The following is a 142401-nucleotide window of genomic DNA, read 5'->3' as shown; positions in this document are numbered from 1 at the left end:
TTTCTAAATGTTCATTAAAATCAATGAAAAAGAAACAGTACTATACATTTTTAAATATGAAATGCAGGGTCCTGCAACATCACAATTTTGTTCTGAACATGTAAATCCCTCAAAAGAAAAATAGTGTGTAATCAAAAGCTACAGCTTACCTTAGCAGGGGTAGAGTAAGCGTCCAGTAGGTTCTCCTCCTCTTCCTCAGCTTTGATTCTGAACAAATAATGTTAAGGACTGTGAAATTCTTTATTGGCAAGCCTTAATAAACTAATATGTTTTTAAGATCATAAGTTCTTAGTTACTGTGTTGTAAAAAGTACGATATTAATAAAGCTTGACTTATAATGACATTCCATACACTCATGACAGACAACAGATACGTTTTATTCAAGGCTCTTTTTCTCGAGTTCACTGTGAAGGATACATGTCCTGCAGCGAGTGGATGTCTCTGGTTCTGTTGTGAGTTTCTTCTTTTTTTAAGCTTTGTTTGGATTTATTCTTCTTGTTCAACACCTGCCAAGAAAATGATCTGGGTATGAAAACAACATTCGGTGCCCTGTCTGAGAGTGGGGACAGTGTTTTGACCGAGAAAGGGCCATGTTTAAGTAAACAACAACCAGAGTCACAACATCCCTGACAAAAAGACAAATTAATTTATGTAATCCTTACCTCATGTTCAAAATACTCCAGGGTGTCGGTGGTGAGTTTTAGTCCATTTTTGGTTGTGCTGTAGGCCACCCACTCCAGCACCATCTCATCTGCCTGTATCCTGTTGCAAATGCACTGCTCCACCACTGAGGAGAGAGGAGGGATAGGAAGGAGGGCAGGTCAAAAACGATGTAGCAATTAAGATGACATCAAATACAGTCCACAATCACTTTGAATAAAGCACGTTTAAATCATACATGGAAATGCGGAAATACTGCAAGTACAAATAAAAGTCGATTAATCAAAATCTTACTGTAAAAGTAAAAGAGTATTAGCATTAAAATATGCTTTAAGTACCAAAAGAAAATGAGCCATTATGCAAAATGACTTACTACATAAACATTTACATTATATTACCGGATTCTAATTGATTACTGCAGGTGGTAAAGATGGAGCTGATGTCTATCAATATTTATCAGTTGCTTTATAGTCTGTATTAATAATCTGACTGTAAACTAACAAATAACTAAAGCTGTCAAATAAACGAAATGAAGTTAAAAAAGCGTCATATCTGTTTTCAAAATGTAGTGTGGTATAAAGTAGCAAAATAAGTACATAAGTAAAGATCAGCAGAGTTAATGTTCTTATTTTCCATTACAGCACAGCAAACAGACATGTTACATATAACGTTAACAGTGTGTAACGTTATACAATGTTGAATATTTGGCTGGTTGTTGTTATTCTTAGCTATAGGCGACGCTATTTATTAGAAAAGGACAACAATAAGCATGCATTAGCAACTTACTCTTGTCGAGGATTGTGTCATCTTGGCAGGATATGTCGAACATTTCCAGCTCTGATTTGAGGCTTTCTCCGGTCACCACAGCCATGGTTTTGTGCTGAATATTTACTAGATTGTGTAGTAATGGAGGGGACAGATACCTTGGTAGCTTTCGTTAGCTTTGCTCTCTTTTCATAGCAACGATAAATATCAACTTGGCTTTAGTATGCGATTTTTAAATATAAGTTAATATAAGTTACTGCAGCTATCCTTCTGCTAGATGGCAGAATAAAACACCAGGCGCTCATTTCATTTTACCGCGAAAAAGTGCTGCTGGTGTTGGCGGACGGAAATGACGTCAAATCCCATAACAATAATAAGCGGAAGTAAGCAGCCCCACGAAATAAAAGATTTCGACTGCATCTAGCGGTGAATACGAGTATTTTAATTTTCGAAATACTTCAATGAGAAACCAGTCTTGTTTGCCTAGCTTAACTTGTTTTAAACTCATAAACAATAGCGTGAAGTACAGTACTATATTAAGCAACCTTACAGTCTCAATAAAAATGTACACATTGAAGTACAACTGCATTTGTAAAGTTTACATTTTACATTTTAAAAATGTTAAATATTTCCCTTTGATATAAAGTTGAGTAGAAGTAACATTTTATTGTTTGTTGAGGGGTACATATAAAAAATTGAAAAACATCACCTCAGATCACAATTTCAGTTCAGTGTAAATCTCAGCTTGAAATGTGTGTTTATAAAAAAAGATCTGATGTGAAACACAAACTATGATAAGAAAGGATACATTTTGTTTTTTTAGTAAAAAGTTAATTTCTATTTCTATCACCACTACATTAACACAAGCCCTACTGGCACACATTGAACTGCAGAAATATTAATTTCCTTGTAAACTCCTTTCAAACCCTTCAACTCAGATTTCTCTTCCGGTGGGATCCTCCCACTCAGGTTCTTCTTCTACCTGTAAAAGTAACAACTTGGTTTCAGACTGTGGATAATAATCATATGTCTAGAACTGCTGAACTGTTGCTATGGTGACAGACGTCCCACTCACCTGAGCTGAGGGGCACCTGCACTTTGGAGCGAATTTCCACGATGTCACCCTCCTCAGGGATTCATGGAGGGACGCGCTCAGGTCGTGAGTGTCCCTCACCTGACAAACACACACGACCTCTGTCACATGATATGCACATGTTGATTTATATTCCTGTATGTAACACGTGTTTTCACAGTGTAGCAAATTACCTGGTAACAGGTTAAGCCAATGGCCTTTTGAGTTGTGAAGGGGAGTTATTTTATATTAGAAATAACTATAAATATATTGTAGATACATATTTTTGGATTATTTGTTTCCTACCTTCATGCTGTTGAGACAGGCGTTTCTGAAGTCCATGTTAGAGCTGGAGCTCACGATACTGATGGAGGAACTGAGAATCACCTTCGCTGCTGAACGCATCCTCTGTTGGCTCTGAACATCCAAACATAGACCATCAGGACCCACATCAACATTTTATTAAAGCGTATTTATCATTTATTTCCATTGATTGATTGGATTAATCTATACAATGTCATACAATAATGAAATGAACATTAAAATCCCCAAGAGCCCAAATGTTTTGTCTTCAAATGTAAAGGTTTTGCCCAACAAACAGCCTAAAACCCCAAATATATTACATTTTCAATGATTAAAAGCAGATAAAAGCTGCAAATTCTCATGTTTGAGAGGCTGCAACCTGCAAAAGTTTGACATCTGTTCTTGCTTAATAATTACAAAATGAAAAATCTACTATTCTATCTTTCAATGAGTCAAATAATTGCTGAGGCAAAAACACTTTTATGTAAAATTATTAATATCATGGGAAAAACACTACAATACATGATTGAATGTATTTCCTCTCTAGCAGTTATTGTGTAGGTGGACCTGCCTGTTTTCTTAGATTTTGGGCTTTCAGAGCGTCCTTCAGCTCGGTCTGCAGGGCTCTTGTGACGGCCTGCCTGTTGTTGTTCAGAATATCCTCCAGGTGGCGCTGTATCAGCACTTCTGTGGCTGTGGGAGGATGGCAGACACAGCAAAGGAGATGAAACAAAGACCGACTTCAACATGATGATTTGTGACTGTACAGTTAGCGGTCTCTCACCCAGCATATCAGAGAGCTCGGAGGCGAAGGGGTCCCCGTGCTGCAGGAAGACATAGAGCAGGAGACTCTGCTGTATCGAGTAGACACTTTCCTGCTCCAGATCCTCCTGCTCCTGCTCTACTGTGTACACGGTGCCATCGCCGTCTGCAAAATATGTAAAACATATGTTTTGAAAGTAGAAATGAGAAGGGAAGTGTATGAAAACATAATTGTTAGTGAGATATTCACTTTAAAAAGTAAGCACTGCGAGTCCACACTGGTGCAGCGATGGGCTGTAACAATACGGCATGTACTTAACGTTGTGGTAATGGCAGACGCACCCTAGGGATGGGCAAGTAATTGTTTCAACACTTGGCTTTACAGATCTAGTTTTAAAACTTGAGTTCACTTAGCAAACAGACTTTTTCTCAATCTTGCCTTGGTGTAAAGTAGCAACAATTCAGCTTTCTTTTAGATGTTCATTGTTCAAACCTGAATACCTGTCGATTTCCAGGCTAAAATAAACCAAAATCTATTGTTTGCAACAGTATCTTTTGTCTAGCCGCCTTACGACAGAGCAGAATGGTTTATGAGTCTGTATTAGTTTACTTTCGGTATTAAGAATGATGATTCTTGTAATGTTCACAGTCCTTTGGTTGAACTTGTGGATGTGATTCATTGTGTTAGCGACAAGGACAAGAAACAGTAATTTTGCAAGAACCTTTTTTCTGAGAAATCAGCCAATTATTGAGTGGTAGAGATTCTTTAGTGATGATTAAGCTTAGTTCCACACAAGTGCCTCTTAACTGTAATCAAGATTTACTCAATTCAGCTCGCTTACACGTTGTTTAGATTAATCACAGATTCAAGTTAACTCTTTCGTTAACTGATGGCAAGAAAGAGAAACAGACTAAATTGATGCTCAAATTAAACATTCATGAAGGCTGACTGGTGTCCCGACACACAAGGAATCATTTGACTATTTCACTGAGACACAATACATATTATTAATAATAACAATATAATATATACTTTTTTAATGTGCCAGTATTTTGCAGTTGAAAAATATAACGTCAACCATATATTTTTTTGACATGTTAGACAACATTAATGTTCACTCCTAGGAAATATTCAACTGTTTTATTCTTTAAAGATCAGCTCGTAGAAACTGAAGCAAGATCAATGTACGATTAGATATTAGATAAGCTGAGTAAAACATCATGGTCAAAGTTATATGCCAATGTGAATACCTGTGGTAACTCAATCAATTTACTCCTTTATGGGTCTTTTCTTGGATTAAAGAGTCATTGTTTTTGCACAACTCTTTTGATTTTATTCAAACATATGTTTTCCTTCTGATACTGTTTTCACAGTTCTTGCTACTTCCACTGATAAATGTACCTATAAATCAGCTGACGGATTTACAGCAAAAGATACGATAAACAAGCACGATACAGGAAGCATCTCCTTTTAAGAATTTAATAAGTGACACAAAGTGTTTTCCTTGGTTTTGGTTTTAGGAAATTAAACAGTGTTAGGGTTTTGTTATTTGTTGGGTTGTGGTTATGGGACTTTAACAAAAATAACAGCTTTGATGTTTGAACCAGTTTGAACATAATGCATAGATGTAATCTGGGTTCTCACTACTTGAGTCGTTTTCCTTTACTTGTACTCAAGTGTTTGCTTTTTTAGTACCTTTACTTCTACTTGAGTCATCTAAATTGAAAAAGCAACAATGATGTTAACTGAGTGCAGTTTTAAATAGTGATTTCTAAACAAATCTGAGTGCGAAGGGACAAACCCCGTCAACCCTTCCTGGAACCCAAACATCTTTGTGGATGGTGATAATATGTGAAGGAACAACTACTTCTTGGAACACAATTAACTGTTTACAATGAACGTGAATGGGTAGTTCGGATTGGAAACATGTGGAAGTGATTCATTGGTGAGATTTATTAAATGCAGTGACAATCCTTTTAACCACTGAAGCCCAGATGTGCAGTGTTGGAGCCTCTTCTCTCTAAGTGCTGTCCCTTATTATTTGTTGTTAGTGTGTTCTGTGTGTGTTTTGTTCTTTCTCTCTCCATTGTTCTCTCTGGTTTCATGTATAGGACTCAAATCATGAGCCTTTATGATCCATTAAAGATTTTATAGGTGGCTTCAGGCTAGGGCTGTGCTCACTCTCTAACAAATCTGGTTTAAATTAGTTTTATACTCACGCCTCATCCGTTGTTTCAGAAAGTCCCTTTTAAGACAGGATTAACTGTCCTGGACTCGAATGACCTTGTTCAATAAAAGCCTTGACAGTTCCTTCAGTGAATCACCAAAATGTAGCCTGACCATCAGTACTCGTTGTTCCTATCAGTGGTTGTTGTTTACCTTTAACGGAGGAGCAGTGAATGCCGCACAGCCCCAGGTCCTGACAGTCCAGATTAGCAGGGAGGTTCTGGAAGAAGATGGAGGGCCCTGTGAGAGGAACATTACTGGGGCCGTACACCAACACCTGGACCCGTGCAGTCAAGGAACACTAATCAAGATCAGATGACAGAGCCGATCAACCATGTCGACACAAAGAAGGAGCAGAGTTCCGGCCACATGTGTGATTTCAATGCGTTGGTCATTACCCAAAGCCACTGACCTTAGCTGAGGGTTGGAACACAACTCCACAGGGGGTTTGGGGGCTGGGTCTGAAAATATTTGTAGCTTCCCAAAACGGAGGTAAGCTGCGTTTGAACTCGTGCTTCCTTTGTAAACATTTTGAAATAACTATTTCTGCAGTTTCCATGTGAACAACATGGTGCAACATTATAAAATAATCTCAGGACAGAATAGTTGTGTTTTCATCCAATGAAAATTAGGCTCAACTGGGAATACGTTTGGATCAAAACCAAGGAAGATGTGTTATGTAGTTATCCCCCTAAATATAGACAATATTTCCTTTCATCCCTCTCTATAATAGCTGTTTTTTCACTCCGCCTTCAAGAAACACGGTCCTGCAGCCACCACAACAGACACACGCTGTGAAAATCACAAACAGACAGCAAAGGATATTTGGATGTGTGTGAGTTGTGTTGCCAGATTAGGGTACTGCAGTACACAGGGGCTCAGCAGTGTGACGGGTTGCATGCTGAGCTCCCCAAACAGGCCCTGGTCCATGGTTTCAGGGGGGACACTGAGGGGCAACCAGCGTCCGAGGAGCGGGTGTCCTCCATGACACCAGCGTCCTTTCTTCACACACTCTGGAGGCCTTAAAACCAACAAAAATATGATATATAAATAACAGTAAGCATACCTGAGTGCGTCTGTATTATCAAAATGCTTGTGTTGCATTTATAGATGAAGTTACAAACCTATTAGATTATTTTCTGTCAACATTGATCCACACAAACAAACATGAATTAAATCATATTAAACAGTATTACTGACTGTGTTTTACAGGTGACATCCAGATACAGTGACCATTGGTTTCCAATTGCTGTATTCTTGATTTTCGCTCTGCAAGAATGTGTACATAGAGTTACTTAAAAAAACACATGGCAGAGGGGGTTTGAGTAACTAGCCCTTGATTGTGATTATGTTGTAACTCTGTAAAACATGAATGCTTTGTCAAACATATACTTTGAATACATTCGATGCGGTCATTTTACAGGTGTGAAATTTGCCAGATGTATCAGTACTATACCTGTTGTCGTAGCTAAAGTCTCGCTGGAAGGTCTGCTGGCTGAATTTGAACTTGAAGTGGGTTTTAATCTACGAAAAAGAAGGTTGATCAAATATTTGGTACCTATTTTAAAATCATACATGTCATACATCATCATACATGTCAGAGAAAAACAGATCTTACCCTTAGGTTAGCCAAACTGTATGTGTGTAGAAACACTTCTATACGAGCACACAACTCTGGACGGAAAAGTGTTGCATCGTTCATCTGTATAGTGCAAGCAATAGACAGATATTGTATATTAAATAAAAAATGTAGCATTAATAATTGAAAAAATTAGTAAGTTTGGCCAAATTACTAAAATCAGATCCCTCCCACATTTCTTCGGACATTCTTCCTACAAAGAGGTTACTAAGTAATACCAGATATTATAGAAAAATATCACAGTTCTTTGTACCTGAAAAGACAGAAGCAATCTGATTGGACCGTATAGTTCAATGAAGGCACACAGCTCATCAGGGTCAGGTGGAGGACACGCACGGGAAAACATGCTCTCCTTCAAAGCTGTGAGGGTTAACACAGTATATCAAAGTGATGGAGTGCACAGAAGCGGAAGTCGTGTGGGAAGTTGTAAGATCTGTGTATACTTACCAGGTTGGAGTTCCTTGCTAATCTTTTTGCACCAGCAACCAGCCGCTGCAACTGCACCACAATGTGAACACTGTTACAACACTTAATCATATGTCAGATAACGGTAGCTGGTCACTTTTTGATATTGAGCAAGTCTTTTTCTAATCTTTGAGTTTACTTTTTGATATCGAGCAAGTCTTTTTCTAATCTTTCAGTTTATTTTTCCAATTTATCATGTCTTTATTAAAAAGAAGATCTGTATCCCCTTTTGAAATGAAATGCAAGATTTTTCTGGAATTCAGTGACTAACACATCAGTAATTTCAGATGTTACATTTAAAATGCCCATTTTTTTTGTATTACTTTAAATTATTTCCGAATGCACAGCTGTAAGGAAGTATGAAAATGACTAGTCTTGAGTGAAAGACAAATGCAAGTGAATTATAACCCTTCAATAAATAATAATGTGTTTGATTATAGGAAAGAAAATAAATGTCTCTATATTGTTTTTAGTAGTATGAATGTGCTTGTAGATACGACAGCTTATTATAATGTGTTTTGACGGATTTTTTCAACAGTAATTAACCTATATTTCACACGTGCTATATGTACATAGTGGTATTCAAGCCTATCTCTATCTATCAGAATACTATTTAATTATGTATGCCCTTTATGTTTCAACTTTTATAAACATCTATCTGAAAAACAAAACAAATTTAAGACAATGTAACTCCACTGGTGGTGGCTCATCCTGATGAAGCAGCAAAACTATAAACAAACTTTGGGTGCTTTTTAACTCACCAGTACAGTTTAGACTTTGAAATGAATCTCCTGTGTCCGTCCATAGAAGTACTAAAAGCCCTCCTTTCGCTTCCAAACCATCTTGATGCCGTTTATTTCCAAAAAGCGTGAAAAACCGCAGCACCTGAAGTTGTAGAAGAAATATAGTTTAGCTAACTTTAGCTAAATATGCTACGCTAGCTTCCAACATTTGCTAGCTCTATTTTACAAATAACTACAAGCTGAGGTTATCTGTCATTTAATCAGCATAGTTACACGTACAAAACGTTTTGTTTTCTAACGATAATATTTATTATTTAAAGTATTACCTGCTGTATCTCTCTGAGCATCCTTCATGTACAGTGCAATGCAAGGCGCGCGCCGAACGAGCATTCTGCATGTTTCTCTGTTAAATAATGTAGGCCTACCACCTATGTTATGGATAGTGTCAAAGTACATTTACTTAAGTAGGAACTGTACTTAAGTAAATGTACTTACTCACATTGCAGCACTTGTACTTTACCTGAGTATTCTCAGTTTATGCTATACTTCTACTACAATTAAAAGCAAATATTGTACTTTTTACTCCAGCACATTTATTTGACAGCTATTGTTAGTTACTTTTATATTTAGCTTATTAGCTCAAAGAAAACCTAGATGAGTTATATAGATATCCAGCATCAATACAGTTATTCAAATTAGTTCTACATTTACCCTTCATCATAATAGTAACCATTAACTCAACAATGGCCATTACGCATAAGGAGTAGGCTACTTTTACTTTTGGTACTTTAAGTATATTTTGATGTTGATACTTTTTGTTGTTGAATGCAGGACCCTTAGTTAGTTGTAACAAAGTAAATTAAGTATTTCTACTTTTAGTTGAGTAACAAATCTGATTTCTTCTTCCAAAACTGCATCTATAAACTATCCACAGCTGCATAATATATTTTTAGTTTTGGTAATAAAAAGTACAAAGTTATAAACATTTTTACTAAACTGTATGTGTGTGATCGTAGTAACAAGCTCCTAATCATGTTTTTAAGCCACCCAAAGCTTCAACATGATCTTAACTTCAAGTCCACTTTCTTGCTTGTTCTTCGGCTTTTAACCACATCTCACAGTATTCCTCAGCTGACTGTTCTTACCTTTTACAATCTGTTTCCACCTACATTAGATCCCACCAAATGTGCACATCTTTAAACGATTCAGAAAGTGCTATTTCCGTTTTTGCATTTCTGGATGTTTGGCTCCTTGAAATGATCCCAACAAAAAAATGGAAATCTGAACAGTAGATAACATACATTATTTTATTTGTATATATATATATATATTCATACATTTTTAATACAATGATGTAGACTATTAAAACAAAACAGTACAACAAACATTTAGTTTGATTTCACAATTGCTATTTGTATACATATATATGAAGAGTTCCTTCAACATAAATCTCATTTCCCCTCTTTCTCAGACCACTCCTTGTATCCTCCGGCATAATTACGTGCACTGAAACAGAAGACAGGGGCACACTTTTAGACCAATAAGCACATATAATAACATAACACACGGCCAGCAAAGTCAGGCGATGTTACTGTGAGGAAAGACAATTGTTCAAGAGTGTATTGGAGTCTGAGAAGCAAGATGGTCGGTGTGTGTGTGTGTGTGTGTGTGTGTGTGTGTGTGTGTGTGTGTGTGTGTGTGTGTGTGTGTGTGTGTGTGTGTGTGTGTGTGTGTGTGTGTGTGTGTGTGTGTGTGTGTGTGTGTGTGTGTGTGTGTGTGTGTGTGTGTGTGTGAGTGTGAGTTTGTGTTTCTACTTAAAATGTTTAGCAACCAATAATTTATTTACTTCACGTATCCCAGTTGGTGGGCCTTGTTTGTGGCATTTAACCCTCGCCTGCCCAACTGGCAGTGAAACACCAGCTCTGGCGCATCTTGCGGTGGCTTTGTTACTCCGAACTTGGCCTTGAATTCCTCTGGCGCCATCGCAAAAGCAGCCTCTACTGTATCAACTGAAAGAAGAAAGGGAGGAGGAGAGAGAGGCAGAAAATGTTTTAGGATTAAATGGATAACAAACTTGGGTATTCAGTATGCACAATAAGAGTTCAGTGTTCAGTATTAGGCAAACATACTATATATTTTACCTTGATTTTATTTGAACCCCTGCATATAAATAAGTACAAAGGAAGCTTACCTGGAATGTGAACAGATCCTTGAATTTGTCCTTTATCCACTTCCTCTTTAGTGCGAACATCCACCACAAGCAGATTCTGACTCTTTCCCAGAAGGGCTTTCAGATCCTCATAGGAAATATCCTTAGTTACTGGCAATGCAACAGGAAACACATCAAAAACGTTATCGTCTGATAAGGATTTTATTAAATACTCCCATAAAACTGCACCTTTGACTCGTAAAAGAGGCTGCTAAAACATGCTGGAATCCCTTCACCTTAGTTGAGAAACATATATTTGTATTGCATCATAGATCATCATGTCCATCACAGAACATAAATGAATATAAAAACAACATTGTCTTTTCTTTTTGATTTATCAGGCCCTATTATTCACTACTCTACAAACAACCTGATTATCATTATATTCACAAACGGTCACAAAATACAGTAGATTATGCCACAACAAACACGGAGGTGTACATATTTAACCATCTAATGGTACCCTAAGATAAATAAAGTATTCTGCTGATTTAAAATGTGTTGAGAAAGAAAGCACTGGTATCAGTGGAAGAAATCCTGAGTTGAGTATAAATATAAGCATAAGTGGAGGAAATCAGCTTACATTTACATTTGGTTTTAAATTGCTTGGGGGAAAAAAGACTCAGTGATGATTTAGATGCCTGTTTTGAATATTAAGGGGACATTCCTCTCCAGAGGATTGCTCCCTCATGCTTGCACTTTTTCTTAGTGTTTAGTGTGGTAGTGGTAAGTGCTTGTTATAGAAGTACAGGCACAATGCCTTTGATGCGGCAGGGAGGCAGGCAAGCATGTGTTACTTCATTGGAGAGGGAAATTATGAAACTGGTTTGTTGGCTGTTACCTGAGTAACAGCTCTGGCATTCCCAGACGGTACAGGTAGGTTACACCTCATCATGATAATCGTTTCATTTCTGCTGAGTCATTCTGAATCATTGAGTCTTATAACTACTATACAGGAGATTTGTCTTCATTTAATATTTATTAGTTAGACAAGTCTGTCCACGAGACAATTTTACTTGCATTAATACTGATTGATATTGTGATCTAAACAATCTTAAAACTACACAGATGATAATACAAAGCACAACATTGTTGTTGCTTCTTAACTTTATTCAGAGGTTGTTTGAAATAAAAAAAAAGTGCCCGAATATCATTTTGGGTTTGTTTAATAAAAGAAAGAAACAAATAGTTAGGAATGCATTTGGTTGAAACAAGTAATATATTATGTGTAGGTGTGAAATGAAAAAATAATTGATGGTAAAAACATAAGACTGAGGTATGATGTTAATTGTTTATCAAGCTTTGTTTTTGTACTTCCTTACCTGGAAGTGAAAGGGTTGCCTATCAGATAATTATATGTAAAAAGGGCAGCGTTTGGTATAACGCGTTTAAGCTTCGGCTAAGACCGTTTCGGTTAATATTTATTTATTTTTCACTTTAATTGAATGTTATTGGTTTATTTTTAGGTGCATTTTACAACTACGGGAAATCCTAATACGACATTACAACTTTAAATAAGCTACTATTTAAACTAAAGGTTCTCAGCCAACATTTGGGATGTTTAAAGACGTTCATAAAGTTCAAACACACTGCTGTTAGTTAAATGTATATAACTGCTTTATAACTGCATCCGTAAGAGAAGTCAAAATGTACTCACCTGAGCTCGTCGCCATCCTGCTTTTATGAATGTCTTGTCAATGTGACTGAATTGTGAAAGTAATTTCAATATGTTAAAAATAACTATACCATAGTTCTTCCTTGTTATGTGTTCACTGACATTTCATTGGCTTAGACACCTAAAGAAGGCCGGACTTAGCTTGAAAATCTGCAGCCGTTGACCAATTATATCTTCTTCCCACTTGAGGTGATTTTACAGGACTTTCAAAGTAAAAGTTGAAGTTGGCTAACAAACAAAAGAAAACAGACAGCAGAATTCAGTTGAAAGAAGGAACAGATAGCACAATGTTGATCATAATCTATTACAGTAAACAATCCTGTTTTCAAAATATAATTAAGTTAAATATCGTCAAAATGTATTACAATATCCATATCAATGTTATTGCCCTTTTCAGAGTCTTATTCTTGATGTAACATATTATTAACATATTATTAATGCATTAACTTGTATGTTGCTGGTCAACGTAGAGGTTTTCTCCTGTTGAATAGTTTATTCTATAAAAAAGCACCATATTCTATAAATAGTTTTATCAATTTACATTTTAAATCTGCAAAGGGAAAATAAACTAAAGCACTCATTACATGTAGGGGAGTGAAAATGATGTAGATTCCATCTGAAATGTAGTGGAGAATTATACTGTGAAATAAAAGGAAATTGCTCAATCAAAGCAAAGCTACTGTGCTTAAACTATTTCACCTCTGCACACAAATGGATGACAGTGTTACACAATTAATAAATGAGAGGAGAACAATGACAATGTATGGTTTCATACATTATACAAGGGTTCAATGAATGATGAAAAGCATGTTCTATTGCCTACAGTCAACATTTTGGATAAACTTTTGATCAGACTCCAAGGTAAAGTTTCATAAAACTGGTGCCAAGGTATATTTAAGATTAAGATGAATGTTCTTCTTCATAAAAAATGTCACACTTCAACTTGTAGGCCTATTCAAAAAACGCTCAGAGGAAAAAATAATAATCAGCAAAGAGCTTTTACGAAGTTTTTATTAAAATAAGTTTTAGTTAATTACAAGAGTCAGAATCTATATTCTACACAAAATATATTTACAACACATTTAAGCCATGATAAGAGGAGACAACTCTACAATAAACCACAAAGGCTTATTCGCCAGCAAATAAACCTGTAGTTCAAGCCACAAAATAACAAAATGGCCCATTTGATAATGTTATTCCATGAACACCACTACTCTTTCCCCACATATGTTAAGATATGTTAAACAATTTCTTAATTCTACAATCAATCATATTACCACCCTAGAACTGTTTGTGTGTTGTTCATGATTACATTGTTGTTGTATTTTTCCCTGTCTCAAGGGGACTGTTCAGTGGGCGGGGGGTGAATTGTCTGTGGATCACAGAGTCCCCTCTGTGCTGTAAGAAGGATTTCCCAGTCCATTAGCAGAGTCTCTCTTTGCCTTTTGACGCATTTGATGCTTCCAGAGGATCACAGCTGCTATGATGAGAACAAGTAGGAGGGTGACCCCCCCTCCAATAATCCCAGCTAACAGATTATGGTCAGAAGATTCAGGGTGCTCATACCGCATACAGGAGAAGTCTGAGGGGATGCTATGTCCTGCACTGTTCACCGCCTCTACACACACATTGGTCCCGACTTCCATAGATCTGACCAAACCTCGTCTGGAAACATCCTCAAACTCAAGGACTTCACCTCCCTCTATCATCACTTTGTACCCAGTCACCACAGAAGACGGAGCACACCACCTGATCTCTATTTTCCCTCTGTCCCCCCCTCGAGTGATTGGCACCAGCCCTTGGATGCGTGGCGAATGAGGAGGCTGATCCCCCCCACTGACCCCTGGACAGAGGCACCCAGTCTTTGCTGAAATCTGGTCACAGGGCGCCTGATTCTCCAAGCAGAAGTCGTAATGGCAGAGCTTCGGTGCCTGATGGACCAGGGGGTTTTGCACAGATTTCACCACTTGAGTATGGACTGTGGGTTTTCCATAATCGTAATCGCCATCGCCATCGTCATCGTCATCGTCACCTTCTGAGCCGATTCCAGTCAGGAATATTATCCGAGGTCGAGTGGCGGGAGCTTTAGTAGAGGTAGCATGAGTGAAGAGGTGGGAGTGAGGGAGAGGCGAGGCAATCAGAAAAAGGAGAAGCACGGCCAGGTTTCTGCACAGTGACATCATCTCTGTGGAAAGAAGTGACAAAAGATAAGATATAAAATATTAGTCATTGCAAAAATATATGAGAAAATACATCTAAATACATCACCATCACTGTTAACATTATGTTTATCCATGCAGAAGAAATACATATTCTTATCTATTGACCTTGTATATTAAGGAAGATACGTGGAGGCAAGTAATGAGAAGGAATTAAAGCAGCCGTGTCAAACTAAATGTAATCGCGGGCCACATCAGCATTATGGCTGCCCTCAAAGGGCCGGTTGTAACTTTAAGACTATATAAAAATACATACATAAATATAAAATAATGTATTATATTACATTATTGCCTCTGCATTGGAATATTATCAGATAGAGTAATAACTTCATAATTAACTACGTCTGAAAGCAGAAGTCTGGGCCAAATAATTGCAAGTCCCGCGAATGCCACAAAATGATTTAAAAAGAAAAGCCAAATTCTGGAAAAAAAGTCAAAATCAAAAAAAAGAAGTAACATTTAAAAAAAGAGTCAAATTCTGAGAAAAAAGGCATATTTAGATTTTTAGTAGGAGCCAAAATACAACATTTGGTTACAATAACAGACAAAAATAATAAATCAACAAAGATCCACAGTGGTACTAAGGATAAGAGATAAGGTACTATATGAGATGTTTTTGCATTTTTCCTCTTTTGTCAGAATTTTATTTGTATAAACTAATGACACTAAAAGCTCATTTATTAGGCTTGTTGACGAAGAGTATGTTACCAAAGTTTATGTCGCGGAAATTGCTCTGTATTGAATCAAACATTTGCGGTGTTCTAGTTCCCATTCTGTAAACAGCTTTATATAAATAAATACTGAGTGCCTGAAGAAAGAAACACGATATTGACGTGACCCCATCAGCACGTCCATTGTCTCCTGGCAGAAAGCCAGATGAGTTCTGTGAGAACCCAGAACTGAAGAACAGATGGGTTTTCACTTTAAACTCCAGTACTTTTGGGATATCTTTTCTCATGCAATTTAGTGCAACTGATGACTAACACTCTCAGAATAAACATTAAATCACTCCAGTGTTTTGCATGTGGTCGACGCACACATCAGCCCAGGATTAAAAGTGACTGAAAAGTAAAGAAAAGTGTTTTTAAAAGGGTTTACTGTACCTGCTTGATGTTGGTGGGTATACCAAGTGTTGGTCCTCTCTTGTTCCTTGTCTGCTCGAACCGTGTGCTCACTAGTATTCTGCTCTCACTGTCTGAAGTTGACTCTCCCCTCCTCCTAAACACCCCCTCTTTTTCGTCCCTCAGTGCCTCCCATTCCACTCTCCCATCTGCATCTCTCTCTTCTCTGGCCTTTCTCACATCTTGCCTCTTTCTCAACGTCCAACCGACTGTTGTTGCACTTTTTTTATATTTCTTTGTTTGGAATTTTTTGTGTGAATGCGGGAAGGAGGAGGGGGTGTCGAGCCACCATGTGCCGGTGTGCTGTTCAGCATATTAATTTGCTGGGTAGCAGCAGCATGCAGGAGGCAGGCTTGTGCTTGTTGCAGCATGTGTTTGTGTAATCTGTAGCGGCCTGTTTTTGATTACTTCTTTTAAGAGCTAAACTTCCTGCCTACCCTGCAGGTGTTATTGTGGAAACTAACAAGTCATATGGTCACTTCAGTGTGTTTATGCGTGCCTTTGAGAGTGGGGGGTAAAGAATGCATGCATGTGTATTTATTATAGACCTCCCCAGCCTCTCTTCTAGCCCCCATTGTGACAAGCTGAAGGAGGACTATAAAAGCTTGTCCTCCTTTTATGGGCTAAAGCTAGCATCTAGGGCAAGTTAGTTGCACTGATGAGGGGAAAAGTACCCAGACATGAGCCTGCTTCTTTGGTAATACAAAACTCAAAGGATTTACTTGACCTTTCCCATCACAAACGCTGATTTCTTCTGATTTTTCTCAGGATAAATGGCATCCTTGACATTTGAGCTGCGTTGAGTCTGTTTACTGTGAACCACATGTGCATGTACATAGATCTTCCAAGAGAGAAACCAGAGTTATGTGAGGTTTTGAGAGTGGGCACTTACATGTACAAATCAACTTTCACATGAAGGCAAAACAACTCAATAGTATGCAAACAAGGAAAGGACTGGGTGTACAACAACAATAATTCATTTAGAGGAATACATATTGAAAACTGACTTTAATGTACAGCCATATAATGTGGGAAATAGAGCACAGATTTATAGGTTTAATGCAAAGTTGTATGTCCTTTTTGGGGGAAGAATGTTACATCCGATGTATTCTAATTGTGTGCATAGTTTGATCCCAGGTTTGATTAAGTGTGAAAGAATCCAAAGTCCTAAAAAAGTATGTTACACACCAAAACATTTGTTTGTTTGTTTATTCTTTCTCATTGTGAGATTGGTACATCATGGGATTGTTTAAAGGGTAGATGAGTCATGAATGAAGAATTGGCCAGCTATTTGTAACGTGTTTCTTGTTAAATTGATTAATCATTAAAGAGGTTTTGTGGAATAAACTATTTACTACGAATGATTAATCAGAGAAGGTGGTTGTCGATTGTTTGCTGATCTATTGATTGTTTTTAGAGGGGAACAACAAATCTCATGACAGTCTAAATCATTTCCAGACTATTATATTCAGTGGCGGCGCCAGAGTATTTTTTGTTGGGTAATCTATGGTAGGGCTAACCCATCCAGTGGTGGGGCTCAAGTCAGTATTTGTAATGTAATTACATACACGCTATATCGCACCCCTACCCCTTGACAGTGAAACGCCACGCGTGAGGCTTTAATTAGCTTTTATTAGTCTCCTTTTATCAGCTAAATTACACCGAGAGCAACAAGTGTGAGTTAAACAATACAATAGCCTATTCTGCTAATTCCACGTTGTTACAACATGCTACGCACCGGCAGAAACAAGAAAAGTTGGCATGTAGAATTGACACGTAGAGGGACAGAGGGGGAGCGAGAGAGAGAGAGAGAGAGAGAGAGAGAGGGACAGAGAGAGAGAGACAGAGAGAGAGACAGACACAGGTAAACAGAGAGAGACATACACAGCACACAACAGGTGGCCTGTGTCTCTATTGTCATACAAAACACTTTTTCAAATGACCCATTATTACAAAATATATTCAAAACTCACTATTCACTCTTCAGGTCGGTCGTGTGACTCTGGCACCTGTTCGACTTGTACCTCAATGCGAGGGCGTTTAAGAACCCATCTATCCATCCGAAATATACAATTAATCCTAGAAATTCTGCTTTCGGTCTGCAGTTTACTACTGCGGTCAAGCCAGCCTCCACTCGGGAAAACCTAGTCAAGCCAGCCCGCACGTGATATTGCGGTGCGCGAATATCCTATGCATTACGGTAGAGTAAAACAAAAGAAAAGAGAATAAAACAAAAACTTTCCAGTATCAAAGACTCATTTCACTTCAGGGTGATAGCAGGACGTCCCATCTAGTCACTCAGAAAAAATCAGGACATTCTGATGTAGAGTTTCGAAATAAAAGACCTTTGAAATCTCATATATGAGCTATCATCCCTGTTTTTAGATGAGAATAAAACAAAAACTGTCCAGTATCAAAGACTCATCTCACTCCAGGGTGATAGCAGGACACCCCATCTAGTCACTCAGAAAAAATCAGGACATTCTGATGTAGAGTTTCAAAATAAAAGACCTTTGAAGTCTCATGAGCTATCATCCCTGTTTTTTATTTTGGCTGTAGCCTGCCCCAGCCATACCCTGGCGCCCCGCCACTGATTATATTTCATTTACGGCATAACATGATTGTCATGTATTTTTGAAATAATTAAACTGTATTTAGTGGAACATTCATAAATGCTTAAACCCCTTACCTAAGGATGTACAGGAATAAAGAGGAAGGCTTCCAGTCAATATCACCTTCATATTTTCAGTATTTCCAGCTTCAAGTTGTTTTGGCTGCGTGCGATAAGCATCTCTTCCACCCCCCACCAGTCGCCAGAAGCTGATAACTTTCATCAACCTGCCCGTAACTGCATGGTACAGGTTGCTATGATTTAACCGAAATGATTCATTCCTGGACGAGATTATCCATCATGCAGGAGCTTTGACTATTTTCTCACATTCCCAGCACAGTAGTTAATCATCCAGCATTATGGAGATTTCCCTCCGTTAAGCAGTTTAACTTTTCATTGTTATGAGTGTACAACATTGTTAGACTCAGAATCTAATGCTTGAGTGCTCAAAAATCACACTATGTACTTGAATTAAACAGTTTGGGCCCTTTTTTGTACTTATTTTTAACTTGGTTTTGTTCATGTCTGATGGTTTATTTTGTTTTTCATCTCTAGTGTGTATAGTTCTGTTTTAGTTATGCTCTTAACATCCTCAAGGTTTAAATAATGGTTGAGCTAATGAGTCGTTAGGGTTATGTAATGGCGGCGCATTCATACTACAGCGCGGAGCTCGCTTTAAGCGTGCCGAGCCGTGCGGGGCCTGTTTTTGGTTGCGCTTACACTTGGCCTAGTTCCGGCCCGGGGCTACTTTTTCACCTTTTTTCTGGCCCGACTAAATCGTGGTTCTATCGAGGCCAACAAAAAGGGCTGAGTCGGGCTGAGTTTGCTAAACTAGAGAGAGAATCGCTGTCAAGGGGGCTACAACTACAACAAGATGAACATATTTTACCGTGATTTAATTGTAATACACGTTTCAAAATGATGCCGAAGTAACAACATACTGATACCGGTTAGTAATGCTTTGACAAGTCTGCAGACAGACGGCAGGCGAAAAACCTTTTAAAATGCGTGTTTTCTAAATGGAGCTTGGCTAAGCTAACGTTATGCTCCAACCGTCCACAGTCACAACAACGGCATATACAGACATAAATAAACCAGTGACTGTATTCGCCATGACACAGGCAGTCTGTGGTTTGTACTTGTTTAACTTTTGTCTAGTTTCTGAACAGATATGAACAGCTGTGAGCTCTGAGTGCTAAGAGCTAACGGCTGTGTCGTTTTTCTGGGGCGCTCATTGAAGATGAAGTCACGGCTTCGCCTACACTGCGTTACTATAGATACCAACCCAGTTCCTAAACTGTAATGTGAGCGCGGCATTAAAGTGAGCCGGGCTTAATAAGGCCTAACCAGGCCGAGCGAGGCCTGCAGTGTAAATGCGCCATAAGTGTGTCACTGTTTCTGTGGAAGAATGATCAATAGGAAATAGTCTGTGATTGATATAGATATTAATATTGTATGATGTCTGATGGAGGATTAGTTATCATAAACATTTTTGACAGGCTCATATGCTATATAGTTGTGAGCATACTTGACAGATTCATGGTGCTCATACCGCATACAGGAGAAGTCTAAGGGGATGCTATGTCCTGCACTGTTCACCGCCTCTACACACACATTGGTCCCGACTTCCATAGATCTGACCAAACCTCGTCTGGAAACATCCTCAAACTCAAGGACCTCCCTCCATCACCACTTTGTACCCAGTCATCACAGAAGACGGAGCACACCACCTGATCTCTATTTTCCCTTTGTCCCCCCCTCGAGGGGGCACCAGCTCTTGGATGCGTGGCGAATGAGGAGGCTGATCCCCCCCCCACTGACCCCTGGACAGAGGCACCCAGTCTTTGCTGAAATCTGGTCACAGGGCTCTTGATTCTCCAAGCAGAAGTCGTAATGGCAGAGCTTCGGTGCCTGACCAGGGGGTTTTGCACAGATTTCACCACTTGAGTAGGGACTGTGGGTTTTTCATAATCGTCATCGTCATCGTCACCTTCTGAGCCGAATCCAGTCAGGAATATTATCCGAGGTCGAGTGGCGGGAGCGGTAGTAGAGGTAGCATGAGTGAAGAGGTGGTAGTGAGGGAGAGGCGAGGCAATCAGAAAAAGGAGAAGCACGGCCAGGTTTCTGCACAGTGACATCATCTCTGTGGAAAGAAGTGACAAAAGATATGAATGAATTCATAAAATAGTAGTCATTGCAAAAATATATGAGAAAATACATCTAAATACATCACCAGCACTGTTAACAGTATGTTTATCCATGCAGTCACAGAGAAGAAATACATAATTCTTATCTATTGACCTTGTATATTAAGGGAGATACCTGGAGGCAAGTAATGAGAAGGAATTAAAGGAAATGAAATCAATTTTTAGTAGGAGCCAAAATACAGCATTTGGTTACAATAACAGACAAAAATAACAAATCAACAAAGATCCACAGTAGTACTAAGGATAACAGATAAGGTACTATATGAGATATTTTTGCATGTTTCCCCTTTTGGCAGAATTGTATTTATATAAACTAATGACACTAAAAGCTAATTTATTAGTCAGATTCTGACGTCAGAAAAAAAGCGTTTCCTCTCTTGTTCAAATAAGGGAAGAGGACAAGTAACATGGAGAACAAAAACAAACTTGCTTGTTTACATGGACCACCCACTGTCTGTGTTTTTCCAAACCACTTTTTGTCTCTCGTACTTTTCCTCTTACTATATTATCACTTCGAGAGAAAAACTGAATGGCTGTTCACTAAAATTCATGACGAGCAGGTTGGTCATCCCTGATGAATGTCTCGACTTATCTTACAGGTGAAGCACAGCACAGCACAGCACAACACAGCACAGCACAGCACAGCACAGCACAGCACAGCACAGCACAGCACAGCACAGCACAGCACAGCACAGCACAGCACAGCACAGCACAGCACAGCACAGCACAGCACAGCACAGCACAGCACAGCAGGCGGCAGACACAACAGCGCCAAGATTAAATCACTGATTTGTCACTGTTGGTGACGAGAAAAGTCATCCCAGTGTTCACATTTCACACACACTGTTGACTCAAACGTTTTCCACTAACACAACATAGAGCAAGTTCTGCTATTTTTCATGATTTAATCAATTTCACCTTTTTCCGATACATCTAAGTATTACTTCATACTATGGCATTATTGTCTTTGTTACTGTACACTCATGCTAATATAAAGCATGTTTTAAACTGAACTGACAGGCCGACATGTTGGAGTTTTGTTCACGCTTAGGCTCAAAGGCCCCTGAGGAATAAAGGAAGCTATTGAGAGTGAGTCATGCTGCTCGAGATAAATACTATCCCGCCATCGCATATTCTCTCTCCCACCTTCACAACATGTTTCAGCATGCTGATGGACATGTGTCATGAAATATCCCACCACCACTATCATGTGATTGTAGATAGCGCCGCGATTTCATCAGACCTTACCACCTTAGAAAAATAAATATTGGTATTTCTTGAGTCATTTAAGGCAGGAATTCCCCTCTGTCTGTTTAGTAAGTTAAAAGAAAAACATGAAATCACTGAGTCCGCCTTCATCCCTCAGTCTGACTTTAAAACGCAGAAATGTGTGGGCCTCCCACAGATGTTCGATCCCTCCCTACCCACACCTCTCTAAGGAGTTGAAGTATTCCAATTCAAACAGGAAGTATTGGCTATGTCCCCATCACCTTTGACCTCCACTTCATTCAAAAGGAATCCCGGGGTAGTCTTGTTACCAGACTCATTGAGGTTGTGTGAACTGCTATATTTAGCTTTGAAAAACACTGTGGAGCCGGATTTGTCCACATGCACTCTTACTGATCCAGTGGGCTAATTGGAAGCAGACATGTGATGATGAGGCAGCTTCGTCGGATGACGAGGTCCCACATTCCTGCTGCGGCGCCACTGCATGTTTGAGTGATTGTAAAGTATGTAGGATTAATAGAGTGGGTTGTTAGAAACCCTCCTGTAGCAGGCGGGGTTAAGCTAAATCCACTCATCCTGAGTACATTGACAGATATGACCCTTATTATTACTGTGATGGGAGTCAAAGCTGCTAAATGCCCATTTATATCTTGCTGATGTCATACGAGACAATTCAGGCAAAATGAACTTGTATTGAATGGAGTGGTGATGCTATGGCAACATCACATGTTGACATATCTCAGATGTTTTCTAATCACACGCCTCAGATTACACACTAAATCAAATACACAACACATGAATGGAAAGTGTTGACATGTTAGCCATACCTTACTTTGGTAGTAGAGCAATTATTTGGATCCTATACAAAAATAATAATATCGCATTTTAAGAAATACCCCATGACAAGCAAAAATCTTGCATTAAAAATGTTACTTAAATAAAGTCTTAGAAAAATGAAGGTTGAAGTACTAAATGCAGATCATGTCCATTGTAACAGTTATACTATTATATTATCACATTGGTTTTATTCATGCATTAAAGCAGAATTTTATTATAGAAGTTGGTTGTGATGGGGCTAATTTTAAACTATAAGACAATTACTTTTTCAATAATTTATTTATAATTTATGAATATTATTTCGGAATGAATTGAGGGATTGACTTCTAAAAAACGGTCACAATAATATTAATACAAATATGAATTACATTTAAAAAAAATCGGCAAAATTAAATGTTTTGTTTTTAATAAAATATAACTAAAAGTTTTTGTTTTTTAAATATTTTTTTATATGTTTTTGCATGCAAAACTTTTGATTTGTAAGGATTTGTAAACATAATTATACAGATTATCAGTACATTTGGGCAGATAAATGTAGTGGTGTAAAAGCACAATATTTCCTGCTGAATGTAGATATCGAAAAAGTGAAATTAGAATCAATATTTAGCACAGTAATGACTACAGCATGTTTCTGGTGGTCTAACACACACATCTACCTGTTCATTAGAAATAGATTGAATCGGTTTAAAATGTTCTCTGAGAAGGGTGGTGTAATTTAGGAGACTTCCTGCAACCTGTGGTTCCAGAATCAATTGAAGACCCTGATGCTGAAGCAGCCAAATGGATCAAACCATCATTCATTTTTCCTCAAGGTTACCACTGTGTTTTTTTCTACTGTGGCATGTCTAATGGCATGGGCTTCTGCCCTGTGGCCTGGAGTTCTTTTAATACCCCTGGAAATGCCTAATGCTCTCTCCTGGGTATTACTGTTCTGCATCGGTTGTTTGCTTCTTGATCCGTGTAATAAATCCATGGTCTGTTATAGATCTTTGAAATGTCCAGCCTTGTAATGGGTATGTCTACATACCATGCTGTTTTTTTTACTACGCCCATTAGTGTGATCTGTTCATCCTATTCTTGCTGCCATGTGTATTTTTTATTACATCCTGTACTGGAAAATGCAATAGAAAAATCAAGAAAAAAATAATTGTAAAAAATGTAAAAAGGAAGGAGGAAAATGCATTTGTTAAAGATATTATGTTTTGGAACCAACAATATTATTTTCTTAAAGATGAATAGACGAAAAAAACAACGAAACAACTCTACTGAATGTCAAATGTTGGATGTTTCAACCCGAAGCCATATGCAGAGTTATAGCTCCACTTAGTGGCAAATACTGGCAGGCCAATTTGCTATCCATAATTACATGAATAAAACATTTGGCACATTTCTGAGATTTTTGCGGCATATTTTGAGCTTATTTTATTGGTAAACGGCTGGCTTGAATATTTGTTTTATAACAGGAGGAAAAAAAACTGAAAGTATGTCATACAAGATCAATAAGGTTAAACCCACTTTAACCTGAATGTCGCATGCACACAGTTGAAAGAATGTTATAAAGCACTCTTAGCTTAAGCTGGTGTTTTTGTTGTGACTCACTTGAAAACTGTTCGAGTGTGAAATCCCTTCACTTTAATTATCTCTGCATGGGGAGTCTCTCTCTCTCCCTGGATCTGCAGGGAGAAGAACATCTTTTGTTGGAAGCTGTACGGTTGACCTACATGTTTAGAAAAAAACATAGGCTATTAACACCGTATTCTAGGACTTAAGTATCAAAACTGTTGAATTATTCAAATGTTTTACTCGGGTAAGAAGATGACAGTAATGAAAGGTTACAGTACTTTTAATGAACTATTACTCAAGCAGAATGTCCTGTTGTCACCCTGTTCTGCATAGATAGATTACTTTGACTTAATAGTATTTTTATGTTGATACTTTTACTTTTGGTAAAATATCTGAATTGGCTACTTCCTCCACTAAAGTAGCATAACATGGAAATACTCAAGTACCAATATAATACTATATTATACTTGAGTGAATGAAGCTAACTAATACATATTTGATCTTGTTGTTTGCCACCTTAGCTGGACTATACCAGACATATATATATGTCTGGTTATTTATTTTAACTAATTAACTAATGTTATTGCTAATACTTATATATAAGTATTAGTAATAACATTTATTTAAAGTACCAAAAGTAAAAGTACTCATTGCGGATATTGGCCAATTTCAGAATACTATACAGTATCATATGTTTTGATTAAAATGATTCATTCATTAAAGACATTATTAATCAAAATCTGCGAACTAACTAAAGGTAGGCTATGTCATTATTGTAGTGGAGTAAAAGTACACGATATACCCCTGAATAGTAGTGGAGTGAAGTACAAAGTAGCAACACATTGAAATACTCCAGTTAAGTACAATTCCCTCAAAACTGTACTTAAGTTAATGTACTTCAGTTCATTTACTAAGTTACTGTTCACCAATTCCTAATTTTCAATCGGTAATGCGTGATAAACACCCAACAATTTAGTTTAGCTCACGTATTCAGCCTATATGCTTACGTTACAGCTAAGCTACTAATTATGGTTAAACCAAAGTAGCTTTCGTAGATGTTCAATGTTAAACTTTTAAACATATTTCCCGTATAAATTAAGGAGAAAACCTGTTCTCCTGGATACACAAATATAGAGTCTAGATACTAGCTTGTCCCTTTTAAATCTGCTTTCTAACCGAAGATAGGCGAGTCAAAGTCGACGGTTAACTACAGTAGTAAGCCTACAGAGTGTAAGTAAAGTAAATAGTCGGTGTCTGACAGTTTGAAGCCCTCGGGTCTTTCCGTAAATCCGAAGAAACACGAAGTAAAAACTCCTCCCACAACTGTACTGAAGCTCCGCCATTGGTTATAACCGTCCATCCGCCGGGAAAGGGAGGCGGGGGCGAGCTGTTGGATGACGGCCGTAGCTCTGTTGACAAGAGACAAGAGAGAGTCCTAGACCCACACGGGCCTACCTTTTTTACACTTCCAGCGTGTGAAGATATCAGACGAGAGAGAGGGAGCGCCTAATCGGTTGTTTAGTCTCCGGCGGATGTTGCAGACTGCGTGGCGGGACGACACGGTGTAGACGTTTTCACAGGTTGATGATCCGTATTTGGCACCAAGCAGCAAAAGTAAATACATGGTTGTAGTCTATAGGCTGTCTCTAGTGACACGGGTTTACATTTACAGGAGAACTAGGCGGTGCCTGCCTGTTTATTCCTGGAAGAATACAGAACAGAATGAGACATTTAACGTTTACAGGTTGGGGTTTATTCGCTGAAGTTCACGCTCAGACTTCGGCTGCAAGCAGCGTGTAGGAAAATAGTCTGGGACCCTCTGTGTTGCACATTTTGACTGATAGCCAATCAAATCTGTTATTCAAATCGGTGCTCTTATGTCAGTGACCTATATCTCATGCATGTGCGCCAAGAGCCCACAATAACCTCTCCACCAGACCAGACCAGACAGCATGGGGATCGACGGGCTAGACAATCAAGCGCAGCCGCCCAGCGGAGTGTCCCGGACTGAGGAGCCAGCTGCAGAGCCTCACACGGAGCAGAGAGATGCTCCCCAAGAAGCAGACAAGAGCAAGGAGATCCTGCAGGAGGACAGCACTGTGCAGCTTATTGAGGCCGGGAGCAAGCCGCCACTCTCCCCGTCGGCGTCTGACTCCGAGGCGGCTGTCCAGGTGGAGGAGCCCGGCCACGGAGCCGCGTTCGTCCCGCCCGAAGGAGGGTTCGGCTGGCTGGTGGTTTTTGCGGCAACCTGGTGCAATGGGTCAATTTTCGGCATTCAAAACTCTTTCGGCATCCTGCATATGATGCTGATGAAGGAGCATGCAGACCCAGACGACCAGACGTCTCAGTTCAAAGTGGGTGAGTACCAGACAGTCTGCTGAGGCGAGCCTGACTGAGATGAAAAACAATACATCAACTGGTGGATACAAGTGCATTTGTCTAGGATGCATGCTTAATATTCCTTATGAGACATTTAAGAGGTGGAAATTAGTCCTCCAAACTACTTCACCTCAAACCATGAACTTATGCTATAGTCACATAGCCTACCAAATGCATCTATCCTCTTACAGAGATCGGTGTCAGCTCACAGTTCAATGGGTTTACCATGAACTTAAAGTGGCACACTACACATAGTTTTGTATTACACACATGCCTTGCCAACACATTTTAAGTTTGAATGATTGTTTATGTTTGGAAAAAGTTTTGATGCATTCTATACATACTTGCTCCTAGTTTGAATTGGTCAACTGCATGTTTTGGAGAACACTATCACTGATGTTAAATCATTTACTCGCTGGATGTATACTTGCTACTCCTTCATCAACGCTGCCGCTTCATCACCACTTTAATTTGCTGCAGCAAATCCATTTCCATGGGTCACAAATGGCCCTTTGATAAAGTTGTTCCCCCGTAGGCTGAACACTATAGCAATGTACCACAGGCATTTGAGATATACACACAAATGTGACCCAACAAACTTTACAACAAAAGGTTGTGCTCAGACTTTTTGCATCCCACTTAATATTCCACAACATGTGCAATACTTGATCTATTTTTACATTTCTTATTTGGCTTTTCTCTCTCCGGACTATTTGCAGTTCTCAGATTCAACATTGACTGAGAAAGAGGGATGACATGACGAAAAAACGGCATCATTTACATATATAAACATAAAATACCTCTTGATTATGATCTATTTCAGGATTTTATGCTCGTTTTGTCTCAATAAAGCCGGCATTTACCATTTGTTATTCTGCGATACAGAACCAAAATATGGCCAATGCTTTTCCCTGCATGCTTCAATCTAAACCAGTGGTGTCAAACTCAAGGCCCGGGGGCCAAATCCGGCCCGTGACTTCACTTCATGCGGCCCCGCAAGAGCTTTCAAAAGATATAATATTTTGATTATACGGTTACATGATGCTTTACAGAAGCTCGTTGCCCATAAACTACATGTCACACAATGCATCTCAAATTTGACTTTTTTTAGATTTTGACTTTTTTTCCAGAATTTGGATTTTCTTTTAAAATCATTTTGTGACATGCACATTGAAGAGACTTGCATTATTTGCCCTCGAATTCTGCTTTCAGACGTAGTTAATTATGACGTTATTACCCCATCTGATAATAATCCAATGCATAGGCAAAAGTGTAATATATAATACATTATTTTATATATATTAAATATTTATATATGTATTTTTATATAGTGTTATATATAAAACTGGCCCTTTGAGTGCAACCACGATGCTAATGTGGCCCGAGATGAAATTGAGTTTGACCCCCCTGATCTAAACCTTCTGTTGAGGATTATACTACAAGCTTTCACTGTTGAATGGTCTCTTAATATACTGGCCAGTACAGTCTTGATACAACCATCTATTTTCGCATACAAGGAAAAACATATTTATAAAGAAAAACTATTTCAAGGACTTCAGTCTTGTTTTCTGCAGGAAAATCAATAACTGACATTTTCTTGTTTTTGATGTTACAATGGTGAAATGTTAGCTGAAAGCTGAAATATAAAGTCAGCATCCAATTTAATGTCAATGTAGCATCCTTGGAGTTCTGTTCCCTTGATGATGCTATCACTTTTACAACAATTACTGATTATTTGAGTAATATAAGTTATTTTTTAGGAAATAACTTTCTGATGGGCTAACCCAGTGGTTCTCAAACTTTTTCTAAAAAAAAAAGTCGGGCCCCCCCAACACAAATAGTCAGGCTCAGTGGCAGCACCAGATATTTATTTTGGGGTGCTGTGGGTAGCTTGACGTTTCATAGAGGGTGCTCAAACATTTAGGGTTTCCCATTAATATACCGGGCGCTACAGTGGAATTTTCTACAGCAACACTCCCTACGCAAATACACAGTGTGACAGTTACAATGAAGGCTCGAGGCATATAGGTGTAAGCAGGGGTAAAGTGCTATTTTTATACGTGGTGTGTGGACCTCACATAGGGGGGTCTGGGGGCAAGCTCCCCAGGGAAGATTTATTTTTAAATATTGAAGTTAAAAGCATCGATCTGGTGCCCTTTGAGAGCAAACTTAAGAGATCTGGATACATCTCTCAACACCCATATGAAACAGACCTGAAAACAGATTTACTTTTTCTTTATGGATATTTTACAAATCACCCTTTTAAACTTTATTATTTTTTTATCATATAGTATTTCATACCTGTTTTTCATTTATTCTCTTATTTTTTTATAACTATAATGATCATATGAAGGTGTGTCTCGGAAATAATTATTTACATAAATGGTGACCAAAACCTTTGAGACCCACTGAGATAACTTACACTAGGTTAACTATCTAAACACTGAGAGAGTCCTTTAGTTCACTGAGCCTCTCAGTCTGACAGGAGAGGACTTACCTCCACTTTGTTGTTGAAAAAACTCCTTATATCCGTTAGCGTAGCTCGCTAGCACCAGATGCTAACAACTACGATCTCCGGTACCGGTGCGCGCTCTCTCTCGCGCACACAAAATGGCTCGTTCCACACACACACACACAGAGCCTTAATGAAACACAGAGACCCAAACTTAATAGTACTGTATCAAATTATTTTCGAATCAATAATTTTTTTTTTAATCTTTTTTTTTTTTAATAACCATTTTTCCTCCTGATCTCTCGCGCCCCCCCCTGTCATGCCTTTGCGCCCCCCACTTTGGGAACCACTGGGCTAGCCGGTGCAATGGTCTGCTTTAGATTATAGGGGAAAACAAATGTTCTGGAGGATGGGAGTTTTTTTTCTTAACTTCCTGTGAAGATTCACAATCACCAGCGAAGGTGAAGGTCGCGATTTTCGTAGGGATAACGGCTCTAAGACTATTCCCTGGAACAATTTTAACAATTTCTTCATCACTACGGCACAGTTACTGAGGCAGAGAAAAACACAAAGTGAGCAGACATGATTGGTCTCATTTGAGTTGTTTCCGTAAGCTCAGGTTAATATATTTAATGGCATCTTGCACCTTGTTATTTCCTATTCATGTGAAGGAAATTATTGTCCGGGGGAAGCACGGCACGGCATCACATTACTTTCAGTTTTAGCGTGATAGAGAGCCTGAGAACATGTTGGGCCTGAAAACAGATACCAGACCAGATGTATTACTTACAGTATGTCTTGCATTCAATAGAGGACTGTTTTTTATCAAGGTTTTTCCATTTAGCTTTCTCCCTTTTTTGGTTATGAAAGATGTCATCCCCAGTCATTCCTAAGATTTGATTCTTGGTTGTTCTCATATGTGAAAGGATTAAGCTGGTACGCTGAGTACTGACCTTTTCCCCCCACAGGAAAAAGACGAGAGGCAACAGTTTTATAACAATAGTCACAGTTGCAAAGGCTCTTTTTGAACAAATAGGGAATAGTCCGTAAAAGTGCAATTCACGTGTTTGGAACATCTTAAAAAAAAATGTTAAAGTACTTCACAAGCAATAGGACCATAATTGAAGCGTCATCAAGAATTTATTGGGATGTGATTACCTTTTAGGTCTTTAAACCAGGCTCGATTGAACTGGATATTTATTAAAACTTGAGGGGTAAACACATGGTTTTCTAAATAGCTTAGTATAATCAAGGTGGGGGATCAGAAGAACTCTTTTTAAGTAAAGATATTGAAGCAGCAGGTTATGAGTCTCAGATGGTGCTGTTTTGATTTTCCTTTTATGTGACCACATAAACGAAACTGCTGGTCGTGCTAGGTGTGGGACAGATTTTAGACTTTGCAAAGCTAGGAATGTGTGTGAACAGGCGGGATAACGGGATTGATTGAGTGAGTGATTCATTTTGTATTGATGCTTGAAATTATCTCCATAATGTGAAACAGATCAGTGCCATGGTGTTTCAAGGATCAGCGGCTCTTTCAAGTACACTGTGTCCTATTTGTTTCTAAATATAGAGCTGCATAAGTTAATGCTAAGAAATATCTACTTTATTTTGTGTTGCATTGCTCATAGTCATAAAGAGTCTCATGTTGGATCCGTCTCCCTAAGCTCCACACACTCATAAAGAGGTACACCATCTGTATGATCAGAAACAGGGATGGACAGATTTTGTGCTGAATGTGGGTTTATTTTAACATAAAACGTAAAACGACTTTTTGAAAGTTCGAGGAAGTCAGAAGACAAGGCAAAAGCCGTAAAAAAAAACGTAATTTTTATGCTGGGTATCTGCTAACTATCTCCTCAATTAGATTGTTTACGTTTGATGTGTTTTTATTTAATCTTTTAAAAATAAATTTTCTACCCTAGCTGTGTGCTCATAAAGGGTACAACCAGAGTTAATTTGATTGTCCAATAAAAACATTTCCAGGTGTCTGCTTTTGGTAAACATGACTGCACACTAAAAAGACAGTATGTCCTAGTGTACTGCCTAATTTCAGTCACTAACTCACATGACTAAAGGAAAGTCTGAGTGACCGGGTTTATAATGCAAAAAAAGAGCATATTTTTTTCTTTTCATAAATGTTGGAAGCCAAAAATATGAATTACAAATAAAATATGATTAATCACCTATCCACAAAACCAAGCCATCGATGATACACTGTAGTAATTTTGTAGTTTTTGTAGCTTTTATTGGCTAGTAGGTCATTTGTCTCTTAACTATACAACATTTTTGGTAGATCCAACGCTGCTGTATTGTGCTGTGCAACATTGACAAAACATATCTTATATGTTTACCTACTTTTCATTATGCTGTATAATAGTATCTTTTAAATATATGTGTTTTTTGAGCCAGACTTACCATGTACTGCCCAGCCCTGGCACCTGCTAAAGGAATTAAATGTTGCCTTGAAGGAAAGGGCTTGTACTCTCAGCCTTTCCGTTACAGTAATGTTACGAAAATATGTATTGAACTATGAGTACCCATGACAGTTTCAACACAATGTGTTGCATTGTCTAGTTTGTGGATTATTTCCCCCCTGTGTCTATGGAAAATGGTGTAAGACGTCAGAGGGCAGTTAGACAGTGTTTTTTATTGTTTTAGCACACATGGTGAAATGAAACTAGAAATATGAATTTTCAAACTTCAAGGGCTGTTTCATGTAGATTAAATACACTACAGTGGCCTTTTGCTAGATTTTAATTGCCCTGTTTTGAAGATGAATTGTTCCCTTGTTCCCTTCAATTGTTTTGACGTTGGTGTTACTTGGTATATAGGCTCTTTTCGCTGTTTAGCGTCCTTGAATTGTCTTCAATTGTTTTGCAATCACTTCAATTAGAAACACAAAACACCCAAAAACGTTTTGATGGTCAGCAGGATAATCCACAGAGCATGCTGAAGACAGTTTTCTTTGAAAGTAATTCATACTTCACTTCTTAATCTGAGGGAGTAAAGGTCTCTAATTACTACACTGATCATTTGGTAGGAATGTAAACACCCTAAAATGAAAGATGTAAGGTGCTACTTTAACCTCATTGTTTCATTTCCATTTAACCCAGAGTGTAGTATAATGCAAAAACATCAAAATGTTGTCACTGTTCGTATAATTTGTAACTGCACTGTAGAGGCACTGAGGCAGTAAGTGAGACAGTCATGGTGAATTCAAAATGGGCCTTATACTGTAACCACAGTGCTGAGGAAGTTGTTTCATCGCAGCTATTAAAACATGTGTTCATGTCAGCGTTGTTTTAATGGACTGAGATGTATTTAGATAATAACTAATCTGGGACATTTTCAGTTTTGTATCACAGACAGATCAGTAGATACATATTCAAATATAAGTGTTCTTCATTTTTCTAGTTGGTCTGGTCTTAAACTATCATGAGGTCTTGGTACATAAGTGCCATAAGAAGATTGTTTCTCCAATGTAACGAAGGGTCCTATAGAAACTCTCTCTCACTGTCAGATTGCATCTAACACGTGAAAGAGAGGAACGCTTGTTAAGCCTCCTAACCACTGCGCACACACACACACACACACACACACACACACACACACACCTTGTCAGGCGACGATGAGGCTGGCCAGGCAGTCAGGCACGCTGGTGCCGGCGGCAGCGTTCAGACTTAATTGTCTTTAATGAGTACACTGATAGCCAATCAAATCTGTTATTCAAATCGGTGCTCTTATGTCAGTGACCTATATCTCATGCATGTGCGCCAAGAGCCCACAATAACCTCTCCACCAGACCAGACCAGACCAGACAGCATGGGGATCGACGGGCTAGACAATCAAGCGGGGCCGCCCAGCGGATTGTCCCGGGCTGAGGAGCCAGCTGCAGAGCCTCACACGGATCAGTTTTTTGCCTGTGCCAGGGTTTGGGAAATGGGGGTTTGGAGGTGATGTTTGCCAGAAAATGGAGGAGAACGTGAATAAGTGTGGCATCTGAGATCATCTTCTGCTTTGTTAGCCTCTGATTTTATGTTGGACCTTGTATGTACAGTTTGTGTACACTATGTGCTTCTTTGAAGGTAGACTGAGGATGCAGGCTTTGGTGAAGTAATTGCATGAACAACCATCATTTTATAGGACTGTGAATACTGTTACTTGCATGTTGCCATGGTACTATTTCTTCTGATGCTAGGCAACAATATGCTCTCAGGTTTTGTGTTTTTATAGTTTTGTGCACATTGCTCTTCATTATGCAGTCCCATCCACCTGCAAAAATCTATAAAACCGCAGAATGTCCTAAAAGGAGGATATAAAGCAAACTTGGCCATCTTTTTTTAATGTTTTATGTTGTTATCCTTGATTTTTTTTATTTCGTCTCCATCCCTGATACTGAGCAACTATTACTGTCAATTAAAGGGTTATTCGACACATCTCTCCTTTTTTATTAATCAATTGATAGTTTTTGTTTTTGTGTTCAACCATGGTGGCTGTCACTCCCTATTCTAACCATGTTCTTCTGTAACTGGAACAGTATAATTCCCTGTTCTACAACTAATTATCCAACATCCCCACCCTACCTAAAAATGGTCTACTCTGTACTATAGAATCATATGGGGAAAGCATTGACAAAAACAGACTACAGAGCGTATTCAAGACGTATAGCACCAAAAAGACAAACCTAATTGGCTTTAAAACATTTTACGAGGACCTCCGAGAATGAACCGCTGAGAATGAGCAAGATACAGGTGGGAACAGCAAAGATATAGAAGCATGTCCAGATGGGACACTGGGCGGTTGAGAATGTCTGATTTAAGATCTTGTAGTCCTTCCAGACGAACCATTTGGAAATGTGGTAATGGCTAAGGAACGGAAAGTGGTGCTGGTGATAGGTCGAACTCTCTTAAAGGTGCAAGTCAGCGATTCTAATTCAATACACTTTGTGAAATTTGGAGTATGTCTTCATAGGCCGCTAGCTGTCCATTCTATGCGTGCTGATGCTGAAGAAGAATCTGGTGTCACAACCCTGGCTCTGCAAAACAAAAAAGTTGTTGGGGGGAGGGGGTGATGTTGGGATATTTTATTTTTTTAAATCCTCTGGAGCAGAGAGAAAAGCTGTGGATTATTGTTATTGATTTGTGCATCGGTATTTCTTAGGGTCAAAAACACTAAACTCATAATTGAAAGTGAAAATGTTTGGTTTATTTAATAAAAGATTACATGTTCCAATGTGAAAAGTGACAGTAGATTAGCTGCAATTTGGTGCTATAATTATGTATTATTAAAAAAGAAACACCTTGAATTTCAGGGGGTGCGCGGGGCTCCATTGGCCGCCAAGACAATGGTAGGGGAGACACTGAAGAGTAATCCCTAGAAACACACAAGGCTGCAGGACATTCCAGATTCCATGCAGCAGAGGAAATGTAAACTAATACCGAGCCCATTCTGTCAGGAGTTCTGGGCAGAGCATATTTTTTTTTACTTTTAGGGCTACAGTATGTACATCTGTAATCTGTCATTTCCAGGCTTTCTGTTTTATTCCTGACCATATGCAGGATGCTCTCATGGACCACCACTATAGTCAGGGAACATTTCAAAAACTATTATGGCGTTTTCCTTGAAGCATCCGTCAAACCTTCCAATACTCTTTTGAGAGATTTCTAGATTGCTGAATGCAAAACCAACACAGAGCTGTTTAGGGAGGAATGTTTTGCAACACAGACTTCCCCAGAGGATAAAGCATGTTGAGTCTCCAGTCCTGTACTGTTAGCTCTCTAGATCAGCAATCCAATATGGTGCAATTGTCATGCTGAGGTGCTTATGTGATGCCAACTCCTTGGCTTATTAAGTCAAGAAGCTTCATCTGACCTCATGCAACTTTGCCAATGATTTCCATTTCAATTGTATACATGTTTATGTAAGGTGTTTCAGTTCAAATGGGTTGGGAGGCTGATGTAGAACATCTACTTAAATCAGTATAGCATTTACCTCATTTAGTGATTCAGTTACTGATAACCACGTCTATACATGCTGCAGGGATCTACTTTTAGCCTTGAATTTGGATGTAAAAAGCTTTGACCTACCCGACTCAAGGTGAAACTTTGAACATTTTGTAGGAAATGTTTCAAAACTGTGGCAGTTTATGAAGTACATGCTGAATAGGAAACCCCCCCCTGTCTTGTTCCATTTGGATAAATAAACTATAGGAAGGCAAGGATGCAGTCCCACCCTTAAACTATAATACATGCAACTTTGTACTGTACACTGTGTACCAGCAGATTTGTGTGTGTGTGTGTGTGTGTGTGTGTGTGTGTGTGTGTGTGTGTGTGTGTGTGTGTGTGTGTGTGTGTGTGTGTGTGTGTGTGTGTGTGTGTGTGTGTGTGTGTGTGTGTGTGTGTGTGTGTGTGTGTGTGTGTGTGTGTGTGTGTGTGTGTGTGTGTGTGTGTGTGTGTGTGTGTGTGTGTGTGTGTGTGTGTGTGTGTGTTGGATCAGAGTGACCTACAGTACAGCCCAGACACCACGGTAGACATTAAAGCTACCTTTGCTCCACCGGAGACTAGACCCAGACCTTTGTTTGTTTGCTCCTCAGGGTACGCAGTGTCCCTGTTGGCTCATACTGGCTCGTTATGTTTTAACACTGGATGGATATTACACCACAGGCCAGATCTGTCCACTTTGATCCTCTTTTTGATCCTCTATTAATCACCATGAGAAATCTTATAGAGTGTGTCTGATGCACATGATGCAAGTGAAGGCACAATAAACACTTCCATGAATTTATATTAATAGCTAATTTCATCAGATGGGGAAAGGACTCGGAAAGAAAGACAATATGCGAGTGCACACAAAGTAGTTCAAAGCCTTTGCAAATATGATATTTTCATGACATCAAGGTTTTATTGTTGTGTAAATTATGAAATGCCCGCGAGGCAATGGGAGAGTCAATACGAAATGCACTTTTACCTTTGACTGTGTCCCCCATTGAGATGACGGGGCATCAGGCAATTCTATAGGGGAAAAGCGTTACATATTATACAACTATAGAGAAACCTTCAATTTGGTCGTCTTTCTGCTAAAACAACTGTATGTTGTATTCTCATGTAATAACGGTTTATAACACCAGTATGATAGGTAAAACTGCTTCAAGGCAAATTCTCCAGCTGCAACAAATGTGGGAAATATAAAAACTGTTGAAAGATAAGCACAAAATGAGCCTGTGAATTCTTTCCATCCCTGAAAAAGGAATCCCTAAATATTTTAACTGTGAGTCAGTCGTATTGCATGGAACTGTATCCTGTATATCTATACATTTTTGATTTACAGCATACATTTCCTGTTACATGGACTTTGATCCTTTCTTGGTGATCAAAAGGGAACAAGGTTGTCTTTTATTTACCTTAGGCGATAGCTACAACACACAGGGTTTCCACATGTTTCTGATTGAATTCTCTTTCCTTTCCAGCCTGGGTCGGGGCCTTGTCCATGGGCATGATCTTCTTCTGTTCACCTGTGGTCAGCATGTTCACAGACCGCTTCGGCTGCAGGAAGACAGCCGTCAGTGGGGCATTGGTGGCTTTTATAGGGCTGCTAAGTACATCCTTTGCAAAGTAAGCTACTGTGCATTTATTATTCAAGACATTACCCTCACAAAGTAGAAAAATAAATAATCATGATGATGAAAAGATTAGAAGTTGGTCACTAAACACTTAAAATAATCTTCTATGTCTCTTTTTTTGTTAGTTTTTTCTCAGAAAAGCAATTGCTTATTCTGCGACTCAAATGAAATCAGGTACAAACTGGGTCTGCACCTGTTAAAGCTGTAATGCAGCAGCAGTATGATGTTCAAATCTCCACCTCCATGCCTTTAACTTTACAGAATATTACAGAACTTGCTTAAACTTACATGGCAAGTATTGTTAAGTCAGTTTATAATCTAATATCACAAATCACAAAAGGGCTTTAAAATGTACAGCTAAAAAAACCCTCCATCCTTTAATCCTCTAATTAATAAATAAATGGTAAAACAAAACAAATGGTAAAATAATAACCGCATTATTCCTTTTTTACTTCACCTTTTTCTTTTCTGTTGTAGCTCCCTGAGCCTTCGCTATTTCACATATGGCATACTGTTCGGCTGTGGCTCCTCCTTTGCCTTCCAGCCCTCATTAGTCATCCTCGGCCATTACTTCCGCCAGCGCCTGGGTCTGGTCAATGGCGTGGTGACGGCCGGTGCCAGCCTCTTCTCCATGGGCCTCCCGGTTTTACTGAACAAGGTGGTGGAACCTCTGGGCCTCAGCAGGACCTTCCAGATCCTCAGCCTCTTCATGCTGGTCCAGGCCCTGCTGGCGTTGCTGTTCAAACCATTACTGCCTGCTGGGGGAGGCATGGGACCCCCAGGCATGGGTCCTGGCTCTGGAAAACCCCAAACCCAGTCAATGGCCACCGCTCAGGGGGGCAGCAGGTGGAGCAGGCTCCTCGGTGGGGTCAGGAAGTCATTCAACCTGCGGGTGTTTCACATCGTGACGTACCGAGTGTGGGCGTTTGGAGTAGCTACAGCTGTACTCGGCTACTTCGTGCCATACGTCCATCTGGTAAGAACGATAAGGGGCATGCTCCTAGCTTCAATTGAGGTATCTCAAATCAAGACATGGAAAGTTTTATATGGATACTACCATTATTTGATTGGTATGTGAAAAGCATAATGGGGGTAGATCAGGCAGAGTTGTATAGGTATGAGTCTAACAAAATTAACACAAAATGACGTTACGTTTGTCATCTTAGATTGTTGGAAGAGCTACCAAGCAAATATTAATCGGGAAAAACAAAGTTCAAATGCTTATGTAGGGTGTATGCAGGAATCCTGAGGTCAAATGTAATACCTTTTAAGACCTTTTTTAAGACCCTTTCCATACATTTTAAGACCTCATCGCAACTTTGAGTTCTAACCGGTTACATTGGCGACACACTTTACCTCACATGTACTATATTGATTGTAAGATAGCAAAACTAAACAGAGTGCAGACAGACCACTGAAGCCTCCTCTCCACATGAACTTCAACCTCTCTGTGAAGGTCAGGTTTAATGCAGTATGCTGCTTTGTTGCTTCTGTACTCTGTGCTCTTTCATTCCAGTAAAACTCCTCAGAAACCATTAGAAACCAGTATTTGACCAATAAACAAAACAATTGACAAAACTTTGAACTATGAAATATATTAAACTTTGGTGAGCTTCAGCGGGGTAATGCCATATAGGAGCTCCCTCACAAATATCCAGGGGTTAAATTGGGCTGGGGCTGTCCGGGGCTAAGCCCTGGCACATAGGACGATGCTCTGACGTCATCACCCTCACACATTTGTCGTATGTTTACAAAAAAGGATATATATGTTAAGACTTTTCTCGTTCTTAATATAGAATATATTAGGGTCGATATGTGTTGACTTTACTTTAAAATAGCAGATCTCTGTGACCGGATATAGTTTGGCTTGGACCCCGGCCCCACGAGGACGCATACGATAAAACGCATACGCAAGCGCAAAAAAGTCTTCCGTTCACAAGCATTCGATTCATTAACGGGTCCGTTCACACTAAACCGCTGGAAATGCTGGAAACGCTGTAGTACATATGCCAGGCCTGTAAGTGGCGCTGCTCCCGCCACAAAATACACCAAAAGCAGCGAAGAAGATCCCGCAGCATTGGTTGCCATGGTTGCCCTTCTGTTTATTCTCCGCGGTGGACGGCATGTTCTCCTGCTGTATATCTCTCAGGTAGTCCACCAAGGCCGGATTAACCATATGGGCAACCTGGACAAGTGCCCAGGGGCCCTTGAGCAAAGAGGGCCCTCAGTGACAAGATTAAAAAAAAAAAAAAAGTTTTTTTTTTATTTTTCCCGGGCACAACCTCACTCATCATACATTGTTTTAAATGACACTCACTCTTCACCATAAATAACACAGCTTTTCTATAGGGTCAAATTAATATATTTTCTAAACCGTCTCACTATGTATGCGCTCAACTTTATTACTACGCGGTGGCGGTGTATAGCCGAATCACATCCCCACCCTCACTCATGTCACATTTTGTGGACTGGCCATCGGGAATACCAGGAGTTTTCCCGGTGGGCCGGTGCTGTTCGTGGGCCGGAGGGCCGCTCGGAATTGGAAAAAAAATACAATATGCCGCGCATTAAGTGGGCCTGTCTGTCAATTAAACCCTGGGCATCTTTTTCCCCCCAGTCCGCCACTGGTTGGGGGGGGGGGCCATGAGCGCTCAGTGCCCAGGGGCCCCTGGAGGTACTAATCCGGCCTTGTAGTCCACAGCAGATGAAAAACACCCACCTCTCCGCCTCTTCCAAGGAATGAGGGGACCGTGCGGCAGAGTTTCCGTTAAAAATGTTTTTCCGCCGGTCAACATGTCCGTTAAAGTTTAAATCTTCCGTACAAAATTTGAAAAGTGCCGGTCAGAGGTCTTCTTTGTTATTTATTGAGCTTTAAAAAAAATTGATAACGACTCTGTTCTCTGTATAATAATATAATATTTAATAAACAGTGCCTGCCTCTCTTTTCCTCCCCCTCTTCTGACAGCCCAGCAGCAGCAGGAGACGTGGGGAGAGGGAGGCGGGGCTATTTCATAGTCATCAGAAAATGATCATATAAGGCTTACACACGGAGCCTTTGGACCCCCCAGAGCGTTGCGTATGCTGGTCTACCCATCTTGGGACCTGGGACCCGTTATCTTTACCGTAGTCGTTTAGTGTCCCCCCCCCCCTCCCCCACAGAGCGGAGCAAGGCAACGAAACTTAAAATAAGAAGCAGCATTTTACTGCGGTTATGCATGGGGCCGCCTTGAGGGGGTTTCCCGACATGTCGTTTCAGTAAATTAAAGGGTGTTTCATGTTGTCGTTGCTGTGGGACTTCTTAATACCTTGGAAAATGCCGTTTAATAGTTTTTAATACTTTTTAATAGCCTTAATTTTCGCTAAATTGATTGATCAACTTTTAATACTTTTTAAGACCCCACGGACACCCTGTTATGGGAAGCCAAAACTTTAACTTACCTGGTTTATTTACTTAATCCAATCTCATGCAACTTTTACAGCAAATTTCAGCTTGTTCTGTTCGGCTACTGGTGTGGTTTTTGATCTCCAATACCACTGCTAACAACATGCTCCCATGTTTTGTAAGCTACAGCAAACGTTTGTTTACATTGTTTCTTGTTCCCCTGCCTGCACTCAGCTTGCCAGCTGCTTTCAGTCAAACAATAACATGCCCCTCCAGTGACTTGAGGTGGAAGGAGCTTTTCTGATACATTTCCAAAGGCATTTTCCGGTTTCCTTTTAATATAAAAAGGTATTGACAATATGTGTAAAATAACACTGATTTATTTTTGACTGCAACAAGGGAATTTGTGATTAACATTGGACAGTTTCACAATGTTACAATTTGGGTTTTCCATCATGATTAGAATCCAATATTCAGGGTATTTCACAAAATCAGATCTCTGGCTTACTGGTGTGAAATAGTGAGATAGTGACGGGTGAGGATGAAGTGTAAAGCTGCAGCGTGGAGCTGTGAAGTTGATCTCCCTCTTTCCAGATGTCGGATGTTCCCGCTCCGGCCTCCCTCCGTCAGGCCTGTTGTTTCAGGCCGGGCCCAGATGTAAACACAGCCCCGGTCTTTGTATTGGCTCTACCACCTCAGGAAACCTCTCCTGTATGGCCTCTCTGTGTCCCTAAACATGCCTATCCTATGGCCATTGATGAATGTAGAGCCCTTCAAAGCAGAGCAAATATTCCGCAAGTTCAGGAAAGACTTCAGAGGGCGGTTTAAAGTTTTCTGATTTATGTGGTTCAGGCTGGGGGGAGTGGGAGAGTCTGACCTATATGCGTTGGTTCTTCCTGCCCTGCTGTTCCAAAGGTCTCTAGATGAAGACATTTAGTTATTGTTAAACCTTTGCTTTGGGGTTATGGATGGTCCTCCACCCCGACAAATGCACACCACGCATTTACTTAAATATCTTCTTAAGCATGAAGCACATAAACATGCGAAACATTTCCCAAGCAGGATATGTGTTAACCCACTGTTAGGAGCTTCTAATAAGTCATTGTGCAGCACACTTACATTTAACCCCTAAACATACGGCCAATCCTCAATCATGCCTTTTTTGTGTCTCTTAGATGAGTTTTGTGAAGCAGCAGTTCAAGGGAACCCAGAAGGAGTGGGTTCTCCTGGTCTGCATAGGAGCTTCATCTGGGGTGGGACGCCTTGCTTTCGGCAAGATTGGAGACCTCCTTTCTGGTCTGCAAAAAATCTACATGCAGGTGAGGAAATGTTTAGAGGCTTAACATGTGAAGGAGGTGTGTGGCGCAGTGGCTTCAAACCCCACTGCAGTCAGCATGTCGTTGTGTCCCTGAGACACTTCACCCCAAATTGCTCCTGTGGGGATTGTATTGAGTATGTAAGTCGCTTTGGATAAAAGCGTGTAAAAAACATGTATTGTCAGTGTTTCCTGTACATTGATTTAATTGTGGCGGTCTAATGGATAGTGAGGTGGGCTGATGATCGGAAGGTTGCGAGTTCAAATCCCGCCTGGAACACCACTACTAGTCTGCCCTTGAGTAAGGCACTTAGCCCTCAGTTACTCCAGGGACAATGTGCCTGTAATTGCTCATTGTAAGTCGTTTCGGAATAAGGCGTCTGCTAAATGCCTAAATTGTAAATTATATTTTTGGGAGAATAAACCCCACAGATCCTCAGCTCCGGTGTGTCTCACTCATTAACAACGCAAAACAGAGCAACAAGAACGTTGTCTACAGTAGCCATGAAGCAATGAACATTTGAGGTGGGGGGGTGGATGCGTGGGCCACCCGAATAGGTTAAGGCAGTGGTTCTCACACTTTTTCTACGTTTATGCATAGGGTAGATTCTTTTAATTACATTTCCTTTTTTGTTTTGTGTATTTTATACATTTTGGATTTGCTTGGCGAGCTATGTTTAGAACATGCCCGGTGGGCGACTGAGTGCCCGCGGTATATAGTCAACTTAAGTTATCTCAGTGGGTCTCAAATGTTTTGGTTACCATTGATGTAAATTATTTCCGATGCACACGTTTATATGATCATTATAGTTATAAAAAATAAGAGAATAAATGAAAAACAGGTATGAAATACTATGACAGTAAAAAAATTATAAAGTTTAAAAGGGTGATTTGTAAAATATCCATAAAGAAAAAGTAAATCTGTTTACAGTTCTGTTTCATATGGGTGTTGAGAGAGGTATCCATAGATCTCTTCATGTTGCTCTCAAAGTGCACCAGATCGATGCTTTTAACTTCAATATTTAAAAATAAATCTTCCCGGGGGAGCATCCCCCCGGACCCCCCTATTTGAGGTCCACACACCGCCTATAAAGATAGCACTTTACCCCTGCTTACACCTATATGCCTCGAGCCTTCATTGTAACTGTCACACTGTGTATTTGCGTGGGAATTGTTGCAGTAGAACATTCCACTGTAGCGACCGGTATATTAATGGGAAACCCTAAATGTTTGAGCGCCCTCTATGAAACGTCAAGCTACCCCACAGCACCCCAAAATAAAAATCTGGCGCTGCCACTGAGCCTGACTTGTGTTGGGGGGGGGGCCTGACTTTTTTTTTTCTCCAAAGGGGGGGCCGGACAGAAAAGGTTTGAGAACCACTGGGTTAATGTGATGCAGTTATAAGTGGTATGTGGGCATGGAGTATTGAGTCAAGAATGAAACCGATACTAGCTAGAACTTTAATACCCTTTTTCCTACTTTGAGCAAACCAGTAACATAATTGTACCTGTTAACTATTAACACTTGTTTTTTAGGCTGTTTTTTATATGCTTTGCACTCGTTTACCTTCGTTTTACTCAACCCTCTTTCACACAAATTATCAAAGCGAGCCAAGGTTTTTACATTTTGTTCTAGTCACTATGTTAAACATGACATACTCCCAATCACAATCAGAGAGATTCAGTGTCTTTAATCGCTTATTAGGCTATAGATAAAAATGACTGATTCTAATTGAATAACATTACTGATTCTTATAACACCGTAGCAGAATATGAAGCAGCTTTCGTGTTGCTATGAGGACGCCTGTCCTGAAAAATAGCAGAGATGAATCAGTCCTGAGAAAACAGAAACACAAAGCAATTCAGAGCAGTTGCGAGAGGGGAATACAAACAGGATTTATCCTTTCTCTACTAGTGTATGTGGAGCTCCTGCTGAATGCAAGCAGTTGAACTGTTGGCCAAGAGCACCAAACTTAATCTGCATGTTGTTTATCAAGTGTGTTGTTCAGGCGAGAAACAACAACTGAACTCCCTTGCATGCTGTAAATGCTTATAAAGCATAAAAGCATATGTTTCGACTGTTTCTTTGGCACTATTGGACATTTAGATTGTGCAGAGAAAATGTTTCTAGTTAAAAAGAGACAGTGTTTACAGTAATGGCAATACAACTTCTCTCCTGCTGGTATAATTGAGGCATTGAGTTTTTTTATATAAAGGCTAAATGTTTTTTTATCCAGAGTTAAACAACTTTAATAGCTTTAGGGTGCTTTGTTGTACTGCTCTGTAATTGTTAAAGATTTTTGTGAAGACAGTGTGAAGTTCACCGTTAGGGCACAGAGCTCTCCTTCACATTTCACAGTATTAGCGCTCTGAGCTCATTGTAATGCAACAGTATTAGCTGAATGTTTGTATCCGTGCAAACAGGCAGGGCGCTCTCAGCAGCTGCACGCAAAAATACAAAGCAGGGAATTTAAATCCTCGCTCAGCCCATAAAACAGATGGTGTGATTGAGATATACATAAATTCCTCAGCTTTATGTTCCTTTAGCTTAGTTATAATCTCCACATAACTTCGTGTTACAGTTAAAAAACTTCTCGGGGAACAAAAACAACAAAAATAAAGGCAGTTTGAAATAAACATACCAGTATATACATTCGTCATATCTAATCAGAGCACTGGCAGTTTGCATTTACATCCCCTCTGTGTAGCTAGCGGTTCACAGATAAATCAGCACTGCTTATCACAAGTCCTACAGTAGCTGGAGGATGCACTCACAAGTAACACAACGTTCAAAAACAAGGCCTGTATACTGAGCCCACTGAAATATCTGTGCAGTATATCCCCCCCCCCCCCCCCCATTTCCATGTGTAAGCACTACAGAAATCATACCCAGGAAAAACACCCACTGAAGCTGTGGACTTTGAAACAGGCAGACATGACACACTCACAAGCTTTGAGTCTCTCTTTTTGTTCTGTTTCAGGTGGTGTCCTTCATAGCTCTGGGCCTGATGTCCATCCTGATCCCTCAGTGCTCGGCGTTTGAGGGGCTGGTGGTTGTGTGTGTGTTCCTGGGGCTGTGTGATGGCTGCTTCCTCACCATGATGGCTCCTATAGCGTTCGAGCTGGTCGGGCCCATGCAGGCCTCGCAGGCCATAGGCTACCTCCTCGGCCTCATGTCTATTCCTATGACCGCGGGTCCACCCATCGCTGGTGAGAAGCAAAACACAGCACTGATTAGTGACCCAGAACGAAGTCGCAGTGATCTGGCTTTTTGCACTACTTCAGGATGTTGGCAGTAACAGAGCACAACAAGCTGATTGATGTTAGCAGTCAAACAGTGTGTGGGGAGTTCAGGGAGAGGAAGACTAATGCAGAGCAGGATAGATTGTGCAACAGATTGTGTTTACTGTAGAGAGGTTTGGGCTTGTGGCCAACTGCAGGCTGTCTCTAGGGATTTGTCTTGAGGAGAAAAAAGCACACAGGTTCAGATTGCACTACTCACCTCCTCTTATATCCCCTCTCTACTCTTCACTCTAATAACACAAGTGTATAGAAGAGTACCAAGCCAGGCCATTCATTCGATGACTCATGCATCCTCGGGCTCTCTCTTTCCAACCTCTTTCCGATCTCACACATAATGTAGACTGTTATACTACAAACACTTTTCTGGCCTCAGCTCAGCACACTGGAGGTTTTTTTATTAATTTTGGATATTTGTCCATATTTATCAAGCTGTTTGATTCATAAAAGTAGATACATTCAACAACAACATTTTTTTTTTTTTCATGACGACAAGTTTGAACATGTCTTGATATTCTTTATTTATGTATCGAAGGCTATGCTATGGAATTTCAATGCTGATATAGAAGAAAAACCAGGAAGACAATCAGTTGATTAGTTATTTACAGAAAATAAATTCTGATTATTTTGTCAAACAAAAACAATCTTAAAGTCTCTCCTCGTCCTGCGGGAATTTTCCCCTATTTTTTTACATTTCAGTATATGGAACAAATTATTGATGAAATCAAGAAATGCAGATGAACTGATAAAGAAAATAATGGTTAGTTGCAGCGATTAAGTATAGCATACATTCCTTTCTTTAACATAGTCTTTTGTTGTTCTCTGTGTTAGCAGAAATATGTGGATAAAATATAGTCTATTTTTGAAGGCAAACAATAGATACTGATTACATTCCAGTTTCCTATTTTGTTATTTTCTTTTTAAAACAAATGGAACTCACCCCTCTTTAAAATTGCTGATCATGTACTGCCTAAAAATGTGTCTACCCTTGTTAGAACCAGCCCATGTGCTTGTAGAGACTAGTAGCAAAAGGTATTGAACCGTCTTCAGACATAGAGTACAGTTTAGTGACATATGGTTTCAGTTTCCCATGAGACGAGCCGCGGATGCAGCCGTATATCCTGAAAAACCTGTAATTGATATGATGCGGACTATTGTAATCTGGAGTATATATATTACACATTCTACTTAGTTATTACATTTTGTTAAGTATTATATAGCCATACATTTACTCTACATCCCAAACAAAGGCAGCTACCTTCCTGTTCCTGTTGTCCTGTACAGGCTGTTCAGTTCATGAGCAAGAATGCATACGTTACATGCAATAATGTGAGGGCCCTCCCCTCCCCCTGCTCTCACGTAGCAAGCGGCACATTAAACATGAAGTGCACCGTGGTGAACTGGTTGACCTTGCTTTAGATCGGTTGGTAGTTTGTTTGCCTTATCTCAAATGCAGATAAATATAGCATGTGAATGTACGTACTACAGACAGGGTGAGGTTTTAGTGCATGATTTTATTACAATCTCCCTGTTGAATTCCAATGTTAAGATATATTACAGGATGATTGTGTCCAGAACGTGTGGTGTCACTAATATTAATACTGGCAGGTTGAGACGAACTAAAAACATTTGCTTGCCAAATCCAAGGAGATTTCTATATGTTCACTGCCAATGATGTCACAGTGTGCTTACTCACGCTGGAGCACACTTCTACATAACTGCAGCAAAGTGAGACATTCAACCACTAGAGGCCAGCAAATAAAACTCTTTAAACTGGTTTTACATCACCTTTAGAGGAATACGTCGTCATTGTGGGGAAATATACAATTTTTCTTTCATACAGAGTCCATTAAGTGCTCTTTATTTGGCAAAGTAAGTGTTTTAGGAAGAAAGCTCTGGGTCTGAAAAGTGATACCAATGAAGGAGTGCCTCAAGACTGCTTTCTGTGTCATGGCCTACAGGGGGCAACTCCACTGGTTGCAAAAAATGATCTGATTTCATAGAAGTCTATGAGCATCTGACTTTCCTTCTGCCTTTATCACCTCAGTAAACATTTCTCTAACGACTTAGTGGTCTCACATTTAGTCAATTATAGTTCCATTAGAAGTAAAAGACACCACAAATCATGGTATGCTTGAGGCTGTGGCTACCTTATGATTTACAAGTTGCCACCATGTTGTTGTCCAGTTTGGAAGTTGTTGAGTTTGAGTCCCAGTTCAAACCCTTTCATGGTGTGTTTTCACTTCATTGTAACATTTTGTTTGCCTGAAAATGTCTTGTTTGGTGTCAGTTGTACTCCGCCCTATCCTGTCACTGCTAGTTAAAAAAAACAAGATGGTGACAGCTTTAAAGCAAGATGGCAATGGACAAAATAATAAACTCGAGACAAAACCATAGTCCAAATACCAATAGTTGACATAACAGTTGCTACATCAATAATCACAATAACATTACCTGTGTCCCCCTGCCTCCACGGCTCAGGTCTCCTACACGATTACTTTGGGGACTACACCGTGGCCTTCTCCCTTGCTGGGGTGCCTCCCATGGTGGGGGGGGTGGTGCTGTTCTTTGTGCCCCTGATTCACCGCAGGCTGCAGGCAGCGGCTTCACCAGACGAGACCTCCACCCACATGCTTCCCGCCGCTTCACCAGCGGAGGAGCAGAAGAGCTGCTCCAACGGAGACATCCTGCCGGGCTACACTGACGTAGAGACACACATCTGAGTCACACCGTTCAAAGGTTACCTACTTTGTACTGAATAGTTTGAAGCTTAGTAACTAATTAATTATTTAAGTTGTTATTTGAATGAACTGAAATAAATGATATTACTAGTATTATACTGTTTCTAAAACTTCCTTTCAGGGATGGCTCACTCCAAAGCATTAAAGAGGACCTATCATGCTAAATGCACTTTTTTATGTCTTTTATACATAAATATGTGTCCCCGGTGTGTCAGGGAACTCACAAAGTGTCAGAAAATAAAACCCTCTCTTTTCCTCCGTAACCAAATCTCTAAAAATGGGGATACAACGGAGCTGATTCAGATTTGCGTCCGATATGACGTAATATCGGAAATGTGGGCTGGCTTTACGCCCACGGCCCTATCAGAAACGTTACTATCAGAAACAATGCCGGACGTAATATGGTCTTTGTTTACATTAGCAAGCATCGCTAACACTCAGAGCTAAGCTGTACTGGAGAGAGTATGTGTAAAATAGCAAGAAATAAATAAAGGAATGCCTGTTGCTCAAAAGGGGGCGGGGCCAGCAGAGAATCAGCCATTCTCTAACAGGGCTGAAATAGAAGGATTTCGAGCATAGATCATGTTTGTATATAGGGAAATATGATGCATACATATTTCTTCTTCAAATATCTTACTGTTCTTTTGCTTCTTTTCCAGGTATTCAGCCCACCAGCCCCTTTCCTCATCCTTAGATTTCCCTCCTTTCAACCATGGACTTCCTGTCGGCTGACCTTTAACCCTCTCACCCTCCTGGACTCTCATTGGCTATTTGTTACTTTCATGTGGAGAGAAATTGAAAAGGGCGCTCTGGCTTCAAGCCACAGAGAGGACAAAAAGAAGTCTCATCAGCGGTGGATGATGGGAATGTCTAAGGAGGAAGCACAGTCTCAACTAGGATTGTTTAATCAGCGTGGACTCTGTAGTAACATATAAAGAGGAAAGAAATGAAGTGATTTTAACCGACAGTGGTTTCTGATATCACAGCATTAATATTGCTACTACCTAAAAAAAATGCCATGCTTTGTTTCTAGATTGCATATAAAATCTTAGTTGAGATAAGAGGCATATAAAATAAGAATGAGTGAAGGGATACATTCACACTTTCATGTTGTTCCTCATGCATCTAATTCTTTAACACAATGCCTTTTACTTAGTTTTTGTAGCTGACTCACAGGTTTGCTTTATTCTATTTTTGCAGTGTACTGCTGTGACTGCTACACGAGGAACACTAGTTTATTTTATAAATGTCACAGGAGGTAACAGACAATTCTTCTGAGAAATCATCCACCCGACACAATCACCTCAACTCAACCGCACACTCACACCCAGGGTCCAAAATAATGACCTTAACTCTGCCAGCCTCCCCGAATGGGAGTCAGATGGGATTGCAACAGTTGTTGACTCACAGTGGAGTGTTAAATATTTTTCACGGATTGAATTTAGGTCAGTGACTTGGCGGCTTGTTGCAGTTTAACCTGTGCAGTCAGCAGGGGGGGGGGGGGGGGAGGGGGGGAGCTGTGAGAGCTGTGAGAGCTGTGCATCCGCTGCCTGGATTCCTTGAAGTTAACACTACAGTTGATACAATGTCTTCTCGCGAGTCAGTACAGCCTGAACTCTCAGCATGTGTTTTTTCAAATCATCTTTTTCTCAGCAGAGTGCTAGACAAATATACGTTTGTTACGGAAAATATTTCACAGTAGATTTTTTAGTGTGCACACTGTATTCCTGTTGGAATCATGCAGTTCTAAATGGAGATAGACCCTGTTGGTAATATAGACTTATTTTTAATTTCAGATTCGTATCAGTTTATTCTTTCCTCAGTGGGAATGTGCGTGTGCAGTTTTAAAAGTAAAGGCAGTAACAATGTCACACTTTGTTGATGAGAGGGGACTACTGAGATTAAAGCTGCCAAATGGACTGAGTCCTCATCGGACCATTTCACGGATAATAAATTCAATATGCTGCTTTCGTTACATTTTTAGTCATGAGGGTAGACACTCACTTTTTTGGCAGTAATAAAACTCAAGAGGACAGTTTGCAGCTATTGTGTTTCATAAACATTTGGACCACTTACCTCTGCACTATATGTTTTTTGAATCATAAACTTTAATGGACAGATGTGAAGTAAGCTGCAATAATTGACTGTTTGAGTTACACTCTGTGGTTGAATGCTTAACTGAGTAGCAGAGAGGGGCGTTGGTACACAGAAAGAACGGAGACTCCCTGGTATTCAGGTGCCATTCTGCCGATCCCCCTCTTTGCTGTCCCTGCCATCACTCACCCGGCTTCTTGTGTTACAGAAGAGCCTGAAAGCTACACAAACCTCACTGCTGAGTGTAGTTGTTGGGGCTACAGGAAAACCAGTTCTGAATAGGAAACATACATCAATACCTCAGCAATCAACAATCCTCAGCAAAACCAGTTGAACAGGTTCTTTCTAGTTAATAATTTCTGTGTAGTGGTTCTGCTTTTGGAATCTGAATCAGGTCTCAGAGCACAAAGCTGCCAAATGCCTGTTTTCAATCACCATCGCTTCCTTAGAAACTTCATTTTGAAACTACAAAAATGTGGAAACGTCAAACTTCCATTCCCTATAATATAACAGTTCATGCGTAATCCATATCCTTCTTCTTTATTTTGCCTTATCCATTTGCCCCTTTGTTCCTGATGCTCAGCATTCCTACTCTCTCACCTCTACCTCCGTATTTGGTGGCTTTTGTATTGCTTGTCTTTAAGACAGCCTCATTCTCTGTCTGTTTTGAAATGGAGTTCAATACATGTCTTATAACCTTAACTAAGTTAAACAAAAAGACACTAAACCATAATCGGTGTAGACTCACAAATTGGTTTAATGTTTCCTGAAAGAAAACAAAGAGACAGGCCTCTAGTTTGACTGAGGAAGTGAGACAGGAACAAAAGGTAGTCGTACTGAAATGTCCAAGTAGTATTATATATGTCTACACAGTTTGAGTTTGAAACCCATCAGCCTCCAAACCAATTAGAGCCACATTAACCTGAACATGGAGCTCACAGTAATCGGACTGGCAACTCTGAGCCCTACTCAATCTTAAAAATAAAAGTGCTTATATAATATTATATTTATACAATGAAAAGCTTTTATTTAACTAAATATATTCCTCCTAAAAATCCGTGTTGCGGATTAACTAGTTACATATAATGTAATTAAACTACAAAATGTATATAATGTATTAAATTCAGAGAAAACTATGTAATAGAATTACGTTTTTTTATCAAAATGTTGGTTATTACAATCGTTTTCCTCCAAAGAAATGTATGTTGAACAAATGATTTACTTGTTACAACTGCACGTTACATTGAAGAACTTTCTAAAAGAGGTGCAACGGTGTAGTACTGTAGTATTGATGTTTACACTGCTGTTTTAAGCTTATTACCCAGTTTCAAAAACGTAATCAGATATAATAAGTGAAATGATTTCAACAAAGTTATTAAATCGATTTAACTTTAACCTTTGACATTTCTAAAGTAACTGTTTGAACACTGCTTATAAATAATTGAAAACTGTGAAATTCAATTTATTTACTGCTTGTGTTAAAAAAGTTGCAGGAGATGATTCTTATAAAAAAAAGTGCATAAAAAGACAATCTATGGACCTAAGATGACTGGAACATTTCCGACCACACTATAAAGACAGAGTTTTTACAGAAATTGTATAAAAGATTTGCTTGTTTGATAATCATTTCTTTTTCTAACTTTAGTTTTGTTACTGCTCCAAGTCATTTCTGTCAAACCAGAGGCCTGTGTCCCCTAAAGTCCCGCAATCTGTCCAAACTACTTCCTCCGCCTTATCGGAGGCCTATGTGTTACTACGCTCAGAACGTATCCGTCCCAACAATATTGACTAGAATTGAGTTTTCTTTGTAATTTCACTGTGAACCTGTATCCTTTTTCAATGTGTGGTTGTGTCTTTACCTTGTTAGATAGCAGCCTGACATCACTGTTGAAGATGAGACGAGGACTAGAGGCAAGACATTTTAATCAGCAGTAACCTCAAATATGCCTTACATTAACTGAACCAGTTGAACAACCAGATGTAGATTTAAGACTAGAGTTCATTTTTCAGATCTTAACTTGTCTTTTTAATCACTATTTTACTTTTCTTTCTTTCTCTGTAGTCATTGTTAACGTTGGATGAGTTAGACTCACCCAGTTCCTGCTCATAACCAGCCGAGTGCTCTTCTTGTAAAAATAACTCTGACGTGTATAAACATATGTACTTTATATACTTTGTAATGTTCTTTTAAAATAATCATTTAACTGTTTTTTTGTTTCAAACAATAGATATTTTTTGGGTTAGTGTTTTTAGTGATTCACTTCTTTAATGACTACTGGAAACGGTTGACTTGGTCTGTCTGGTCAGATTTGAAATATAAAAGTGAAGGAGCTGAATGAATGAAGAATGATACAAAACATCAGATGGTTTTCTATGGATCCAGTGTTTAGCTAGCCAAAGTCTTTTCGTCTATGCAGCTGGGCTCGCAGTCCATTTCCTGTGACCACTTCACAAGTCAAACTCTAAAAACCATGAAGATTACTTGGACTTCTCACCTAAACTTTAAACTGCTAACACTATTTAATGTCTTGGACTGTCTTTTCCAATTAGAATGTTTTTTGTTTGACTTTCAGAAAGTCCCTGACAGTCAAATTGGTCAGATGTAACATTTCTACATTCTACTTTTCTTTTCTTGCATTCGATGAACAGTTTGCAGGTCTTGGAGGCACATTCAGGCACGTTTTGGTCTCTTAAGGTGTGACATTCTTTTAAGATCAGTTCAAAATAGATTGAATTAACTCAAATCAGCATGTGTCTTATTTAATTATCCAATCAGTGTGTGGTGTTGATCAAATAACGCTTTATTTCATTTAGCTTTTGCTTGAATTTACTGCTGATATCTTTTGGGTCAGTCGCCAGAAAACAAACCCGGCCTCTCAGTCTCACTACATTAGATTTCCTCTGGCAGAAAATAAAAATTCAAAACAAATGACTTCAATATTGATCCTTGTTATTCTACGCTGCAACGTGCCATGCCCTCTGACCTCAATCTGTGCTTTCCCCTCTGCCTGAAACTGTACAAACACTCTGTGAAACAGGATAGCTGAGGGTCTTTACATCATGAAGCTAAAAGTTCAACACCTCATAAAACTGCTACGGGCCACCTCCAGCAACAACACCAGTCATCACTTTCAATATTCGTGAAGGAAATATTTGATTGCTTTTAGTCACACATTAAAGATGTCTTTATGTGCTCCATATGTTGTAGAGACCCTGTGTTAATCGTGCTTATTTTTCACTATCTCGGCGATCACAACTATAAATACTTTGTTTAGTGATATATTTCTGAATGGCGGCTTTTGGCCCTTCCCACAGCCTTACATCAGGAAATATGAGTCATATTTCCTTGCAGGGCTCTGCTAAGCTTTCTTTCTCCAGACCTCTAAGCTTGCTGCAGTTAAACCTCTATTGCCTCTCTTCACTTCTTAAAGCTCTGTCCTTCCTGTACAAGCTATACCTTTTTATATGAATACATACTTTTGTTTTTAGTCATTTTACAAAATGTTCTAACAAGGCCAGTGACGCCACAAGATCTAAAATGAAGTCATGCTGCTAGAAAAATCTGTCATTTTTTGTGTTTTTTTTTTCCTTTGTTGAAGTAATTTTGAATCTGTATCAAAAGAGACACATTTTTTTCTATTAAACCAACAATAAAGAAGTAATATGAAAACAACCCATGCTAGCCAGTCACTCTTTTGTTGTCCGTGTGCTTTCAGTCTCTAACTGCCTCACTTCCACGCTGCAGGCAGTCATGTTGGAGATTAACCCCAGACCCCTTTGAATGCACAAAGACGTGAACACTGCTGCTGTTTAGGGACACACTGAATGGGTCTTCTATCATGTGATATGCTCATTATCACCAAGGCAACGCTGCTGAGATCATTCAGGCAGCAAGTCCTCCCTTGACTCACCATTCCCCGAGTTAACCTCAGTATCTCACAGCTGTGCAGAAGAGGCTGCAGAGTTCTTTATGTTCACACAGGGAACTGTTGTTGTTGTTGTACGTGTCACAAGCCCAAGCATACACCACTTGTGGAGCCTTGCTATATGCTAGCTGGAGGCTGTTTTTTCTCTTTTGGAGAAATAAGCGTTTAACTGGGGAACAAATATATCTCTTATTAAACAATGAGGCAGTTATATAACTGATCTGACCTTGTTCTTTCTTTCAATACTTTATATATACTGTATGTGTGTGCAACTTGATGTTGACAGGATAACAACTGGTGACTTCTAGAATTGTGTGAGTAACATTCTGTTTTTAGACTTCTCTGTTTCAGTGTGTGTAATCTGTATAAATGCTCTGTAGTTGATCTGATCGAAATTGTGATTTTAAATCTCAAAACCGCTACAGTATCTGTCTGAAACTTGGGACAACTCATTTGACTGAAACCTTAAAACTGAACTAACTGACTGCAAGGGTTAACTTTGATTTAAACATTTGTAGAATACTAAGAGCTTTATTGAGTCGGTGTAACTGTATTAAGGGTTAAACTCATAACTTTATAACTTGGGCTTTAATGTAATTGTAAAACCATTGTGCAACTGAAAAGACAATAACAACTTAGGAGGGAGCCAGTCTAGATTTCCTTTTGAGGGCCACCAGCTGCAGAGAGTTAACTAATTAAAGGGGCGTGGCCCCACAGCTGTGAGAACTCAGCAATCAGGTGTCCATTTTTTGTCAAAAGGTAGCATTATCCTGGACATTAGAGTCCTGCGGGAGTCACGAGGGAGGCAAATCCTACTCAGATTGAGCTAAGTATCGCTGGTGTTTTACTTTATTTTCTTTAGTTTTTTAGCCCCTCATGCTATAATCATGTGTATTTTCTCAATTCCTGTTTATGTGTCTTCTCGCAATTATCACTGGCCCCGTCTATCTCCTAATCGATATAACCGGCCAGCTCTCGTCTATCCCACATGCTCCACTGAAATCCAGCATCCAGTTTCAGGGGGCCTGTGGAACTGCCAGTCAGCTGTTCCTAAGGCTGACTTCATTTCTGGCTACGCTTACCTGCAGTCTCTGGATTTCCTTACTCTCACTGAGACCTGGATTACTCCATCCAACACATCCACCCCAGAAGCTCTCTCCACAGTATATTCCTTCACCCACACACCCAGACCCTCTTGCAGAGGAGGTGGCACTGGTCTCCTGCTCTCTCCCAACTGGAGCTTTTCCCTCTTCAAGCTACCTAACTTCACTCCTTCCACCTTTGAATTCCATGCCGTCACAGTAACCCATCCTCTACAATTAACCATTGTTGTTGTCTACCGTCCATCAGGCGCCTTGAGAGACTTCTTGGAGGAATTAGATCATCTCCTCTCACACATCCCTGAAACTGGCCCTCCCGCTGTACTTCTCGGAGACTTCAACCTCCAGACAGGGAAGATAGACAAACTAACATCTCTGTTACCCACCTTTGCTTTCTCACTGTCTCCATCCCCACCAACTCATAATGCTGGCAATGTCCTTGATCCCATATTCTCAAGGAACTGCACTACTTCTAACCTCTCTGTAAACCTGCTCCATACATCCGATCACTTCTTAATTTCATCCTCTCTACCCCTTTCCAAACATAACAAACTAATCTCTTCTAATTCTGCACCTGCCGCCGTAACCTCCGTTCCCTCTCCCCCTCTACCTTTGCCTCATCGGTGCTCTCAGCCCTCCCTTCCTCTGACTCGTTCCAACTCCTGCCTCCAAACTCTGCTGCAGAAACCCTCCTCTACTCTCTCATCCTCTCTGGACTCTCTCTGTCCTCTCACATCTTGGCAGGCTCGTCAGTCCCCTCCTGCTCCCTGGCTAAATGACGCATTGCGTGCTAATAGAACCATCCTTCGGGACCCTATCCCCCCCCTCAAACCTCCTTCAGACTATCGCTCCTGATATTCTACCGTTTCTCACCCATTTCATCAACACTTCTCTAACTTCTGGTCACTTTCCAAACAGTCTCAAGGAGGCAAGAGTAAACCCTCTCCTAAAGAAACCCACTCTCAACCCGTCTGATGTTAGAAACTACAGGCCTGTCTCTCTCCTCCCGTTCCTGTCTAAAACACTTGAATGCGCTGTCTTTAAACAACTCTCCTGTTATCTCCATCAGAACAACCTTCTGGATCCGCACCTGTCTGGTTTCAAGGCAGGTTACTCAACAGAAACTGCCCTCCTTGCTGTCTCTGAGAAACTGCACACTGCTAAAGCAGCATCCCTCTCCTCTGTCATCATCCTTCTGGACCTTTCTGCTGCATTCGACACAGTGAATCATCAGATCCTCCTTCGCACTCTCCAAGAACTTGGAGTTTCAGGCTCTGCACTTTCCCTCCTCACCTCAAAGACCGCACCTACAGGGTAACTTGGAGAGGGTCCGAGTCCAACCCTTGTCAATTAACTACAGGGGTCCCTCAGGGCTCTGTTCTTGGTCCCCTCCTCTTCTCCTTGTACACAAACTTGCTCGGATCTGTCATTAGTCCGCATGGTTTTTCATACCACTGCTACGCTGACGACACCCAACTAATTCTTTCCTTTCCCCGCTCAGAGACCCAGGTCGTCGCACGCATCTCTGCTTGCCTAGCAGACATCTCTCGGTGGATGTCTGCTCCCCACCTCAAGCTCAACCTTGACAAGACTGAACTGCTTTTCCTTCCAGGAAAAGATTGTCCCAATCTTGACCTAACAATCAACATCGGCCCCTCTGTTGTTTCCCCGACTCAGACTGCAAGGAATCTGGGTGTGACCCTAGATAACAAACTGTCCTTCACTGAAAACATCGCTGCTACAACCCGCTGCTGCAGATACACGCTTTACAACATCAGGAGGATACGTCCCCAGCTGACCCAGAAAGCGACGCAGGTTCTGGTACAGGCTCTCGTCATCTCACGCCTAGACTACTGCAACTCCCTCCTGGCTGGTCTACCTGCATGTGCCATCCGACCTCTGCAGCTCATCCAGAATGCAGCGGCTCGTTTGGTCTTCAACCTTCCTAAATTCTCCCACACCACACCGCTCCTCTTCTCCCTTCACTGGCTTCCGGTAACTGCTAGAATCCACTTCAAGACACTGGTACTTGCATACCTTGCTGTGAATGGATCTGGCCCTTCCTACATCCAGGACATGGTTAAACCATACACCCCAGCACGTGCACTCCGCTCTGCATCAGCCAAACGGCTCGCTGCACACGCACTGCGAGGGGGACCCAAGTTCCCATCAGCAAAAACACGTGGGTTTGCTATCCTGGCTCCAAAATGGTGGAATGAGCTCCCCATTGAAATCAGGACAGCAGATAGCTTGCACATCTTCCGGGGGAGACTGAAAACTCATCTCTTTCGACTCCACTTCGATCGATAGAATTACTAACAAAGAATTGCTAACAAAGCACTTATATACTAATAAAGGGCTGGCTTATATAAAACCAGTTGAGTAGCACTTTAAATGTTTTAGCTCTATGAAACCTGATGTACTTATATGATTCTGTTTTCTTCAAGTTTGTATCTTGTTGGTCGAACACACTTATTGTAAGTCGTTTTGGAAAAAAGCGTCAGCTAAATGCAATGTTATATATATTTTATATATATTTTATATTTATATATATGAGATCAGATAACAAAACAAGAAATCAAATAGCAGGATACGGGACATACTGTAAGTGCACTGGAGATAACCTGACGAGCACTTTGCTTTTGAAACTATAAGATTTACACCTGTGTTCTAACATGTCTTTTTTATATAAAACAATACACAATGGTATACAAATCTGAAATTCTCAACTTCTACAGTACACTTCCTTGTGGTTCTGTTTTGTGCCAGCCGCAGCACCTTTTGAGTGTGTCATCGTGGCTTCATAAGCTTTATGTCTATCTTGCTATTGCTTTATCATCCACAGGGTTTCACTTAGTGACCATTAATAAACTACCGCTTGAATGACACAAAACCAATGTTTGGTTAAAATTATGCTAAACTAATATATGATACATTTCTTATTTATCACACCAGTTTGATCACTTATGTGCCAAGAATCTAACAGAGAGTGGAAGGTCTACGTAGCATCTTGTATGTCCCAACCTACAAAACCAAAGGATAATGTGTGGGGGAGAACCAGCGAGAGAGTGAGACAAAGAAAGAAAGGCATTTGGATAGAGCTGATGCACCCAGTCGAACAAATAAAAACTCTACTTGCCAGGAGCTGAAGGGAGACTGAAACACCTGCAGCAGCCTGAGTCGATGCTGTAGAGCTCAGGGTTGTCTGTCTGTTCCTCCTTATTTTGGAATAAAATTAATTTGTTAGATGGATACACATTATACAAATGTACGCTGTTTCCATTGTACTGTAAAAAAACTGCAAAAAGTCCAAAAGTGTCTCCACACAGTGCAGTGAATGTAACACTGTAGATTGTCCAGTAGGGGGCGCAGCTGAATCATTTCTGTGTCAGGATCTAGAAATACTTTCTTAGAAATATTGTATTGCCATTACACACGATCTTATGAATTATCTTTACTTTTTGACAGTGATAATGATAAATACGGGTTGTCACAAACTGGCTCATAATTATGTGAGGGAGAACACACAGTGTGTTAATGTGTTAAATGTTTTAATTAAGTAAATTATTAAATTATAAAACAGGGTTAACATTTCTGAAGAAAGACATAATGAAACAATGAAAAAAACCTGAAGCCATCACAATTTAGCGAAGTCATTTCTTATTTCTTTGTCATAATAAACATCTGGCCTCTCTCACATTAGATCACTATTTAATAAAGCATAAATAATCCAATTATAGCATGCATTTGCAAAAAAAATAAGGGAAAAAATAAAATGGGAAATACACCAGATTGTTTTACATTTTTTCAGACATTTGTAATATTTTCAACTGAACTCCAATCTGGCATTTTACAGGCTCTCTCATAGTTACTCTTTAGGCAAGGCAAGGCAAGGCTGTCACGATTCTTATGTCATATGATGTCACGGTTTTAGTTTGGTGTGTCTGGTAATGGGTTTTTGCTGTTCTGTTTTCCTCCTTGTATATTATCTGGTCCTTCTCCGTCGTAATTTTCCTTGTGTCTGATTGTGACCTGTACCCCTTGTGTGTCTCCTGTGCTCATCATCACCAGCACTGCCCCTGCTTGTTTTCACCTGTGTCTTGTTGTCATGTGTTTAAATTCCCCTGTCTCCCAGTGTTCAGTGTCAGTTCGTCTTGTCTCTTGCCATGGTCAGGTCTATGCTCTCTTTGTGCTTTTGTAAAGTTTTGTTCCTCACTACGTGAGCGCTTTCATTTTGTTCTCAATTTTTGTCATCTCAGCTAGAGATTCGATAGTGACCATTTTTTGTTCATCTTGCTGTTTCTGGAAAATAAAGTATCTTACCAATACTTTACCTCTGTCTCCCGGGTCGTGCAATTGGGTCCTACATCCTGAGTGTCTGAGTTCATAACAAAGGCAAGGCAAGGAATGAAAGACATTGAGACAAAGGCATTTAAAAACAGTCATTAAAAAGAAAAGATAATAAAAGTACATGAATAAAAAGTACATGAATAACAAGTTACAGTTTAGTTTAAGATGTGAATAGTTCACACAGAAGTTCCACTTTACTGATGAACACAACGGCTCAGTTTCAATTAAAAGCAGCGACAAAAAGATAAGTCTTCAGCCTGGATTTAAAAGTAGTGAGTTGCAGTGGACCTGCAGGTTTCTGGGAGTTTGTTCCAGATTTTTGGAGCATAATAACTGAACCATGTTTAGTTCTGAATCTGGGGACAGAAAGCTGACCAGTCCCTGAAGACCTGAGAGATCTGGATGGTTCATAATTTAGCAGGAGGTCAGAAATGTATTTTGGGCCTAAACCATTCGGTGCTTTATAAACCAGCAGCAGTATTTTGAAATCTATTATTTGACACACAGGAAGCCAGTGTAAAGACTTCAGAACAGGAGTGATGTGATCCAATTTCTTAGTGTTAGTGAGGACTCGAGCAGCGGCGTTCTGAATCAGCTGCAGCTTTCTAATAGCCAAAATGGTTAAACAGCTCCATAATTGAGGGCATAGATTCCTGTGGTTTTGACACATATAGCAAAATGTCATCCGCATATAATGACAGTTGATGTTTCTGCCCTTTAATGGAGACAGGTGATATTCCGGGATGCCGCCGTATACTTGTGGCTAGTGGCTCTATGGCTAAAGCAAATAAAAAAGGTGAGAGCGGATCTCCCTGTCTAGTGCCACGATATAGTGGGAACTGGGAGGAGATATTCTGGTTAGTGATCACACTAGCTGTGGGATGAGCATACAAAATCCGTATCCAGTCAATGAACATCTTCCCAAAACCAAATGTCTCTAGGGTCAAATACATATATGGCCACTCGACCTGGTCAAAGGCCTTCTGAGCGTCCACTGAAATCACAACTATCTCTGTATTGTGCTCAGCATAGTATGTTAAATAGGCGTCGTAGGTTGAAATAAATATGCCTATTGGGAATAAAGCCTGTTTGATCGGGGAGTACAATTGTCTGGATATAAAGCTTCAATCGGTTAGCTAGAATTTTGCTAATCAACTTTGTTTCATTAGGGATCAGTGACACAGGTCTGTAAGATGAGGCTTCCAGCTCATTCCGGCCCTTTTTCAAGATCAATTAAATATTTGCATTATAGAGCGTTTGAGGCAGTCGGCCATTTGACGCTGCATGTTTAAACATACGCAGCAGCAGTGGGGATAGTTCCTTAGAGAAGCACTTGTAAAATTCTATAGTGAATCCAGCCAGGTGCCTTATTATTTGGAGATTCACTAATTGCTTTTATTATCTCTTCCATAGAGATGTCTTTGTCTAGATCCGCTATTGCTTCACCGTTGAGATGAGGCAAGTTCAGCTCAGAGAGAAATGACTTATTTGCATCTGTATCCCAATTACCATTGGACTTACACAGATTTGAATAGAATTCCATGAAACGTGCATTTATTTCTTTAGGGTCAGTGAGGACCGTGCCCATGTCTGATTTTATTCTCAGAATTGCCCGGGAGGCTTGTGCCTGTCTCAGATGTCGTGCCAGCAATTTCTGAGGTTTGTCTCCTAATTCAAATTGCGTCTTTTTAACTCTGTTCATCTGTTTACTAACCTGAGTGGATACAATTGTGTTATATTCATCTCTTTGGGAAACTATAGAGTTTAATGTGTCGGGGTCTCCGGAGGCTCTGTATGAACGTTCTAGCTGAGACACACTTTCATCCAGCTCCACTAACCTCCTTTCTCTTTGTTTTCTCCTACCTACTACATAGGATATGATGCTGCCCCTAAGCACTGCTTTAATGGATTCCCATAATACTGAATCATCCACATCACCTGTATCGTTTGTAGCTATAATATCAGGCAGCCTGACCGACATATTTTAGAAAACTTTTCTCTTTTAAAATTGTGTTGTCGAATCTCCAGGTGTGTTCGCTTTTATGGTTGTTAAATCTGATATCGAGTGACATGGGAGCATCACTGATCAAGATGTTGTGGTATTGTGTAGTCGCTACACTAGAGATCAGCTTAGTATCCAACAACATGAAGTCAATCCTTGAATAGGATTAAGTAGGGTTAAGTAGCCTCCAAATATCAACTAAATGTAGGTTATGCATAGTATCTTTTAACTCCTCGCTAGGTTTACTGTTCACGGACGACCTTTGGGATTGCTTATCTAGCAAAGAGTCCAAGACGCAATTAAAGTTCCCTCCCATTATAATGTTTGTGTTGCCAACATCTGGAATTCCATTCAAAACTGTCTGAAAAAATACAGGGTCGTCAAAGTTTGGACCATAAACATTAATCAACGTGACGGGGGCAGAGTTGAGTGTGCCTGATACAATTATAAATCTGCCATTTGGATCACTGACTGTACACCTATGTTCAAGCGAAACATTTTTCTTAATGATAATGGCTACCCCTCTAGCTCTGGCACCGTAGTTTTACTGGTATATTCGTGGTCCCCATCCCATACGTAGTTTGTCTTTAGCCGTATTCTTAATGTGCGTCTCTTGAAGATACATAACATCAGCTTTCAAACGTTTCAAGTGTGCCATTATCTTCCCTCTCTTAACAGGGTGATTCAAACCTCTTACGTCCCAGCTTACTATCCTTGTGATATCACCATTATTCAATGACATGACACATCCCCATGCTTATGTAATAACTTATTGTGAGAACATGTAACCAATTGTAATGCAAAGAAGAAAAAACACAAACCGCCATTAAATTGCAAAAACCTAGTATATGAACTGCCGCTGATGAACAATACAAACCAAACACTGCGCTGTCCTCCGGGTCCCTCTGCCTCCCACTCCCCTCTGAGAACTAACACCCCCAAATCCAAACTTCCTGAGCTCGTAAAATACCATAATAGAACACGTACATGTCCGCTTCCTCCTCACCTGCAGAGAGTAATCAAATGCGTCTCAGCTTTAAAGTTAACTGTCATCGTTGTCCTTAATCCTGTTTAGCTGGTCTAACGTGACACTTGCTTGTCATCCAGAAACTTCTCGGCATCCTTCGGGTTGTTAAACGTGCGCTTATCTTCGCCGACTGAGACAACGAATGTAGCCGGGTGACGGAACCCGCATCTCAACCCCGCGGACCTGCACCTGGTCCTGGTGTTGTCGAACTGCTGCCGTTGTTTCATCACTGCTGGGCCCAGGTCCGGGAAAATAAAGATGCGTGCTCCCTCATGTTGTAAAGAGAAATTATGTGAGGAAAGTCTCAGTATCAGCTCCTTTACTGAGTCATAATGGATGCGGGCGATCAGTTGACGAGGGCCATCTGTTGCTGCTGCCCGTACACGGACCCTGTGTGCGCGGTCCACCTTAACAGGTTTATTGTCGAAGTTATCTTCCCCCAGTAGTGCTGGTATACATTTTGAAACAAAGTCTGTTGGGTTGCCCTTTTCCATGCCTTCCTTAACAACTATTATCCGAATGTTTTGTCGTCGAGAGCGAGAGACGATGTCGTCCACCCGCCCGTTGAGCTGGCTTCCTCAGCCCATCTTGAGCACTGGTCTTCCAAAGCTTTGATTCAGGTCTCGTGTTCGTTCAGTCCACCTTCGGTAGAAATTACTCTGTTCTACCTCGCCCAGTGACTGTTTCAGACCAGCTATGGAGGCATTGAGCAACTCGAACTTCGAGTCTACATTTTGATTTAGCTGATTGATAACTGCCATGATGTCTGTCCTCGTCGGAGCCTCGTCCTGATCGCTGCTAGCATCCAGCCTGATGCTAGCGCTAGCCTCGTCGCTAATTTCATCTGTGTCGTAGTTTGTTTCTCGGTACTTTTGCTCTTCTGCAGTTTCCCCATGTCTCTGTTACGCTTCAACATTTTATACTGCCGACTTTTGCAGGCCTCTCACGAAGAAATTTATTGTTAAATTATATATTTTTCTGAGGAGGAAGCGGAGCTTCTCAAAAACGTGACTACTCAATATACAGCCAAACCGGAAGTCTTAGTAACTGTTTTAATGTGACTGTTGAAACTCAGGTCAGAGTCCATGACTACACGGCTTTATCTGTTGTTTTGAACATTGCAGACTGAAGCTCAGCGCTAACTTTTATACGTTCTGCCTTGGCTCCAAAAACCATTACCTCAGTTTTATCTTTGTTTAATTGGAGAAAGTTCTGACACATCCAGTCATTGATTTGTTCAATGCACTTACTCAGTGTTTTAACTGGAGGATAGTCTCCTGGTGAAATGGTTATGTAAATGTGTGTGTCATCCGCATAGCTATGGTAACTTATTTTGTTGTTTTTCATTATCTGAGCCAGTGGTAGCATGTTTAGAATTTAGAGTTCATTCTAAATGTCCAATGTGAAAAGCCAACTTCATCGGTGTGCAAATTGACACAATGGAAACTTGTGGGAGGAGATCTAAAGCCACACACACACACACACACACACACACACACACACACACACACACACACACACACACACACACACACACACACACACACACACACACACACACACACACACACACACACACACACACACAGTGAGTCACGTCCTTACAACGCGAGTGATACATGATGTGTTTCATGTTAGAAATAGAACATATCTATCACTTGTGACTCCTCTGGAGGACGTATCAGGTGGGAGGCTAAACGTCAAGTAGATGATTTTCAAGGGCGACCTTGAACCTGAATTACGAATGTTAAAAGGAAATTGTGCTGCAATTATTCAGTAGCTGATGGTCGTTTTTGGTTTTCATTTGAGACTGAAAATGCTCCGTAAATATTTACAGTGTGTAATGTATACTGTCATTGTACAACTATAGACCAAAGTGTGCGCATATAATGTTGTCATTTTCAGTGGTGTAACTGGCAAGAAGAAGAAGAAGAAGAGGAAAAGGTCTACTTCTGGTTTGTATTATCTTACATCCAGGGGCCTCCTCCAGGTCTTCAGGGGTTCAGGGAAAGAAGGGAAGTGATGTAAGGAAAAGTGATAAAACTGTGGTGATTTCTTCTGTTGTGTCAAACTGTTTTCTTTCCTGCTCGCTTCATTGCACTTCCTCGCTGATCTGCAAACAGGGAAGCAGATTACTTTACACTGTTGCAATCATATACCGGGGCCCAGAGAAATGGAAACTCCAGATCACACATTTGTCATGTTGGCAAACTTTAAATCTGAATCTTACTTTCATAATAAGTCATTTTGAATAGCATCATACAGTACAATTCAGTGCCACAATAATAAAAGATAGTTTTCTTTGAAAACTGTTGATGAAAACATTCTTCTGAGGTAGAGGCGAGCTTGGGCCTCTGCTTTGTTGCAAACTTAAAGAAAACAACTTTAATTTAAGTCCCAGTCTTTAAACTGTTTTTTTGTCCAAGCGAATTAACCAGAAGTACAGTACATACTAATCCCTGCCACTAATCTTACAATAAAAGTAATCTAGATTTAGTTCTCATACTTTTAGTCAGCCACTGATTTATACTTTCAGTTCAGACTCAAAAAGAAATTATGAATATATTTGAGACTTACATTAGACAGTATCTTAAAACAAGTTGGTCTTTACGTCAACTCTAATGTCTTACATGTCTGAGTTTCTATTAGTTATTAGTTAGGGCTGAGGTCGTCAGTGGTTTAACACATTCGTGTGAATTTGATTATTTCTAAAGGTTAAACTTTGATAATCTGTTCACTGGTTTCTCATGTGATACTTTTCTGGTTCATTTGATTGTTAGCTAAGCACTTTTGGGGTTTTGACTGTTGATTACACGAACAAGCAGTCTGAAAACTTAAAACTTAAAAAAAGTCGATTAATAAAGAAGATACATTATATAGGATACCAAATAACTGATTCAATATTGATCAATAATGAAAATAGGTTCTCTGTAATGGATGAACTGCTTCAAAAAGTACAATAGTCTGTTACTGTATTTTTCAAGAACAAACTGACATCAAAGGCCGCTTTGAATGCAGCGAGAACTGCACTTAAATCTGAAAAAATATGAAGTAAATTCAAAATGTTCGGTTATTGATTAAATCCAGTAGAAGCGTCAGTTTGACCACCTGTGTTTCATACTGTTAATGTGATTTCTCTGTATTTGCTGCAGACACAATCCCAGCAGCTGATAGGTAATCGCTCGATCCCTTCTGCTGCCCACTTTCATTTAGTTGGGATCATGTGTATTACCCAGTATTCAGTCGGAGCTGCATGCAGGTGGTCTGTGTGTTTGTGAGATTACGGCTGGTGTGTTATTGTTTTTAGAGAGATAGCCAGGCATGAGTGTGCTGCTGAAACGTCTCTGCCAACGCATGTCCTGTCCTCCAAACCAAACCCCCCCCCCCCCCCCCCCCCTGGAGACTTCCTACACCGATAATGAGGAGATAAAGGCAGCTCATGTTTTCACGTTTCACACACTGAGGCCCAACACATACAGCTTTAAAGAAACAAGCAGGCACACACACTTTGTTTTCTTCTTACCGTTTCCCCTCCTCACTTTATCCTTGGCTGCTAAAGTACTTGTTTTTCCTCTGTTTAACACGACTACTTATTTGAACTCATAACAGAACAATCTTGGAGCAGAGCTGTTCATTGTTTCTGCAGGGAGGGCCGGGTGGAGGCGGATAAGTTACAATTAGAGTCCAGGAACATTTTGGACAGATTAAAGACAGATGGGACAAAGGAAGAACAGAGAGAATGTGCTTTAGAAAACAAAAGCAAAAACAGAAAGCGCTACATCCTCTCCTGTTATGAAACGAAGAATTTGACAGGAAGCATTGCATTGAGGTGTTTCTCAAATGTCCAAATACAAAAACTTAAAAGCAAACTGGAAGCTGGAAGTGAAGTGTGTGTCCTGTTTCTGTTTTAAATCAATGACAGTGAAACCATTTAAAATGCATTTTTATATAAACTCCAATAAAGCAGAATACAATCTTCTCCAACAATATACATCAACCATCAAACTTTATACATCCATCTGAAATATTTACACACGTGTTATCTAAAATGGTTTGCTCCGTAGCATAGCAAATACTGTTGCTGTTATAAATCCTATTTCATTCTTATATATAGACTAGATCCTTGTCAAAATGACATCAAACATGTTTGCTAAGTAAATATAATAATCATATATAAATGGATCTTGTAAAAAGGTGGAAGTGTAAACAAACATATGGCCTAATAGGAAACAGCTACATGTCCTATATAACTTATTTATGAAAAGTTTCCAAATGAAACAAGGATACATTTAGCTCCTAAAAAAGGCTGCATGGCCTCCAGGAGTTTACCGAGCGGTGTCAGCGCCCCTGCTGCGTGTCGCAGCCCAGGACCTCCAGACGCAGGGCGATATCGTTGATCCAGCCGCGCGGGTGGAGGCGGAGGTAACGGCCAAACAGAGGAGGATCAAAAACATTTAGAGCTTCCTCTTCGAATTCGCTGTTCCCGGTGAATATCTGAGGAAATAAAGAAAAAAGAAAATGGAGGTAGATACAACTTAAAGTGAAGACCATGTTTCACATCACACACTTCAATAGGATTCCTTTGGTGGGTTGTCCGCTCCACGAGACAGTGAGGGAAACTATGATCAGTAAACTGTCTGTGTACCTTTTCTCTCTGGGAGCTCTCCTCCAGCACACTGCTCCAGGAACGTTCATCATGACTGACGGTGACTGAGAACTCTGTCACCATCATTTTGGTCATAATTGATCGCGCTCCTTGCGTTAGGACCCCTGTGATTCGTTTTACCTTCCCCAAGTCAACCTGCAACCACTCGTGGGGGTTGTTGTTCTGGAGGGAAAAGGGCAGAGGAGATGTATGTAGATGTCAGCAAGGAAAGTAATGAAAAAAAGCTTGATTCAGATTAAAAGATTGTCCGGACAAAGTAAACAGCGACACAATAACACAGTTTCAGATATACATCTACTTACGTACTTTGCTAACAGCATACTAAAAGTATGTTTACCGTGAGCATACCAAATAAATCAAGATCACAAATAGCAAATATCTTGGTCAAAGCATCCACAAGATAATGTACCTTCATCCAAATCCAATTTTTCAAAACAGATAGCAAGTATGTCTTGCATCTATGTCACAGAGCGTAGATGGTGTCTTCCAGCATTTCCAGATGTAAACATGTACATAGATTAGACTGACGCAAGTTCAAAAACGACCTTTTAAATACGGAGTTGCCAGATGGACAATACAGGCCAACCAACCCTGGCATAGAGGGAGCAATGGGGACCTTAAGATTTGTAAGGAACTTTAATGCTCCATGGTAAATATGATCTAAAGTCACTGAGAAGACTCATGCATGTATAACATATTATTGTTGTCAAACTCCTTTTGCATGGCAAGAGAATCAGAACTGCACAAAGGAAATGTGAATATGAAGTCATGTGACAGTGAATTCAAAACCAATCAAATCATTAGGATTGTTCTTAACAGAAAGAAACAGCTACCAGCGGTTGAATGAAGTGCATGATAAAGGAACGAGAAACAGAAACCAGATGTCGGGATGGCCGAAGGGAACACCACACCACTTCCTCTCCCATATTACTGTTAGGAAACTTAACAACTTGGAAAGTGTTTCTGGCAGTGCCCTATTTTTCCAACCACAGCAAAACCACAAACGTTGACCTCATTTCCCCCCCCATTTTAAATAATTGAATCACCAATAAGGAAACTGTTGCTGGTGTTGCAGCGAGCTCCAGGCTGTGTTGGTACACTTTGACATCAGTGCTGGATGTGTTTACAGTTCTGAAAGAGCCCACTATTGATCCTATCTATCATGTTATTTTAAATAATTATTCATAAAGGTAATCTCCTTGAGACACAGGGTCACATTCTCAAGAGACCTGGTCAAGACATGGCAGACAGGAAGACTTTCAACTAGTAAGTTATACATGTTGTTTCCCCCTGCTGTCAGTCTTCATGATAAGCTAACTGTTTCCTGGTTGGACATTCATATTTATCAGACAGATATGAAATCAATCTTTCTCTTGGCAAGAAAGCTATTCATTTGCAAGTACTGGTAAGATATTTTTAGATTCCTCTCAGTCAGTCTCCACTGACAGCATTGTTTGGAATTGTTGCTAAAGACGCTCAACTTCCAAAATACAAATGAAATGCTATTTTGTTTGCATCTTTGATAACTCGACGACTAATTCTTATTAAATGGAAGGATGAATCACCACCCACCCATACTCAGTGGATAAGAGATCTGTTGCAGTTTTTGCATCTAGAGAAAATCCGGTCCACTCTGAAGGGATCTCCGGATAGATTTTACAAGACCTGGCAGCCATTGATCAAACACGTAGAGAAGTGCAAGCTGGACTGAACTCTTTGAAGATGATTGAGTATAGATTTGAGTGTTGCTGAAATCTGGGCTACTACAATTTGTAAAGCAATGATGTAGGTGTTGTATATATTTTGTCTTTTTGTTTGTCGTTTTATTTAAAATGTTTGTGTGTCTATTATGAGAACGTGTATACTTATCTCATTTACTCCGTTTTTTTATTTTATTTATATTTTTTATTTGTTTTCTTTCATGCTGAGGTGGGGGGTATATTGATCTGCTTTGTGGCAGTCTGGTTTAAATGTGCACTGTTGCATCTACAGTATGTATTTGACTGCTCAATGTCATTCTGTATAATTTTTCTTTATAATGAAAACTTTAAAAAAAAAAGTGTTAAAAAAAAAAGAAGCTATTCAGCGTTTTTTCTTAAATGTCAAAAGTCCTTTAGCTTACTCTATCACTCGGGGTGTAAATGACATGGCATTGGGTCAGTATGTGTGTTTTTGTTCACCTTTGGCCTCCAGGCGTTGGCGCTGCCTTCCTGGTGGAGCCGGGCGAGGCTGGGTCTCCAGCTGCGCAGCAGAGAGGAATAAAATGAGGAAGCTCTAAAGTTGGAGTCAGGAATCAGTCCCCTCTGGAGCCCGAGAGGGAGGGAGCAGCCTGATCACAAACACACACAGATGAGTCATTCTCAACACTTAAATAAAGTCAAATGAACTCCATTAATTTCTGCTGCTGTGAGAGCAACTCACTGTTGAGATCACAGCCCAGCAGCTCCAGGCGGAGAGCAGGCTTTTGCTCATAGTTTACAGGCTGAATCCTGACATAGCGAGCCACAAATGGGGGAATGAAGGGGTTGTTTTTCACCGTGGAGCTGTCCATGTTGCCATAAAATAGCTAAAAACAACAATTAATCCATTAACATAAACAATTGACTGCCTTGACTTTATATATTAGAAAATGAAAAGCATGATATCATGGTTATGCAGCTGCTCAAATGGTCCCTTGCTGAACAGAAATATTTTTTTAATTGCACAATATGTATTTCTCGGCAACAATGTGTCTCTCAATCCGGAGTTTAGTGCCATTGCTGTTATTGCAGTCAGCTACTCCTCCTTAAGACTCATCGTTTATCACCCAAATGATGCAAAGAGGTCTCTTCCCCTCCACAATTATTTATTTCTCTTGGTTAAAAAATTGTGGCTAAGATTTGGTATAATGGAAGCTAACAAATCAATAAAATGTCATGGGTTGAGTCCTTTTTCAAAATCTTAACTTTTAACGTTTGTCTACCTGGTTTGATTTTCATGGATCAATGAAAATAAATAAATCTACCATAAATCTTGTTTGCAAAGGCTAGGCAAGATAAAGTGTTTCAAGATCTTCCCTGAGTCAAGCAGGGGGAAGGCGTTTTTTTGTATTCACTTCAGCCTAATTTCAAAATGCTAAAAAAGGAGAAAGGGTTAAACAGCAGAGAACGTACTTTGTTCTGTTTGGTTCTGTTTCCTCTGTAAGTGGTCCAAGTCTCCTGGTCGAGGCTGTAGGAGACGTTGAAGAGTGCGATGTATTTGTCTCTCAGTTTGGAGCTGACTCCCTGCGTCTGCACACCGTGAAGCAGAGTGGGCCTCAGCAGGTCAACCTAATAACACACACATTTCACTGTGTTACTGTTTCACACATGGACATTACACAGAGGATATTCAATTAGGATGTAGCATCACAGAATACTAAATGTCACGTTTAACTGTTACCTGTATCCATGACATTTGGTTTCTTCCTATCCAAGCGTTGATATAACCCGACTGCTCCAGCCTCGCCAGCCTCGGCTCCCAGTCACCTGGACACATGTAAAGATGTTTTATTATCCAACTCAAGTGTGTGTTATCTACAGGGTTTCTGATTGAATTAAGTTGGTGTTTTCTCAGGTGCAGATATTGACACATGAACAGGGTCTCCTTTGTGTATTTGACCTTTAATATAAAAAAGGCAGTATTATATTACCTATGTGATCTGACGCTGTAATCTGGGAATCTTCAATCCTTCCAGATTTCATCCCCAGAGGGGAGACACATCCTGCATGTCAGTGCGAGAAAGGTTCCAGCTTAAAACATGTATTCCCAAAATTCATTTCAATGAGAGTATTTATGGAAAAGTAAACAACCGCTTCCTGGATACAAGTTTCAACCAGTGTTACAGTACTAAAATAAACATTGTCTATTTGGACAAGTTTACCTCAGATCTTCGACTTAGCAATATAGGAAATCCTCATTACACAATAGCAATTTACAGAAAGGAAATGTGTAGAAAGCTACTCAGATCATTCATACAATGTGATATAACAATTCAAAGTGCAGTAAGAGTAAGAGTGTGGGCAAAACATACGACTGTGAGCAATAACAGTATCAAGTGTCTCCTATCAAGCTGGACTGAACTGGTGAGTTGGAGAAGGTAAAGGTTAGACTGATTGGTTGTCCTTAACAAAAAGTCAGGGGCACATCTAAATCAATTGATTTACTACGGTACATCTTCGGCTCAGACCTACGTGGATCATAGACCAGGAGTTGGGCCCTCATGCCGGCCAGCTGGTGATCTCCTATAGTGCACTCCACCAGCCACGTGCCAACTGTGGGGGGTCTCATCTCCACCGTGCCAAACACTCCTGGTGATGAACAGCAATACATGGAAAAATCAGAGTCAAGAATATTGTTCAAATAAGCTAATAACTTAAATAGAAATAAGAAAGTGATGGCTGCTTTTTAATGTTTTTAAAAGTTTCTAAATATATATCAAGTACATAAATATGAACGTGTGTGTGTGTGTGTGTGTGTGTGTGTGTGTGTGTGTGTGTGTGTTTACCAGGGAAGAGGTTGTAGACCCCCATACGGTGTTCCTCCTTTGTGTGAACAGTGAAAGGCAAACCATGAAATTGCACAGCGTGGAATTCTCCGTCACTTCCCACATTGAGCAGGTGCCACCTGACGCGCTGCCGCTGGGCGATCAAGAGACCAGGAAGTGTCTCCGCCACATAACCATTTATTGCTAAGGAGAAACATAGGCATTACTTATAAGAAAAAAAGAAAAAAAAAGGGAGGCTACAGAAAGCTCATTATAACATAACACCAACACTAAACCTTATTTTCCTCACATGCAAACTTGTTGCTGATGTGGTACCAGGGGTCCTCAGTGTTGGCCTGACAGGGGGGGGCACAGTGCTGCCGCAGGCTCTCTTCCAGGTACCAGCTTTTAGTTTCATCAAAGGTTTGGAAGAGGAGAGCGAACTCCTGGACGTCCCGCTGCGTGTTCTGACGAGTCCGGAGAATTCCAGACTTACAGATCACCAGCGGACCAATCAGACCCGAATGAAGGTCCCTCTCCTGGAGCAAAGTAAAGCAATACTTGTTTTCTCTTGATCAAATGTCTATAAAATACGTTTTTGAGTCAATTTAAAAAGAAGTCAATTTCTGATAAGATTAAATACAAATGAATACACATTACATGTTGATTAACCATGGAAGATAAGGTTAAACAGTTTAAAGTTAAAGAGTCATCAGACCTTGTCCACAGTGGAGTAGTAAGCCCCCGTCTTGCAGTCAAATTCATCGTCGGTGGGTCCATGCTTCCTGGTTATCTTCCAGTTATAGGTCCGTGCCTCCCCAGGGGCCACAGGCTCTCCTGGGATCCCGGGGGGAGCCGAGGAGGCGGGGCTTTGGCCCATGCCGGCCCCCTGGCTGCGGTCATAGACCCCCTGAAGGTGGAAGGAGTAAGGCCTGGATGCCTTGTTCTTAAAGATCACCTGCAATAAGACAGAGGGCAAAAGTTGAGTCACCAAGCACAAATAAAAAGTGAGGATTTTGCAGCATCAATTTATGTTTCATAATTGTTGGAATTTGTTTTTATGTTTCATAAAAGAAAAAGAAAAACGGTGGAAAAGAAAAAAAAAAGCTGTTTAATATTTTAATTGTATTGGCAACAGTATCACTCACAGTGAGGAGTTCATTCATCTCGGCTCTGATGAAAGGTCCCATGATTCCCAGGTGTTCGTGGGCCTCTCCTCTGCCTACAGGTTGGAGGAAGTCGATATCGCTGTAGGCTCTGAACACCACCTTCTTGTACTCTGGCAGGAACTTCCTCATCCCTCGACGCATCTCTCTAGAGAGGAGCTGAGTCAATAACGTTGATTGCCCTAAACCTAGTTGTCACAATCCTTGACATTGCTATCAAAAAACCAAAGCATTCACCACCTACATTAGCATGCTAACGTACCAACATTTGCTGTTGCTTCTAAACATGTAGATTTAGAGGGTTTTTTCACTCTAACGTTTTCAAAATAAAAAATGATACATCAAAAACATTTAGCATTATAGTGTAATAAGGAGAGAAGAGGAGAACAAGTTAAACATAAAGAAAATGTTCTCGGAAAATGTGTAAATTGCTTATTTTTCTTTCTTGCTGAGAGTTGGTTGATAGGATTGAAATATCTGTTGATTTGAGGATTTGTGTTTCATTATCTATAGCCATTGATCTCACTATGTTTGTTTTCCCATAGTAGCCGTTTTCTCTTAACATCGTGAGTGTTGTCACAGACCCAGCTCGTGATACTGGAAAAGTAGGGGATTTCAACAGTGGGCTATTGGCTCATTCGCCATTGTGTCACCTCATTCTGCCATAAATAGGGACTCAAAATATGTATTTGAATGAAAGCTGTCAGACAGGTGCTGACTAGGGATGCTCCGATTGCCAGAATCAGTATCGGCCGATACCGATCGGGGCCTATGGGGATCTTCCATTTAAAGTGATGTTTAAAACTCAGTTAATGGGGCTCATTCACTGGCGCTTCCACAAACAACAACCAACATAATTATTACATTCAAATGTACATTATTCAAGTTTACAGTAACTTTGGATAATAACACGGGAGAAATTCTCTCTCTCTCTCTCTCTCTGGAAAAATGATTTCCACAAAGGTCCAGCATGGAAACCTGGATGAGCTATTATTCCTACGTGGGTTTGATGAGCTGATGGGGCTTCCTGATGCCGTAGTCCCAGCTGATCTCCTCTGCTGCAATGTAGTAGTGGCGAAGTTTGGGCTGTCCGGAGCGCAGGTCCATGTTATCTGTGGCAGATGAATCTAAAGTGCCATTCACCTAAAATAAAAAAATGTAGCATTTGTTGTGGAAGAGGGAGAAAGCGTTTTACATTTGTGAAACGCATGGAATAATATAAACTTAATAAATGTAGAATATACGGAAAAGTTGGCTACCTCTTGGCTGTAGTCGTCATACTCGAGGGACAGATTGATCATGTTTTGATCAGCAGTGTGGTTGTAATCCAGATCCAGCAGATCTGATGTAAGTCTCTCACGTTCAGCCTTAACGTGGTTTTGTGGTATTAGGTTTTGATGCATTTCTTCTGAAAGGCTTAGCTCTAAAGGGGAGATCTTCACGTTCAGCTGTGGATTGCTTTTCAGGAAGATATCGTTACTCTCTTCGAGATCTTCCTTCGTCCCGTTACTCATGCTTGGGGTTTCACTTTTTTCCTCTGCTTTTACCTTGACTAGAGCGTCAGTCGTATTTTGCACTTCCTCTCCGATCTCTATCCCAGTTGCCCCGTCTTCTGAAGAACCAGAACTGATATCTACATCCGTCCAGTTTCCCTCTGCATTTCTTTTAAACCTGCTGCCGCGTCCTTCAGCTTCAGTTTCATTCTGAGAAACGATCCAGTCCCCGTCTCTTTCCAATTCCTCCAAAACATCCTGTGGGATTCCCTCTGACACCGTGTCAGGATTTTGGGCTTCAGCAGATGATACTATCACTTTCTTCAGCTGACATTCATTATCAGTCGTGACATTTTGACTTGAAGTGTTCACTGATTGAGTATTGTTACTAGCAAGAGGATTCCTACACACTCGAACCAACATGGTGCGATTTTCAGATCTTCTGCCCCTCGGCTGTAGATCTATCTCATCGATATAGTCAGAGATATCGTCTTCAAGCCCGACACGATCGACTAGGTCTCCATCGTCACTATGGCGAACGGAGTAACTGATGCTCATCCCTCGATTCTTCAGTCTGCCGTCATAGGCACTGATCTCCCACTCACCTGAAAGAAGACATTAATATTACTGAAGAGCAAAACACTGTGGTGCTACTTGACACTTCAAAACACCTAAATCAACTGTTTACTATGTTGGTCCACAAATTATAGGTTTTGTATGAAATAGAAGTACCTTTTATTATCTTTGTTACCTTACTGTTGCTACTTATTTTGACTGTATGATGTGTCTTGTGTGTTCTAATGTCTAAGTTATTCTGATTATACGTTTTTTGAAAGCCACTTGGGCCACCAACATTTGTTTTATCAGTGACAGTTAGATTGAACTTAATTCACTTTTTTGGAGGAAAGGACCTGTTTGTCTTTATAGAACAAAGACAAGTGCAACAACGAGGGAAAGAGATAAAGGGCTGAACATGGGACAAAGGTACCAAGACCAGATTCAAACCCAACTTGTGGCAGTTTTATGTAACACACTAAATCCACTCGGCTACATAACGCTCATGTACTTGGCAATCCTATTGTATGAACTATTGGTGTCAAATATCATTGCATCCTATCTGCAATTTCAATTAATTATTTGAAAGTCCTACATTATTGTTTACATTGCTGAACTTCCAAGGTACAACTAGCAACAACTTCAGGCTAAAATTGCTTCCATAGAGAGTCTGTGGCCTTTAAGGAAAAAACATTAACTAATGAGCTACTTCAAATTCGATTTCACCTGCCAATAAATTAGACTACAATCTTACCCATCAGCTCAGTCTCCATGGAAACAGTCATGCCTGTCATGGGGAAGAGGGTGAGCACGGACTGGTAGAGGCCTTTGTACTGGAAGAGGTTTCCCGTGAAGTAAACGGAGAGGAAGTCGCTCTGGCTGCCCACGTTGGCCACATGCCAGAAGGCCACGTCTGTTTTAGACACCACGAACTGACGGCCGGCAAACATGACGCCGTTAATACCTGAAATTTAAAGGGAAATTCACATTTATCAACTTAATGATTTGATGGCACATTATATATAATTTAAAAAAAAATCATACAAAGAAAAACAAGAAATGTAATACAGGAATACCTGTGTGTGTGAACATAGCAGCAAGGGATTTATTTGTTATAAACAATATAAAATACATACAACTACAAACAATTATTTACAAAATGACAACAGGATAGAGTGCCTTCAATTATCCCTTGAATATGCCTCTTATGGTCAAATAAAGCAGTTGCTGCAGGTTTAAATTAGTCTTTCTTGATTATTCCACTAACAATGGCTTTAAGAAGTACATGTACGGATTTAACTCTGAGGTGAACTTACTGTAAATGACATTAGAGTCGTAGAATTCAGGATCTGAAGTGTTACTTGAGTTTTGGCTAGACTTCTTCATGTTTTCATCGATGTACCAACTTCTGTTCTCATCAAACACAGCAAATATCAGGCTCCACTCTTTATCTGAGCCCAACTGCATGCAACAGTAGATTCAGAGAAAGAGAAATAGTATTACATTAGTTCAGGTTAGAGACAACATGGCAGTTTGCATCTTTTGCATTTTGAAAGGATATTTGCAGATAATAATTTAACAGTGTATCCATTTTTTATATTATTATTATTCTGTTCTTCTGACCAGTCGTCCTCTGGTGTCCATGGTCTCGTGCTTGCAGATGAGCAGTGTTCCCACCAGCCCCGAGGCCAGGTCCCTCTCTGGGGAGACGCTGCTCTGATACAGCTGATTCAGACACTGGGGGTCTCCCTCCAGGGGTCCGTCATCTATAGTGAGTCTCCAAACGTAGCCAAAGGTCCCGTTGGGGGGAACTCCCATGGAGCGCAAGTCCTTCTCTGTTTAATAGATCAGATCAGATGAAACTTGTTGAGAACTTTGGGAATTTGCAGCAACAAAAAATGAAGCGAGAATGAGATAACTAAAGACAACACAGAAGTAACAATCATGGTGCTTTAAAAACATAAGACATTCCCCCTTTTTTTTCCTCAAAATTACAGGTTTTGAAGAGGGAATAAACACTTACTGATTCAGGATAAAAAAATATTAAATTCCCAACAATCAGTAATACGGTTTCAATGAAGCATGATTTAGACTTTGGAATGGGGGAAAATGTCCTGCTTTGTCCATCTAACTAACTAACAGCTTAATAATTTATCAACGTTAACCAAAGCTTTGGTGTGACCTACTCTTGTAAAAACACTACATGTTGTTCTGCCGCTGTAAGCATCGATATCTGCAGACCCTTTTAGTCCGTGACGCAATAACATGCTCTGTAGATTTGTCAGTTTCTTAACTAGCTTAGAGTTTTATTGCGATCTTGTACTATTAATAATGATAAACTATAATGAGTTTCCTCTGGTTGATGTCCTTGCTTAAGCTTACCAGTTGCATATCCTGGCAGTGGAGAGATGCTGGTGAGCCCATTGGGATAGATGTTGAACGGGCGACTGGCCATGTTTTTGAGAGTGATCTGGAGATGCAATTCAAACAAGCAGGAGAATAGAAGAAAGTCATTCAAAGTTTACTTCTTTTTTTGTTCAATGATGGATATCTTTTAGTTTCTCAAATTTGTATTATTTTAAAATCCAATCTGCATATTTTCTGTCTTCACTCACATGGATTTGATCTTTGACTTTTCCTTTCAGAAGAGGACCAAGCAAAGATTTGGAAGGGTTCTTTTTCTGAGTGAAAGATCCATCTGTGTACTCCACAAACACCGCCTTTTTATACTTGTAACCCAGGTAATGGGGATGTGAAGGCAAATATCCAGACTGCAACTCACTATTATGTCAAAGAGAAAATAAACAATCAGTTAAAGTTTCACTTTCTGCTATTCTTCTTCTTCCCCTCTTTCCTACCTATCTGTGGGTTTGAGATGACGGGTGTAGTCCCAGGTGATCTCTTCAACGGCAATGAAATGCTCCCAGATTTTAGGAAGCTGTCCCCTGCTGGCTCTTGCTTGCAGTTTTGGTTTCTTAGGCTGAATGCTTATGATGTCGAACAAATTCCCATATTCATAACTGTAGTCATCACTGCCGTCCCCGTAGTCCTGGTGTTTGACCTTACGCAGATCCGGCCCCGGCAGCTTGACAGGCTCACGGCATTTCTCCACCGTGAAGAGAGCGTTCATACCATCTGGGCAGGACAACAGTGCACAAAAACAACAAGAATTTTTATTTAAAAAGAAAATGTTGTAACTAATTCAAAAAATTCTCAGAGACGTATCCGGCCTTCGTTACCGTAGCGGTGAGCATGTATCTGACAGCTCATAAGGAAGCGGCCTACAGTAGCAGGTCTCATTTCTGCAGTGATGAATGTCATAGGGGTCACCTCCATGCTGACTTTACGATGGTTCAAGACCTAAACAATAACAAATTGAGAGTTCATTTGTGAGCTACAGAGGTGCCTGCCGAGCTAGGCTAGCTGTTTACCCTTACTTTCAAATGCCATTTTATAATATGTTTCTTAATGTCTTTCATTTTTGTAAAGCACTTTGAATTGCCTTGTTTTGAAAGGTGCTATATAAATAAACTTGCCTTGCCTTACTTTCACTCCTAACGCTAAGCTAATCACCTCCTGGCTTCAATTCTTTACTTAACCTAGAGAGATTGTGCATTTGGTAGAAATATTCTTATCTAGCTCTCAGGGGGAAAGCTTATTTAAAAAAAATTATAATACTATTCCTTCAAGCAAGTGCCTGCTGAAAAAAACAGCTTAGACCAACAAGGCTGGTCTGGCTGGTAAGCCAGCCTAACAATATTAGGCTGGATTAGTTTGCTGGTTTAGAGGGGTTTTGGACACTTTAGCTGGTCAGGATAAGTGGTTTGGTCGCAGTGGTCTAGCTGGTCACCATTAGCTGGTCGGGATAGCTGGTTTAGCTGGTAGTCACAGTGGTCTAGCTGGTCAGGATAGCTGGTTTGGTCACAGTGTTCTAGCTGGTCACCATTAGCTGGTCAGACAGGTATGATCTTGAGTAGAACTTTAGCTGGAATTACTTAATGGTTAAGCTGGTCATATGATGATGAAACACCCTCACCCAATTGCAGTAGCTCAATGAACATCTATCATTTCAGATCAGAGCACCTACCTTATCAGAAAGGTACCAGAATGTATTGTCTGTAAATAAATACTCATACATCAAATAATTAGAAGCAGGAACATAATTTATCACACACAATGAACATTAACACAAATTTCAAAACATTTTCAAAACACCCATTTCTTCATATTTTTAAGCAGTTTCCTTCAACTGTTTCTTTCCGCTTTACACAAGGTCCTGTATTTTTTTTTAAATGTAGTAACCGGCCCTCTCGGTCTTCTCCACGTTTGGTGAATTCAGCCATCCTCTGAAGCACTCTTGAAAAGAGAAAGGAAAAACAGATTAACTTTTAGCTTTGTGTTATGATTATTTAAATATATGCACTGTGAGATGAAAAAGAAAAATGTATCAAATTTAGTTTTGAACATTCACTGTGATTGGGTCTATTATCCACAGAATACACCGTATTTTTTTTTCTTTCTTAATTAACATTATTTAATTTCATATTCTGTTCTTGTAAATATCATATTTTATCATATTACATGTATATAAACTTTTTGCACACTTGTTATTTTGTATTTTATTACATATGTTGCATTGTTGGAGGATCTCAGGTCAGAAGAATTTCATTGACATTTCACGGTTTGATGATTGATAGGTGTGTGGGCTGTCTTTCATTTTGACACAGAAAAATGTTATAATAAACATACATACTGTATGTTAAATGGATATATCCGCCTTCTTTCATTTATCTTTCCATTCCCACAACAATATACATAAAGAAATGGCATATTTTGGACATAGTTCGAATGGTGATTAATCATGATTAATCTGATTAAAATTTGTAATCATTTGACAGCCCTAATATATATATATAGGGTTTATTCAACAGCAGTAAAGCATTAAGTTGCTAAATTAACGTACACTGAACTGTAAAACAGCTTACCACTATTTAGGAAAGGCTCTGATCAGGAGGGTTGAATAGTAGGACAGCAAAGAGGTGGAGGAGGTCTATGTCATGTACAACCATTGGTAGATGTTACACCTGAAAGAAAGATAAGGAAATAAGAGAAGACAGGAGGACAAACATCCTCTTAAGTAAAAGACCAAATCATGTCAAGCTTTAACCTGAGCCTGTTTTTTCAGTCTTTACAATGCACTGTTGGAAAATACCTTCCAAAGGCTAAATTCAAACTCAATACCATAAATAACTGGGTACCAAAGTGCTTTACCTGATAGAACAAGTTCCACACGGAGCAGCAACCATCCGGCTCGGCCTTTTGCTGCATATCATCTCAAATATCTGTTTCCAGTACATCTCTACTTTCCAATAAAACTGAAATTCCCCAAAAAATCCTATTAAAAAAGTAAAAAATAATAACTTGCTTTTGGCATTGAAATGGATTATACCTTTTCCCTGGATGTCAGGAAGGCCAGGAAGTCGTTCCCTTCAAGTCTGCAACCAGTCATAGGAGTTCAAATGCAAAGCCTGAACGATGACAAGAGCGGGAGACTTACATTTTACAATTATATTTGTAATTAATACCAGAGCAGTGTGTACATAGTACGACATGCAGATAACAGATCAAATCCCTTGACAGACTCACACACTTTGGTGATGTCCTCATCTGATAATGTTTCATTTTTTAGCAGCAAAGTAACATTACTCAAAGTATATATCGGACCCAACTAATTTACAATATGTTTTGCATCTCCTCAACAATGGTCTGTACAATCATTGAGTAGAAAAAAACTGTCCCTACAATTTCAGGTAGATTAACACACATTTTTGAGAAAAGTTTACAATGAAGTACAAAACCCCTCTTTTATTTGTATTAAGCGAGCTGCCACACAAAGTACAGATTAAAATGCTAACCTTTGGTAGAGAGCTACAGTTAGCTAACTTCATATTCAACACAAAACCTTTAATGGCATTATATTGACGATTTTAAACAAAACGCAACTCTCTCAACTTGTAAGATAACGTTAAGTTAACTTACCCTTAAATAACTACATCACATTTTTCAGGGGAAACACATACTGCAGAAAACGTTAGCTGCTAACTGTTGTTAGCTAAGACAGCTAACCTCCTAGCAAACGTAAGGTTAAGTTAACATTAACGTAACGTCGTAAGAAAGCAAAAGGAACCTTCGAGAAAGCTTTTACTCTAAGACTTGGTGAAATTGTGTAGTGTTGCTTACCTCCAGAAGGACTTTTAGCGCGTTTCCCAGTAGACAGAGCTGTCAGAGCGGTGCCTCAGAAGAGCAGCCGCTGGACGGAGTCAAAGAAACGCTCAACTGATCTTCACTCCTCGACCGTTAACCATGCCAGTCAATACATACCGCTTTGTTTCAACCACTGCCGTCTCGCCGTTCCCCCGTTTCCCGCCCTCTCTGTCTGTCTGTGTCTGTTTCAGTTTCGCCAGCAAGACTGCTGGTAGACCAGCATAAATACCAGCTTCACCAGCATAGACCAGTTTAACTACCAGCTAAAACCTTTACAGTCTATGGCTAAAACCAGCATAGACCAGCATGACATCCATGCTGGGCTATGCTGGCTTAGCTGACCAGGCTGGTCTTGAACCAGCAAGAACAGCCAGGCCAGCTTGTCCAGCCTGGTAAACCAACTAAACCAGCCCAACACCAGCTAAAACACCAGCTAAAACCAGCAACCACCTTAAAGCTGGTCTATGCTGTTTTTTTCAGCAGGGGCTACATACCTTTCATCACATTCAGAACAAAGTGGAATTACAGTAGATACAACAAATAGTTTAATGTTGCTAGCATGTATGTAAACACATTATTACTGCTGTTGTGAAAGTCTTCTGCAACTCAATAATATTTTTAATAAAACATGGAAAAAAAATTATTTTAATATTTAAATATCTGGAGTTTAATGAATGTCCCCTTTATCCAGAAAAGCTATTTGCTTGGACTTTGATGTGAAAACTTGAATTAATATTACCTGCAGAGTGTGTTCCTGAAACTGAATGGAGTGGATCTCTGGAGCTGTGCCCATCCCAATTACATGCCAGAACACATGATGACGGCTCTGACAGATTGTCAAACCTACATAGAAAATATATATAGAAAAAATTATTTCCAAATACCCGTGCGGACCCCGTACAGCGCAGCCTCGATACACAGTGTTAGCAACGTGACAACATGGAACAAACACCATGTCCACAGCCGGTCTGGTTCTTTACCGGGTAACGTAGAGTTGACGTATCCATTGATGGTGTGGTATTCCTTTATGCCCATACTCCTCTTGAACATCTCTCTGCTCTTCCTCTCTCCCACCTCTCCATACCAGCTCTTGCTCTCATCAAACACAGCAAACAGCAGGACAAATGCAGGATTTCTCCTCTGGCCATCATCTGTGAAGGCACCTGGAAAAGACACACAACCATACACTCAAAATATGTGAGGACAAATATGAGAATATGCTTGGGATTCTAACGCACAGTTTAACTTCACAAGAATATCACAGTAACTTCACTTATTTTCTAATATCCCTTTTTCAAAAACGTTGTCCAGAATGAAATATTCCAACAGTTTATGAATGGGTTGCCCAATATTTGTTTCAGATATCAAAATACCCATTTATTTCATTGCTACTGTGATTTCCTGACTTTTCCTTTAGCGACAATATGAGGATGAAATGTGTAGTTTTGAGTTAAAAGTCTCAACAAGTATTGAAAAGGTATTATTGATATAGTTTAAATGAATTCAAAACCTTTTTTTTTGTAACCAAATGTGAGTTTAATGAGTAAATTATATTAACACACAAGACATAATGAGTATTTTTAGGTGAAAAGATATGCTGGGTATTTGCCCTTTGCCCTACTAACTTGATTTGCAGATGAGCAGAGCACCAATGAGTCCTGAGTTTACATCTCGGACCGTGTCCACCTGGGATGAGTAGGAGTAGGTGAGGCACTCGGGGTCACTGGAGGTGGGACCGTCATTTGGGCTGATGTCCCACACATACTCATAGTATCCTCCCGGAGAGACGGCATCATCCTCCTTCTCCTGGCCTGCTGTGGAGTCATCGTACCCGACTCCTGGAAAGAAAGAACCATAACAGCATGAATCCTCAGCAGTAAACGTCTAAAGTTGGAAATCTGATGTCACTGCCTTTTGAAAATGAAGGACATTGAAAATAACATTTAAAATAATACTGAAATACAGAAATTATTTAGTTACATTGCAGGAAACACAATTATTAGAAAATTAAATAAAGCTGGGAACATTTGAGTGATAAAACCATACTGTACAAAATCAAGGTGAAAGTAAGACCACATTTTACAATGCTGTAAAAACGGGGAAGCATTGACTCATGATAATGTGAGATAAGGACGTAAACCGGACATGTGCACACAGACAGACATGAAGCAACCTTTTTCTTCATCCTAAATATCACATAGTCACCTTCTTAAACTAATGGCCTTCGTCATATTTTGGAGAAAATGTTTTTTTGCCTAAATCATCTCTCCTTGATGCTGGCCACCTCTGGTAAAATTGCCTACATCCTTATTGAAAGGATAGTGTTGTTCCTACCCTGATAGTATAATGGCCTATGTCAAGAGTGTGACTTAGGCCATATATTTAAAAAAGATAATGGCCTAAGTCACATTGTCTTGTGACTTAGGCCATTTGACAAGCTTTACAAAATGGCTGCTTCAAGAAAAAGAAAAACTAACAGATAAATTAAGTTATTTTCATGGTTCAGGGCTTATCCCCTGTTGGTAAGTGATGTTATACTATATTATACTATAGGCTAGGCTATACATGTTGTGTAGTTATTTAGTCTTTTACTTTCACGATGTATGGTTACTGTAGCTACCGAAGCTATACTGTAGGTACTATAGTTACTGCAGCTAATGTAGATACTGTAGCTCCATGAAGCATGCACACATTTCCCTCTGGGACAGTAAAGACTCATCTAAAAACTAATCTAACCTTTCAGAAGTAACGGTTACAATTACTGCATAATTATGAAAGGCACATTTCAATTGTTAATATTGTATTATTGTCTCCTTTTTCCACATTACATTTCCATCTTATTAGGAAAGATTAAATGTTTTTTTAATTGAATTTGGCCAAATAATATTCATCAAAATAGCTTTAATGTATTAATACCACAGTGCAATTACAAAAATGTTTTTCATAATGATCACACAGCTGTGACCGTACGCCTACTCCTTTTTGGTAGGAGATGCACTTGACTTTTCAGACACCGATCAGGAATCATCCAATGAAAATGAGACCGTCGTTAAAGAGATGGAGCAGCATGTACCAGGCCAAGACCCTGTGTCAGATGGAGCAGACAATAACTTAAACACTCTCATTGAAGAAGAGAGTGTTGCTGAAGATGCCAAGCAGACCCGTCCACACCATGAAGAAGACACAGATGATGATGATGATGATGATGATGTTATCATAGACCCAAACTACAATCCATCCTCTGATGAGTCCTCTGTTCGTGAAAATGAAGACAGTCTGGCAGCAACTTCAGAACATTATGCTCCTCATCTAGAGGTTGTGTATGAAAACAATACGGTCAAAAGGAAACAACATAAATACCTCGGCCCAGAAACATGGAAGCAAAATGAATCCAGGAAGATACGTCTCAAAGGAATGGCATACAAGGCCAAAGGTGGCAAAGAAATAGCTGCAAAGGCTATGGGCCTTCCCTGCAATTTCGAAGTTCTGTCAGTGAGTCACGACTCGAGACTGTCAATCCATTACAGAAGAGCAGAGGCAGTGGATATTTCAGAAAGTTTGGTCAATGGACAACTGGGAAGAACATACGTCACCACTTTGGTCACAAAGGTTGCCATGAAAGAAAGAAAGTTGGTGAGGGATCCAGGCGCAGTTCATAATTTTCCTACCAACTGAAACTTCAGGATGGAACGAATCTTAAAGTGTGCGAAGCTTTTTTTCTTCTGCCTATCAACAGGTAGCTGCAACTGCTGAGGTTGATGCTTTGCCAATCAAGGAGAGGAAGTTTCAGGACCTTCAGTCCATGAAACACGTCATGCCCGTCGAGTGTCATCAACTTTTTGACAGTTTGCCACATAATTACACACACACACACACACACACACACACACACACACACACACCCACTCTCAAACACACACACTCACTCAAGCCTTATCTTTTCTCAGCCGCAATACTCCGCGGAGTTTCGCCAACACACTCAGCCGCAGCTGTGTGGATCTCCACTCACTGTTCGCCAGACACTCACGTGTGTGTGCTCAGACTGAGTTCAGGCTGAGTTTCGCTGTGTCTCGCTGTCTCGCAGACGCCACGCAGCAACCAGGAAACGACACCAGTAATACAGCTCACACTGTCGGCTCCTCGAGTCTCAAAGGGCGGAGCAGCGAGCCCCGCAACGTCCCGCCAACACGGCACCCAGACCCCACGCAGCATTCTCATCTGTTTCTCATTTCTGGTTGCTAACAAACGCCATTGTAACACATAATCACACATCAGAGCAGAGTGGGCTCATAGGGAGGGGAAGGAGCTCCAGCAAGCCGTGTAGGACAGAGAGTGAATACACATAGCATACAGAGATGCTGTATGAGAAAACCAATTTGATTTTGGAACATTGAACATGTAAATCTATTCTAGTAAACCTCAACAATGGAATAATGATCAGTAGAAATGGGCATGACATGGGACCTTTAAATGGAAAAGGGTTAGCTGCAATTAAAAACACAGCAAAGAAGAGCTGGAGGGAGTAGTGAGGAGAGGCACATGCCTCCTCAGCGTTTGATTTACTTGCCTTTTGTTTTATTTAGCTAAGAGTGATTTAAGTTGTACCTTATGAGTTTGCTATATTGAATTAAAGGACCAACCACGGCCAAACTGCCCTCTGTTTCCTGAGTGTCTGTATGCTCTTCTAGCATTTTAAGCTGTTTGTGGCTGACCCAGCCCCATGGTCCGTCACAGTAATGCGGGAAAAGAGAAGTGCACTGTTTTGCCTTAGTCACTTACTCCAGAAGTAATAAGGCCTAAGTCAGGTTTAAAATTGCCTAAGTCACAACAACATGTTCGTAAATTGGCCTAAGTCATCTTATCCTCTTATTTTACACAATTGACAGACAGTGTTATTTGTATGTCAATAGTCATAATTGTCATAACCTTTTTGTGTGAAATAATTAATATATATCATATATTCTATATTTGGTTCAGTTTTTTTGAAAAACTTTAAAATATGACTTAGGCCATTAGTTTAAGAAGGTGACGACATGTAAGTGTGATTAGATCTGCTTCATGGCACCTCAGTCCTGGACATGACAGGTGCAGCTTTCCAGATTATAATGAACTCCATTATAGGAATTTACCCTGTGGCAGGAAGACATGAGGAGTTTACAGGAACTGACTGCTTTGGATCTACAAGAGCATATGGACAAATTGCCAATGCCTTCTGTAAAGGGTATTAACTTCACAAAGCTTCTCAGATGAGGGATAGTTGTGTTTCAGCTGGATTTGGTTATTGAATGGCATGATGCTGTAAGACTGACCGTTGGGCACCAACATGTTGCACAACACCTGCACACACAAGATAATGATACCGACGGCTCGCTGCCACTTCTCAAGAAAGAGGAGGCAACTTTGTTTCTGAATCTCTTAATACAACTCTTTATAACCCCTCGTCTTCTGATACATTTCTGGTTTTTATTATTTTTTCAGTTACATCATTTCTATTGGCCCAAAATGTACTTTAAAAAAAACAAACATCATACTGTATGAGTAAGAGTAATTTGGTTTCCTCCTTAAAGCTTTTGAAGTCCAAGTAAGTGTTCTACCATTGAGTCATCTAAGCTGTAACATGGATATCAAATTAAAAACCAATTATGAGTGAAAATGCTGAGTCAAGGGTTAGGGTTAAAAAATGTTCAATGGATGAACTCAGCTCTTTTCATTCAGTTCTCTACCTTCAGAGTGTTTCCAGTAGGTGACCCCCACAGGGCTGATGCTGTAGGACTGAGACGCCAGGTTTTTGAAGTGGACCACCACCCTGTCCCCAGCACGGGCAACGATCACCGGGCCTAAAATACCTGCAACCAGGCACAAGGTGCATACATTAGTCATCCATGACCTGCTAATTTAGGACAAAAGAAGCATCCTCTCTAACAGGACAACTATAACGTGTTTTTTTTTTGTGTTGAAAATGCAGGCAAAACCTATATTTTTCCACAACATCCATATCTTAAAATGAGTGTCTTGACTGAAAAACTACATTTTGACCTTTTCAAAGCAGACCTACCTCTCCATGCTGGCCTTATCTTGGGGACAGTGTATGTGGAATCGGTATACTCCCTGTAGACAGCCTTGACGTATTTCTGAGGAATATCTTTAGATCTCCCCCTGAAAAAGGAAAGAAACCAAACTAATCAAATAACCACTTAAAAAACAGTCCATTGAATAATTACCATCCTAATGGATTTTGAGTTTTCTGTTTCAAATAAATTATAAGAAAAACAGAAGCTTAAATAGGAAAATAAGTTAGCCTAAAACAACTTATTGTCAGATTTTTATATACAAAAATAAGGTTTGGCTATGAAGTCATGAAACAAATTCAGGCTATCAATGAAACCAAACCATACCAATTTATTAACACAACCACTTAAAACCAGCCCTCATGATCAGTATATATTTAAAAACATGTACTTAAACCTATTTTTAGTGAATAAAATACATTTTGAATTGGATATGAGGTAATGACACAAATACAGGTTATCAATCATACCAAACGATACCAGACATTCTAAAACACAATCTAAAAAGCCATCTTAATCAACATTTCCTATAGATTGTAACTTGAGAGTTTATACAAAATATAATCAAAACACGACTGTGTATTGTAAGCAAAGTAAGATTTGAAAAAACTAAACGGGTTTACATGTATGCCTGCCTAAATGACATAATAGAGTGAGATGCTTTCATTGGGATTACTCACCTTTGGTCGGTTGTTGGGTCAGCATCGTCCAGGTAAACGTAGTCCCAACCGATCTCTAACGCCGCTATGTAATAGTGCTGCCTGGTGGAGGGGCTCTGCAGTCCGGCGGAGGGAGTCCGTTGCCCGGCGGAGGGGCTCAGCAGCGGCAGCAGCAGGAGGAGGAGAGTCGCGGCTCTCATGGCGGTCATCTGCACCGAGTCTCTTCAAACACTGCCCTGGCTCTGCTGCTCCTCCTGCGGGCTGAAACATTTAAAGGGAGGGGGGGTGGAGAGAGGAAAGGACAAGTAGGGGAGCTGGGGTTGCACGTGGGGGCGTGTGGTGGTTGGAGACTGTGGGCGCGCGCTCTGCTATGATAAATTCAAGTGTTACTTTATTGTCCCAGAGGAATCATTTAATCCTAACACACATAAAGCAAGAACAAATACCTACGAGTATGCCAATAATTTGGAAAAGTTGTTCCTATTTTGACCATCTTGAAAACAATTAATTAATTAGAAAGTTGTTAACATTTAAAATACTTGCATATACATTTATGTATTGCCATTGCCAATATGTGAAACGTTACATTCAAGCAATATTGCAAAAAAGACAAGAGTGAAATTATTGTTTATATTTGAGCGTTATAACTGGTATAACCAACCATTAATAAATTACAATGTATGAATCCATAGCTAAGCGTTGTTGGTATTAGACATACTGCTTTGTCCCTGTTGAAAAAATATGTTATTGATTGTAAGATTTAGTTTAAAATGTGACCCTTTTTTTATTATTATGCCAGATTGTGTGGTGTGCTGTAAATATTGTAATCAATAAAGATAATTAACCACATCACATTGAACAACTACAATGTACTGCCATAGGCCTTTGTTCAAGGTTAACTGATGTCCTTTGCTAAAGTTTCTAGGAAAATTGTATTCCAATTACAAAATTCGAGACTTTCCATAGTTGTCATTTTCCAAATGTTGGTTCGAGAGAAGCACGTCTTCACCAGGTCTTCACTCTTAGTCTTCACAGCCACCTTGTGGTAAGTAAAAGCTACTGCATAATGTCTGCCTTTTGCATTGAATTGTGGAAAAGCACAGGTTGATAAACCTTTAAAATGAAGACGCAGCCTGCAATAAATGGTTTCAGTATTTTAATGCAAATGTGAAACGTCTCTTTGGATGTTTGAACAAATCTAGAAAAAGCATGGCTTCATCTTGACTCCATGTGTATAAAACGTATTTAAATAGTCAGTAAAAACAGCAAAATAGCAAAGAATCACACTTTTAAAATAAAGACAGAATTTTTCATTAAAAGGCTAAGATTTCACAGCAATGGGGCAGTAAAAACCCTTCTGGAGGCGAATCATCTGCTTTGAGTTCCAAAATAATAACGTTTAACATTGAAAGCAACAGAAACAGATTCAAAACAATACATGTGAGCAAAACGAAAATGTGTCTGCAAGCAGCAAAAGGGCCTGTATTATAACTCTAAACACTACGTCTTTCAATTAAAGGCCAAACTTTGCATATAGTAAGAAACACTATTCTCTGCTATCAAAAACGTGTTGGATTTAATGGAGTTCTGATGATAGTTTCAGCGAGTTGACTTCTATGATCTGCTGCAGGATGTTGTCCACGTCACTGGTCTCCAGGCTGATGCCCGCCAGGTCCAGCTGGGGCAGGAGGGCTGTGAGGAGCACCACCACGTTGTTACGGATAACACGCAGATTCTCCTGGGAAGATCTGATAAAAAAACAGCTCCATTATTAAAACCATTCATAATTTAAGATGTTCAGGTGAAACAAAGATCAAAAACAATGTGTGAATCAGTGTGAGAAGACATGACTCAAATGTTTTTGGAGTAGTAATAGTGGTAGAAACAGTGAAGTGCTGGTAGAGATAGAAGCTGACTTGTCTAGAATACACACCTGTTGTCTTCACAGGCCTCGCTGTCCCCGACTCTCACCCTGCCAGAAGGTCCTGTCTTGTCCTTTTTAGGTATGTTGTGCTCAGGCTGTTCTTTCGGCCCACACACAGATCTCTGACCAGCGAAGACCAGCCCCTGATGTCCTGGATCCGGGTTCTTGGATGAAGTAGAGCTCTGATGCAGAGGAATGAGAGCACACGTTTGCTGTTAGTCTTTCATTTGAGATGAATAAGTCTGAGCAGATGGCCTAGAAAATAAACCTTTTTCCCTTGTCAAGCACAACGCTCATGTGTTGGTTTTTGATTCATCAAATCTCTAACACATATCTCCCTCTCGTATCTCAAACAAAGACAATTTAAATGTATTGGTTCATCTTATATCCTGCCTAACTTTAATGGATTATAACATATTGGGTGTGTAATAATCTGTCATGAGACATTGTTTCTGAATTTCCGTTTTTTTACCGACAATAAAAAGGTCAAAATGTGGCCTGGAAGAGACTTTGTAAGGCTTGTTTTTAGTCAACTATTGCCAGGACTGTCTTTATTGCTTTAGCAATTGTTGATGACTTGTGACCCCTATCGGCCAGTTAGGAAAATGTACAAGTCTGCAATCAATGAAAGTTAAACAAAGTAAATCAAATGTTTGTTTAACAATTCTGAATCACCAAAAACCACAAAAGGTTCATTTAAAAACATGCAAAAATAAATATTAGGCCTTTTGGTCCGGCAGTATGCAAGATTATTTGCGGACAGTCAGATAGATAAACACACACACAAGACTGAACACATAAATGAACCTAAACTATTGTGTAATAAACTCCTGACCTCAGCCGCGTCCGTCTGGCAGCCGACCGCTCGGCTGGCTGTGGATTTGGAGCAAGTCGTCATGGTGCCTTGAGTTGTCTTGGAGATCTCCAGCCCGAGAAGCCTGCGCACCTTCTGGGCCTCTTTCTCTAACAAAGCCAGCTTCTGTACATGAGCTTCCAGGTCAATCCCTTCTGAGGGCAGGGGTCGGCTCCAAGGGCCCTCGGTCCGACTCAGAGGAGAAACCATCACGGTCTGAGCAAGGGGGAGGGAGGGGTTCCAGGTGAGGCTGGTGGGGGGTCGCTGTGCCGCGTCAGATGGCTTCTCTACTCGGCTGCTGCTGCCCTTGGTCTTCTTTGAGGACAGTGTCTCAGGTCTCTGTGTTTGTTGTACAGGGTTCATCTTTTCGGTCACGTCTTCAGGCTGTTGCTTCTCCATAAGATATGGCTTATTTTTTACACAGTAAAATAACGATCCTGGTTTCCTTTTGAGGCTACAAAAGACAAAAGATAACCAATTTGTTTATTGACAATGTGAAAATGAACTTATTGAAACTTAAAAATGTTTTTTAATAACACTAGATTTTATGTTTTTGTAAAAGTCATGTTAGCTTTGACCAGAAAAATAATGAAAATGGCGGCCAATACAGCTGAAGTTGTTGTGGTTGTGGCGGTGAACACCATGCTATATAACTGTAGTTATCACTTTTTTTAACTAGCAGATATTTTGGTTAAAATATGTGAAAATGCTCCATCCGCTTGCAATATCCCATGAAAAAAAAATAGAAGCTGAGAAATGTTGTGTGACATTACCATGGTTTGCATATCAGTGGTGTTCGGTTTGAGACAACACTAACCCAAAGAAATTCATGTTCAATGCAAGTGAGTATATAGTTTACTACTTGGAATTGTACTAACATAATTATTTTCAAATTAAGAAACAACAATGGAGTCTCTTTCCTCAGGAACTTAAGATAATTGAAAAAAAATGGCTTAAAGGAGGGAAAAACGTGTAAAACGTAATGAAGATCACATAAGTCTGTCACAAAGCACAGATGTAACATACCTTAATGTGGGCTCCTCTACTCTTTTCTTCATGTTCAATGGGCTCTCTCTATCTCCGAGCCTGAGATCATGAGTCTCACTTTGTGGGACTTGTGTTTTGTCTTTAATAACTGTGCCTCTTCCAACAGGCCTGCGTTGTATGACTGTACTTTGTGTCTGTACATCGTCATGTGTGTCTGTATAATAATCTGCCAGGGGATCTGTGCCCGTCGGATCTCGCTCTGCTGGGGTTTCCTCTGTGTGTTGTGTGCGTTGGCTTGCTGCTCTAGTGTCATCAGGTGTGTGTGTGGACTGGAAAGTGGGCCGGCTCGGCTCTGATGAACTGCGTGAGAGGATTTGATGTTGAAGCGATTGGTCCTGAAACTCAGATACCTGCGACAAAAACAAGCAAACACACTTACAGTATACACAATATATCGAGACGTTGAATAGCAAACGGCTACTTTCATCAATGGGAAAGTTGCCCAAAAAGTTTTACAAACCTCCAATGACTTTTCTCGTTTTCTTTTTTTTGGATGCTCTCTGCAGGGAAAAATAAGAGATGAATGAGTTGAGAGGGCAGATTATCTTCAAGTTATATACTGTATATATTTATTTGATTTTACATTTTTGCCCTAGCTCCAGTTGTGCTTACTGCTCCAAAGCCTTTTGACACTTGAGATGTATAGGTAAGTTACAGTGTACCACAATAACAGCCAGAAAATATGAAAATATGACTAGCTTATTTCTGATTGGCTGTGTTGTCTCCACTTGCTAGGGTGACGATCTGTTACTAGGGAAGTGGTAATAGCACTGGACCAATAGCAAGTGGCACATCGCAGCAATACAAAAGTGTATAGTTTAGAACATTTTGTCAATCTTTTATTATATTTTCAACTGTTAATTAACTTTAAATTCTGCTTGTATAGAAAAGTAGCTAGGAAGAATAATATGTATTTGAATTTACTGTAGTAAAGTAACGAGGCACAGTGTTGTGAAGAACTGACTGCTTTCTCATTTCAGTCCGTCTCCGTTGATCACTGTCAGAGCAACTCTATACCACAGTCGAGTGAAACGGAAATAAGAGTGTGAAACCGCCAGAGGGAAACCACAAAATGGCACGTGAGAAAATACACACACGTATGCTTTCAGGAAGAGAAGCTCTGTTAAACATCTGACCATGTACAAGTTCATCTCACAATTTAGAGAGGTCTGCAGAAAAGAAATTAGAATTTACTGTTTCTTGTGGTTTTTCTGGTAGCTGGGAGTTAACATCTCCTCGCTGTCTTCTGCTTCCTCTGGTGAAGAGCAGCTTCTGAAAGACCAAGAGACATGTATGAGCAAGACATGTATCAGAGACTCAAACAAACACACACAAACACACACACACACACACACACACACACACACACACACACACACACACACACACACACACACACACACACACACACACACACACACACACACACACACACACACACACACACACACACACACACACACACACACACACACACACACACACACACACACACACACACACACACACACACACACACACACACACACACACACACACACACACACACACACTTCCGTGTTTAGGTAAGACAGATTAAAGTAGGGAGGTTTTGCATCTTGTAAATGAATTAGAGCGATAAGCATGTCTTCATCACGTATTTATTTTTGAGCATTTAAAGACTATATTATAGACAGCACTGTACAGGTTTGAGAAGGGGATGCTTTTGCCGAAACATAACTCTCTCCAGTACAGGTTAGAGTGTTAGCGATGCTAATGTAAATAAAGCCCATATTATGTCCAAAACACGTTGGGCATTGTTTCTGATAGCAACGTTTCTGAAAGTGCCTTGGGTCTGCATTTCTGATATTACGTCATATCGGACGCAAATCTGGATCAGTTCCGTTGTACCCCCGTTTTTAGGGATTTGGGTACGGAGGAAAAGAGAGGTTTTTTTTTTCTTACACCGTGTGAGTTCCCTGGCACACCGGGGGCACATAATTATGTATAAAAGACATCAAAAAATGCATTTTGCATGATAGGACACCTTTAAATAGATTTTTCTCAATGCTTCCACCTCTTCAACATGTACGGTAAATATAATTTTAGGTCACTAAGAAATTATTTGCTTTTGTGTCGTTACTTTTGGAAATAATGATGTAATCTCGTTAATTTGTGATAAATAGAATATGTTGATGATATCTCTCTTAACATTTGAAGTCATATATGCAATCAAAGGACAGCAATAATGAGGAATACACACCTGTAGCGAGGGTTGGGGTTCTGGCTGCAGTTCCAGTTCTCAGGGATCGTGTTGTAATGACTTGACAGGACGCTTCTCCACTTCAGGCACTCTTCACACTGTAGCCATATTGGACCCCTGCAAATACAGAAAGACAGAGATTTTTAATGTCAGTAGACAGAAGCTGGCATAAGAGGGTTAAGTTATGTCAGAACTAATTCATTTCAGCAAGTTTATATTAGACAGGAAGGCATCTGTTCCAGGCTTGGAATTTTGTCATTTTAGGGGCAAGGCCGTTTGGCCTTTGGAGTCACACATTTTTTAGGGCGGTGGTGGCGAAGTCGATCGGGACTTGGCTTGGCAACTGGAAGATCAACAGTTCAAGTCCCAGCAAGACCAAGTGCTACCGAGGAGTCCCTGAGCAAGGCACGGTTCCCTACACTGCTCCCCGGGCGCCGTACATAATGGCAGCCCACTGCTCCTAACACTAGGATGGGTCAAATGCAGAGAAACAATTTCCCCACAGGGATTAATAAAGTATATCAAAATCAAAATAAAATAAAAAGTTATGTCAGAACTAATTCATTTCAGCAAGTTTATGTTATACAGGAAGGCATCTGTTCCAGGCTTGGAATTTTGTCATTTTAGGGGCAAGGCCATTTGGCCTTTGGAGTCACACATTTTTTCAGGGTGCAAAGGCCACATGCCAGGGCACAAAGGCCATTGAGGGAAACATTTGGATTTGGAGCTTACAAATAAATAACTTCACTTTTTTATAAGAAAAACACACAAATGACTTGGAAAACAAATCACTGTTTTAATATCAATAATGTCAAACATAATATCATCATATAGGCCTATGCCTCCTTAGTTTTACCGTATATAAAATAAAATGCTTTACTTTGAATAATTTGTGTTTGGTATGTTTTCCATCTACTACTTCTCCCATTCACAAATCCAAAATCAAATCAAAAAATCTACAATTATATTAATATGTAACAAATATATTCAATTTCAGAGCAGAAGAAACAGCCTTCAAGGGTCAAACTCTGCACATACATCATTCAGCAGTGCACAGTGAAGTGTGTGTGTGTGTGTGTGTGTGTGTGTGTGTGTGTGTGTGTTTGTGTGTGTGTGTGCATGTGTGCGTGTGTGCGTGTGTGCGTGTGTGTGTATGAGAGTCTTTTTAATCAACTCCTCATAACTCTGGTCAGAAACTGGACAAAAGTTAAACATGTACAACCACAGACTGTCATGGCGAATACAGTCGCTGCTTTAATTCTGTCTTTAGGACGTTGTTGTGAGTGTGGACGGAGCAGCTACAGGTTAGTTTAGCTTGATTGATCCATTCAGAAAACACGCATTTTAAAAGGTTTTGCGCTTACCGTCTTGTCTGCAGACTTGGCAAAGCATTAATTCATGTTTTTTACTAACCGGTAACAGTATGTAATTACTTCGGCATCATTTTGAAACGTGTATTACAATTAAATCACTGTAAAATAGGTTAATTTTGTCGTAGTTGGTTTCCACCACAGTATTTACATTGAAATAAGCCCCGCCCCCTCTCCAGCGCATCCTGTTTGAATGACAGGAGTAAACACAGCTGACAGCCGCAGTGAAACTCCAGCGGTTAGAGCGATGAGAATATTCGCATCGCGTCCGTTGTGAACGCAGCATAACGCAGTTCAGAAAACACTGTTCTGACGCTTTTAAAGCAACTTTGAGATTTTAACAGTGTGAGGGGCACACAGGCCATGGCGGCCGTAGGACGTACAATTATTTGTGGGGCATAACGTCCAGACCGAGGGGCTACGACGGCCATGGCCGCCGTGAAAATCCTACCCTGATCTGTTCCAAAACTACATAAAAGATACACATATTTTCACATTTCACATTGTTTTGAACGCTATATAAATAATGATCAATAACTATAAATAATCCTGAGGTTCCCTGCCTCAGCGTTTTTGCAGCTTGGAGCAGCTAAGGAAGCATTGTCTCTCTAGTTTCAAGCTTTGGAAAATACAACCTATTTTCACTTTCAGTTGAACAAGTTCCTACATGAGAGGGTTATCTTCTGTATCGTCTCTATTTATAGAGCTTGTCAAACTTGAACTCGTTATTTAACTCCCAGTGGCATTAACAGTTTTGATTACAGATTTATAGCCGGACGAATCAAATGAACCATATCCGCCCATAAGAAGCACAGCAGAAAATGTAATACTGTATGTTTTAAACGTTTGAAATAATACGTTTTAAGTGCCTTTAATGTATTTTGGAAGACATAAGGACAAAGATTTTCTGTCAGATAAAAACAACACTCACTCGTCAGAGTCAGGCTGGTCTTCATTTTCATTTCTTTCCACAGCCTGAAACTCTCGCTCTCTGGCTTTCTTCTCTGTCACCTCTTTCCAGTAGTCATTCAGTTTTAGGCCCAAAGCACCTAGGGTGAGTCTTGAGAGGAGAAAATAAAAAAGGCAGTGACATTTTTTGAAATATTTCTCTCAATAACAATTACACAGCAGCACAACTAAGAGTGTAATATGCAAATGTTTCTCTTAAAATAAAACGTGTCAAAATGCGCCTTTGAATATACTGTGATCATTTCCAGCCTCAACACTGGAAGGAAATGGAAGCAGCACAAGACAGAGCAGCATGAGTCGTTGTGGCTTTTTCCTCATAACTTTGTAAATACAGTCTGTAATCGAATGTTCTGCTCTAATCTGCCATCTGGAAAGAATCAACCTAAGCAGCTATTTAATTTCATAATGCTTGCTGTATAAGCACAAAGCTTTTTATGAGTCTTTATTTTGTACCTGTATTCTTTGGTGTATTCAAAGTCTTGCTTGTTGTGAGCAGGTTTGAGGAAGTTGCACTCAATGACACCGATGACCCCGACTCCTGCCCTTTGACCTGAAGCCTGGAGGGATGTGGGAAGTGAGATTCAAGCAGAGGCAGATATTCATATAACTACATTTGGAGCAGAGAACTGCACCTGCCATGCGTGTAACTTATAGATGAATCCTTCTCCTCTACCTTCAGCTGGCAGCCCACTTTCTCGTAGGCTTTAATGAGTCGGTTCCTGTGGTACATCATGATGCCACAGTGCTCTTTGTCTTTCGGGTTCAGCCCAAACGTCACCTTCACCTTGTCTTTCTGACACACACCAGTCAAGGTTAACACTGAGCGTTGGCAGGTTCCAGAATAAGGTAAATAAATACATTTCAAGCTAAAGATTTGAGTCAGGAGCAGAAGCAAATCATTTATTACAACATGGGAGGTGTTTTTCATCAAAAGCACCTAACTTGCAACTTCCTGTTTGCATATGAATAGAGCCACAGAAATAGATAACATGGCTTTATACCCTTTATACCTCTTTGAATGGAAAGGATACGCTGAATTGGGGTTTGTACACGTCATGCTCGATAAATTTCAGACTCTTCGACACCAGCTTAGCCAGAATTTTCTTCCCCCTCAGTATGATCTGTGTCCTCGGCTTCAGATACAAGATACTGAGGTAGGCCTGAGACACAGAGGAACAGGGGGAGAGAGTGACAAGAAGTTAGTTAGTCTTGAATAAGTTCAACAGAAAGCCAATAACATCTCAGAATAAAAACTCAAAGATTGTGCACTCTTCTTAAATGAATATCAACCCCTCCCCTATGTCTGGCTCTGACATTTCAAATCTAAAACATACCAATTTTTTTTTTTCTGACACCATCACTTAAAGGTAGGGTATGTAAGTTTGAGAAACCGGCTCGAGATCGCTAGAATTTGAAAATACACGACCGGAGAAAATCTGCCACTTCCAGTTCCAGTTGTCTTCAGTTCCAGTTCCACTTACAGAGCCCCTCCTCCAACACACACGAACGCGCACATGACCAATGAGGGCACGAGATAAGTTTGTGCACAGCAGGTCGGCCATCCAGTTACTTTAGCCGGGTCGGCTAAAATGATTGGTCGTGCTTTTTACAGTACTACGGCTTCCACAGATGACATTTTTGTCAAAGCACTTAAAGGTAGGGTATGTGAGTTTGAGAAACCGGCTCGAGATACACTTTTTGTTATATTCCATGGAATGCTCTTAACATCCCGATAGCAATTAATATCTTAAGTGCTTTGACAAAAAATCCATAAAAAAATCTCATCTGTGGAAGCTATGGCGCTGTAAAAAGCACGACCAATCATTTTAGCCGCTCCGGCTAAAATGATTGGATGGCCTACCTGCCTGTCAGCCTTCCATCTGTGCACAAACTTATCTCGTGCCCTCATTGGTCATGTGCGCGTTCGTGTGTGTTGGAGGAGGGGCTCTGTAAGGAAGTGGCAGATTTTCTCCGGTCGTGTATTTTCAAATTCTAGCGATCTCGAGCCGGTTTCTCAAACTTTCATACCCTACCTTTAACACTCTATAATAACATTATATAGGCCAATTAACGGTACGGGTACATTAATTAAACTCTTAACATTTTTATAATTGTTTTACACTACTTTTAATCTTACGCACAGGCCAGGCTCTGCTACAACTCATCTAAAAGATGTTCTTATTATTCCTGTGTTTCGAGCAAGGTTTGCACAAATAACTCATACCTTTCACTTTCAATGTCTAAATATCTGTACGTTTTCTTTTTTTATTGAACATACTCTTTTTAACATCTGTAGGTCTGAACTAAATGTAAATTAATGGAAATACTCTAATAATGATGGCCCTTATCAAAGGCAAATTTTAATGTGTAAAGATAGGGCTGAGAGGCAGCGCTGCAGCAGCTTGTCTGGACGCCACAGAGTGCGAGTTGACGTATGGGTTGTGGCCTAAGCTTTAGAATATTTACATGATTTTAAAAATATACATAAGAATTTATGTACAACGATATTAATGTGTATTTAAACAAAAACTGGGGCAGTGTTACTACAAAACCACAAGTACCAATCAAGGAGAGGAAGTTTCAGGACCTTCAGTCCATGAAACACGTCATGCCCGTCGAGTGTCATCAACTTTTTGCCACATAATCACACACACACACACACACACACACACACACACACACACACACACACACACACACACACACACACACACACACACACACACACACACACACACACTTTTCATGGCACTTGTATCTGCTGTAGGGCCTTACCCAGACCCTAACCACAACCAATACATCTCTACCCTGAGTTTTACTCAAACCATCACCCTAACCACTGACTCTAAAATCATGCAGAACAGCTGCAAATGTCCCGACAAGCCCTATTATCAATGCTATGAATGAAAAACTATGTATTTTTTTTAAATTTGGCGAATACAAATCGAACAATTAAAAGGTGGGGTATGTAATTTTGGAGAAACCAGCTTGAGTGCGCTAGAATTTGAAAATACACAACCGGAAAAAATCTGCCCCTTCCTTCAGACTTTCTTACAGAGCCCCTCCTCCAACACACACTTTTGTGCACAGATGGAAGGCTGACAGGCAGGTAGGCCATCCAGTTATTTTAGCCGGAGCGGCTCAGATGTTACGGTTTCCACAGATCACATTTTTTTATGTATTTATTGTCAAAGCATTTAATATATTCATTGCTATCGGGATGTTAAGAGCATTCCATGGAATATAACAAAAAGTGTATCTGAAATAAATTACATACCCCACCTTTAAATCTTCCTTTATGAGTTGAGAAAATGTCTGGTGAATTATCTTTTAATCCCAATTTTTATGATGAGAAAGGCCAATGTGTAAACTGTTGTTCATGTTACAGTTGTACATCCTTGAATACTTTTTACACTGAATATTTACTATAATCATACTGTATTTAATTGCTGCACTTTTAAACTATGCCACAATATAATTGTAATGAATACAACCATAAATACCAGCCTTTAAATCAGTTGTACCGGACTGAAGGGACATAGCGGCAGTGTGCGAAAAAGTACACGTCCCACCGTCCGGGAAGTGTTATTTACAATATCCGACAAGTAGATCTTTCAATTGACTTGTCCGGTGGACAAGTGACGTTTTTCGCCCTGATTTATTAACAAATTATTGATAAATTCAGTTTGCAAAAGGCAGAACTCATTCGCAAATTGTACGTGTCCGCCATTGTTCGTTTGGAAATGTTAGTTTTGGTTCTGCTTGTCGATGTCTAAGGAAATGCATCTCGCCGCTTTCTGTACAGGTAGACGGGGGCGGGGCGGGAAGTGTAGCACAGTGGCAGGGTTGGGAAGCAAAACTCGGTTCCGAGTAGGAACAAATAACAATTGTCCAGTACCGGGATTAATGAGAGTTGTGAGGACAGGAGGCGAGGCCGAGCCCCGCGGACTGCAGCTCTCTCTCTCTATGCTCCGTATCAGCTGATCGCTGCATGGTGCAGCTCAGCGTCTCTCTTTCTCTCTCTCTCTCTCTCTTTCTACACACAGCGGATCCGCTGCCCGTTTAACAGCCTCATCTTTGAAAAACTTTCTTATGTTCTTTCTCTAACATGTAATGAAGGTTATTAAGCCTTTTAGCTCCTATGTTGTTAATATTGACCACCATTTCCTTTATGAAGTAAAGCAGCCTCCCTGTCTGTGTCATCGCGCTGTCCTCACATCCCTGGACCCCCAGACTCGGAGGAGCACAGGGATGTCAGTATTGTTTATGAAGCAGGGTATAGAAAGTACATTATTGAAATGAAAATACTATTTATTTACTTTCACAAACAGTGAGTAGCTGGGCAGCTGCAGCATGTGTATTGCAGGACATGTGTAAGCGTGCAAGCATCTTTGAGTTGTAGAAAAGCGCTAGGCCTTAGGCTATACATATAATGTATTATTATTATTATTATTATTAGGCCTATGTGTTGGACATGTGGTGTTGGACTTTGTCTCACAGGCAGGTTGCAGTGTAACATCAGAGGAGATTGGGCCAATTGTACATTCTCAAACTGCACCACTTAGAACTAACTAAACAATGCAGAGATTATTTTTATATACCGGTAATTGTATTCAATAACAGTAAGAAATTAAACAGTATGAAGTGATTTGTAAATAGGAATACGGATTTGACTTAATGTTTTCATAAATATATTTTTCTCCCAGTTTGTCATGGGACTTATTTTTACCCTCTCAAAGAACCGGAATCGAGAACCGAAAATAACTGGAATCGAAAAGCAGAACCGGAATCGTTAAAATCCAAACGATACCCAACCCTATGTGTGATGCAGTAAAATCTCACCGCTCACTTACGTTAGCTGTGTCGTAAAAACCGTGGTAAAATGTAAAATACGATGGCGAAGAAGAAGATTCCAGTGGCCCGAATTTGTGAAAGTGAAAAATGTATTCGGACAAGTAAATTGCCAAACTCACTTGTCCATGAACAAGTACTCTCTAAACACTTTTTCTCACACTGAGCGGTACAAAACAGGAAGAGGGTGCTGTCTTTATCAGAAGAACCAGACCTTATGATGTTTCTAGAAATAATGGTTTAAACATCTAACACTTCAACAAGCTGCTCTGTGTTCGTAGAGACGGACCCACCCTGAGGCTGTAGTGCATGTCAGGAATGTTGTGTTCTGCTTTCAGGGAGCTGCTGTTCCTCACAACCTTCTTCAGCTCCGTGATATCAATCTCGGGCAAACGGAAGTCGGTCACATCGCTCTCAAAGTCGATCTGTGTCTTGCCATCTTTGCCTCTTCAAGATAACACAAAGGAAGCTGGTATTAGAACAAGCAATGAAACATTTCACACCAATACTAGCAGTCTATTTTGAAGCCGTAAAACACAAAAGCGTTTAAATGTGTTGAGAGGGTTGTCAGAGTGCATCTCCTCACGATGGAGTTCAACCAGCACTCTTCTCAGTCATGATAAGTGCAGTACTAAGTAGTTAATGATAGTGGTTGCAGAAGGAATTATGCACACTTACTCCATTCAAGAATAGTTTCTCAGGTCAGCTGATCACCTGCTCCTGAATGTACCCAGAACATATCAAAGCTGCTGCGGCCCCTCCTCATTAGACAGGCTCCTACACTGTCCGTTGTTAAATCCCACTTTAAACCCCACCTTCATTCTTGTTTATTTTGTGTTCTTACTTTTATTTAGTTTTTTGTTCTGTACAGCACTTTGGCCTGAAAGTTTTAAAGTACATCGCATAACTAATTAAATTGTAAATTGTTGTATAACTCTGGGTGTTCTGGAAGAACGACACCTGCCGGCAAAGAGCTCTTCTGGCAGACTGTTGTGCATGATGCATTAATGCGGGTGTGCGAGTCTTCAACAAATAGATGTTACCGTAATTTTCGGACTATAAGCCGCGCCTTTTTTCCCATTTTTCGACCCTGCGGCTTATATAACGGTGCGGCTAATCTATGGATTTTTACAGCTAACGGCCACTAGGGGACCTCCTAAATCTATGGATTTTACAGGTTACAGTCCACCACCTTTAACTCTATGGGCTCTATGGCCGGTCCGCGCCCCCCACCTTTAAGCGGCGGGCTCCAGCAGGAAAAGCTGGAGGCCGGAAAAGAGTGAGACAGGTAGCACGCAAAAGTAAAAGTGGAACCGAGAGTTGTACGAGAGACAGAACGAGAGCAAGACAGACAGACATTACGAGAGCGAGACAGTTTGTGCAAAGGTGTTAAACGTGCGCTGGGAGCGCACCGTTTAAGTTTGAAAGTTGAAAAGTTTGTGTGTCTGAAACGCTATGTGATACAGTACAGTTTACACAGCACAGTACATGTTCTGTAGCTACTATTGCACTAAATGGTGACACTTGAATACGTTATGCAAATATGCAACTGGTTTGTTGAAATGTTAATAAATGGGAGCTTCCTCAAACAGCCATCTCTTTCCCGACAATCCCCTCTGTGCACGAACCCTTACATATGGCAATTAAACATTAAAACACCTGCGGCTTATAGTCCAGTGCGGCTTATATATGTACACATCATTCAATTTAGCTGCTGTGGCTTATATTCAGGTGCGCCTTATAGTCCGAAAATTACGGTAATGAACTTTTTGAGTCATGGAGTGTAACCTTTTTCTTTATTTAAACCGTTTTTTTGACAGCTTTGCTGCCGCTTGATATGAATATTATAACTCTTTTTTTTTTCTTTTTCTTTTTTTTTTTAAATACTGGAATTCAATCAGCCCCATTTTACTCACTATGGCCCCTCTTGATAAGTGCAGAGTGCAAAAAGAGGAAGTTAAACAGAAGAACATCTGAGGAAGTGAACATGAACTGTTTCTTTATAACTACAGAACATTTCCAAAGAAAGCAAACAAGGAAATATACATTCAAATAATTACATTCAAATGTGCTCTGCTGTTCAGGAGATGATGATATGCCTCTTTGTTTCTGAACGTGCTGTTTTGTATGTTTTTTTTCTAAAAGAATGCTTAAACAAATTTTATGTATGAGTTCATGCTTATTTGAATAATTCTGTCTGAGTCTGTTTGCATACTCATCAATCTCTACATAAGAGCTACCCTCACGGCATCGAGCAAAAAACTCAACAACAGGTGTTTGGTAAGAACTCAAACTACTAAAAGAATAGTTTCAACATTTGTGGGTGTTCTTCTTGGCTATTTGAGAGGAATGAGATCCTTGATTCCACTCTCATGTCTGTCTGGTAAATATGAGGCTACATTCAGGAGAGTTACCTTAGACATTTACTTTTACATAATTGTATCTGCCTATTTTATTGTATTCAGCTCACTAAATGTTTTTCTATATTATTGTAATTGTATGTAATTTTTTAGTTTATAGTTTACACTTTTCTACTACTATTCATATTGTAACTTTCAATTTCCGTTTTATACATTTTTTTAACTTTGTATTGATTTGCATGCATTTGTCTGTTTCTTTAAGATTTGTAGTGTGTCTGTCAGAGAATGTACTGCTGCTGGTTTATAAAGCACTGAATGCTTTAGGGCAAAAATACATTTCTGATCTTCTGCTACATTATGAACCATCCAGAAGTCAAAACTAAACATGGATAGGCAGCGTTCAGTTATTATGCTCCATTTATCTAGAACAAACTACCAGAAAACTGCAGGTCCGCTGCACTATATCTAAATACTCTTAATGTTTTTCATTTTTGCAAAGTACTTTGATTGGCTTGTACAAAAAGGTGCTATATAAATAGTGTAAACTTGCCTTGTTTTACTTTCCACCTAAATTCAGCATGAGCAGTTGAATGATTCTAACCTGCGGATGTTCCAGATTAATATCTTGGTGCCTTTTTTGGAGAGAATGGAGTCAAAGTGTTCCTGTATCTCCTCCTGGGTGCTGACGATGGAGTGTTTGAGGATGGCTGCCAGGCTGGCCTCCGAGTCCTCCGTCACCACCAGAGACTGTAGCACCGAGTTAAGGTCAAGAGATTAAAAAAAAAAGGTTCAAAAGTGACAAACATGAGAAAAAATCTCTACCAACCACTGTGATTGACCAACTGTTTCATAAAGGATATTGGTTTGTTGGTTGAAGGGGACGATGGGGACAATGACAGCCTGGGCCTTGATGTTTTCCAGGTAGGTCTGAGACAGCATTCCCAGAGTCTGGCAGCCACCGTTCTTGGTGAAAATGAGAGCGTCGCGGCCGAGGCGCATGGAGCCGGACTTGAAACCGTTCCCATACACACCGATGGCCTGATGACCGGCTCTCCCTGAACCCTTCTCTGTAAAACCAAAGCTGGAAAAAAAGGATGAAAGGGAGAGAGAGGATATGAGGATGCATGTTTGTCTATAAAAGAGATAACACTAATGATTATTTTTATGATAGAATAAACAATCATTATTAATCCATACAGGAGAGAAATGTGCAAAGGCCATTTTTACTTTTTCCCCCAGAGCAAAGGTGTCTTAATATTTCTGTTTTATCTAACCAGCTGTCTAAAACCAAGCAGAAATGCAGCAACTCTTCAAGTTTGCCAAGTTGAAACAACAATTGTTTAGCATTTAGTTTATTTACATACTTTACATAATTAATGATGATACTTTTATCTGTCCTTATGTATGTACGTGTCGGTTGTGTGTTTATGTTTTTTTTTTTACCAAAGTGCTTTTCATTGTATTCCTGTGTGTGCGCTTACAGAATAATTGTATCTACCGTTTCATGTTTTCTTGTAATGACATTATCAACCTGCAAGGGACTCCAGATGAAAATGTGTCTTTATGGCTAATTCATGGCACATTTCATGTTAATTCATGAGCATTGTCCCATCTTAAATGAATAGATACAGTGTGCTCTGTGTATCTGCGTGTAGTTTACTGTGACATGTAAGTCCATGGGAAAATGTATGCCTGTTACAAAATGTGGTCTAAAAACAATGGTGAGTCACTCTCTGTTTAAATACAGAAAAGAGGAACTCTATCAGTGTGTGTTAATACATGCAATACAATGTTTAAGATGCTTCAGGTTATTAAACAGCATTTACATGTCAGCTTCATGTCTTACCTGAGCATCTTGTGCAGTTTGTTGGGAGTCATGCCGCTACCATTATCAGTGAAGGTAAAGCACAGGTGATCCTCTCTTTTAACTACATCTATCCAGATCTGTTTAGCAGACACCCCGGGATCAGATGCATTGTCTAGATCATGAGAGTAAGAAAGGAGATTAACAAGAGAGAAGAGACTGTCATTTAATCTGTGATGACATCCTAATAACACGATCAGCTGACAGTGAATAACCCCTCATTGCATAGGAAAACTTTTTGTGGACACAGTAACAACGAGGAGGTAGCTTGCTAAAAGTCACAAGAGAAAGTTGGATATTTAATTGTAATGGTGGTAATAATAAACCACTGGGTTAGCTCCGACATCCTTAGCTACCCGTCAAGCATTGCTTTGGATTAACACATTAACAAAAATAATATCCTAATTTCCTAAAACCTTTTTACAATACCACCAAAAATATGTCATAATTCCTGCAGGAATAGTGAAATGTATTAAGGCAAATGTATATTTAAATATGATAATGCAACCTTAAACCTGCCCATGAGAGTTAGAATTACACTAAGACAATTGTTATAGTATATTACAGGGAGAGTATGATGTGTTTGTTATTTTTCAAAAAGTTCATGATAAAATATAAACATCTAGTTCAAACCTACAGCAATACAAACACAGTTTTGAAAATACTGTATCGTGAATCTATTGCTATGTTCATGCAATATACTGTAAATGATAACAGTTTTTCCTCCATGCAGCTGTTTTTAAACTTTGCTGTTGTGACTTTTTGTATTGCTCACCTAACATATTGATGTTATTGCTAATCTCATATATATGACACCTCCCTAAAACCTTTGATGATACAACTTTTTGTGGATTTTCTAATCTCTATTCTGAGAACCAGAGCTTCCCCTTTACAAACGTCATTGTTTTAAATATATTATAATGGCCACGTATACTGCCACTGACTCTTCCCTTGTTGTATCTTTCGAGTAGAGAAAGCAATGATGTCATTTTGCAGAGTAAATCAGTCTTACTGCTCTTCCTGTTGAAACCCAGCAGCCAACAGACTGTCAGCACGTCTGCAGGAGGCATGTCAGTGTTGACAGCTCATAAACAGAACTTTGGAAATAGAAGTCATCTATAATTCCAGTGCACACTATTTGTCCTTTTGACACAGACATCTAAACAAACATAACAACTATGCAAATGACCACTGTGCAAGTTATTTCATTTTTAGGAAGATTATAACACACATTATAAATAGCTCACTCTATACCTAATAACATTATTATTACCATGCCACTCCTCTAAACAGCCAACCGACACTGACAGCAGTAACAGCACTAAAGTCGTTGAGGTTGTGAAAGAGGAAGTCCATTAGGTCCGTTTTTAGCACAAACGCATATCTCACTCAGTGCACTGTGCTTGCGACGGCGTCACCGTGTTTGATATGAAACCATGAAAAGTTTCAGCAGAAAAAAATACAAAGGCACCAGAGCAGCAGGTGCATGACAGTTCAGTGAAATCCTAAGAGACATACCTATTAACTCTGCCACCGCGCTGAAGGGCCCGGTGTGACTGGTAGAGTTGCTGTTCAGGAAGGAAGGACTCATCTTGAAAATAAATACAAAAAAATAGTCAGTGAGTTGGTTCCACTTTCAATTATTCTCCAAAGCAAAGTAAGGTTGTGTTCAAGTAAATATTGCACATAATGATAATACATAAATAATATATAATTACGTACGGAACTCAGGCGAATCCCATGCTCGCTTAACCTCGCCATTTTTGCGACAGGACGGTGTTTGCCTCGAGCCTCTGTGTGTGTTCTGCGCGCGTGCACGCAGCCTGTCACAAGCTGTGGGCGTTTCGTGCTCGGGGTTAAGTCTGTCAAAGGAAGTCAACTCAAAGTTAAGAGGTGAGAAAGAAAAAAAACACCATCTTACTGGAACTAAACGCATACATGCCAACCTTTCCAAATCCAAAAGAGGTAGGTTTGCGGATGGCAAATGTGCACGCCCAAATTAGGTAATCAGAAGAAATGGAACCACAGTAATTACAGGTATAAACCATGTATTTCATATATTGCATCACATTTTTCACAAAAATGTGTCAAAATGTTCAGTCACTTTAGTGCTTGGTATGTACAGTAGCAGACGTGGCTTTCTTGAGAGGTTCAGGGTCTGGTTTCCAGTTGCAGCAGGTGCATTTTTTTTTAATGTTTATCTTCCCTGCCAACAGACCTTCGTGTGCTTCTCTCCGCGATACCTTGATAAACTCGTGATCTGCTGTCCACTTGGCTTCAAACACTCTAGCCTCATCCGACTCCTCTATTCATAGATATATATAAACACTAGATGGCTCATGGGAGATTTTCCAGCGCAGCTCACCGGCCGCGCCATCTTGCTGCAGTTAACTCGGGTACGCGCTATGGTAGCTGTTGTAAGGTGAGTGATCTGCACACAAATACTCATAACTCGCTGAAATCTTGACTGATTTACAAACGGTTTGGTTTATTATAAACTTTATTAGCATGGCTATGATACAGGATGCTTGGACATGTTGAAATTGCAGCTTTTCTTTGTGTATCTGGTTGTATTTATTAGCTGGTAATAACAAGAAGCTGTGAGTGAGACCTAGTATTACAAAGTTGACCCAGCAACTTTACACCAGTGGGAGAGGCAGAACTGCTCTTTCTTTTCATCATAACTAAAGGCCCTGACACACCTACCCGATTTTGGAGTCAGAGGCAGTCGGGCATTAACGGCGCCCTACTCAGGTTGGTGTCCCGCACCGTCGTTAATTTGCGGAACATTTTCACACCTCCCGCGGCCGATTCAAGGGTGCTTCTCAGGTCGATTATTTTTAATTTCCTCGCTCGTCGGTCCCATGGATGTATAATAAGAACTGGATACAGCGTGGGAGGCGGGGCCTCATTCATTCCTATGAGAGCTGCTCATTGGCGCATGAAGATAAAATGGGCCGATTTTTGAGAGCGAAACGTCACAGATTACCCGTCATGCATGAGAAGTACCCGTATGTGCGCTCATAGAGCATGCGCAACTTTAACCACGCCCCCCAAAATGCTCGTTTGTACGTACCTACGTACACATAACAGCACCGCGCGTTCATGACAGCATGGTAATGGATTGTTATATGATGGATTTTGATATTAACGAGGCGGCGCGGCTAGCTAGTAATTATGCTAATTTACAAGGGTGTAACTTTGGTTTGAGAAGTGGGGGGGGGGGGGGCACACAAAACAGGGGGTCCTCCGCAATGAAAAATGTTCTCAATTTAATTCAATTTCATGCCTTTCTACAAATATATTAGGGACTATAGTGTTAACAAATCCAAGAAAAATGTGTAGTGTATATAATGAGTGTGCACACTTATCTAGCATCCTATCCATGTGAACCTGTTTTATTTGTGATGACCTAACATCCTCTAGGGGGGTCCAGGGGCATGCACCTCCGGGAAGATTGTTTTCTTTAAATTGAAGCTAAATGCATCAATCTGGTGCACTTTGAGGGCAACATTAAGAGATTTATGGATACAGTTCTCAACACTCATATGAAACAGAACTGTATATATTTCAATAATCAAAAACCATTAGAATATCCTCACAACCAATAACAAATCATTGATAAACTCCTCTCTCCTGTCTTACCTAGTCTGCATTCTTTCTTTTTATTTATGTGTATTTGACTAAGCACTCCTCTTTCAAACTATGTTTTTTATTTTTGTACTGACCTATAGTACACATTGGAAGGATTTCTTAACTTATTTTATATACAACTAATATCACATAGATGGAAATATTTGTTTACAAAGATGACCGAACCGTTTGAGACCCACTGAGATAACTAGACTAAAGTTTACAATCTAATCGCCCAGAGTCCTTTCCCTCAGTCCGACAGGAGAGGACTCTCTCTCTCCTTATCGTTGAAACAGCTTCTAATCTCCGTTAGCGCGCGCGTGTGTTTTTTTTTTCTCTCTGTCTCTCTCTCTCTCTCTCACAAAAGAAGCAGACCTGAATGTGGCCAAGACCAGAGAGATGGTCATTGATTTCAGGAGGGTGAGGACGTCTCCTCTACCCCTGTGCATTCTAGGAGAGGATGTGGCTGTTGTGGAGGACTACAAATACCTGGACAACGGTCTGAACTGGAGGATCAACACTGACGCTGTGTACAAGAAGGGGATGAGCCGACTATTTTCTGAGGAAGCTGAGATCCTTCAACGTATGCAGCAAGATGCTGGAGATCTTCTACCGGTCTGTTGTGGCTAGTGCACTCTTCTTCTTTCTTCTGCTGGAGCAGGATCAATAAACTGATCAGGAAAGCTGGGTCTGTAATCGGCATCAAGCTGGAGGACACTGAACAGGCTGTTAGCCCCACCCATCCTCTCCACCTGCAGCTGGACAGTCAACGGAGCTCCTTCTCCAAAAGACTGCTGCAGCTCCGCTGTCACATTCGCAGGTAGACCACATTCCTGCCCACTGCCATAACTCTGTACAATAAATGACCTCTGGCTGGAAGAGAACTCTCTGCTCCATAGTTTCTCTTGAATATAACCACGTTGTACATTTTACACATATATAATCTGTTCAATATTTAATATTTAACATTAATATTCTATATGCCTTATTCATGTATATCAGATATATATAATATCCGTCAAACTCAACATGTATATTGCCTTATATTTATGTGTGTATGTATATATATATATATATATATATATATATATATATATATATGTATACATATGTAATATCCTGTCAAATCCAACATGTATATTTTCCTCTTTCTTTATTTTTCTTGCTTATTTCTAATTTATTGTAAAATGCCTTGTCCCTTATGCTGCTGTAACTAACATTTTCCCCCCAAATTGGGATCAATAAAGTACCATCTTATCTTATCTTATTTGCATGTGGAATGTCACTAACAAATGAGAGCACCATATGGCTTGTCATATTAAATCCTTTATCTCGGTGGTACCCAGGAAGGTCGGTGGTTGTGAAAGAATACCAAAGCTGAGGCTGGACGATGATTGATTGTTGGTGTGCCATCCAACAGATATTTACGAGCTATCACTTGGCAGTAATGAACATGTAACATAATTTCTTTGATTTATTAAAAGACCATCTTGTGACTTCACAAACCGGTTTCCTCTCCTTTTTTAATTTGCCCGGTTGTTTTGTATTTTGTTACTTCCCTTTGGTTCCCCTAGTCCAGTATGTTTTGCTTCAAAGTACAGTTGCAACTCGAATCCGATTCTCTAAGAACAGAGGGTTTAAGTTGTTGATTGGATTTGGCCATTTTAAGCGATGCTTGTTGAATGTGAGGTGTTGTACATGTGTCACCGTGTGTCTTATTGGTTTTGTGTTATACTGTATTTTATTGTGTGCAGCTGGTCCTTATCTCCAAGACACATTTAAAACAAAAATAACCTTGAAGCCCCATCTCTCCCCACCTGCCCCTGCTTCCTCCTACGTCCCCTCCACACCACACCAAGTTGTTCTTCTAGGCTAGGGCTTTTTTCGACGACAAGAACTCAGCGCACCATACTGTGAAGTGGTAACATATTTCAAAGGTTCTGGATTTGTTTACAAAGTGCAGAGCTTCGTGACCACAGAGCGTGTGAACGTTGTTATCAGCTGTTTTAGCGCAGTGCTGCTGTACAGACCGACGTTAACAGCAGCCCTGTCTGCACACGGAAACCGACTCTGTCATCCGGTGATCTAACCACCTTCTGGAAAAGCTTCACAAGTACGTCGGTACGCAAATGCGCTTTGTGACACAACAGCGCCATATAGAGTTACGACATCTCCGTTCACTCCAATGGACCAGTTTTTTTTACAGAAATGGCGGATCGTGGAGCTCTCAATAGTTCCCCGGAAGTTAGCTTGCCGCTGACTTGCGGGGCTATCTGCGGCTAGCAGCGCAGTAGAGTTGCAGCATAATAGACCGTTCGTGTTGGACTTTTAAAGGTAAGAAGACGTTTAAAGATTTATATTGCGGATATTATCAGCACATCTGAGTCAAATTAACATGTGTATTAAAGGATGTTAGTGGATTCCGTGAAGATTATCCCTAAATCAGTAGATTTAGGGAACGTTTACAGATAACAAATTAGGCTAGGATTCCGGATAAAGTTAGCAACACACGTTAACCACGAACAGCCTATTAATCCGTTCTCCTAATGTTATTTCAACCCAACGTTGTGGAATTAGAGAAAAGGGGCTTCTTAACGTGCTTTTATCCGGGGTGGAGGGAGTTCAATATTAGTTAAATATAACATTGGGGCGCGTGATTGTAGTGGGTGGAGATGGTGAAATGAGGATATCCATTTTAGAGTTCAAGCTAATATAATATAGTTCACGTTACACAATAATAAGGAAGATAGCTATTTGTGTGCTATTGATATGGATTTAGAGTGCATATTTGAGACTTCCAAACAGTAAACAAAAATGTAACTTCTGTTTTTTTTTAGCAGAGCCAATATGATGTCCTTGTGATTCTGTTGATTATTACCTGTCGTCTGTATTGTGTTGCAGCTCAGCTGATTTTGGATTGATGGCAAAGGGAGAGGGACTTAAAGAGCATCTTGCAGGTTTTTATTTATTCTACATTTATGCTTAAACTTGCTTGAAAATTACAATTAAAAAAGTGAATGTAGGATTTGATATGTTTTACGAGACATAAGGGCAGGAATTCAGAGGGAAATGAGCAATTTTGAGCTCTGCTCTTAAAGACTGCTTTTTTTTAAGGTCCTACGTTAAACGCGTCATATTACATCACGCAGGGGACACATCTCCGCTCTCTGACCGCGGGTATAGTAGAGTTGCGTTGAGTAGAGCGGTTGTGTTTTAAGGAGCTGGTAATTTTCGGTAGTTTTACATTGTATTTCACCATTTGTAATCATGGTGCAGTATTGTGTTTGTGCAGGTTGCACAAATACCAGCCTGTCAGGACATCGAGTCCACAGTAAAAAGGACCGGAGCTAGCGTTCGTTCCTGGGTGCGTTGTGCATCCACCTCCCTGCAGCACATACTCTCCACAGCTTTATCAGGAAACCGTATTACTTCTCTCTCCCCCTCCCCCCCCTTCGCTGCTCTCTCTCTCTCCCCTCCGGTACACGGCACCGTAAGAGATTGCATTAGGTAACGCTGTGGTAGCTGTACTGCTCCAGCCGTCTCCTTTGTGTTTGTTTGTTTCCCCCTGTCTGTGTTGTTTGTGTGTGCGTGGTGGCTGTCACTCCTGGCTCCCGGCTCAACCTCCACTCACCTGCTGCAATCAGCTGTGCACCCTCCCCGACTACACACCTGCTTTCCATCAAGCCATTTACAACGACATATCAACGGAGGCTCCACAACCTTTCTCCGCCAGATCGTCAAGTATCAGCCGTATCTCGCGTCTCTCCTCCGGTACACAGCACCGTAGTGTGGAGTTGCATTAGGTAACCCGAGATACGGCTGATACTTGCGCATTAGTTTCTGTTATGGATCAGTATCAACAGTCCTGCCAGTAACGTTACTATATTATCAATGCTACTTTAGTTATAGCCTGATATATGATAGCTAACTTTACAATGTTGTGATGTGACGCTAGCTAACATTATGTACCTAACGCCGGTCACTCACCAAGATAGCTGCCCAGTTCTCCACTGGTTCTCCTCACACCACAGCTCAATTTCTCTCCGATGGCCGTTATTTCTTCTAATCCTTGGCTGCTCCTGGTCTCTTGGACGCCTAGCCGGCTCATAATTATAAGGTTGTGGTCCGTCATATGCATTCGAATATTCATGTTCAACTTCTTCTGTGTTTTCTGTGTCGAAACTAGCATTGGGATCCATATTTCTTAATACGTTACACCGGCCGCTCTCCCCCTTGTGTCCCGTGTTACGTCACACGCGGGAGGTCACTTGCCGAGGCTTTTTTATGCGGAAGTGAACATTTCTTACAAAAATGACGCCAGATGTCACTGTAGTGTATATTTCTGTATATTTTTTTGAAAATCTAGTGTATTCATAATTTTCCTACACATTTATTCACAGGTGTCTTTAACCTGGAAGTTGCTCTTTAAGTGAGAGTGAAAACACAAGGTAAGTTTCAAATAGGTCAGCCATTTCCCACAGTTAACAGGTGAAGGACAGAGGAGGCTCTTAAAGAAGAAGTTACAGGTCTGTGAGAGCCAGAAATCTTGTTTGTTTGTAGGTGACCAAATACTTATTTTCCACCATAATTTGCAAATAAAGTCTTTAAAAATCAGACAGACAATGTGATTTTCTGGATCTTTTTTTAATCATTTTGTCTCTCATAGTTGAGGCATACCTAGGATGAAAATTACAGGCCTCTCTCATCTTTTTAAGTGGGAGAACTTGCACAATTGTTGGCTGACTAAATATTTTTTTGCCAAAAACAAACAAAACAAGATTTCTGGCTCTCACAGACCTGTAACTTCTTCTTTAAGAGCCTCCTCTATCCTCCAATTTGTAACTGTATTAATGGCACCTGTTTGAACTCGTTATCAGTATAAAAGACACCTGTCCACAACCTCAAACAGTCACACTCCAAACTCCACTATGGCCAAGACCAAAGAGCTGTCAAAGGACCCCAGAAACAAAATTGTAGACCTGCACCAGGCTGGGATGACTGAATCTGCAATAGGTAAGCAGCTTGGCGTGAAGAAATCAACTGTGGGAGCAATTATTCGAAAATGGAAGACATACAAGACCACTGATAATCTCCCTCGATCTGGGGCTCCACGCAAGATCTCACCCCGTGGGGTCAAAATGATCACAAGAACGGTGAGCAAAAATCTCAGAACCACACGGGGGGACCTAGTCAATGACCTGCAGAGAGCTGGGACCAAAGTAACAAAGGCTACCATCAGTAACACACTACGCCGCCAGGGACTCAAATCCTGCAGTGCCAGACGTGTCCCCCTGCTTAAGCCAGTACATTTCCAGGCCCGTCTGAAGTTTGCTAGAGATCATTTAGATGATCCAGAAGAGGATTGGGAGAATGTCATATGGTCAGATGAAACCAAAATAGAACTTTTTGGTAAAAACTCAACTAGACGTGTTTGGAGGAGAAAGAATGCTGAGTTGCATCCAAAGAACACCATACCTACTGTGAAACATGGGGGTGGAAACATCATGCTTTGGGGCTGTTTTTCTGCAAAGGGACCAGGACGACTGATCCGTGTAAAGGAAAGAATGAATGGGGCCATGTATCGTGACATTTTGAGTGACAACCTCCTTCCATCAGCAAGGGCATTGAAGATGAAACGTGGCTGGGTCTTTCAGCACGACAATGATCCCAAACACATCGCCCGGGCAACGAAGGAGTGAATTCGTAAGAAGCATTTCAAGGTCCTGGAGTGGCCTAGCCTGTCTCCAGATCTCAACCCCATAGAAAATCTTTGGAGGAAGTTGAAAGTCCGTGTTGCCCAGCGACAGCCCCAAAACATCACTGCTCTAGAGGAGATCTGCATGGAGGAATGGGCCAAAATACCAGCAACAGTGTGTGAAAACCTTGTGAAGACTTACAAAAAACGTTTGACCCCTGTCATTGCCAACAAAGGGTATATAACAAAGTATTGAGATTAACTTTTGTTATTGACCAAATTTTTCCACCATAATTTGCAAATAAATTCTTTAAAAATCAGATAGTGATTTTCTGGATTTTTTTTTCTCATTTTGTCTCTCATAGTTGAGGTATACCTAGGATGAAAATTACAGGCCTCTCATCTTTTTAAGTGGGAGAACTTGCACAATTGGTGGCTGACTAAATACTTTTTTGCCCCACTGTATATGTATATATATATATATATATATACATATATGTATGTGTATATATTAGGGCCGGGACTTGATTAAAAAAATTAATCGAATTAATTACAAGCTTTGTAATTAATTAATCGCAATTAATCGCATTTTTAATCACATAGAAATATTTGACCTGAGAACAGTGAGAAGCAATTTTTTTCACATGGATTTTAGTATACCATTGAATAATGACTGAATACATAAGCTTAAGCAACAAAACATTGTTTATTTTTTTCAAGGTGGTACACTGGCCATAAAGTGTAGCAATAGCATATTTAGCAATATATTACATTTCAGAGATTCAGGTAGCCTATACAGTAGGTAGGTAGACCTTCTGTAAACTATAACACTTTGTTTTTTAAGTAAAACACAATACTTTCAAGTACATTCAGAACATTGGAAACCCTGACTATTAGAAAACATCTCTCTGTTGCTTCAGAGGCCATAACAGACTTTGTTGATTTACCAACAGTTGATTTAACAAATCTAATCAATTTCAGTCCAACTCTCTCAATAACCTTGGCCGAAACAATAAACAGTTCAACATAAAGTGCCAGTTGCACCAACAACATAATAAATAGTTCAACATAAAGTGTACTGTACCATTTAAAATAAAATAAAAAAGTGCCAGTGATTGACCTCAATCCCTCCTATTCTTCCAATATCCTGATGAAAAATAAAATCTCTCTGTTGCATAGGCCACTCTGTTTGATCAACGCGAATTGGGTGTGGGTCCTTGTACTCCGAGTCGGGCTAACGTCCACGCTAGCTTCCATGCTAGCTGCTATAGGTTTTGCATTGAGGTGATACTTGAGGCTTGATGTGCTGCGGTGATATGCGAATTCCTTTTTGCATAATTTGCAAACAACCGTGCTCTTATCGACGCTTCCATCCGTCCGTTTTTTAAAACAAAATGTCCCATCCACGGGGCCAACCAAAGCGGTCTCATCAGCTTCTTCGTTCGACTATTGTTCGCTGTGGTTTGTTGTTGTCTGAAGTCATGAACGTTAGTTGGTGCTCCAGTATAATTGGTACCCCTGAAACTCATCCAGTGAGAAACGTTCCGTGGTACAAAAATAAGTGCGATTTAAAATGCGTTAATTTTTGTGTAATTAATTCATCTTAATTAACGCGTTAAAGTCCCGGCCCTAGTATATATATATATATATATATATATATATATATGTGTATGTACATATATGTGTGTGTGTATATATATATACACATATATATGTATATGTATGTATGTCCGTTAGAGCCAATAGAATCAAGGGGAATTTCCACATACACACACCTTACCATTGAGAAATAAGAGCTATGCACACGCAGTTTTGCATGAGAGCGAACCTATCTCTCGCTCTGACATCTGGAAACAAAAGAGCAGGTTTATTGCTTATGGATCATCCGAAATCATTTCAAAGGGACACAGACACATTGGATTAACCTATGGATTAACTTCAGCAGCATTTTTATCATTTTAATCAATCAATCAATCAATCAATGTTTATTTATATAGCCCAATATCACAAATGTTACATTTGTCTCAGTGGACTTCACAGTTTGTACAGAATATCAGTATGACAATACGACACCCTCTGTCCTTAGACCCTCACATCGTACAAGGAAAAACTTCCAGAGAAAACCCACAGTTTAAAGGGAAAAATGGGAGAAACCTCAGGGAGAGCAACAGAGGAGGGATCCCTCTCCCAGGACGGACAGACGTGCAATAGATGCCGTGTATAAATTGAAAAGATAATACATTTGCAACATAGGTAGTCCAAATGTTTGGAAATGCATGTGTGTATAATAGGAAGATGAATCTACGAGTATATCCATCCAGGAATTATGATCCAGGACCACAGCCACGACTCAAGATCCAGGACTCGCAATCCATGACACAGGACCGCAGGATCAGCCATGACTCCGGATCCCGGCGTATATAGACACCAAAAAGAAAGAAATTTGGGGAAGCTGGGTTAATCGGAACATGAGAGTACACAGGTATAGACAGAGAGAAGGAAGAAGTAAGATGTCCCCCGACAAACTAAGCCTATATCAGCAAAACTAGGGGCTGAATCTAATCAGCCCTAACTATAAGCTTTATCAAAAAGGAAGGTCTTAAGCGCACTCTTAAAAACGGATAGGGTGTCTGCCGTCCGAACACAAACTGGAAGCTGATTCCACAAAAGTGGAGCTTGATAAGAAAAGGCTCTGGCTCCCATTGTACTTTTAGAGACTCTAGGAACAACCAACAACCCTGCATTCTTGGAACGCAATGCCCTAGTAGGACAATAGGGTATAATGAGTTCTTTAAGGTAAGATGGCGCCTGCCCATTAAGGGCTTTGTAGGCGAGAAGAAGAATTTTAAATTCTATCCTGTGTTCTATAGGGAGCCAGTGTAAGGCAGCCAGAACAGGAGTAATGTGGTCCCTTTTCCTAACTCTGGTTAGTACACGAGCTGCAGCATTTTGAATCAGCTGAAGCGACTTGACTGACTTCTTGGTACACCCTGATAATAAGGAGTTACAATAATCCAGCCTTGAAGTAACAAATGCATGGACTAGTTTCTCTGCATCGTTTTGAGGCAAGATATGCCTAATTTTTGTAATGTTACGAAGATGGAAGTAGGCGGTCCTTGAAATTGATTTTATGTGGGTGTTAAAGGATAAATCCTGATCAAATATAACACCAAGATTCCTTACAGTCTCACTGGAGGCCAAATTAATGCCATCCATAGTTAATATATCTTTAGATAATTTGTTTCGTAGATTCTTCGGGCCAAGTACAATAACTTCAGTTTTGGTCGTGTTTAACATCAAAAAATGTAAGGTCATCCACGTTTTTAAGTCCTTGAGGCAGTCTTGAATTTTATTTAGATGATTAATTTCATCAGGCTTGATTAATAAATATAGTTGAGTATCATCCGCATAACAATGAAAGTTTACAGAATGATTCCTTATAATATTGCCTAACGGAAGCATATATAGGGTGAACAAAATAGGTCCAAGCACTGAGCCCTGTGGCACTCCATGGCTAACTTTGGTTTGCATGGAAGATTCATCGTTGACGCGTACAAACTGAGAGCGTTCAGATAGATAGGACCTAAACCAGCCTAAAGCAGTTCCCTGTATGCCAACTAAGTGCTCTAGTCTTTGCAGTAGGATATCATGGTCGATAGTATCAAATGCAGCACTAAGATCGAGCAAGACAAGAATAGAGACAAGTCCCTTGTCAGAGGCTATTAGAATGTCATTTGTGACTTTAACCAGAGCTGTCTCTGTGCTATGTTAATGCCATTGAAGACCACGTTTGACCAGACAACGACAAAGGTGAGCCATTTTGCCGTTTTTAGCTACAGCCGCACATGTTTTGATGTCTGTTCTTGTTAATATCTTCGCGAGTTCTTATCATGGAGTGATGATGTATGTACCAATCGGGGTAGAACAGGTTAAACAACTTAAAAAAGCTAAAGAAGAGCAGCCTAGATGTGGCAACAAGTATGGGATTAGTTTTGTGTCATAAAGATAAAGCAACACTTTCCCAGAATCAAGCAAAACTAAGAGTTTAAGATAAAAAATGAAGTCAAACAAAATAAAATACATTTTAAAAATAAAACTATAAGTTGCAAACAAATCATTTGTGTAATCATTTAAACTGTAACTTTTTTCTTTTTTTTAACATAGGTTTTTGTTTGCAGTTCTCTTTGCTTCTTTCTCGATGATCAGACTTTTGCTCTCGTTGCAGCTCTCTCGTGCTCCTTCATTTTTTGTTTTCGATTCTGACACAAACATCCCAGGTGGGCGGGACTTTCAGGGGTGCGTGCCCATTGGCTACTCAGTTTTTGAGTCATAGCCCAGTCCTCCAGCGATTGTACAGTGCAGCTGCGTAGCTGAGCATGGACAGAAGACTCCCAGAAGAACCAGCTTTTCAATTATTATAATACTACAAGTGAAAATATATTTAAGTATTGATCATGTGCGTTGTTTGTGCTGTACTATACGGTCTGTTCTTTATTGTGTTAAGTGAGAAGTAAAGAAAAGCTGTGCTATGAAAGTTAGCTTTTGCTAACTTTAGATCCATTACAATGCAAGCTAAGTAGCCTAACAGCAGGGAAAGTTAGCTACATAGCTAGCAGTGAGCGTTCAGACACCGGCGCACACACTCAAACGGACTTGTGTGACTGACTCTACCAACATGCTTTCATGATTCTGTTTAGATATGCAAGTATAAGCCATGATAGCTTATTTTATTAACACGCTAATTCGATATGAAAATCAATGGAGGCTGAGTTTACTACTTCTCTTTGTATGAAAACCTACCGTCCATGACTGCCACTGAGCTGAGTTTTATTTGTTAACTTCATATTTTTCATTTCCAAAAACATTTATTTTCCTCTCATATTAACAGTGTGGATCACTGAGACAGAGTGGTGTCCAGAGGTCTTATCCCGTTTCTCACTTCCTGTGAGGGGACAACCTCAGATCCACTGAGAGGGCATGAAGAAAGACCTTCACCATCTTCATCCACGCTGGACGTTGCTGTTATCACTTGCTCAGTGTCATTTCATTTGAACAAAATGTCTTTACACATACATTTAATAGATTTTATTATCATCCACCTTTTTGTTTTATGTCCTTTTATTTAAAACATTCTTTGAGACTTCATCTTCTGGTTCAAATTTCCATGTAATTTGTATAATCACTATTGTCTTTATTCTACATTACATTGCATTTAGCTGACGCTTTTATCCAAAGGGACTTACAATAAGTGCGTTCGACCAACAAAGTACAAACTTGAAGAAAACAGAATCATATAAGTACATCAGGTTTCGTGGAGCTAAAACATTTCAACTGCTACTCAACTGGCTTTAGATAAGCCAGTCCTTTATTAGTATATAAGTGCTTTGTTAGTAATTCTATCGCTCGAAGTGGAGTCGAAAGAGATGAGTTTTCAGTCTGCGCCGGAAGATGTGTAAGCTTTCTGCTGTCCTGATTTCAATGGGGAGCTCATTCCAACATTTTGGAGCCAGGATAGCAAACCCACGTTTTTTGCTGATGGGAACTTGGTTCCCCCTCGCAGTGAGGGTGCAGCGAGCCGTTTGGCTGATGCAGAGCGGAGTGCACGCGTTGGGGTGTATGGTTTAACCATGTCCTGGATGTACGAAGGGCCAGATCCATTCGCAGCATGGTACGCAAGTACCAGTGTCTTGAAGTGGATTCTAGCAGTTACCGGAAGCCAGTGAAGGGAGCGGAGGAGCGGCGTGGTGTGGGAGAATTTAGGAAGGTTGAAGACCAGACGAGCAGCTGCATTCTGGATGAGCTGCAGAGGTCGGATGGCACATGCAGGTAGACCAGCCAGGAGGGAGTTGCAGTAGTCTAGGCGTGAGATGACGAAAGCCTGGACCAGAACCTGCGTCGCTTTCTGGGTCAGCTGGGGACGTATCTTCCTGATGTTGTAAAGAGTGTATCTACAGCAGCGGATTGTTGCAGCTATGTTTGCAGTGAAGGACAGTTTGTTATCTAGGATCACACCCAGATTCTTTGCAGTCTGAGTCGGGGAAACAACAGAGGTGCCGATGTTGATTGTTAGGTCAAGAGTGGGACAATCTTTTCCCGGAAGGGAAAGCAGTTCAGTCTTGTCAAGGTTGAGCTTGAGGTGGTGAGCAGACATCCACCGAGAGATGTCTGCTAGGCAAGCAGAGATGCGTGCGACAACCTGGGTCTCTGAGCGGGGAAAGGACAGAATTAATTGGGTGTCGTCAGCGTAGCAGTGGTATGAAAAACCATGCGGGCTAATGACAGATCCGAGCGAGTTTGTGTACAAGGAGAAGAGGAGGGGACCAAGAACAGAGCCCTGAGGGACCCCTGTAGTTAATTGACAAGGGTCGGACTCGGTCCCTCTCCAAGTTACCCTGTAGGTACGGTCTTTGAGGTATTAGGTGAGGAGGGAAAGTGCAGAGCATGAAACTCCAAGTTCTTGGAGAGTGCGTAGGAGGATTTGATGATTAACCGTGTCGAATGCAGCAGACAGGTCCAGAAGGATGATGACAGAGGAGAGGGAGGCTGCTTTAGCTGTGTGCAGTTCCTCAGAGACATCAAGGAGGGCAGTTTCTGTGGAGTGACCTGCCTTGAAACCAGACTGGTGCGGATCCAGCAGGTTGTTCTGATGGAGATAACAGCATGCACTTCACTTGTACATTGGCTTCATCTTTTGCCAAAATGATTCCAGGGTACAGCTCTTGATCATATGTAATGACGCACCAGCTTCCAACCATGTCATTTTGACTCCAGTCAATGTCCTGGGTTCCTTTGTGTGGCTCTTTTTGGGGCCTCTCAGAGATGACTGGTTGAGGGTTTGAGGGTCCAGGTTCCTCAGCCTGGATAATCTGGCATCCCCTCGACAGAGTGGGGAAGATGAACTGCCGAGCATTGTAACAATTACAGGACATGTTTTTATGTGTGATACACATGCAACTTGCATCCCTGGTGATCAAGTGGCCTTTTTGGTTGGTGACCACCTGGTGAATTCTCATGGTCCCTGGGACCGGTGGAATGTTCTCTGGCATGAGAGAGTGAGCTTCCTCAACTCTCTCAGCCTCCACGTAAAAGAGCTTCACTGTGGTGCCTGTTGTGATCAAAGCACGATAAAGTGTGGCAGGGTCTGGTATGTCACGCCCATGACACACAAGCTGATCTGCCAGTCTCTTTAACACTCCCCCCACGCCATCAGGGGCTCCCTTTCCATGGCTGGCCTCAAAAAAATACAGCACACAGGTATGCATGGTCGCCTGTTGGTGCGAGAAATGCACAGATTGGATCTCTCTGCCCATTTTGCACACATAATTCTCTGAAAAGTCCACATGGATAATGCATTCCTGTGAGGATAGACTTTTCTTCAGTTCTCTGGAGAATGAGAACTGCTGCTTAATGTTGAATATGTGCCTCTTGAACTTGTGAAGCAGTAGGGTGAAGTGGTCAATGAGATCCACTAAGGAGCTTTCAATTTGTTTTTTGATTGTCACTTTGAATGACACGGCCTCCTTTTCTTGTGGCCTGGTCATCTCTTTCTCTACCATCCCCCACTCTGTGTATGTAACACGGTCTGAGGGGTCATAATCAGCAGCCAGTGGGAAGCATTTCTGGTTACATGAAGAACACTCTCCATACATACACTCCTTACTGTCAGTGCTGCAAGTGACCTCCTCTGTGAGCCTATCAAGATTTGTGTGCGTCAACAAATTTAGTTGCTTCAGCCTGTCGACAACAAAGCCAAGATTCTCGTGGACTTTACACATGCAGGTATCTCGGTCCTGCATGGTTGGGTGTATAACCCAAAAGGGACGGAGTCTGCAAAAGAGAGCGTAGGACAAGGCCCTGTGTGGGTTTTCAGATTCAAACTTCTTGTGAAGATTTTGAAGTGAATCAACAAGTAACCTCTTTTGTTTCTTAACACCGTGTCGAGTCATTGTCTGTTTTTTTCCAGTCGTCACGCGACTGACATCATCTCTGACATAGAACTCTCTAATTTTGGATTTGAATGCGTTTGGGATGCGGTTCTTATCTTTACGGGTGAAGGTAAGTGGATTTACTTCTAAAGTCTTCCATCTTCTCCTCGGGAACCCAGTGGCTCTTTGTGCATATTTTTGGAGGCGGTATTTTTTTAATTATTTTCCCAGAGAGCAGTTGGGAGATAACCTGTCGCTCTCTTTCATCGTGTGACTCTTTATATCTATTCTTTAAGTCCCTCAAAAGTGCTGTGTGAAATTTGAGTGTTCTCCGTGCGTCTGACCGCTGAGATGGGGTTCTCAGGTGGTGCTTGGCTGTAGAAGATGGGGAAGCGGCTTCATTCTTCAGACGAAAGAACCTTTTCTTGTACTTCTGTCTTTTTTCTTTCTTCTACCAACTTTTCCTTCACTTCCTCAAGTTCAAGTCGGAGGCTTTTTCTCTCCTTCTTTGATCTTAATTGCCCCACACGACGTTGCCTGCAACACAACGAAATGGTGATTAAATAATATTTCTAATTGTCATCTATGTATCCAATCTATCTTTCTCTCGCTCACTCGGTCTGTCTCACTCTCACACACGCTCACTCTCTCTGTCTCACTCACACATACTTTCTTTCTTTCTTTCTGTCATTCACTTCAGGTAGTAAGCCATAACCTCTGTCCTTGAACTCTAACCTTGAGGGCCCTGGAGCTGGCTCTGGCTCTGGACTTAGGGGAGGGGTCATGCACTGCTCTAAGGTAGTTGTATGTTGTGCCTTGGCTCTTCTGGATCTTGCCTGTGCTTCTCTCCAGTAGTTCTGCTTGGATTTCCTCTCCCTTTCATCGAGTTCCCTAATAGATGGCCTTTTGCCGGCAGCCTTGTCCCTCCTCGATCTATCCTTCTCTTTTTCTAAATGACTTTTTCTTTCCTCAGGATCAGCATCCCTACGCTGCCTGTATCGGCGCTGTTTTTCTGCTGCAGATAGAGGCATCCTAACAAAAGCATGTAAAATACAAATGCATATTAAATCACCTTTCTTGTTCAAAATAAGTTATTTCATATTATATCATATAAATAACATTAATAATAACTAGAAGCACTCAGAGAGCGCAAACCTCCGCCATGACCATGTCACTGATGCCATAACATCTACACGCTGATTCAGATGACCACCAAAATTGAATCACTTATTCCTTTTGTCATTTCCAACAACTCCACAAAACAAACACACAAACACAGAAATCAGGCGATCACATAACCTCCTGGGCGGAGGTAATAATTATGTATTGTATTAATAATTCTGGTTTTGGACACAGAATAAATATTGGAACATGGCAGGGAAAGGGTTAATAGTAACAGGTTTGACAGTAACAGGTTTGACAAAATAAGTTTTTGGCAGCCATTACTTGCCATGTGGTTCACACAATGACACCACATGGTGTGCATTCTAAAGAGGCCAAAATGCATTTTTATATGTACATTTTAATTTAAAGTGTTTAACTTTTTAATACATGATATTATGGTAACGCGGGTTGACACACTATGACCGTCCCCTTCAGTCAAACTAAACACAACTCATTGAAAATTCATAAAAAAATAGGAGCACTTACTTGTCTGTTTGTCAGTCTTGAGAAAAGGCATATGATGTCACTTCCTGAAAATGATGTCACTTCTGGGATGCTCATTGCCCCTCAGGGGGGCGTGTTTATTCAAAGTAACGCATTTGACGTAAAACGTAGGGACAGTTATAAAATTGAATTTTTTTCAATATTTCAAAAAAGTGAAGAATAAAATACATGCGTCATAGGTTAACTAACAATTGAGGCTTTTCATATATAAAAGTTTTTTTAAGATAATTTGGTTTTATCCTCTTAAAAAGCCAGTTGTAATGTAAAAGTTTTACCGAGGGACAAGACATTTTGACCATATTTAACAGATATACAATACAAAAATCTTTAAAATCTTTAAAATATATAAATGTATGAATTTTTTTAATGAACTTTATTTGTTTACCATATAATAACAACTACATTTGTTTATTTTCTGATGTTAATACAGCTTTTATACAGCTTAATGGGGTAGTTTTTGTGTCAGGGACACAAAATGGCACGTTTTCATAGAATGACCCAGTAACATAGCTGAACATGGTATTGCACATTTAGCTTTGAGTGTTACTGACCTGAGATGTTTTTATTACATGAATTAAGGTGACTGAGGCTTTTTAACATACAGGGATGCAAACTCATCAGGTATGAAAACGGTAACAAGGATCCGAGCCCCCGGCTCCCCCACCCCACGGAATGACAGAGGATTTTAGCAATCAGAACAACTAAAGCAGCAGTGTTAATAATAACAGAAACGCCAAAGAGTCACATAATAGAAATATATAAAAACATTTATTTCAAATTGTGGAGCAGTCAGTTTATAATTTTGGCAGCACTGTTGAGCATTTTGAAAATGTATTTTCAGGCCTCTGTGCAAGGCTTAAGTCTTTTTATCTTTATAGCCACATGGTGTAAAGTAACTAAGTTCATAAACTCAACAAGTACTATACTTGGGCACAATTTTGAGATACTTGTACTTTATTTAAGTATTTCAATGTTTTGCTACTTTGTTCTTCTACTCCACTACAGTTCAGAGGTACATGGTGTACTTTGACTCCACTACATGTATTTAATACCTTTAGTTACTTCACAGATCTAGAGTAATTAAGTGAAATATAATCAAGTGTTAAATCAGACTTTAGTTCCACCTGGAGTAAATCCACAAGCTACCCTGCAGTATACAAAGTCATTCAAACTAGCTGCACCTTTAGCAGCTTTGAGAACACTTTCATGATCAATCATTATAAAACATATCATATCTATTATTCTGAAATGGGCCAATCTGCACAATGACTACTTTTACTGTCGCTACTTTCACTATATTTTGATGACAATACTTTCTACTTTTACTTGAGGAACATTTTGAATGCAGGACTTTTACTGTAACAGAGTATTCCTACACTCTGGGACTATTACTTTTACTCAAGTACAAGATCTGAGTACTTCTATTTTTACTCAAGTACAATATATATACTTATACCACCTCTGTTTATAGCCTATGAAAAAAACTATTAGAAATAGAAGGCTAAAGCTAACGTTAGCAGATAGTGACAATGTATGCTAGCTAGCTAGCTCAACGATTCCTTAAATAATATTGCCACAGAAAAACTTTTCAGTTCACATCACGCTCTGCCGCTCCGACAGGGAGCTCTGCTCTGAACACCTGAACAGCCCGTTCTAACAGCTGTTCACCAGCGGTCCAGTCTGTGCCACAGTGACTCCGGACGCACAGTTAATATTAACGAATGCACCCGTAGGTAATGTAGCTGCTGAAGCTAGACCATCATCTCGGAGCAGCAGAGCCTTATTATACATCCATGAGCAGAGCCGACAGGCAGGAAGACTCGAGCACACAGCTCGTACTTCATTATAATATATAAAAAAAGAACACCATGCGTGTCATGATGGCACATAACAGCTCACGGCCGCAGATTACTCCGGGTCCCAGCCCCCCCCATACCCCAAAAATAGTTGTATTGCAGATCTACATGAATCACACAAACGACTTATTTTGGATTCAAAACGGCGAATTTCGCCGAAAGGTGAAAAGTTTGCATCACTGAACATAGACAGAGCACAACTGAAACATAACATCTGAAACGATGTAACAACATAATACACTTGTGGGGATGCTTGGGATGTGAGGAGTGAGGGACACGGCTTAGAACGGGCGTGTCGCCTGGCAGGACAGGAGAGTGTGTGCACCAGTCTGCCTTGATCTATGAATTCATGTCCGTGACACTCACTGCTGCCCACAGCTGTTTTATAGAAGGAAATTCCTTCACTTCATGAAAGTGTTTTAACCACACACACCTCTACTACACACACATGACGGGTGTTATTTTCCCCATAAGGAACAAGTCGCTGCAAATTATCCCGCTTATTACACGGCCAAATTCTCAACAAAGTAACGACATGACTCCCAATATTAATTGAAATGCTTTTATGGATTTAGAAAATGTTTTTATTGATTTAAAAAACAGTTGTATGTATTGATTTAAAAAATAGTTGTATGTATTGATTTAAATTGACATGCATCCGCTAAGAAAAATAGTCCGTTGTTACAGTTTTTTAAACAGTCTGAATGAAACGGCAGCTCTCAGCTGTGTATTTACACAACTAATGGCCCATCAACCACAGCTCTCTCCCCCCCTCCCCCCTTGATCTTTCTTCTCCAGCAGCTAAATTAACGGTAGGTTACTCTGAGTGACAAGCTTACAGTTAGACACAACACTGTCATTGCAAGTGACCCTCAGTTTGTTGACTTTTATGTTCAACTGCTAAATTCGTTACTGATTAAAAAAGGGCTTCTACTGTACCTAATTACCTTAACACTAGAACCGCCAGAGGTTTTTGTATAGGCCTACCTAAACCTGTCAAATCCCGCTATTAGAATGCAATTTTTAACAACATAGGGTGCTACATAACACACTTTCAGGAAAAGTCAGGGACTGGGAGACTTTAATATTTTATTGAAAAAAAGTTACATTGCACACACACAACACACATCACACAAATTGACCCAATTGGCGGTTCTAGTATTAAATAAACTCACTAATTAATGAAACCAGTTCAATACGCATTATTCTTATCATTCTTTATGAGCGCAGAAATAGTCTTAAAATCAGACCTGTTTTTTAAATGAAATCTGACGGCAGGCAGTTAGCTCTGATCACCTATGACAAATGCGCCGCACCTAATCGCTGGCCATTCAGCCACAGACACTGTTCGAAATGGGGGGGAGCTAGGAGGAGCTTGGCTCCCCCGAAGAGGGAGGGAGCTCCCCTGAAGGCTGACTTTGAGATAAATAGGGGGAGCCCAAAACAGTCGTGCATATTTGTGTCACACAGATTAGAAATGTTGAGTTTCTGTAAATAACAGTTCTTGAAATAAATAATAGTTATTGTTCATTACAGTTTCTGAATATTTGTTTTATATTTGTGAATATGTCTGGGTGTTGCCATCTGTATGTGGCGGCGCTGCATTCTTACTTACGTTGCTATGATTATGGCGGTGATGCCGGCGCGGTATTTGAAATGTTCATATTGATATTTTTTTAACTCTGGCTGTGTAATAAAAAAATATGGCAAAACGAAAACAGCCAAGCGTCACAGCTTTTGGATTCACAAGCAAAGAAGCGAAGGAGTCTAAAAATGACAACGTGAACGGAAAACAACTTTTAGTTGGCCGGCTGTAAGCGGCGTTAGGGTCGAGTTTGACAGCTCCACACCGAGGGAGAGGCCTGCCGATGCGGAGCCTGAAGAGGCTTCAACAACGGCCACATCCGCCGGCATAGTGACACCGTCTGTATTAGTAGAAGAGTGTTTTTATAGCAATTGATCGCATCCGCGCTGCTGCGCCAGTCAACAGAGCGTGCGTGTGACATATTTAGTAGCAGGATGTGCTCTGAAAAATAGGGCTCCCCGAAAGCAAATGGGTAATTCGAAAACTGACAGAGCTCCCTCTATACAAATCAAACTGTAGACGGTGTGAAAGCACCTATTGTTTTAAATAATGGTCGGAATGTGACCTGTGAGCTTTCTGAATTACCGTGGGACAGCACATTCTAAACTAAAATGTTCAATCAATAAAGTAACATCTTATCTTAATAATATCTTCATATTAATAATAATAATAAATCATACAGTATGTGTCCGAAAGGGAGCAGGAGGAAGCAAACACAAAAATATACTGCATATTAAAGCAAACGATTGTAAAGGTTAAAGTATGAGCATAACAAATAAAGAAGTGTAATGTAAACATTTACATTATAATTATGATTATTTAATATATAAAGACTATATATTATTGAATTACAAGATTAGATATACTTTAGTTGATCTAAAATATTGATGTGTTAAAATGCTCTTCAAAACACAACTGAAAGTCCATGAAACTTGTCTTTCTGTATTTGTGAATGAAGCGCCATCTCCTGGTTAAAACCTGAAATTGAAAATCTGGCAACGCCCTCTTGGAAAATAGTGAGAGGGCTTAACATTCCTCGATAGACAAGTTTACGCGCCAAAACACGGGTAGCGCCATTACCCTACACAAATGCACTTCATTTCCGCCGGAAGTCTTTTGCACAGCGTCTGTCGGTGTAAACCGATGTAAACAGTCAGACGGGCACTGGTGTAAACACAGCGATTTCGATGCTAACAGTGATGCTAGCTTGGGAACACGATTCTACTTCTTTGACTGGAGATGGCGTTACTCTCCCCCACCCGAATTCAGTGCAAAACTGGGAGGATAACATGACGACGTGGCCCAGCATAAAACCAAAATAAACTGCCTTATTTAGGTCATGCCCACAGGAGCCAACAGTTGTCTGTTGTTTACATAATGCACAATTTACATGATCTCTTTATGCTGTGCAATATATCATATGTGCCTGTACTGTTTGAGTGAAAATAAAGTTTGATGTCATTTAATTTCATTATTGCACTGTTATTGCATTATTGCATTTCATATGTTCCTTAGAGTGCTACAATTTCTTTTAACACAGTTCATCATTCATATTAAGCTCATACTGTACATAAATAACACTGAATGAATTAATTGTTTAGAGGAAACTAAAGAAATAGCTTCAACAAGAAAGATCACATGTTTAATCCTAACAGGTATTACAAATTAAAATATAAAAGCAGCCCACACAATTACATCACTATGAAAATATTCATATATAATATTAAAAAATACAATGCATGCAGTATTTGTTGTGTTTATCTGTATTTAATGAACAACATGGCTGGGTGCTGGTTTGTGGTCGTAGCACTCTCTATCTAACCACTCGTTCAGGTGCTTTCTCGAGTGATTGCAACCAACTACCGCACACGTAGTTCCCGAACCACTTTTCTTCATGTTGTAATTGTTATATCCTCTTTGTCTCTGCGATATCAGTGCTTTGTCGGCACAACGGAGCTAGCTAGCAAAACAAACCCAGTCCGCCAAAACGGAAGTGCATTGCATCGAAGGGAGGAGTTCAGGATGTAGAGCGGAAACGGCTCAATAACTTGTGTATACTGGTCTTTGGCTGGTGGTAGGCAGGAAGCTGTAAGCTGGAGTCCGAAATTCAGTGCTCCATCTGTAGAGTTTGCGAGGGGAAAAGGTGGCCTTTTTGATAGGTGGTTTCAAGCCAGCAAAGTGAGATCCAGAGAGGACATGCGTGAGCTCATTCTTTTGGAGGATTTTAAAAATAAACTGCCGGAAAAAATGGTCACCTATTTAAATGAACAAAAAGTTGTGTCGCTTGCTGCTGCCGCAGTACTGGCAGATGAATTTGTGTTAACTCATAAAAATGCTTTTTATCTTCCAGTTTGCCGTGAGCCTGTGGCAAGTGACAGACGGGTAAGATCTCCTCCCCGTGGTAGCACCAAAACAGCTGATAATAGGGGGTGCTATTACTGCCGTGAGCAAGGACACCTCATTGCCGCCTGTCCTAGTCTAAAAAGGAGAGAGCAAAGAACAGGTGGAGAAATATCGTCCCCAATAGGTTTTATCCAAACCAAGCCGCACTCCTTAAACAACGTTGCAACGAACGTGGATAGCTAAATTGATGAGGCGTTCAGACCACCATGCCTTCAGCGTCCTTCGGAGTCCTTCACAGTCCTTCAGAGTCCTTCAGTGTCCGTTAGGGTCCGTTAGTCCTTGAGAGGTCAAACATTTTCTTTAGGGGGAAATGTTTGATTTTTTGTTGGGGGGTGTCACGACCCTGGTCGTTATGTGTATTGTGTGTAGAGATGTTTCCCTCCTCCTGTGTCTGTGTGTGTGTAAGCAAGCAAGCAGGTGGTGCCCGTTAGCTGATTAGCTACCTTCAACAGTCTGATTGGTCCACCTGGGGAGACGGGAGGATATTTAACTGCAGCCGTGCAGTTCCTCGGCCCTCTCTCTGACTCAGCTTCTCCTGCTCCCAACTGTTGCGTATTTGTATCTGTCTTTTTGTACTTCTGCCCTTGTATATTTTGTAAACTTTGGAAGGATAGACATAACTTTAACCTGTCTTTGTTGGACACGCCTTAAGTCTACGTGAAAGTGTGAAACCCTTTTTCTTTTGGTTGGTTCTCGTTTTCTCCTGTTTTTAAGTCAGTGTAGGTAAAAGTCCTGTATGTTTATTTTCTTATTTGTTAGGCAAGACTTTTGTGTTCAGAGATTTGTTTGTTTTGTGGGTTGTTGCACTTATTTAAAAAAAAGAAAACGTTGGTAATTAAATTTACCAAACGGCATTCTCTGTCTCATTGTCTATGTTCTTGGGAGTGAGAAAAGAGGAGAGAGTGCACATTTTATGCTGCGCCTAGGTTCCCCTAGAGATCTGGGCGTAACACTATTAACATACTGCATCACAGTGTGGTACGCCAGCTGCACTGAGGCCGACAGGATGAGGCTCCAGAGAGTCGTAAAAACAGCACTGAGGATCATCGGCTGCCCTCTCCCCTCCCTGATGGACTTTACACCTCCTGCTGCCTCAAAAAATGCATAGCAATATATGCTTTTGAAATGTAACATGTCAATAACAGTATACAGTTTATATTGTGTATCACCTTTAGCTTGAAAATACATAGACGTGTTTTTTTTAATCTATAAAATAAATAGACAGACAGACACTTTATCGATCTCAAATTGGGAAATTATTTTACAGCAGCAGTGTGTTCAAGTGTTCAGGTATTACAATATTTAAAGTTGGAATAAAGTATAAACTACACAACACAAGTCTAATGCACAGCAATCCATAAGATAAGTCCGATATTTTCATGAAAACTCCCCAGGAGGCACCAACACAAACGTGGCCGAGTGGACTCCAGAGTTTGCTGCATGAGTTGCACTGTATGATCTGTGGTGTCACTCAAAAACTGAGTAGCCAATGGGAACGCGCCCCTGAAAGTCCCGCCCACCTGGGACGTTTGTGTCAGAATCTAAAACAAAAAATTAAGGAGCGCAAACGAGAGAGCTGCAGCGAGAGCAAAAGTCTGATCATTGAGAAAGAAGCAAACAAAAAGATATGTTAAAACAAAGAAAAAATACTTATAGTTCACATGATTACACAAATGATTTGTTTGCAACTAATAATTTTATTTTGGAAATTTATTTTATTTTGTTTGACTTTTTCTCTTAAACTCTTAGTTTTGCTTGATTCTGAGAAAGTTTTGCTTTATATTTATGACACAAAACTAATCCCATACAAGCCCTGTAGCCCTGTGGGGAAAACACAAAACTGAAGTACCAATTAGCACCATCTGTTGTCAAAAGACTGCAAAATATCACCAAATCCCCTGCAGGACTAATAAAGGATATCTGACTTTGCATCTTTTATATCTTTCTGACAGCTGCAGACCCGACCCCATGATTGAAAATTACCTCAGCTTTTAACAAACCAGAGTTCATGGTCAATACTGATTGTGAAACTACGCCACTTAAGAAGGCCCACTGGTATTTTGTGAACTGTTTCAGAGGAGCATTACGTGTCAATCATGCTGATGGATGGTAAACATCCAGCTGCCTGAATTCATCTGTACATTTGTGAAATGTGAATTTAGATAATCAACAAACAGAAAAGCAGGAAGAGCCTATTCAACTACTGCGGTCTTGGTGTAAAAACAAACACATTTCCCTCTAGCTGCTGTAACATAACAGTTTTTTAACTAAGCATTTTTGTGTTATAAACATCTGTCTATGTATAAGTAACCTATGTCCTGAGATGATGGTGAATGCCAAAACCTTATGGCTAGTGGCCGGACCAGACCAAGTTAAATTAGCTGCCAAAGTCTTACTTGTATTGAATAGAGAAAAGTGTCTTTTATTGGAATTCAATTAATTTGTTAGAGATATATTGTGGTTTATATTTGTTCAGAAGTTGTGTCAATCAACTGGTGAAGCCTCTGGGGTTGAGGAAGAGGCAGAAAGGCTGACACCTCATGGCTCATTGTGTTGTCAAACTTTGACAGCTTATTCAGGTCGAACAAGACATGACATGTTGAGCACCATGCCGGACCAGAAACAGCGGCAAACTCATTGTTCGTGAGTCATGAAGCGCCCGTTTGTAGCACGTTCTTAACCTTTTAACTTTATATAGTTCCAGTAATAATACTGCAACCAAACCAGTTCCTTATATGGTAGGGTAGTGGGCTACATTTTCAGTATTTTTCAGGAAGGATCAAAAAAGGAAAACTATGTCGTAAACTATTCTTATATAATGGAGGTTTGGCTTATACAATTATATAGCTTTTTTCATTATTATACTATTTTATTTGTGTATGTCCCTTTATATAAACAAGTTGTGACATAGATCCTATTTAATGTTCAAATGGGGAAAATAAATTATATAAACAAATATACAAAAAAATATAATATACTGTATATACACCAGGGGTTTTCAAAGTGTGGGAAGGTGAGCCTCCCCCGAGAACATAAGAACAGCAGCAATGTAGACAGGAATAAACGCAGATCATCCTCTGGCTGCAGCCTTGACCGGTACTTGCTTTTGATCAGAGTCAATGCGGAAAACCTGCACTCACACAGGTAGGTGGAGAGGCAGGGGCGGACTGGGAGTAAAAATCAGCCCTGGAATCTCACCCAGCCCACACAAATTGGTAGAGCACGCTAGTGAACTGTCAACAGGGGAGGGGGAGCCTCGCTGCGTGGAAACGGCCCGCTGAACGGACCTCTGTCGCCTGTCAGCGCAACTTCAATGATGCAGTTTAAAAACATAAAAAATAAAAGGGCGGTGCCGGCTGTCAGCGAACCGAGCCGGCCGTAAACGGCCCGCTGACGACCCGCCGTTCTGTGATTCTCCAGAACACACAGATGGCCAGTTCGCCCCTGGGTGGAGGTGAAGGGAATTAGCACTTTTACAGCCTTTTTGGTGAGGTGGGGGAACTCGCTAGGCAGCCAAAAGTGTGCAACACTTTACTCATCTTTTTCTTGTTATTTTTTTTAACTGCTCACAAAGCACATGGCCAGGTTTAACAAACATTGCATGTTTTTCTTACTGTAACAATTGAATCGTTTTTTCCTAAACAAGCAATAAACCAAAAAAGACAAAATCAGTCAAAAAGTAATTAAGGAAAGAAACATTCCTCTTTTTTCCTTTTATTATCTTATAATTTCTTAGCGCCATCACTCAATCCTTTGTTGCATAAAAGAGTCCCCATCGTTGGTCTCCGCTGTTGGAACGCTCTAGTTTTTCTCTCCATCCTTTTACTATTGCCAAATAGTCCTCTTCAGAAAATTCCTGCAGGCCAGAGAGACAGGTATGATGAGCAGTCAAAGGATTAAGAGAGGAATTTCGGTTCAGTGGGTGACATTGGGTTGAAAGGTTGTGCATGCTTACCTGTATGAATTCATCTCTGATGAGCTCTGCTCTCTGCAGCTCTGTCTTTATCACCTGTATGAACTGGGCTGTTCGGTCTTCAGAGCGAACGTTGCAGAAACCAGCTTCCTGGATGAACTACAACAAGTAGAGACAGAGAGGGGAAAGCATAATGGGCACGGCACAAATAGCGGATGGACATTAGTAATACATTAGCAACATATCCACAGAGCACATAAAAGCAGTTGACTACCTTTTGCACAACAACTATTGTGCAAAAATCTTCCTAATGACATGCTTGTAGCTGAAGATCTACACCTGTTTCAAGTGAACAGGCCATCGTTAAACAGTAAAAGGAATATTCTTGTTCGATTGTGTTCTAGCTCAATAGCTAAGAATTTGATGAATTTATTAGACAGCCAACAGCACAGAGATGACTGGAATCTAGGAGAACGAGACATGAAAACATCGCATTTTGTGTTTATCTTTCACTAAAGACAATTTATTCTTTCTTGGCCTTAGGGACAAATGAACAACTTTGACAGCTTTAAGTGCATTTTGCTTATGTTGCAGAGTTTTCTGCTGCATAGTGAGGACAGACGAGCACCTTTTACAAGTCAAAGCTGTACCTGTCAGTGCTATCTGATTGATAGAGCTTATGCAATGCTTGTATATTCTGCCTAACATTTCTGTATTGATAATTCTTGCAACCCAACAATAGGGCAGTGTTTATCGTTTTCAAGGTATTAAATAATTATGCTCTACTGTATATTTACCTGGCCATACTGTGAAGGTGTGTGTAGGACATAGCCTCTCTGTTTCACGTAGGCCTGGAACGCTGGGGTCCAGGACTTCTCCCCACAGCAGTAATCGCTGATTAGCAACTTTCCACCCGGCTTTAACCATGACTGTGCACAAAGCAGACTGATAATTACAAAGAAAGGCAGCACAGACTGATCAAGAAATCGCGTTAAAGGCAATCGTTTCATCACAAAAATGTTGCTTTTATTTATTTTTTCATGTGTTTCAAGCTTTGCCCGACTTCCTCATAGGTTTTGAAATCAATTAAATGCTGTCCTTTAAAATATGAGAAAATGCTCACATGGAAGCGTTTGAAGAGGGCCAGTTTGTCGTCTATGTGCAGGATTGTGTCCCTGCTGTAGATCACATCAAAGGAAGCATCTGGGAACGACCTCTTGGTGGCATCAGCCACCTCAAACTGGACCTGTGGAGGAGCGCATGCAATTACTGATAAAAAAAGCAAACACACAAGATGAATATTATGTGTGGTATTTAAAACAATAGGATAACGGAACAGTTAGACGCACTGAAGGCAGCTTCTCAGTGATGGCCCTCTCCATGGCGGTGTCCACCATGTTGTCTGAAAGGTCCAAGCCAAGCACTTCCACTCCAAAGTTCTAAAATAAACATCATTGACATCATTATAGTCTTTTCAATCACTAGAATCCATTTACAATCCCTCTACTATAATTATTAAGGTCACTCTTACTATGCCATATTCCTCGGCTCTTACCTTAGCCATATAGAAGTCTCCTCCACCAATGCCGCAGCCAACATCTAGAACCTTCTGTCCGGGCTTCAGGTTCAGCAGGTCCACAAACTCCTGTCAACACAACAGAACCATTGTTTACTTAATCAAAACCTTAAGAGGTCAGGGTTAGCATTTATAGCAGGAAGGGAAGTAGGAGTATCTGCTGATAAAGCTGCTGTGATAGACGCTGGTTCTGTGTCTGCTGAAGGTCATTTGTAGCATCGGTTTGATAGCAAAGAGTTTACAGAAGCCTTTTTAATTATGTGAGCTTGCACTTAGCAGAATAGCAGTGCTTTGAGCTAAATGCTAATGTCTATCATGTCTAACATTATCATCTTCAGTCACAATATTCATTTATTTGCTGGGCTTTTAAGTTAACTTTCTCTTTTCTTTCTATAAAAAGTACCGTAATTTTCGGACTATAAGGCGCACCTGAATATAAGCCGCAGCAGCTAAATTGAATGATGTGTACATATATAAGCCGCACTGGACTATAAGCCGCAGGTGTTTTAATGTTTAATTACCATATGTAAGGGTTCGTGCACAGAGGGGATTGTCGGGAAAGAGATGGCTGTTTGAGGAAGCTCCCATTTATTAACATTTCAACAAACCAGTTGCATATTTGCATAACGTATTCAAGTGTCACCATTTAGTGCAATAGTAGCTACAGAACATGTACTGTGCTGTGTAAACTGTACTGTATCACATAGCGTTTCAGACACACAAACTTTTCAACTTTCAAACTTAAACGGTGCGCTCCCAGCGCACCTACCGGCAGTGATCTACAGCAGTGGTTTTCAACCAGTGGTACGGGGACAAACTGTTTCGCTCTCGTAATGTCTGTCTGTCTTGCTCTCGTTCTGTCTCTCGTACCACTCTCGGTTCCACTTTTACTTTTGCGCGCTACCTGTCTCACTCTTTTCCGGCCTCCAGCTTTTCCTGCTGGAGCCCGCCGCTTAAAGGTGGGGGGCGCGCACCGGCCATAGAGCCCATAGAGTTAAAGGTGGTGGACTGTAACCTGTAAAATCCATAGATTTAGGAGGTCCCCTAGTGGCCGTTAGCTGTAAAAATCCATAGATTAGCCGCACCGTTATATAAGCCGAAGCGTCAAAAAATGGGAAAAAAGGCGCGGCTTATAGTCCGAAAATAACGGTACCAATTTATTCATTCCAGCCCATGTCTCTTTTTCCCTATAACTATACAAACTGTTGTACAACACCAATGCTCATGTGCAAATTAAACTTTTGTAAGGTTTAGTATTTTTATAACTGGATGCTACTTCAGTCACCTCATATTTTCACATACTTCATAATGCTGCTACCTATTTACAATGAGAGCTGTACTCAATTCTATTTGTCTTTTTATCTGCACTTTCACTGTAACAACGTGCATAAGGATTTCAGATTTTGTTTTTAATTTCCTGACTTGTCCTACCTTGGTGGTGCTGGGCCCGCCTGTGCTGACGTATCCTGCCCCGAACATCTTTTCGTAGCGCAAGATGCTGCGGTTGGAGTACTGCTGGTTGTCCAGGAACTGCTGGAAGCTGTTGAATCCGTTCTGGGTGCCTGGGGAGCGGGGAACCTTCTCCAGAAGCCAGCAGATCTGATTTTGATTTTTTTTCATCTGGAAAAGTGGAAGACGAGGACAGAAAAGGATGGAGATAGAGGCAGGAAGTAAAGGGCAGGATGAAGAGGGTTAACTACAAATCCTCACACCTACATCACTCACTGTTATGTCCTACTTTATACCTTAAGTTATAGATAACCCTAAATGACTCTACCTGAACATAGGTCTGAACCTTCTTTTTCAACACAATGTCGAAACCAAACTTTTGGCCACCCTCTTGGACATCCACTTCCATCGATGTCATGAGGTGGTTGTATTGTGCTTCAGTGCGGTAGCAGGTGGGGTCAAAGTTCCTCTTGAAGTCGCCTTGGTAGAAAGTAACAAGTTAAAACAGATCCTATTCCTTATTATATTTATTATATATTGACTGCTGTGGCTGAACATTCATAATCAAATAAAGATTTATATTTCTGTATTGCAATTTCTTGATTGAGATTCAGTTTCTTGTTTGGGATTTGCTGATTCATTTGAGAACCTGTTGTAAAGATACTGTTGTGGCCTCATTAATATAGTATCACTACACATTAAGTAGTTTTAAAATAAATTTAAAAACACAAGTAAAGGCAAAACAAAGATAGCAGCTACAGACATGTATGTGTCTTAGATTTAAATATGTGCCCCTCAGCTGTTGTTAAGTCACTTTAACTCAGGGCCTTGAGTTGCTATTTAAAAAGTTCTTAAGGAAAGAGGGATGTGGTTGTTGTAATGTTGGCTCAGTACCTGACCGGTGGTTGCAGGATTCTCTGAAGAAGAGAAAGCCACCAGGCCGCAGCCAGCCCATCATCTTCTCTGTGAAGGACTGAAGCTCCCCGTCAGTCAGGTACATCAGCAGCCAGTTGGAGAAGATGAAGTCAATGCTAAGGAGAACAATACATTGATAGATTAAATTATGTTAAAAAAGCTTCAGTGCAGAGTTCAAGAATATCCTACAGTATGTATAATCTTGCAGCCATAAGAAGGTAGATGGCGCTAAATGACAACTAAGGGGATCACCCAAACTTGTATAATTCCTACTGAGGGCAGTCATAGATGTCTGTACTCATTTTCTTTCAACATTTGTAGAGATACTCAGTAAAAATCACAAATGTCAACATGCGTGTCCGTCAAGTGATACCATTAATCCCAAAGATACTTTTTTTCCATTGACTTAAACTTGCGAAGAAAAAAAAGAAGGTCCTTTATTTTGCCAACTCTAGAGCACTGCATGGTTTAACGTTGAATATACAAAATGTATATCTTTATCTATGCGTATCTATAGATATCTTAACACAAACCTGTTTTTGGGCATATCCAGCTTTGTGACGTCAGCTTGCAGGAAGGTAGCGTTACTATGGTGACCATTGTCCTGCCTGTTCCTCTCCACAAAGCTTTCCATGAAGTCCACAGCCGTCACATGGCCAGCCAGGGTCAGCAGGGAGCTTGTGTAGCGACTGTAGAGACACACCAGTATAAATCTCTTTATAGCTCATCTTAAATGCACAACCACAATTTAAAGGTCCCCTATTATACTGTTTTCCATTACTTTATTATAGGTCTCAGATATATACAAAACATGTCTCTGAAGTGTTTGGCCTCGAAATACCAAACAGATCATACATTATAGCATCCCATAAACCCCTCTGTTATGTTTCTTTTATGTTCTCTATGTTTCAAAAGTGCTGATTATCTGTCTGTTACTTTAGATGAAAATAACGAGCCACTCCCCACGCCCCTCTGCAAGCTATTTGGTTAAAAAGATACAATGGGGCCCTGCCTGACAGTACTGTAGCTTTGCCGATATCTGTGTTGATAGGTAATAGATTAAGAGCGGTGAATCAGCTTGGACACAGGAAGCGCTCAAACGTTTGTGTGAGTGTATCAAATTTAGAAGTGATTCCATGTCAGCCACAGCTTGCCACAAAAAATCAGACTGAGAGTGTATTCAACAAACTTAAACTAGCTTTAAAGTGTGTATCGACTTTGACCGTCTAGTCATTGTTGGTGATTTTAACATCCATGTTGACAACCCCCAGGACAGAGGGGCTAAAGAACTGTTTAGTGTTCTTGATAACTATGGACTGACTCAGCATGTGACGGAGCCCACGCACAATAAGGGGCACACTCTGGACTTAATTATCTCAAAGGGTCTGAATATCTCTGAGGTTGTGGTGACTGATGTTGCACTCTCTGATCATTCCTGTGTTTTCTTTGAGAGCTCTATTTCTGTTCACAAAAATGTTCAAAAAGAGGTAACCACAAAGCGATATTTAACTGAAAATACTAGGGAAATGTTTACTCAGAATTTTTCTTCCACACTTGCCCCTGCTAACATCTCAGTAAATGAGCTAGTAGATCATTTTAATTCAAAAATTAAAAATGTTATACTGTAGATGCCATTGCTCCAACTAAGGTAAAGGAAGTGACTGGGAAGAAAATATCTCCATGGAGAAAGGCCATGACCGTGAGAACAGAGAAAAAAAGGAGTGTCGAAAAGCTGAATGCAGGTGGCAAAAAAAACAATCTCTAGGTGCACTTTGAAATCTATAAAGAGAGACTTGGCCTTTATAATTTGGAATTTAAATTTGCCCGACAGTCTTTCTTCTCTGATATCATTACCAAAAACAAAAACAACGCACGTGCCTTGTTGGCTACCATCGACAGACTAACTAACCCCCCAGTGTCAGTAGCCTCTGAATTTCTATCCACCAGGGCATGCAATGATTTTGCCTTCTTCTTCACTGACAAAATTCAGAAAATCAGACAAGCAGTTAGTGCCTCTGCATCAGGTACAGCAAATGTTTTGTCCCTGTGTCCACTTAAAATCAATTCAAACACCATGACACAATTCCATCAGATTAATGATAAAAACCTAGAGGACATTATACAACTTCTGAAATCCTCCTCCTGCTGCCTTGATATTATTCCAACAGGGTTTTTCAAAAATGTTTTTCCTTGCATGGCCTCAGATCTACTTCATATACTAAACAAGTCTCTTCACTCAGGTGTTTTTCCACAGGCCCTGAAAACTGCAGTCATTAAACCGCTCTGAAAAAGCATAATCTAGACCAGCGGTCGCCAACCAGTCGATCGCGATCGACGAGTGTGGTGCGGGTAGATCGCGGACCGTTAAAAAAAAAAGTAACAAAAGAAAGAAAAATAAAATAAAAATAATAATAATAATGTTCGAAAAATACGTTTTTAGATGTAAACCTATCATCCACCACCCCGGTAGCAGGTGCCACTTGATTGACGTATATTTGAGACACCTCAATAATAGAATACATTAACCGTGCTTTACGTGAACCTCATCATGACACAAGAGACAACGGCAGGACTGTAATTTCCCGTGTTCAGTGAACGCAACAGAGGCAAGACACCAGATCAATCAAAGAGTTGCATGGAAATACACGTGTGCTTGTTTCATTCAAGCTCAGCTCTGTATGTGTGTCTGGCAATAGCGCATTTAGTGTGGGAGAGAGAGGGAGAGAGGGAGGGAGAGAGGGAGAGAGAGAGGGAGAGTGGGAGAGAGAGGGACCGGTGCTAGCGGGGACCTTGATGTTAATATCTGGTTAGCTAACTGCACTAACGGACATAAGGAGCTGTTTCCACAACAATCTGGAGGAGAGTCCTCTCCTGTCAGACTGAGGGGCTCAGGTGAGCTAAAGGACTCTGAGTGTTGAGAACGGTTTTGTCACAAAGATTATTTCCGCGGCACACCTTCATATGATCATTATAGTTATACAAACAATAAGAGAATAAATGAAAAACAGGTATGAAATAGCCTACTACTGTATATGGCAGTAAAACAAGAATACAGTTTAAAAGGAGAGTGATTTGTAAAATATCCATAAAGAAAAAGAAAAATCTGTTTACAGTTCTGTTTCATATGGGTGCTGAGAGAGGTATCCATAGATCTCTTCATGTTGCTCTCAAAGTGCACCAGATTGATGCTTTCAACTTCAATATTTAAAAAAAAATCTTTCCGGGGGAGCATCCCCGCAGACCCCCCTAGAGGAGGTGAGGATCCCCCTAGAGGAGGTGAGGTCCGCCCCCCAATAGCACTTTACCCCTGCCTATATGCCGTGAGCTGATTATGGAGCCTTCATTGTAACAGTAATTCAGATGCAATTAGCCTATATAAAAGGCCTCAAATTGGAAGCATTGTGGGCCGTCTTTTTCACTCAATTCTGCAATAGGTAGATCTCGCCTTTCACCTAGGCTGAGGTCGGTGATCTTGGGCTTAAAAAGGTTGGTGACCACTGATCTAGACGCTTCAGTAATGAACAATTACAGGCCCATATCAAACCTCCCATTTCTAGGTAAAATCATTGAAAAAGTAGTTTTTCAACAGTTGAGTAATTTCTTGCATTTAAATAATTGTTGATTTCGTCCAAACCACAGCACTGAGACTGCTCTTGTAAAGGTCTTCAATGACACCCACTTAAACACAGACAGTGGCAGAACTTCAGTGTTAGTATTATTAGATCTCAGTGCTGCGTTTGACACTGTTGACCATAACATATATTACTAGACTGACTGGAAAACCGGGTGGGACTTTCATCAACAAACTCCCAGAAACCTGCAGGTCCGCTGCAACTCTGACTACTTTTAAATCCAGGCTGAAGACTTATCTTTTTGTCGCTGCTTTTAATTGAAGCTGAGCCATTGTGTTCATCAGTAAAGTGGAACTTCTGTGTGAACTATTCATATCTTAAACTAAACTGTAACTTTTTATTCATGTACTTTTTATTCATGTATTTTTTCTTTTAATGTTTATTTTATTATCTATTTTTATATTTATAATATATATTTATTAATATCTTTCATTTTTGTAAAGCACCTTGAATTGCCTTGTGTTGAAAGGTGCTATATAAATAAACTTGCCTTGCCTAGGAGGAGATTCAGGTGATAAGGTGGGCGGGGGTTACCTTGGTTGGTTATTGGCTAATGGTTACACAAGCCAAAAAAATCATCATGATTATGACATCATAAAGTAGCCAAAATCTGATCAGCTCATTTTCAGACGGATTTTTATATAAATGGATCAGGAGAAAAAGGGAGTAAATATTTTTTTTCCAGAAACTTTCAGAATCTCTTCACACAGAGGGGACACATGTTTGTGTATAAAAGACAGGAAAAAGTGGATTTTGCATAATGGGTGAACTTTAAGTTGATTTTTTAACACAAAATAAATCTAGTCACATGAATTTGAACGTAACCTTTGTTGACAGGCATAAATTACATATAGATCCTGAAAGCCCCCCTCACACACATCCACTTCTACTAACAGCCGTAATGCAGCTGTGTTCTCACCCGATGCCAGCTCCCAGCTCCAGCACTCTGGATCCGGTCAGGCAGGGCAGCAGCGACAGGATCTCCGGCAGCTCATGCTGAGTCAGCTCCTTGGCACGAGAGTCCAGCATCATCTCCTCCACTGTGGCATCCTTCGAGTGCTCTTTCCAAAACTCTGTCATGTTGTTACGAGCTGAGAAGCACACAGGTGATCAGATTTACAGTAGGTGCTAGAGCGACCAACGCAATATTTGTTATTACAGGAGGCTTGGTCAAAAAAAATATAATAAGGCTACAACACCAACTCTGGAATATATGGCAGAGGTCAAAAAACCCTACCTGTGAATCATCTACTGCAGGGGTGTCAAACTAAATTTAATTGCGGGCCACATTAGCATTATGGTT

The 142401-nt window shown here is 40.3% G+C and overlaps 9 protein-coding genes and 3 long non-coding RNA genes across 27 annotated transcripts in view; 3 read left to right on the top strand and 9 right to left on the bottom strand.

The window, feature by feature from the left end:
* pola2 (polymerase (DNA directed), alpha 2) overlaps nt 1-1670 on the bottom strand; it is a 10614-nt gene extending 8944 nt beyond the window's left edge. The window contains exons 1-4 of the mRNA XM_079669667.1: nt 1447-1670; nt 663-787; nt 418-506; nt 150-207 (exon numbers count right to left, since the gene is read on the bottom strand). Coding sequence (XP_079525793.1) covers nt 150-207; nt 418-506; nt 663-787; nt 1447-1531 — 357 coding nt within the window. The 5' untranslated portion in view covers nt 1532-1670. The remainder of the gene's footprint in view (nt 1-149; nt 208-417; nt 507-662; nt 788-1446) is intronic.
* A 401-nt stretch (nt 1671-2071) lies between these two features.
* On the bottom strand, nt 2072-9210 carry top6bl (TOP6B like initiator of meiotic double strand breaks). The gene is made up of 14 exons (XM_079669668.1): nt 8963-9210; nt 8655-8778; nt 7876-7926; nt 7682-7788; nt 7408-7491; nt 7246-7313; nt 6990-7058; nt 6615-6810; nt 5943-6066; nt 3585-3728; nt 3372-3493; nt 2804-2914; nt 2501-2599; nt 2072-2407 (listed from the first exon to the last, which is right to left on the bottom strand). The coding sequence occupies exons 1-14, from the start codon at nt 8981-8983 to the stop codon at nt 2360-2362; spliced, it is 1368 nt and encodes a 455-aa protein (XP_079525794.1). The 5' UTR covers nt 8984-9210; the 3' UTR covers nt 2072-2359.
* A 719-nt stretch (nt 9211-9929) lies between these two features.
* Nucleotides 9930-12636, bottom strand: tstd1 (thiosulfate sulfurtransferase like domain containing 1). Its single transcript, XM_079672306.1, has 4 exons — nt 12503-12636; nt 10828-10956; nt 10483-10645; nt 9930-10142 (listed from the first exon to the last, which is right to left on the bottom strand). The coding sequence occupies exons 1-4, from the start codon at nt 12516-12518 to the stop codon at nt 10088-10090; spliced, it is 363 nt and encodes a 120-aa protein (XP_079528432.1). The 5' UTR covers nt 12519-12636; the 3' UTR covers nt 9930-10087.
* Nucleotides 12637-13513: 877 nt separating this feature from the next.
* Nucleotides 13514-15997, bottom strand: LOC307033738 (LRRN4 C-terminal-like protein). The gene is made up of 2 exons (XM_079672307.1): nt 15843-15997; nt 13514-14705 (listed from the first exon to the last, which is right to left on the bottom strand). Exon 2 carries the CDS (start codon nt 14701-14703, stop codon nt 13900-13902), a length of 804 nt encoding a protein of 267 aa, XP_079528433.1. The 5' UTR covers nt 14704-14705; nt 15843-15997; the 3' UTR covers nt 13514-13899.
* Nucleotides 15998-16177: 180 nt separating this feature from the next.
* LOC307033736 (uncharacterized protein) lies at nt 16178-25929 on the bottom strand (the record flags this gene model as incomplete). The annotated part of the gene is made up of 3 exons (XM_079672305.1): nt 16178-20614; nt 24342-24459; nt 25761-25929. 3 exons carry the CDS (start codon nt 25927-25929, stop codon nt 20458-20460), a joined length of 444 nt encoding a protein of 147 aa, XP_079528431.1. The 3' UTR covers nt 16178-20457.
* slc16a2 (solute carrier family 16 member 2) lies at nt 25638-57860 on the top strand. Of its 3 annotated transcripts, XM_079672303.1 has the most exons (7): nt 25653-26663; nt 36605-36749; nt 37235-37733; nt 41315-41458; nt 44435-44663; nt 47235-47492; nt 48154-53261. In XM_079672303.1, the coding sequence occupies exons 1-6, from the start codon at nt 26258-26260 to the stop codon at nt 47474-47476; spliced, it is 1665 nt and encodes a 554-aa protein (XP_079528429.1). In that variant the 5' UTR covers nt 25653-26257; the 3' UTR covers nt 47477-47492; nt 48154-53261. The 3 variants fall into 3 exon arrangements, with proteins under 3 accessions (XP_079528430.1, XP_079528428.1, XP_079528429.1); XM_079672304.1 differs by lacking the exons at nt 47235-47492; nt 48154-53261 and adding an exon at nt 57757-57860 and having other exon boundaries at nt 25638-26663; XM_079672302.1 differs by having other exon boundaries at nt 25651-26663; nt 47235-53261.
* Nucleotides 57149-63045, bottom strand: LOC307033739. 2 transcript variants are annotated; one of them, XR_013806631.1, is made up of 3 exons: nt 61937-63045; nt 58938-58992; nt 57149-57832 (listed from the first exon to the last, which is right to left on the bottom strand). It is a non-coding gene; the product is annotated as an uncharacterized lncRNA (long non-coding RNA). The 2 variants fall into 2 exon arrangements; XR_013806632.1 differs by having other exon boundaries at nt 61973-63045.
* Nucleotides 63046-65636: 2591 nt separating this feature from the next.
* Nucleotides 65637-87618, bottom strand: f8 (coagulation factor VIII, procoagulant component). Of its 3 annotated transcripts, XM_079669414.1 has the most exons (27): nt 87390-87618; nt 86697-86797; nt 86365-86487; nt 82267-82479; nt 81622-81804; nt 81381-81484; nt 77617-77737; nt 77236-77512; nt 76993-77158; nt 76760-76847; nt 76001-76212; nt 75694-75838; nt 75132-75341; nt 73589-74427; nt 73330-73472; nt 72312-72477; nt 71882-72121; nt 71474-71702; nt 71185-71367; nt 70871-70987; nt 70330-70401; nt 70080-70165; nt 69812-69967; nt 69081-69225; nt 68840-68988; nt 66639-66821; nt 65637-66487 (listed from the first exon to the last, which is right to left on the bottom strand). In XM_079669414.1, the coding sequence occupies exons 1-27, from the start codon at nt 87575-87577 to the stop codon at nt 66332-66334; spliced, it is 4995 nt and encodes a 1664-aa protein (XP_079525540.1). In that variant the 5' UTR covers nt 87578-87618; the 3' UTR covers nt 65637-66331. The 3 variants fall into 3 exon arrangements, with proteins under 3 accessions (XP_079525540.1, XP_079525541.1, XP_079525542.1); XM_079669416.1 differs by lacking the exons at nt 81381-81484; nt 81622-81804; nt 82267-82479; ... (1 more) ...; nt 86697-86797; nt 87390-87618 and adding exons at nt 79363-79461; nt 79827-79905; nt 80618-80925 and having other exon boundaries at nt 65830-66487; nt 77617-78733; XM_079669415.1 differs by lacking the exons at nt 81381-81484; nt 81622-81804; nt 82267-82479; ... (1 more) ...; nt 86697-86797; nt 87390-87618 and adding exons at nt 79827-79905; nt 80618-80928 and having other exon boundaries at nt 65826-66487.
* Nucleotides 87619-88509: 891 nt separating this feature from the next.
* On the bottom strand, nt 88510-112176 carry LOC307032579 (MORC family CW-type zinc finger protein 3). Of its 2 annotated transcripts, none has more exons than XM_079670666.1 (18): nt 112113-112176; nt 106571-106710; nt 106367-106439; nt 104831-104963; nt 103845-104065; nt 103586-103733; nt 100918-101071; nt 96805-96933; nt 96447-96566; nt 96227-96330; nt 95736-95864; nt 93435-93551; nt 92387-92464; nt 91653-91692; nt 91172-91542; nt 90128-90599; nt 89302-89474; nt 88510-89116 (listed from the first exon to the last, which is right to left on the bottom strand). In XM_079670666.1, the coding sequence occupies exons 1-18, from the start codon at nt 112159-112161 to the stop codon at nt 88945-88947; spliced, it is 2823 nt and encodes a 940-aa protein (XP_079526792.1). In that variant the 5' UTR covers nt 112162-112176; the 3' UTR covers nt 88510-88944. The 2 variants fall into 2 exon arrangements, with proteins under 2 accessions (XP_079526792.1, XP_079526793.1); XM_079670667.1 differs by lacking the exon at nt 112113-112176 and adding an exon at nt 107555-108047.
* On the top strand, nt 106719-109743 carry LOC307032580. 2 transcript variants are annotated; one of them, XR_013806304.1, is made up of 2 exons: nt 106719-106885; nt 107164-109743. It is a non-coding gene; the product is annotated as an uncharacterized lncRNA (long non-coding RNA). The 2 variants fall into 2 exon arrangements; XR_013806305.1 differs by having other exon boundaries at nt 107065-109743.
* LOC307032582 lies at nt 110416-121402 on the top strand. Its single transcript, XR_013806313.1, has 3 exons — nt 110416-110815; nt 111383-111438; nt 112882-121402. It is a non-coding gene; the product is annotated as an uncharacterized lncRNA (long non-coding RNA).
* Nucleotides 121403-133292: 11890 nt separating this feature from the next.
* pmt (phosphoethanolamine methyltransferase) overlaps nt 133293-142401 on the bottom strand; it is a 50160-nt gene continuing 41051 nt past the window's right edge. For all 9 annotated transcript variants that reach the window (XM_079667842.1, XM_079667843.1, XM_079667844.1 and 6 more), the window contains 11 exons: nt 142018-142189; nt 138000-138155; nt 137446-137582; nt 136880-137031; nt 136534-136722; nt 135082-135171; nt 134876-134965; nt 134650-134772; nt 134324-134455; nt 133569-133685; nt 133293-133469 (listed from right to left, as the gene is read on the bottom strand). In XM_079667842.1, the coding sequence (XP_079523968.1) occupies nt 133359-133469; nt 133569-133685; nt 134324-134455; nt 134650-134772; nt 134876-134965; nt 135082-135171; nt 136534-136722; nt 136880-137031; nt 137446-137582; nt 138000-138155; nt 142018-142189 (1469 nt within the window). In that variant the 3' untranslated portion in view covers nt 133293-133358. The remainder of the gene's footprint in view (nt 133470-133568; nt 133686-134323; nt 134456-134649; nt 134773-134875; nt 134966-135081; nt 135172-136533; nt 136723-136879; nt 137032-137445; nt 137583-137999; nt 138156-142017; nt 142190-142401) is intronic.

This window comes from Notothenia rossii, assembly GCF_949606895.1.
Source record: "Notothenia rossii genome assembly, chromosome: 3".
Taxonomy (NCBI): Eukaryota; Metazoa; Chordata; class Actinopteri; order Perciformes; family Nototheniidae; genus Notothenia; species Notothenia rossii.
This window is presented reverse-complemented; position numbering and strand designations above follow the sequence as displayed.

Coding starts and splice junctions, on each gene's coding strand:
- top6bl (XM_079669668.1), bottom strand. CDS start 8,983: ATGCTCAGAGAGATACAGCAG. Junction 7,789..7,875: donor TAGCAAGGAACTCCAACCTG/GTAAGTATACAC, acceptor TAACCCTCACAG/CTTTGAAGGAGAGCATGTTT. Junction 2,600..2,803: donor CCTGTCTCAACAGCATGAAG/GTAGGAAACAAA, acceptor TGTGTTTGTCAG/GTGAGGGACACTCACGACCT.
- slc16a2 (XM_079672302.1), top strand. CDS start 26,258: ATGGGGATCGACGGGCTAGACAATCAAGCGCAGCCGCCCAGCGGAGTG. Junction 26,664..36,604: donor GACGTCTCAGTTCAAAGTGG/GTGAGTACCAGA, acceptor TTTCCTTTCCAG/CCTGGGTCGGGGCCTTGTCC. Junction 44,664..47,234: donor CGCGGGTCCACCCATCGCTG/GTGAGAAGCAAA, acceptor TCCACGGCTCAG/GTCTCCTACACGATTACTTT.
- f8 (XM_079669414.1), bottom strand. CDS start 87,577: ATGACCGCCATGAGAGCCGCGACTCTCCTCCTCCTGCTGCTGCCGCTG. Junction 72,478..73,329: donor CATCAGCTCATCAAACCCAC/GTAGGAATAATA, acceptor GCTCCTCTCTAG/AGAGATGCGTCGAGGGATGA. Junction 69,968..70,079: donor ACCAAATGTCATGGATACAG/GTAACAGTTAAA, acceptor GTGTGTTATTAG/GTTGACCTGCTGAGGCCCAC.
- tstd1 (XM_079672306.1), bottom strand. Junction 10,646..10,827: donor AGGATCTGTTCACATTCCAG/GTAAGCTTCCTT, acceptor TTCTTCTTTCAG/TTGATACAGTAGAGGCTGCT. Junction 10,143..10,482: donor CACCAACTGGGATACGTGAA/GTAAATAAATTA, acceptor CTTCTGTTTCAG/TGCACGTAATTATGCCGGAG.
- LOC307032579 (XM_079670666.1), bottom strand. CDS start 112,161: ATGGAAAGCAGGTGTGTAGTCGGGGAGGGTGCACAGCTGATTGCAGCA. Junction 104,066..104,830: donor AAACTGCACAAGATGCTCAG/GTAAGACATGAA, acceptor CTTTTTTTCCAG/CTTTGGTTTTACAGAGAAGG. Junction 101,072..103,585: donor TTAATCTGGAACATCCGCAG/GTTAGAATCATT, acceptor GTTATCTTGAAG/AGGCAAAGATGGCAAGACAC.
- LOC307033738 (XM_079672307.1), bottom strand. CDS start 14,703: ATGATGTCACTGTGCAGAAACCTGGCCGTGCTTCTCCTTTTTCTGATT.